Consider the following 144179-nt stretch of genomic DNA (forward strand, 5'->3'; position numbering starts at 1 on the left):
TTTAAACAGTGTGCACACTCCCAGTAAATGCTATAACTGGAATTGATGGGAAACCATCGCTCTCCATTGCTCTTGATCCATGGTAGATACGGCATGCGTTTGTGGAGAAAGTGTCAAATTTACAGCACAGAGTTGGGGTGTCCAGAAGTCTAAGATTTTTATTGGACTCCTAGTTAAGAACCACAGTGCCAGGCTTCTGCAGGGGGGCTATTCTGTCTCCTAGTATAAGTTGTAAGCTTGGAATAGTTTATGCCAGGCTGTATCCAGTACCACAGGTATCTTGCGCACTGGTGACCAATGTAGGCATTATTTCAATGACCTACAACAGAGAAAGAGGGATACCCTTGATGCTTGGATTGAGTAATTTAGGACTGTGAGCAACCCACACCTGTGTAAGTATAAACTACAGAGAGTACTTGTAAGACTTCAAAGCTGAATATAGCCAAAACTGGTAATCATAATGGAATTCTGGTCTGTTCTGTTTTTTCCACAGCTGCCAGGGACCGGGAGGTCAATGTCCAAACTCATGGGGCTAGATTGGTGAGGATGAGGGAAGCATGTGGTATGTATGCAGCAGAAGTGTAGTGTTGTAGCATTAAAAGTTAAAGATAACTTTTTTGGAATTTTATAGAGTTGCATCAAATTGAGCATGCATATCTCAACTGTAATGCAAGTATGCATGTATAAGTCTGTAGCACAAGCCAAGAGTACAATATTAGACTTTAGTCAGAGGTTGTGGGTTCAAACACAACACTTCCCAACTATACAATACTGCTAATTCTTCAATTATATTTAAATTAAATTAAAACCTTTGTACCAGTGGCACAAATGCCTTGGTGTAAACTGCAATCTGTATAATTGGAACATGCATATGTGTAATATATGCACATGTCAAAGAGTACTTGCTGCAATCTGTAGTATAGTGTCTATCTGTTAGGAGCTGGTAGTCTTAAAAGTAAAAGCTTTCTGTTAGGAGGTGGTAATCTTAAAAGTAAAAAAATATAATAGAGTAAAATTATTGTATAACTGCATTGTATGTCACATATGAAGGTATTAATCATATCTCTTGTTTTGTCTCTCACCCCAACCCTTATCTCTCTTTTTTATTTTATTTGTATTTTATTTTATTTTAATTTTAATGTTAGTATCTGTTATCAAAATGTATCCATGACATCCATGTGTACAACATCACTAAATGCTGCACAGCACAGTGGGGTAGGCCTGCCCACAGGATCTGCCTGCCCCCCCTACAGCAGCTCCAGTACCATTGCCCAGCATGTCTGAAAGACAACCTTGCAACACCGCCTCTGCTGCCCCTGCATTACCTGCCCTCTCAGGTAGTCCTGCCCCAGAGGTTGGTCCAGTGGTTCCCACCAGGAGCAGTGGCAGAGGTGATGATTTTATCACCTGCACTGTCTTACCAGGGATGGTGTGTAGAGTTGTGCGTCAATCTATTGGTGCAAGCCTACACTGGCTGGACAGGCTACTCTCCCTCATTTTTGTAGTACCAGAAGAAGGAGAAGAAGACAGCAAGCAATCCAGCCGGTGGTGGAGTGAGGTGACAGTGATGACAGTCCAGTGGGTAAGGACATGATTCTCACTGTCATCCAGCTTGACAACCATGGGTTTGGAATGACCCCACCCTCACCCCAATCATGATGTCCCCAACCTTTTGTGTCCACAACCATCCCTGTCTCTTGTCTTGTTTGTCTTGTCTGTCTGCAATTGCTTCTTCAGCTACCCAACTTACCTGACCCAGACATTCCTACACCCCTTCCCCAGCATTCTTCTCTCTCTCTCTCTGTCTCTCTCTCTCTCTCTCTCTCTCTCCAAAAAAAATAAATAAATAATTGTGCACGTGTCTTCTTGGCACACTCGATTCGGTCCAGTTTGCTATACAACATGATTGTGTTGTGGTCTCTGGAGGTGACAGTCCAAATTCAGTTAATAATTTCCATGTGTTCACTTTACACTGTTAAAGAAATGGATAGATGTGGTTCTTTCCTATCTTTCTCCTGCACATTCATGCCCTGCTTTCCCCATTTGTTCTCCCCCTGCTTGCTCCCCATTTCTAAACTGTCCTATATACCTACTTCACCTCTTTAAGCCATTTTTGCCTAAAGGTGCACATTATGCACCAAATCACAGCAATGGAGAACAGCAACAATGTATTTACATGTATATAAAATTATTAGGTACAGCAGCAATGTATTTAAAAGTATTAGATACACCTATATTCAAACTCAGTACCATCTGACCCTATCAACAAATGTATCCGTGTATTAACACATGCTGCCACAGAGTCAGTTAAGAAGCAGGTGTATTTCATAGATTCAGTAATAACTGTCAGACTTTATCAATGCAGCTCACATTTACATACTGCATACCTATGCGCTAACATGTATCTCACATGCATATGCACTTTGCTAACCATCATGCAAACCTGCTGTCGCAGTGCTATGGAGATGTACATATTATGCTGTATCACTGCTGTTTACTGTCCATTCCCTCTGTATGATATGAAATTACATGCATAAACATTACAAACTGAGGGCCCTATTTAACAATATGTCACATATTTACAATACATCCATGTGTTGCCACCCCCCCCCCACAAGCACTGCAACCCTGGTGTCTTAGTACTTTGTCCACACATATATCAACCATAGTACAAAATTTAATATCAAATGTTGTGTGCTATGCAATGCACATCAATCTGGTAACATGCAGAATTACTACTATTGACCCATATGCCTCAAAACACTTATCTGCAAGGCTAGGGAAGGAATCAGCATGGACCTTATCCATAGGGACATATGTGACCTTCAATACATTTGGTATTTTGTTTTTGTCAAGGGTAGATCTTGCTTATTGAACCTTGTGGACTTCTTGGATATTGATCCTACAGACCTGAATGAGGTATAACAGGACATATCACCTATGTTGACTTATCCAAGGCCTTTGACACTATCCCCCATTCATGTATCATAGTGAAGATCTCCCATGTGGGAATTAATCCATACAGTAGTATCGGGAAAGGCAGCTGCCTCACTGACATAACACACACTCTCAAAGTTGGTTACTGCACCTCCACCAGTAGGCAATTATCAATAGAATACCACAAGGATCTGTGCTGGGCCCTTAACTGTTTGCAAACTACTTCTCTGAAGCACAGGCAATGGTAGATGGCCTGTGGTTTACCAAGTTTCCAGATGACTGATAACTGGATGCACTAATATAGAATCCCCCAGTTATTGTAACATATTACAGAAGGGGCTACATTGTGCACATCATACATATGGACATCACATCCAATATCAAGGTGGTCATACCTCTGCTGTACTCATCCTTATCAGACTACTAATTGAGTACAATGCTCCCTTGTGTCTGTACATCACCAGACACCTGCAGCAATTGGAGAAAACACAGGGTTTTGCCTGGGAGACTCCTGGGCCTCCAAACATAATATACATGGAACGACCAAAAGACCTGTCAGTGTACTCAGTATCATGCAGGCTGCTGAGAGGTGACCTATACCTACCCTACAGAGCAGTCTCAGACCCTGCCCTACAGGAAATGCTGGACATCTGAAAATCAAATGGAACAAGAATAACTTGGCCCAGTGTTCTCAACCTAGCCTGTGACATAAAGAGAACATTCTGTCGAGACAGATATATACCCAATGACTCACAGTCCTCTGTAATAGGCTCCGACTGTTTGTGAATCAGTGCTTCTCAATGACTCTGTTCAAGAGCAACCTTGACTACTGGTTGGATGATTGAAAATTCACCTCTGGGGTGGCACCTATGTCCCTCATGGGCAGGGCCAGCTGGTGCTGCTCACAAAATCACTCTGGTAACAATGACCATCCAACTATGATCAATAAGGGTACTTGTGTTTTTACACAGCTATGCTTCTAAACACCATAGGGCCATTAGGCTAGTTGCCTCCTATGTACATGTAAAGCTATGAGTCTATGCAAGTGTCCCAACATTTTGTCTTCCACATGGCCTGCTGGTGTCATCTACTATAAGTTCACCTGCAGTCCTGTCAAAGACAGATTTGTGCTATGGCATTTGTGTAATGTACTGTGATCTGTAGTCTGCATACCTAGAGAAGTAGAGGTTCTGTTCTCACTGCAGTCAACTGGGTGTGTCTTTGTCTAGCCGGAAGAGCAGAAGTGTATATCCTGCATTTACCACTCCAATCCCATAAACTGAAAGTATTTTACTTGCACATAACTACAGATCCATTTCATGTAGGTCGCCCAACTTTTCTCTAACATGCACTGCTGATGTCATCCACTATAAGATGACTTGCAGCCATATAAGACAGACTTGTACCATAGCGCTTGCATAAAGTACTGAGTTCTGTAGTCTGTGTTCTTAGTTAGAGGTTCTGTTCTCCCTACAGTCAACTGTGTGTGTATCTAGCCAGAAGAGTAGGAGTGTGTTTCCTGCAGTTACCACTCCAATCCCATGAATTGACAGTATTTTCACTCCAATCCCATGAATTGACAGTATTTTGATACTTGCACATGCTTAAAGATCCATTTCATGCAGGCCTCCCAACCTCTTTGCTCAAACATTCACTGCTGATGTCATCCACTATAAGATGGCCTGCAGCTGTGTAAAAGTCAGAATTGTGCAGTGGCACTTGTATAAAGTACTGTGTTCTGTAGCCTGTGTATTTAGATACATAGGGGTTGTATTCTCACTGCAGTCAACTGTGTATGAGCTGTTGCTTGACATTACAGAGGGCATTTTACACCAGTATGTGGGACACTGTTATATTCTCCTCAACAGACACTGCTGATGTCATCAGCTATATCAGATTTTAGGATATGCAGGACTCTCTCCAGGGCAGGGTGAGAGACTGGTCTGGAGGCCAGGCAGAAGTCACACCATCTTATACAATAAAGATTACAGTGACATGGCTTTTATTCTATCCACATGCATCCACAGGCCTTATGTTATCTTGCTGAGAAAGCCCTATGGTCACTCCAGCTACAACATGTGTCTGGTGTGGTACTTGAAAAAGAGAGCATTATACTCTGTTAGTGTTGAGATGAGGTTTGACTACAGTGCTGTCATATAATCCTAGGATCTCAGTATGATGACGTAACTTATGATGTGCATAACAGAGGCTTTCAATACCAGTGTGGACACCAGTGTGGAAACTTGGTGTTCCATAGCAGGACTGTTGTCAATGCTGTGACTAACATGGAATTCCACTTTTCAGACTGACAACATTACGCACACACATTTCTGCATTTATTTGTAGTCACTGTTCAGTTGTGTGTGTTAGCTCCTTCTGTATTATGTTATCACCATTGGTGGACTTGTACACAATATGCAAGAATTAGCAAACTTGGTAAGCCAAAGGCCATATACGTTAGCCTGAACTGTTGAGAACTAGAGTTCAAACCATGAAGGGCAAAGCACAGATCCCTGTGGTTTGCCAGTGGTGACAGCTCTACTGGTACAGGTTGGTTCACCAACTTTCACATGTGTTTTGTCAGTGAGCCAGTTGGTTACCCATCAACTGACATAAGGGTTAATCCCCAGCTTGGAGGTTTTCTCAGTGATACCTCTGTGGGGGATTGTATCAAAACCATAGGCCAGATCACAATAGGCAGTATGCACTGTCTTACCTTCATCCAGGCCTATCACATGAAATCAGTGGGCAATGACTACATCACAGATCACCTATAGTGTGACTCATCACAAACACCTTCCTGATATGGTTGAATATACAGTTCAACACACCTTCCACATGGGCTATGTTCCCATACTAGGGCAACATGCATCCACCTGAGTTGGGGATACAGCACCTGATGCATGCATTTATAGAGACATCCTGACTCTTCTTGACTCTGAAGTAGACCAACATGTCATCATGAATCTCTTTTACATTGTACACTAGTAATATTCCAGGTGTGTGCAACAGACCTGTATGAGTGGTTAATGCTACTTTAAGTCCATTACATCTGATAGATGTCCTCAAAGAGGTAATTGAGGGTATGCATGATGACAATGGTACTGTCTTGTGGAACTTAACCAGGTCAAGGCATTTGACACAAATCCACACTGAGGTATTCGATCAATACTGTCATATGTGGCCATAAACAGCCACATTACCAAATGGGTAGATCAGTGTATGATATATGTGGCATCTCACTATGTTGAAATGTGTGATGTGACCTATATATCAGGTCCAGTGATAAGGTCAGTACATCAGGGATGTCTGCTAGGGCCTTTCCTGTCCATTAGTTAAGTGATGGATATCACAGGTGACATGCACATACTGTGTCTAAACAGCCGCCTGAAGGAATACAGATTATGTGCAATCATTGACTCCAACTGTGATATTAGTATAGTACAAACATTATCAACACATAAACAAAACTGTTGCCACAGCCATGACAACATTTTCATTGACAAGAAACATGGAGGGATTTGTCGAATCAGGAAACAAACACACCACACAAGTATAATGTGTACATCACACCCTATAATCAGACCAATAGGTATATGACCCATGCCCAGGGGTAGATGGTAATTGGTACATCCTCCAGCATGTGGTTACAGTGCTAATGACTCCCTTGAATGTAACAAAAGTACTGGGTATATGAAGGACATGCACATCAGAGGCCATAATACCGTCATAGTTCCCAGCCTTCATCACACCAATAACTGTGTACAATGCACCCTTCTTCATGTACCTCCCTACACATCTTCCAGTGATATGCAACTGAGGTGTACCACCTTTGTCACAGTGCGCTATCACACAGCTTACTGGCCATACCTAGGTGTCCTTTCTGTGGAATATACATGACTCTCTAATGGTGCAAAACACCAATTAAGTAGTTACACCAGATGCATGTGTGCTACCTGTTCTGCTTATGCACACACTACATATATAGGTTCATGGATTCATAGGCGTGTACTAGGCTAATAGCCCTGGAGCCTTTACAAGCCTAGCCCATAGAAGTGCCCTGGCATTGTGATGCCCGATGTTAGTTCCCAGCACTTATATCAAGTAGAGCCATTGGAGTAATTCCCAGGGTGAACTTTTTATTACCCATCCACTCATCAAGATTTATCATGAAGAGAGACAGTGAGGTGCTCTGCTTGATATGTATGGGAAGTCTATTCCAGAGCACGGGCAGTCTTTGGGTGAGGAACCTGTCCCTTTAGCATGTTCTGTTGATTGTGGTAATGAGGCTGAGGTCTCTGGAGCATGTGATGCAGAGGGACTGGGATTTCTTTAGATGTAGCATTTATAACAGAGATGGGTCAGACATGGCTTTGTAAGTCAAGCAGAGATTACCTCTAAGTAGGCGATATGAGACAGAGAATAGCTGGAGTCTTTTGAGTCTGTCCATGTAGGACATGTGTTTAATGCCTAGGATCCTCTTCATGAGGTACTTCTGTGGCCTCTCCAGCTGTTGCAGGTGTCTAGTGAGATACATGCCAAATGGGGTATTATACTCGATGATTGGTCTAATTAGAGAAGAGTAGAGAGAGATGATGACCTCTTTCTTCCTGGATGCAAAACCCTTGGTAATGATATCTGCCACATAGAAGGACTTTCTGACCACAGTGGCAATGTGGCGGTCGAAGTAGAGGTTACTGTCAACCTGTGTCCCCAGATCACTTATAATGCCTTCAGTGTTCAGTGGGGTCCCATCAATGTGGTAATTAGTGGGAACAGAGTTTTTACCAAAGGAGATGATGACGAATTTTTGGTGTTAAGCTTAAGGCCATGGTTTCGACACCAGTCATTGGTCTCAATGAAGCCTTTCTGTAGGATGTCTGCATCACTTGGGGAGTTAATAATGGCTCCCAGCTTGAAGTCATCTGTGAACTTGTTCAGCCAGAGTCCCTTTGTTTTGGCCTGGACTTCTGAGAAGTAGATGTCGAACAGGAGAGGACCCAGGACCGATCCCTGTGGAACTCCACTTGTGACTGGTTGGCAGTCTGACTTGGAGTCCATTGCTTTCACACTGTGTGTTCTATCTGTGAGCCAATTTGCAACCAACCTAGTGATATAGGGGTTGATGCCTAGTTTGATGAGTTTATCAATAATTCCTGAGTGTGGAATGGTATCAAAGGCCTTGGCCAGATCGAGGTAGGCTGTATGAACCATCTTTCCTTCATCCACAGCCCTGGTGACTGACTCAAAGAAGTCAACCAGGTTGAGCAGACATGATCTCCCTTTCACAAAGCCAAATTGGATGGGGTCTAGAGTTTGGAGATTTCTTATATCTTTGTTAATCAGGTCCATGATGATGCACTCCATAGCTTTACATATCAGACTCATCAGGCTAATGAGGCAATAATTCCCAGGGTCTGTAGTCGCTCCTCCTTTATGGAGAGGGATGACTGTAGCAGTGCACCATTTGGTAGGGACAAAGCCTGATTTGAGGCTGTGACTAAACACAGCACACAGATGTGGTGCCAGTTCACTTTGTAGTTCATATAGAACACAGCCAGGGATATTATTGGGTCCCATGGAAGCTGTATTCTTGGCCTTGGACAAAGCAGCTTTAACCTGTGCTGCAGTAATGCTGGGTGCCTGGCATTCTTCTGGTATTGTGATTGGTCCTTTGGGGGGGAGGGGTAAAGTTGGCATTGAATCTGTCAGTGAGTATGCTGGCAATATCTGTTGGCTCAGTATAGGAGGCACCATTGTGCAGTAACTCAGAGCAAATTTGGGTATTGTTGTGGAGGTTCACGATATAGCTATAGAAGGCATTGTGATAGTTTTTAGTGTCTGCCGCAATTTTGCCTTCATAGCTGGCTTTAGAGGATTTGATGAGGGATCTTAACTTTTTGTTGAGGCTAATAAGGGAGTTTTTTCCATTCTTGGGACTTCACCTTTTTTCTGCAACAGTTTCTTCCTTCTGTTGTAGAGTTTATTAATGGCAGGAGATCACCATATTGTGTTCCTTTTTTGGAGGAGAGCATCTTGGTTCTGTTGGGTATGGCTAGTTCCATGCATTTATGCACATGTTCATACAGTGCATTGCTATATGATCTGGCAGTCATGCAGCTATTTTCCATTGGCATGGGTGCCATGAAGTAAGCCACCACTATTTTTAGGAGTCCAAAGTCAGCTTTGGAGAAGTTTTTCAAGGTGGTTACCTTTGCAGGAGGTATGGGTGAGATGTGGATTTCCATGGTGATTAGTTTATGGTCATATCTAACTAGGGAGGTATTGATTATTGGTGTAGCGCAACAGTCACCCATGTTAGTAATAACCAGGTCAAGGATGTTGCTTCCTCTAGTGGAGGTCAGAATGAGCTGGCCCAGGACATTGGAATTGATGAATTCCAGGAAGCGTTGAGCCAGTGTATTGGTGCTTGAGTAGTTTTCCCAGTTGATGGAGGGGTAGTTGAATTCTCCTAGTAAAAGAGTGTTGGGTTGGACCATGATAGATTCCAGGGTGCTTAGGAACATGGAGTGAGAGTCTAGGGACATGGTTGGGGACCTATAGCAGGCTATGACCTGGACCACCATCTTGACCTGGATCGCCATAGGTGTTCAGCATGTATATCATTCATGACATTGTGGATTGTGCCATATATATATATATATATATATCTACATATATATATATATATATATATATATATATATATATATATATATATATATATATATATATATATATATCATGTGCACAACGCAGCTAGCCTGTATTCCCCATACTGATGCATACAGGTATAGCAGTGAACCTCCTAATATCTTCGACAGATATTACAGTGCCAGGAGAGAGTGCATCGTTACCCTCATAGTGTGTGGATGTATCCTAATAGTTGTTCAAGTGTGCATGTGCAGGCACATCTCTTATCACTCCACATTACATATATTATGTCAGAGGCATATGATTAGTGGTGGTGTTATTCTGATATTGTCCATGATTGTGGTTGGTTCTTGTAATGTTTTCCATGATCCTTTACCTGTGGCCACCTTGCTAGAGACCTTTACTGAGAGTGCACTCATATTCAGATATATGAGTTTGCACAGCTTTACAATATGCACCCTACCCAAACTGCATGCCAGATCCCTAATAGATGTCCTCTGGATTATTCATGTAAGGATGTTTATCTCACACAGGCATCCTGCCCATTGTTATGTCACCTTATGTGACAGTCACAGACAACACACTTTCATTGTACAGTCTGTACTGTACAATATAGATATTTACTTGGTATTGCTGCTACAACCATCTTCCATTGATATACCCTTCTCTGCTGTACATGAGGGAGTTTCACCTGTTCCCTTTCTTTGTGTTCATTCCTACAATTCATCTGTGTGGTTCTATTCAAGACACCCCCCCCCCCCGAGTGATCATTTTACATGGTTTTGTATGTCCTGTTACAGATCATTAACACAGCTTCAGTACAGAATGCAAGGAATGGGATATCACAATACTCTGCACTGTAGGTAAACTGTCTTATGCTGTGTTTGGACCATATACTTCACATTTATACCTCTCACCTGTCCAGATATTCCCACAATGTCCAGATCTTTTCCTTATCAAATTTGAGGCTTTCTGACATATCACTGGGATGATCTCTCAACTGATGTGACTATTACATACATTTGAGTGCATACCTCTCAGTTGTCCTGATTTGTGCAAAATATCCAGTTTTGTCACATATTTGTGATCTTTTCCTCATAACGTGTTCGTTTTCTGGCAAAACATTGACATGTCATTGCAGAGTGAAGTCAGAAACTGATGACTGACATTTGAGTTTCATACTTCATGCTCTTCAGAAAGTTCATGCTAATGTACAAATATTTATCCTATCAACTTTCTAGTCTGGAAGTGCAATATTAAAAATCTGTCTCTATTTTGTTCCTTTGTCTCCCCATTATGTTTGCCTCTGTCCACATATCTTTCTCAAAGAGGATGACAAGTATGTTTGAGTCTCATTCTACCACATCTATGTGACATCTATGGCAAATATGTCCCTATTTCTGGTTAAATGTTCCTGCATTATGTTGGCCTTTGTGAAGGTATATTGCACTAACAAATTCATAGCTATCTGTGAAGCCTTGATGGTCATTGTGGCATTCCATGCAAATCTGCAAGCTGTAAGTGCTCTGCTTTAAACAGAATTCTGTCCACATTCACTTACACGGTTTCCTGGCTGGCAACCCTAACTTAGGTGTACTATGAGTCATTAATATGCATTGCGAGCTGCCGCGTGCTGAGCACCATCGTGCAAACATGTGAACTCCCTGTAGGCTCTGCACGAAGCCTGCACAGAGTTTATTTAATCCTGCAGATTATCTTTCATGTTTTACCAGTAAACAAATGATTCGGGCCAGTAGATCTTCCTTAATTTTGCAAATTGCTGTGTTACCCTACTAATTTCTGCTTATTCCTTCTGTTACTAATTCCTTTCAGTTTGTTCCTGCTTTACCAATACTGTCAGTGGTGACCATGGCTTGATGCAGTTGAAAATGGCAGACATATCTATTGGCATAAACTGGGGCTGATTCAGAAATATATTATGCAACTGAAGCTCATCCAATTTTACCATATTACACACATGTGCATCCATTCCAACAGGCATACAATGACTTTGGTTGCTTTAGGGAAAGCAGCAATTTTGAGCTCTGACCACATGAATGTACATAGAGTAATAGCACAACTCAGTCACACCAAAGTGTGCTGTATCTTGGATATATCTATATAGGGTATTAGCAGTTAGTTGTGCTTGATTCTGTCATACTGCCACTGCATCATGAATACACTTACAGTAGTTTTAGAAACCTACATATAATTTATGTGAAAAGGAGGAAATGAAAAATACCAAAGTTAAGTAATAATGCTGCAAAACACCTTCTTCTGACTTCCTTAGCAATTACTACAAGATGAAACCAAAATGTGTTAAAAAATTTCACCCCATGATAACACAAACTGTATGATTAAAAAGACTTTAAAGCATACACCCATGCATACTTGCATACATGCATGTACACAGAAATGCCTCTCCTCAAACCCCAAAAAAGAAAGTCAACAATTATACTGCAGGAAGTTTCCCATTTAATTAAAAATTAAAATAGTGCCAAGGAAAAGTTAGCAGTCCATGTCAGTGCTGCAGTCCTGCTATTAAACAAACCTATGCTGCTTACTTATACGACGTCCCAGCACTTGCTCAGTAATCAAGGAGCCTCAGTCCTCATCACTGGCAACAGTAGGGGATGTACAGACTGAGAGGATGACAAATACACACACAGTAAAGTGCAATTTCCTTTAAGAGTAAACAGAGATCACAGTCAGTCTGTGGCTGGTTTCTCCCTCTTTCTCCAGATCCCCAGTAAGACTTCCCACTGGCACAGCTATAGAGTGGAGTCCTTAGCCAAGGTTCCAAGCCAAGTCCTTCCAACACTCTCTCTGTCCAACCAGTGCTTTGTGTCCCTGCCCAAGTAGCGGACACACACACACACACACACACACACACACACACACACACACACACACACACACACACACACACACACACACACACACACACACACACACACACACACACACACACACACACACACACACACACTTTGAGATTTGATTAATACACAAACACACACCTGGAAAAGGCTGGCACAGGTTTACTAGCTCTGCCCCCTTTTGTCCAGACTATAAGGTAGTTATCACTGCCACCAGAACCCCTTATCAGCTACATTAAGGCCCTTAACAAAGGGCGTCCAATCCTACTGTGTAATGTTACTATTAATCCAAATGGTAGTCTGACCAAGAGCAAGGCTATTTAGGAGTGGCCTGTACAGTGTTGGCAAATAGAAATGCAATTACTCTAAGAGCTTAAATATCTATACACAGACTAGCCACAATTGAAAGGTTTAAATATATTTAATAATAAATAAAAAGAGAACAAGACAATACTCAGTACACAAACACAGTTACTTCAGAGTTCAAAATCACAGGAAATATTTGAAATAACATTGCAGGACAGTCTCAAATACATAAAGAAAACATCTAAGCTATACTTTACTATATTCCTATCTGAATCTAAAAGAGTTACAATGCCCTAAAAATGTATGGCAAGGCAAGGACAGATGTGGTGATGAGTTGATGTTCTTTTTAAGTCAAAGACAAAATACAAAATGCACCATCCCTCCGTGAGAGAGTTCTTAAATTAATATCAAATATTACTGCTATGTTAGCTTGGATGACATGACTTTTTGTCACCCTTCCCAAGCTAAATCTCCATTGTAGCATTTGACATCTCCTTGTGAAAATACATAGACAAAAGCTTCTGCTCAGCGCTGTGCAGTTGCTGTTAATCATAAAGCAATAAAACACTTCCACATCTCAATCCTAGCAATTACTTCTCTTTCAAGGCAATACAAAAAAATCTAGCTAGACATTGTGTCTCCTGTTGCAGTGAAACTGAGAGATAACTTCTCTTGTTTATAGCCTAGCTGTAAAGTAACTTAATCTCAACTATTCTTAAGTTTTGCAGGTTAATCTCCCGTTAAAATACATGCATCTACACAATTGCACTAGTGTATAAAAATATCTCTTCAGCATACGTCTATACAATAGTTCTAATACATTTGCAACACAGGCACATGAATCATGCTGCTATTCAGAAATGACACATAACCCTTTACAAAATTCCAGATAGCTGGGCTGGTAGTATTTCCTTCTGTCACACTTCTATATAAATCATATTGATATTCACAAATGCAATATAGTTATTTATAAAATTCCAGCTAACTGGGCTGGCAATATTTCCCTTTGTCACAACTTACAGTAGTTGCTAGTGGTAAAATGGGCTTGTGCAGGCTCATGCTTGCTTATAAACAGCAAAAGTACCAAAAGAAATTATCACTTTACACTTATGTGGCTTTCATCGCACATTAACACATTAATACATTTTATGATGTTTAAGACAGCCAAATATGCTGTGGCTCTTTCTGCATACAACTTTATTTTTCCATAATCAGTGCTATGTATTGGAACTCAGCAGATTTACATAAAGGAACAGCACTACTCTTCACCATTTACCAATATGCATATGCAAACTGAGGAATGATGAATACCATCTTAAATTTACAAGCTGAAGTTGGTCTCATTTGTTACTTTTCACCTGAACCATCTGCTTACTTTAACAGCTGATACTTTGCAAAATCCCCAAGTTTGCTTATACTCACAACCAGCACACATAAATGCAAGTGCACAGCTTCATTTAGGATGATTTATGGTTTATTTTTGCTGGTACAGGATGCATGTAGCATTATTTGGGTTATGAATGAACACTACATTTTAAAGACGTGATACACTATGTGGAACTTCAACAGCTATGTTCTGTTGTTGCTGCTTTAAATGTGTACATGTCACTAATGCAGGTACCTTTATGTACAACTTCCCAAGTGTAGGGATTTATACCTTTTTTCCCCTTTTATTCCAGATTGTTAAGAATTCTCTCTTACATTCTGAACAACGTGATCAAATTTAATGGGATGGCTCCAGACCGAGGATTAATCCTGAGCATATTCTCAAATTCACTATCTGATCTTGGCAAAAACATGCAGCCTCCCTAAGTGAAACATGCTGGCACATTAAATGTGCATTGTTAAAGCATTTGCTTTTCATATGGCAACACACTCTTGAAAAACATGAACCACATCAAAACCATATCAATGTCTGTCCCCCGGATTCAGCAAATGTCCATGCAGGAATAACTTATTCCTGCATGCAGCATGGCAGCGCGCCATGCATATGTATGAAAGAGCACTGCTGTGCTCTAATACGTACATGGGGATGTGTGTGAGTGCAGAGGGCGTGTCTGAGAGGAGTGCTCTCATAATACACATGCCCCCCCCCCCGCAAACCAGGCAATCTAAAAAGAGCGAGATCGCTCGTCACACCTCTCAACCCATTAGAGTAAGAAATCTGGACAAAGCCATAAATGACAACTGCTAAATATTGCTATTACAAACTTAGAAAGTTGATAGAATAACAGGTTTTGCATTAGCATGAATTTTCTGGAGGGTATGAAGTCTAAAACGCAAATGTCTGTCTTTACTTTCAAACTTCAATCTTTAATGATGTGCCAGAGAGCCACAAGTTTATGAAAAGGGGACCAAGAATATAAGGCAAAAATCTGGACATACTGTGAAAAGTTATATGTTATCAAAGTTTGCAAAGCACAGCTCCCAACAAATAATTTTTTTTTCACATCTTCAATAAAGTGAAACTTCCTGGGTGTGCCTGTTGCTTAGCTATGCTTAGGCCAGCTTAAATGGCACAAGAAAATAAATAGAAATAGACATCTAGCATAAGCAATAGTGTAGTGGTTAGAGTGTATACTTTGCATGTAGCCATTCATGGTTTGAGTTCCCCAAAAAGCCATTTGCATTTTGTATGTAAAAAATCTGTACAATTTTAATTTATTTGTATATTTATGTAGGAAGTAACTTACATTTCTCAACCAGAGTAGTGTATTAGGCCCAGATGTGAGGTGTCAATGTAATAAAGTTGTGAAACCCCCGTATAAATACAAGTGCCCCATACAGTATAGTCACACAACAATAAATGTAATGAACGCACATTGGGGGATGTCAGGGAAGGTAAACAAATTTGTAATATGTCAGGAATGATGACTCAATCCCATACAAGTGGTAGTCCATAAAATAAAACATAAGCAATGCTAAGCATTGCACAGCTATGCTAACTGGGTGTAAGCTTTGTGTAAATATGAATGCTAACCAGTGAGTAGCCCAGCTAAGTGGATTTGCCCATTGGTAAGCACTGCCAACCTCAGCTAAGCAGGTTTGCCCTTAGCTTAGCTTAGCTCAGCATATTCAAAACAGTCCAATCACGGCAAAGTGCGAGAAATCGGCTGCATTTAAAACTTGCAGGTGGGAGTACAGCTCATAACTGCTTGTAGCTCCCCACTGTAGGCAGCATAGCTGGTGTAGGAGAAGGCATGCATTTTTGGGCGTAGTGCTGGGGCATACAGGAGTCCAAAGTCATGGTAGGACTCCTTTACAAAAACATGATGTAAGACTGCTGCAGGACCAGTAACAGGGCTCCCAATACAAAGCAGAAGCCTGGGAAAGTCTTACCTGTGATCTCACCAGTGCCACTGGTATCCCTCAGACTGGTGAGCAGGTCTGGCACCACTATGTTGACTTGAAGTGGAGGAATAGGGAGCTCTTGGACCAGTGGGTCCAAGAAGCATGACCGAGGGGTGATGTCCCAGCAATGTGTAAGTATTCATAGCAATAACTGTTTACCAAAGTCCAGACTGTGTATGTGATGGCTAGGTATGCATAAATGTTTCTCTATCTTCATTACAGCTCTAGCCAAGTGGGTTGCGAACCAGGAAGCCCATGCAGCAGGTTGCAAAGGCTGCATCGCGAGGCTGGTGAGTAACAATCTAACTTGTAGTATTTATACCAGATAAATATAAAGGAGTAGAATGCCACCTGGCAGTATTAAAATGTGTATGGTTTGTACTGAATAAAGCAGACAATATTACAGTAATAGCCTCATATAGGTTATATATAAATAAACATGTAACTGCCTGTCAATAAAATTCAAAATCCTGGACTGGTTGTGTTTACTCTGGTATGGTATGATTTGAAATGTGTACAGGTTATGCATAGCAATCATAGCTCTGAAAGCATTAAACAATCAAGTGTCATCTGACAAAGTTAGTGCCTGTATAACACACGAGATTAACTGATATTACAAATGTCACACACCAAGATCTGATATCTGAATAGTAATGTTATGTTAACCACTGTTTTCCACACTGTATGTGAAAAGGTATGTATAGGAATGTATGTATAAGAATGTTGTAATTACAAGGTCAGATTGTACACCAAAGAGAAAATGAGAAAGAAATCATTCAAGGAAGTGATAGTAGATTCTCAATAGTTCCTTCTGATGAATCACACACTTATTATATTTTTAGCAGAAACATCCACGGTTCGAATACCGGGAGTGGTAGTAAACTGTATGCATAATTTCAATTAGGATTGTAGAAAAATGTGTAGTAACAGTCAGATAGTATTAACAAACATTCCCTCCACAGGTCTGTCAGGTAAAAAAGGTATAAAGTAGCTATAAGAAGGCTGTAGTTATACTGTGTCCAACACCCATGGTCCAACCCCAAGGCTGCAAATGACAGCAAGATAAGTACATACACCAAGTGGTCTTCTCCAAGAAATATTCAAAGGTGTCATGCTGTCACAGCTACTGGTCTCTGCACACAACAACCAGTGTGACTGATAGAAATCAAGGCAGAGTGTGTCAGTAGCACACACACACACACACACACACACACACACACACACACACACACACACACACACACACACACACACACACACACACACTATGAGTGCACATATGTCACACACACACACACACACACACACACACACACACACACACACACACACACACGCGCGCGCACACACACACACACACACACACACACACACACACACACACACACACACAATATGGGTGCACATATGCAACCCTGTCTATGTGAATATGGGTAGAAACAGTCATATAGTATTAATAAACCTTCCCTCCACAGGTCTTCCAGGTAAGAGAAAGTATAAAGTAGCTATAAGAAGGCTGTAATTATACTGTGTACAAACATACCACTGCCCAACCCAAGACCATAGTTGTAATAATACCTGTAGAGTAATGAGTAGAGCAATGATCATTAAAGCTGTGACTACTGAAAGAATCTACATTTGTTAACTGACATCTCCCTCTCTCCCTCACCTTATCTTCACCAATAATCTAAACACATAAATGAATAGGTATGTTTTCCACCAAACCTACTGTTGGGACATGTGTCCTGTTGTTCTACAAATGATGAAATTTATTCCAATTAATGTTCCCTGTTCAAATACTATCATTGTTGGCCTGTTGCTATCAGGGTAACCTGCATGCCGGTGTAATGCTCACTGTGGTTCCATATATGCATGTGTTCTGTTTGCTAAGCAAATGTTCCAAATCTGTTATTTTGGGTTAATGGGAATACTCATGCATGCTGTTATAACTAATTCGGGAATGTGTTCACCAGTACTAACCAACATATGTTCTAAAACTGCAACACCATAGCATGTCAGGGAAGGCCAATCCCAGTGGATCCACCTCTCCTGCCTCATCTGGCAATGGTGTCAGGCCCCAGCATGTCTGGGACCCACTCTGGGACCTCCTCGTCTGCTGGTCCTGCACCACCTTTAGGTGGAACTGCCTCAGGGGATGGGGCTCATCCCCACTACGAGCACGGGCATGGACGGGATCCTGTCACCCAAAGCCAAGTCCAGGGGTCTGGTGTGTAGCGAGCTCCACAAGGAATTTGGAGATCTGCTATGCCAGTTTGAGGGCTGCGTGGTGCAATTAGAGGGTCAGTTTGCCCTTCCTGCTTAGCCCCCAGCACAGCCACCTTTGGGGCCATGAAGGTACAGTGATGACTGCCCATGAGTGGGGACCTCAGTCCCACAGTATCGATTTGGGGGCTCTTGGCCTTCCGATTATCAAACACTCCTCCCTGTCCAAGGTGTTTACCCCCCCATATGTATCATATACCACCTCTGTATGCTGTCTTGTCTGTCTTGTCTGTCTTCCTACCCAACTTATCTCCCTAAATATTCCTTCCCCAGCATCCCACTCTCACCTTAAAAAAAAGGGCAATCTGTTCCCAAAAAGAAAATTTCACCCCATACATAGCTGTCCATTTCACACACATGTCCACTGGACATATGTAATCTTGTCTAATTGGCTTCACAACAGATTATTGTTGTCCTCACCCCTCTCTCTCAGGGGTTTGAGTGTCCAAATGTACCTCCAAATTCAGTACATATGCACAGTTGTTGCTGTAGAAGAAATGGACCGCTATGGACCTTCCCTACATCCATCCTGCACATCCCTAGCTATCTTTCATATTGTTTTACCCTCTATGTGCCCCCTTTTTCACCACTTTCCTATCACCCCTTTTTTCTTTTTTTTTAAAACAATAGCATGGGGGTAAGCAGGAGTAAGCAGTAGTAAGTGGAAGTAAGCCTGTTTGTGTGGTGCTAAGCAATGCCTTCACAGATTAAGCATTTATTAAGGCTAACTGTGTGTATAGTTAACCAGAAGTTAGCATTGCTTACCGCCATGCAAACCCACTCAAACCCACTTACAACTGCTTAAAAGTGCCTTAATCACTCTGTATCTAACAGCCCTTGCTCTGCCCAGATACAAAATAATCAGCCTTACAAAGTCTTGGACACAGGACCATCTACACTAAAGTCAGTGAACATACCACTGCATCATCGGAGCTCTACAAGTTACTCTTCCTTTCTCAAACTTATCATGCAGTCTGTTCATTTAACACTAATGAAAAAGCTATCCTAGGTCTCAAATCTAGAACCCTGGACACTACAGTCAACGACAATACCACTATGCTATCAGAGTTGTAATAACGTACTTGTTTTTCAAACATATCATTCAGTCTGCTCATTTAACATTAATGAAAAAACTAGCAGTCCCAGGTTTTGGACCCAGGACTCTGTACACTGCAATCAGAGAACATACCACTACTCCACCTAAGCTGTATAAAATGTGCTTGTCATTAGTGTGATATCTACAGAAAAGGAAAAGTGAGCAATGGTTAACAATGCTCAGCTGTGGTTAGCTGGTGTATGACTTGCTTAAATATAGATGCTAAATATGTTTGTGCATTGGTAAGCATAACTAAGCAAAGTGTACACAGTGTAAGCGCCTTTATGTTTAAGGATATTTTAGCTCCACTTAGCGTGGGGCAAACCTGCGCAAATACACCTAAAGCCACGTTAAAGTTCCTTAATCACTCTGCCTATTTCTGCCCAGCAACAAAATAAACAGCCTTTGACAGTTTTGAATTCTGTACCCTATACACCATACTCACAGCAGTTAACCACTAAGCCATCTGAGCTGTTAGATGTTGGGATGATTTCTCTAACATATCATGGGGAACAGTCAGTTTCTCATAGGAAATGTACAATGTGGAAGCCATAAACATTCACATGATATATACACACACACACACATATACATGCATATATATATATATATATATATATATATATATATATATATATATATATATATATATATATATATACATATATATATATATATATATATATATATATATATATATATATATTTATACATATATAAATATATAAATACATATAACTATATATAAAGAGAGTATATATATATATATATATATATATATATATATATATATATATATATGGATCACCTTTAAAATCCTGAAAGCTCAAAATCCTGAATCTCAAAATCCTGAACACAAAATCCTGAAAGCTCAAAATCCTGAAAACTCATAATCCTGAATCTCATAATACTGAAAAACATACAGGACACCAACACAGACTATATTGCAGCTACACTACACTGCACATACACTACTATCTATCCACTTACCTAACCCAGACCCTAACCCTAGCATCCGTCATGATCGCACACTTACCTGACCAGCACCCTAACCCTAACTCACTTAACCCCTAACCCCAAATTCTGTCACTATCGCACAATCACCTCACCCGCACCCTAACCCTAACTCACTTAACCCAACCCTAACCCTAACATCCATCGCACTCACCTCACCTGTGCCTAACCCTAACTCACTTAACCCGCCCCTAACCCCAAATTCTGTCACTATCGCACAATCACCTCACCCGCACTCTAACCCTAACTCACTTAACCCGCCCCTAACCCTAACATCCATCACAATCGCACACTTACCTGACCTGCTCCCTACCCCGAATGTCCGCACAATCACACATCAGTGTTGGTGTCCTGTATGTTTTTCAGTATTATGAGATTCAGGATTATGAGTTTTCAGGATTTTGAGCTTTCAGGATTTTGTGTTCAGGATTTTGAGATTCAGGATTTTGAGCTTTCAGGATTTTAAAGGTGACCCATATATATATATATATATATATATATAGAGAGAGAGAGAGAGAGAGAGAGAGAGAGAGTGCACAGAAAATCAAACAGCCAGTAATGCTAGAGTTGCTACCTTTTCAAATGGCCAGAGTCTGATTATTTTCTGGAAATGAGAATTATTTCATTAAAACATATACTCATGCTCAGTGCAAAGGACATAACACCTCACGTTTTGCATACATATAACTGTTTGTTTGTGTATTATTTAAGTTGTTTATGCCATTTCTTATAGCAGTTAGGTGTTTGAAATACAAAATAAGTGATTTATGCAACTATCAAAGAACACATATGATACATTCTTAGTCCTACCATCTCAGGACATTTGCCAGTTGTCACTTTTTATCAGCAGGACACAACTGCACAATGAGGGTTTGTCCCTCGCAAAGAGGGACAGGTGGTAACCCAAATAATGCACGAAAAATAAGATACTCTGCTGTCTTGGCCAAAGCTTTCAAGTAGTACAACATGAAAAACACACTTGCCTTGAATACAAGAATCAGTCAACACTTAATTACAGATTTAGTTCAACAGCCTCCAATTACACTCCATAGTTAACCCCCTAGGAGGAAAAATATCAAATGTTACTATGTAAATGGATCCTTTACATAACAATTCTTCACTTCAAACTGTACTATCACACTGACAAACAGAACTGTCTGCAAAACAGTAAGCTATAACCCACCACTGTCCCCATGGTGAAATGTATGAAAATGTACAACCATATACCTTTATGTTTCTTATTAGTAATATCCCTCACATGTACTAACAGCCTAGGTTAAAAACATGTAATACCCCTCCCCCATAAAATGTCTTACAAGGGCATATAACAACGTTCTCTGTACACTGACCTCTTGACTGTACAGGGTCACACATGTCCAGTGGTAGCCCTCATATTTATGGCCCCTACCCCACAACATATGTGGGAGTCCACAACATCACTGGGATGATAGCATGAATGTCAGCACTAAACAATGATAGACCATACCTATCAACCTCTTACTGCATGACATCTGGACAAAGCCTGGTATACAAGTGGAGGACAGAGGCCAAAACACAGGGCCATATTAGAAATATTGCTGTTGTACACTGTGAAAGTTGCTGGTGTTACAGAATTGGTTGCAGCATACCCTTTCTGAGGAATATGATGTCAGAAACACAAATGGATGTTGCCTTGTACTGATAGCAATCAACAGAGAGAATGCCACTGATTTGTCAAGGACAACACCTGTCTGGGAAACAGACAAAGCATAGCAGCCAAACCTCTGGCCATTATGTGGATAGCCCCACAGTTAAAGCTATGCAGACAAACTGCCATCCATGCAAAACTAGCATGTACACACAAACCTTGTAAATGTAGCTGTATTCAAATCATATAACAGCAGTACTTACACTCTGTCCCTAGGTCAGGAACCTTATACAAACATGTAGTTGGCCTGTGTCCAGAAGTCTTGTTGTAAGAGGTATTCCTACTTGCAGCTTTCCCCACACATGAAGGATGTCTTCCATATAGGCAAGGTAAAGGGACAACACCCACGTGAAATCATCAATTATAGTAGTAGGTTGCTATGACATTGGCTATTGGGAGAACTACACAGCTGCTCTACATGCAGTTTGCACGTGGGGAAAACCAATTGGTGCAGAGGCCATCACCTGCTCATGAGCATCACCTATAAAAGCCATGTTGCAACCTATTCAAACTAGCTCGATCCCTGTACTGCAGAGAGAGAGAGAGAGAGATAGAGAGAGAGAGAGAGAGAAAACAAACAAAAATAAATGAAACAAGAAAGACATAAACCTAAACCAGAACATAAAAGAGAGCATAAAAATAAAACAGGTATGTGAAACATGTAAGCATGTAATTGAATGTAGTACTTGGTCTGTAACAATGGATTAGATGATTTTGAAAGAATTATATGTGCCAACAAGACTTGCTGTAATTATGTACTGCTGAACAGCTGCTATGGACATAGCATCTGGCTCTATCTGCAGTGGGCCATACCCGTCAACAGTACAGATCTTCACAGAATGTCAAGATTTACCCATCATAGTGTTTGGTCTGTTCCTCCTAACATCTATATTTTTCTGGCAAATAGCTGAGGATGGAAGTCATGAGGTAATGACAAACACTTGAGTTTCATACTCCACATCCTTCAGAGCAGTCATGGTAATGCAAAATGTATTATGCTACAAACTTTATAGGTTTGTAACAGGCATATTTAAGAAATCTCCCTATTTATCCCCCCATAATTTCAGGCTTTGTCCAGATATGATGCTCTAAGAGGTGGAGAGGTAAGATCATAGCTGAAGGCCTGGCTCACCCTGGGAAAGGACAGCTCACATATGGCAAACACTAGAGTGTCTGTCAAACAGTCATGACTGTGCCACTGCTAGGCCAGTTAATGGGATGTTGTCCCTATCCATATGTTTCCCATGAATATGAGTATTATACATGTTTGTATTGTAGATCTAAGATACCTATATAGGGCATGTGCAGAGTAAAGTACTGTTGCAGATGTGTGTGTTAAACTGCATGTGATATATTAAATTAATAACATTCAACTGTACAGTATTCTGCCAGACAATAGTCACAGTTGTGACTGATATCTGTAGTCACATACACAAAGACTTGTATTATGTCAGCTATAATAATACGTTATAAATATTGATTTCCCTGTTGTCACTCACTGATGTGGGCCATTGTCCAAAAGTCCTGGTATAACAGGTTGAGAAGTATAATTGAGCTGCAAGACTGTAAATACAGTGTGCCATACTGACATAGAACACAAATGTATACCAGGTATCCCCTGAGCATGTGTATGTATGCATATGCTCAGCTGAAAGGCACAAAAGTAATAACATGAGTTACAGGCAGTCTGGAAAATAGGTTGTGCATGTTGCATGTGTGTGCAATATCAGTGTCACTGCATACAACAGAAATAAATGTGTACAACTACTGATTGTTGCATTGTCATGACACTGATATGGGTACTGCAGTAGGCATAACTATCAGGTACTAATCAGAGAATTGTACAGTTGTGTTATGAGCCACTGTCCATGCCTTCCCATTAACACCTATATCAGCACCCATATACACTGGATATCCAAAGTGTACATACCCCTGCTGGAATGCCAGGTTTGTGTGGTGTATGCTAATGAGACCACAGGAAATCATTTAATAATGTTTCTCACCTCAAATGTGACCCATAACCTGTACAATTCTATTGAAAAAGAATCAAAGCTGTTTCAAGGAAGGTGAGCAACCATTGCCAACTGAAGACGTGTAATGATGTTAGAGTACAAACCAAGACAAATGGATGCTGTAATCATCTCAGCAGGTGTTTACATGACAACATCAGTTTAAGGGTGTGCACACACATTCAACAGGCTTACTGTACTGAATATTATTTCCCATATGTTTTCACAGAAGACATTGTCAGGTTTTCAATTTAATTGAGCAGGTTATAGGTCACATTACAGGTGGGGATTGTGTTGAAATGAGTTTTTGTGGGGTCATGTTTCAATTGCACAAATACCAGGCATTGTAACAGTGGTGTATACACTTTATATCCATTGTAGCTATATGGAATCAGCAGTACCTGACCTGTAAAACCAGCCTCCACCAAGGATGGAGTAATCCCCCTTGGTGGGCAGCAGCAATACACAAAGCACATAATAAGCTGCTATAGTGGCTGTACAGGGATACATAGGTGCAGACGACAACTTGGAAGCAAGTCCACCTCTATCTGCGCAAGCATGTAGGTTCACAGGTGAGTTCCTGTAAGGCTGACTATGACTATAAATCAGATATATCCACCACCAAGGTCATTTGCCACAATGTCTCTACATATGTAGTCAGTCTCAGAGGCAGTAACACAATTCAGCCTGTACTGGGAGTACAGCACACCTCATACACACATGCAATGGACACAGGCAACCTGCATCAGACAGGTTAGGTGGGAGCAGTGCCACCCTGTCCACACCATTTGTACAGGGGAATATGCACATCAACCACACTCCTGCCCTCATCAATGGTGAGCATGTACATAATGCCTGCTGATGGCAACAACAGCAAGTCTCCATGGGGCATAAGAACATCACAGTCTGCCTCCTACATGAACTCAGACATGCTCACAGCTCCATCACATACTACAGTCAAACACAGACTTGCCACCATCCACACACCATCAACATGGAAGAGGGCCACTGTCATCCCACTACATAGAAATGAATGGAGAATAGAGGATTATGCAATTAAGTGTCCAACATTGGGGGAACTAGACAGGTCAGGGCCAGGAGTGTAATGAAAGATGTCAAAGCCATGATAGCTTACAGTGTTATGGTATAGTCTGAATTATTTGCAAGTAATATCCACTGTTGATGTGCAAGTGGACAACCGTATGAGGTCCTGTGACCTTTTTTCCTTTTTATGTCTTCCAGGTGATATGCAAAGTCCACGGATGCCAGCATTCAGCAACACTGAGAATGAAACCATAATACAGTATATGATACAACATTATGACATGTTATTCAGCCACAGAGCCCAGGATCTGCAGGAGAGGACCGCCCAGTGGAATGAGCTCATCCACAGGGTAAATGATGTTGGCCTGCTCAGCTGAAATTATGAGCAGGTGCAGCATCGTTGCACTGAACTCATCCTCCACTCCTGTCAAAAGGGTGTTGCCATTGCAAGGAACCAGCTAGCCACAAGTGGGGGTCAAGCCATCCAGCCCCCACTGACACACGCTGAGGAGCTCCTTGCCAGCCTTGGGGCACCCGCCCGGCAAGCTATGAAGCTGAAGACAGCATTGTGGAGGTGGGTGCCACCCACACAATAGACGAGGAGCGTGCAGGTAAGGCCATAGTGCACATTACTAGAACACTGTTGCTTATCCATTTTTATCTGTAAAGTACCTACATGCATATGTCAGATAAGATAGTCTGTTGCTGGAGTGTAGTAATGCACAGATGTGCATAATCCTTAGTATTGGGGTTTGTACTGTTGATGTGCTGAAATACTGCTTCCACCCTGTACCAATGCCACAGGTGTGGCTACTGACATTACTTCTCTCCCACAACTATTTAGGTCCCTCTGGTATACCACTGGGACAGCAGAATGTACCTGGTGAGTACGGTGTTCTTTTGTTCAGGTTTGCCAATACACCGGCCATGTTAAGGCCATGCTATTTGCCATGCACACATTTAACATACCTACCCATAATGCATGCTGTGCATGTTCAGTTTTGTTGGTGTTAACTGCACTGTATCACAGTAGTCACCATGGTGGCATATCTGAATGGTATGTAAGATTCCTGCAGTATACCTCACAACTTGTCAGTGTAAGATGTGTGGACAGAGATAAACAAAATGGTGGGACAAATGGCCTACAGTAGGGATATGTATGAAACATTACCCTTATACAGTGGATACAACAGTGTATACACCACTATTACAATGGCAACTGTTCCTGAATATATAACGGCAGACTACAATAACACATGCAGCCATGGCTTGTACACATCTTATAAAGCATGAAATTGATCCCATATCTGAAAGGTAGCAGTCAGGAGTGGGAAGGTTAACCTTACCTCACCATTGTATATACCATGGCAAACAGTGCTGACAGAGATCTACAGGTGTATTAAATATGGGACAACAGTGATGGAGAAAACAAACAGATGTCCATCCATAACAGATGACAAAACATGTTGCAAACTGGTCAGGGAGGCTGCCCAGAGACATGCAGCAACACTGAGGGAGGTGCAGGAATGTCTAGCAAGTACTGCATGCATAGTACCTGTGTCAACAATCACCTGGATTTTGCATAAGTGTGGCCTATGGGTTAGGGTAATTAGACAGAAGATTTGACCCACATGAAACATCATCCAGGGCTCTGTATAGGTAGCAGAAGCATAACATCAAGTCTCCCAGAGGCAATGTGTAATGGTGCCATGAGACCAAGGCTCAAACCTACAGACAGTATTCATAAAGATACATGTAGTGCACAAGCAACACCTCACTTCACCTCAGGGCCACCATTCCCAATTTTTAGCTTGCTGGTGCCAGTGTACACCTTTAGGGTTGCTGTTTATTAGCTGGAACTAGGCCTGTAGATATGGTGGGTAGAATTTGGAACACTGCAAAATAACACTCATGTGTGGCCCATAGTTGTCAAGCATCTGCAATAAGACTGAGGATAGGGAGGGGTGTCAGCTTCAAACACAACAGTGAACTGGAGCATACATCCAGAGCTAGCTAAGAGTGGCTGTATCTGAACACAGTCAAGGTTATGAATTGTGCTAGACATAACCCAGACTCTACAGCAATAGTGAAGCCACTGTATGACCTCCAAGGGCTTTGCACATTAACTGACCTTGAAATCTGGTAGAGTTGGGGGACCTTTGTGGGGCAGACAGACCAGATAATGCCAAGTAAAGATGGGCCATGCTAGTATACCTTTTCCAGGAATAGTGACTGCTGTAGTTCACTTAACAGGTGCTTCAACAAGCCATTGTTTTAAGGGTGTGCACACTTTGCAACCCACATATTGTATCCATCTCATTCAGCACCTCCACAACTAACACATTTTTTTGATACTACATTGGATTGCACAGGTCATGTGTCACATAGCAGGTGTGTGTAGTGTTATCAGATCCAGTGGTGTGACCCCATTGCTTATCATATCCACATTAAGCTTTGAAGGTTGTCAGTGTAATCAGATTTTATTGCACATACATGCACTGCTGATGATAGGATCTGCATTTCAAATGTCAGGCATTAATTATTGACCTCAATCCTCATATCATTACAGTTATGTGTCAGAAAAACACATAGGGGCTGTGAGCAACAGGGCAAACATAACTGCCAGACATCTACACATTCAGCAATGATTTGTACACTTGTGAGGTATAGTGCACAGTAGATGCCAGTGTGCTGTACAGGTGCGCAACAATAATGTGTACATTGCTGCAGTGTGTTCCAGGGGAAGAGATGTATATTGTTGGTAACAAGGATTAAGAATGGCTGCAGTGCATGCTGTTGAATGCCATATGTCATGCATGTCAACTGTTGGGTAATGAGAGGTCTGTGTAATATCTTTGTGCCACCTCACCTGTAAGTGTGTGTGTGTGTGTGTGTGTGTGTGTGTGTGTGTGTGTGTGTGTGTGTGTGTGTGTATGTGTGAGTGTAAGTAAATCATAATACACAGGTCTTAATTTAAATTTCTTGTCTGACCCTCACAGGTGGCGAGGTGGGTCAGGGTCCCTCCTGCAGGCGAACTGATGTTAGTGTCCTTACAGACTCTGACGATAATGATAGGCATAGTGAGGCACAGTCAGGGTTGTCAAGGGCTGAATCTGTGCCATTGGTTGGCATCTCACTTGTATCCACCCCATCCCTGCACACAGTCACAATGCCCACACATACCCCATCACCAGTGGCCATAGATGAGGGACAGTTGCCGGGTGGTGGCATGGGCAGGAAAGTGTGGTAATTATGGCAAGTGTGTCTTTACACAGCATCCACAGCTGGATAACTGGTGAGGTCCCACACAGGCAGATGGACAGGGGTGCTTGTAGGAGGGCTGCTGGCCATCATGCCCCTGGCAGAAGTGCCACAGCAGGTGTCACCAGACACATGTTTTGGGCCATCACGGAGGCACAGGCATGTACGGAACATTACACCAGAGATAGTCTGAGGCTCCAGAGGGTTACTGTTCCTGCTGCAAGATACTACATCTGTAATTCTGCAGATGCCCATAGTTATTTTGCAGAGGTCATGGATAGACAGTTGTGTGAGATGGTGGGAATCCTCGACCATGTAGTGTCTGTGGTAGAACATGTGGTGGGAGTAGGGCATCGGCCATGTGGACGTAGGTTAGCAACACCAACAGGCGGAGGTCTATGTAGATGTGCAACATGTCACTCCTGCTCCCGTACTGGCAGTACCAGCAGCAGCACTGCAGGGGGTGTGCTGTCCACTGACTGGTCCCAACAAGGACACGGATCTAGTGGACAATTGTCATTGCCAGGAGACAGTACCACATCTTGGCTTCTGCCTGGTGGTGCCCGTGCACTCCCTGGCAGGCACAGTTCCCATGTTCATGGCCAGACACAGTGAACTGTACACCCTGCCATATACGGTCCACAGCTGTCCAACATACCCCTGTATAAGGCAGCCACACTCACAGCTAAGGCACCTCCATACTTACACACACCATGTCTGCACAGGCCATTTGATAACCCCCCAACCCACACACATGATGTCAACCAAATGACTCAGCCTAGGCCTCTGGCAAACTCACACCAAACCCTGTGCATATGATGATATCTGTGCCACATCCCTGTCATCCATACCATTGATGCAGGGACATGCTAATATGGTTCTGATGCACAGGGTGAATGTACTACAGTTTAGCAATTTGATGCTGTTTAAAGTGTTGTCAGCTGGAATATTTAATGCTTACACAGCAGGGTGTGTAGCTGTCCAGCCATGATGCATTATTGCTGTTATTAACACTGACTGAATGTAGTCTCCATAATGTATTCTGTTTGTAAAATAGGTGTCTGCATGTCAGGAGGATGTTGGTTTGCTGTCCTTTCCAACAAGGGGTGTGACACTGTGGTAACACATTGACTGTGTCATATATAACAGTTATTGCATGTGCCACATGGCTGATAGGTCTGAGAGGTGTATACAGGTGAGTGCATGGTAGCTGATGTAAGCAGCTCTTCTACAGTGAGCAATGGTGTTTGTGAATAACACACACAGAGGCTTTTGTGTTGATGCAATACACAGAGAATACTGTTCAAATGGATGTACTTCATTTTGCAGAGAACTAATTTTGGCCTGTGTAATTCAACCAAGACCAAATTGCCAAAACATCACATCAGTAAATAATCAGTCCACCAAATTTCATTTTAATGAAAAAAGTACTGGCAGGGTATATGTCCTTTTCCCCAATGAAGTGCAATCCTGGAGTTAGAATAAATAGTTGTGCTGGTGTGGGGGAGCACAACCCCCCACTTTGGAGGGTGTGGGGTAGCATAGAACCGCACATAGTATCATTGACAACTACTTAACTTCTTAACATGAACTGGACAATATAACAGCACACTAAGTGGGGGGATATGCACAACAATACCTCCAATGTGGGTGGCTGTGCTCACAACAACCACCCCCAACTATATATACTAACTCCACTATCGCTGTATAGCTGTACAGTGGGAAAAAGGGCATTTACACATCCACTACTAGTTTTGATGGAATGAATTTCCACAAGATGATTGCTTTGCAGGGTTACTTTTTGCCAGTTAGTTCTCAGACAAATGATCTCCTGGGAAATTGTTTTTCTGCAAACTGAAGTAGATCTCTTCACATACATACACACTTACTTGGCAACACTGAGAGTAGAACCTCTGCCTAGGTACTTATTGCCACTAATGTGTTTGGCCTTAATTCCACACACCGCAGAGCTTGTAGGGTGAGGTGTGTTCCGAGCTTTCTGTAAAGTGAGCAAACATCACCAGACCTTGTACAGTATGGTAATGGGGGATGTATTGGGTGTTAATGGATACTACATAGTATAACATACTGACAAATACACAGTTTAACACGGTTTAACAGTGCTGGTTACATTGTCAGTGAGTCCATACTGTTACAGAGTTTCTACACACAGCACATGCATTATTGGGCTGAAGAGTGTCATCAGTTACCTGTATGGTTGATGGTGACAACATATATAGTTATAGTTATACAGTGGACCTTGGGACATGTACTGGGGGGGTCCCATGGTGTAAAGACAGCATACCCAGCACCCCAACCCCACATTGGATACAGTACTCACTGAAACCCATGATAATGCTCTGACATACCCACAATCACACATTTACCAGGACTGCAATACAAACCCTTGTCTATCTAACTATTGCTACTACAGGGATATGCATTTATTGCACACACCACAGGGATAGTAGGGTGAGGGTTTTGTCATGGCTCTCCTAATGTGAGCAACATTACCATCCCTTATACTGTATGGCAATGTTTAGTGTATTTGGAGAATGAGGCCGCAGAATGTTGTGTCCTACAAATATGCACACACACTTGCATACACATACACACACACACACACACACACACACACACACACACACACACACACACACACACACACACACACACATACTCACATATGCCAGGACTCAGAGGGTAACCCACACTTATCTACCTATTTGTAGAACAGTGTTATGCTGGTACTGAAAAATCCATGTAGCTCATAATGTGAAGAGTGTCACAAGGTAAATTTAATGTGAATTACAGCAGCAGCCCTTTCTAAGTATAGCAATGGGGGGTGTAGTGGGTGAGAAGGCCCTCAGAGTATTTTCAACTACAAGTTTACAAACACACAAACACTGTCATACTCAGTAATGCACCCAGACACATTTGTCAGTACTGAGATCTATAGATGCAGGTGTTCTTAGGTGTGTAACAGGCTAATGTCCATGGAGAGTTGAGAAGAGTAGTGCATGTGAGTACACTGATATCATGCCATCTGACATTTATCAGCAGCCATAGATGAGTATGTTTGCCTATGATTCCTGAATGTGACATTGTATCCCAGGACTACAAGGGCCACATATGTAGTTTTGTACTCCATACTGTTCTATAGTTATTTCACATGACAAATGGATTGTAGGACTGTAGAGTGTTCACAGCTACCATAGAAGTGGGTCCTGTACAGTGGACATTTAGTAGTGTACTGTGTGTACCACACAAAAGTGTAGAAAAACACCCCACCCAATGTATATGGATCACAATGTTACTAACACAACCACAGACATACAGAAACATATAACACACACTTGCCAGGAATGAGATTCAAGCACCTACCTATCTAGTTATTGCTACTAGACTATTATGCATTTATCAGATGTGCCACAGAGCTTACATACTTGACAGCTCTCCAAAGGTATCTTTAAAGGTGAGTGACATCAGCAGCAGTGCTAAGGAGGGGAAAGGGAATGGAGTAAATGGGAATGGCCTCAGAATCATGTCTCCACAAACACACTTATACAGACACACTTTTACATTTGCCTGGAGTGAGATTAAAACTCCTACCTAACTAGTGTACTGCATAGTATTAGACAGTTATCAGCAGAATGTATGTATTTGATATCTCTCCAAAGGTATCTTTAAAGGTGAGTGACATCAGCAGCAGTGCTAAAGGAGGGGTAAGGGAAGTGTAGTAAGTGTGACTGACCACAAAAATCAGGTGCCAACAAAGACACACATAATCTTTTACACAAACACACACACTTTCACAGTTGCCAGGACCAGGATTAGAACTCCTACCTAACCAGTTTGCTACTCTATTGTATTACACAGTTATCACAAGGGCCACAGAGCTTATATGTTAGAGAACTGTCCAAAGGTATTTTTGAAGGTGAGTGACATCAGCATCAGTGCTAAAGGAGGGGTAAGGGAAGTGTAGTAAGTGTGACTGACCACAAAATCAGGTGTCAACAAAGACACACACACACACTCTCTCACACAAACACACACATTTTTACAGTTGCCAGGACCAGAATTAGAACGTCTACCTAACTAGTTTGCTACACTACAGTATTACACAGTTATCACAAGCACCACAGAGCTTATAGCGCTGAGATTTTGCCAAAGGGTTATTTCAAGGTGACTGGTATCAGTGGGCATGCTAACATAGGGCAATAGGAAGTGCAGTGTGTGGGAATGGCCCATAAATCATTCCCCTGGAAACACACATGCACACTCACTCACACACAACTTTACATTTGACAGGACTGAGTTTTCAAATGCTACATGACTACTTATTTGTACTATAGTGTTACACAGTTATCACAAGCACCACAGACACTATAGGGATGAGGATTACCAAAAGGAATGTCTATAGTGATTGACATCAGCACATCATGTAATATAGGCCAATGGGATGTGTAGTGGGTGGGACTGGCCTCATAATAGGATTCTCTCTGTCTCTGTCTATCTCTATCTTCCTCACGTCTGTGTGTGTGTGTATGTTTGACATATTATAGTCTGTCAGCCTTAGATATGTGTGAGTATTCCTATCCAATGTGTGTGTGAAGCATAAATGGTGTACAATTTGGTGTGTGTGCACAGACATCTGCAAATGACAGATATGTATAGCCCACTGTGTTGTCAGACATGGGCTTTATTTCTCTACGTGTAGGAGCATGCCCAGTATGACCTTCTGTATTGAGTGTGTGAATCCATTCCAGGTAGGGTTGCACTCCAGTCCAGGGTTTGTTGTTCTATACCTACAGCTAGCAACCTGTTTCTACAGGATATCTGTAGATAGGTTGACAATATGGAGCCACAATGGGCGAAAGACAGGGGATACTGTAACTATTGCTGTCTGTGCTGCTTGTGTTACATGGTTGGTTTTAGCAGAGATATTCAGACATATGTACTGTTTTACACTGTGATGTATTATGTCATCAACTACTGATAGATATAATTATTTGCTCACAGTTATTTACCGTGAAAATACAAGACGAATGAAGCTGAGTCCAGTAATTGTGGGCCACAGCCTACACATTCTTGCACATTCCTGCCATTCTGCAGGGGTAGCTACAGACACTTGTTGATGGGTCTGCGTAAATGGTCCAGCACCTTGGTGGTATGGTGGCTGAGGATCCCCTTCTTTTACATATATCAGCTTTACAGAATGATATCACCAAAGAAAGCAGCCACACCAGACCGGTATCACCAGGGCAAAAACAAGCTCACGATAAGGCACTAAATATAATTTATTAACGTGCAAAAAAATTCAGCAACAAGCACAACACTGCTGTCTTGGCGACTTCATCAGATAAAACACATCCAAAATTTCACAGTTTAAATACCCACCCTTAATGAATTCAATCAAACAATTATATTATCACATTTAAATTAATAACTTGTCTACCATCTTTAAAATTTTTAAACACATAAAATTAAATAAAATGTTTATAAATACATGTATGCACATGTTTCAAAACACCCATAATCAGATGTAAATAAAAACAATAAATTTCCACTAATAATTAATTTTTACTAAGCCCTTAATTAAATGTGTCGGGCTTTTAACTTAAGATAGGGCACTATAGAAATGGATTCATTTATCCCAGGCGCGTTGGTAGCTTCCAATAGGATCTGCCAGTATGTTTCCCTATGGGCTAACCGCGCCTCCCAGGGTCCACCCCTTATATCCCTTGGAACAGTCTCAATTACAAAAAACAAAAATTTAGCACCTTCACATACAGTGATATGTTTATACAGTGCATTAGTAATTTTGAATTTGGCAATGTCATAAATATGCTCGTATATACGTCTTTTAAATTGTCGTTCAGTTTTTCCGACGTAAAACGCCGGACAATTTTGACATGTAGCCAAATATACTAATCCACTGGACATACAATTGTAATAACCCATAGCCTTGATGTCCCTATTTCGACTCTGCAAATATAAATGACTATCCTGTATTACATGTTTACAGGAGGAGCAACACCCACACTTATATGTACCTATTTTTGTTCTTGATGTCTGCAAAGGGTACTCCTGTTGTTCCAACAATCTTTTCATGTTTTGTCCCCTCCTAAATATAGTTTTCATCTGCCTGTCTTTAAATGTGTCCAAGTCAGTTAACTCCTGAAACATGTGCCACTCCTTCTCAACAATATTTCTAAGGTGGGTTGCATTACCACTAAAATCTGTAATAAAGGTAAAATTACCAGAAAACTTTTCTACATTACTCTTAGAGGAACCTCCTTCGTTACCTGTATACATTTTTCCTAAAATTGGGCCAAACCTAGTATCACGGGCTGCAATAACCTCTTCTTGTACAGACATTACCATTTGCATAGGATATCCCCTTTCCAAAAATAAAGATCTTAACACTTCACATTCTAACCTGAAATCCTGATCCAAAGAGGTCATTCGAGAAACACGAACATACTGCCCCTTGAGGATTCCTCTTTTCTGAAAACGTGGGTGGGAACTCAGGTAATGTAAGTACCCATTGGAGAAGGTGGGTTTTCTATAAATACAAGATTTAACCCCCTCCCCCTCCTTGGTAAGTGTCACGTCCAGATAATTTACACTATCGTAGGTTATTTGATGGGTAAACTTTAAAAATGTCGTGGTGGTATGTATATATTGAATACATTTCTCAATTTCCCCCACTGGGCCATTCCAAAAAATACATATATTGTCGAGAAATCTACAATAGTAATTCCAATTATTAGAAAAAGGACTATTCATAATAAACGTCTTCTCCCATATATACATAATAATGTCCGCGTAGGTCGGAGCACAATTGGCCCCCATGGAGACCCCCATTACTTGATGAAAATATTCACCAGCAAAGAAAACAAAATTGTTCTTTAACACCAGTCCTAATAGCTCAATGATGGCATGAACATCATTATTATTAATATGGGGGCACTCCCACAAGGCTTCCTCCAACCACTCCAGTCCCAGGTCGGTAGGAATAACGGAAAAGAGGTCAACCACATCAATGGTTAAAAGTACTATTTCTTTCTCAAACAAATGGGGTGATATACTATGTAAAAAGGCCCATGAATCTTTAAGAATATATTCCTATCTTCCCCACAACTCTTTAAGTTTCCAATCCACATATTTAGAAATATTATGGGTCTTGGAGCCTTGAGCTGCTACAATAGGCCTCAATGGCGGGTCCGAGGGATTTTTGTGCACCTTGGGTATCCCGAATATTGAGGGTACCCTAGGATCGGGATTGGAAAGAAAGGTGTAAGTATCAAATTCAATCACCTCCTGGTCTAATAAATCCTGAATGGCCAGATCTATCTTACGATAGGACGCATGGATTTCATTGAGGGAAGCCGAGGTGTATTTATCATAATCATGCAAAATGTCATACATCTTGGACTGGTACAGATGGTTATCCATTATAACCATCCCCCCACCCTTATCCGGCTCCATGACCCTCAAGGTAAAATCCTTACTAAGCTTTTCCAATAGTTCTCTTTCCTGCACGGTTAAATTAGCCTCAAATCTGTCCAAACCCAGTTCTTTTCTAAACCTATTTTCAATCCTTTGTTCTAAATTTTTAAGCTGTGGGTGAAGTGGAGGGTTAAAAATACTGGATTTCCTCAAATGAAAACTAGGAGTCCCAGAAACACCTCCCAAAAGATTTTCCAAATTGAGCTTGCGTATAAAAAGCTTTAAATCCAAAATAGCATGAATCAAATTGCTACGTTTTTTGGGCACAAATTTGAAACCTTTTGTAAACAACTGAAAGCATGTATCGGAAACCAAAAAATCACTATAATTGTAAATGTGTGGACCACTTGTATTTACTCGAAAATCTTAACAAAGGTACTGTGCCTAAGGGTTTGAGGGTATACAAATATCCCAACCAGGTTATTTCTGGAAGCGAATTTCATAAAGATTTAATTGAAGCCTTTGACCAATGTGGTCGGAGTATTATTAAAGCTAATATAAAGAAGAACAGTCATGAACTTTCTGTGTTACAGCAGGACATTTCTAATTATTTTAAACGTATGTCTGATGATTTACTTTTTGACTCTGCCAAATATTATGATATTAGGAAGGAGGTGAATTTACATTGTGAGACTGTTTTAAACTGTAAATATAAGAAGTTGAGGAGAGATCTCCTAGAATATGAGCAAGGGCGACAATATCCTAGTCCACCACAATCTAGATGGTATCCACACCAACACAATAGTGAGCAGTCATTTCTACCGAACGGTTTTAACCCAGTTGAAACCGATGAAAACCGGGGTGAAATATTTCCCAATGAGGAGATACAGGGAGAATGTTTTGAGGGGGAACCGGTACTACGTAGGTCCGAACGTATACGTCAGCAGGGACAGCAGTCCCTTAATGATTATCACCCTTTAGACAGGGCCCCTCTAGAACGGAGGGGGGGGTGGGGGTTTCCTCAGGTATGGAAGAAAAACCGGAGGCAGGATTGGTAGAACCTGAAGAACAGGTTATGACCCCTTTAGGGCAGTATACTTTACACACTAAGAATAATTATCACATTTACAATTATAGTGATTTTTTGGTTTCCGATACATGCTTTCAGTTGTTTACAAAAGGTTTCAAATTTGTGCCCAAAAAACATAGCAATTTGATTCATGCTATTTTGGATTTAAAGCTTTTTATACGCAAGCTCAATTTGGAAAATCTTTTGGGAGGTGTTTCTGGGACTCCTAGTTTTCATTTGAGGAAATCCAGTATTTTTAACCCTCCACTTCACCCACAGCTTAAAAATTTAGAACAAAGGATTGAAAATAGGTTTAGAAAAGAACTGGGTTTGGACAGATTTGAGGCTAATTTAACCGTGCAGGAAAGAGAACTATTGGAAAAGCTTAGTAAGGATTTTACCTTGAGGGTCATGGAGCCGGATAAGGGTGGGGGGACGGTTATAATGGATAGCCATCTGTACCAGTCCAAGATGTATAACATTTTGCATGATTATGATAAATACACCTCGGCTTCCCTCAATGAAATCCATGTGTCCTATCGTAAGATAGATCTGGCCATTCAGGATTTATTAGACCAGGAGGTGATTGAATTTGATACTTACACCTTTCTTTCCAATCCCGATCCTAGGGTACCCTCGATATTCGGGATACCCAAGGTGCACAAAAATCCCTCGGACCCACCATTGAGGCCTATTGTAGCAGCTCAAGGCTCCAAGACCCATAATATTTCTAAATATGTGGATTGGAAACTTAAAGAGTTGTGGGGAAGACAGGAATATATTCTTAAAGATTCATGGGCCTTTTTACGTAGTATATCACCCCATTTGTTTGAGAAAGAAATAGTATTTTTAACCATTGATGTGGTTGACCTCTTTTCCATTATTCCTACCGACCTGGGACTGGAGTGGTTGGAGGAAGCCTTGTGGGAGTGCCCCCATATTAATAATAATGATGTTCATGCCATCATTGAGCTATTAGGACTGGTGTTAAAGAACAATTTTGTTTTCTTTGCTGGCAAATATTTTCATCAGGTAATGGGGGTCTCCATGGGGGCCAATTGTGCTCCGACCTACACGGACATTATTATGTATATATGGGAGAAGAAGTTTATTATGAATAGTCCTTTTTCTAATAATTGGAATTACTATTGTAGATTTCTCGACGATATATGTATTTTTTGGAATGGCCCAGTGGGAGAAATTGAGAAATGTATTCAATATATACATACCACCATGACATTTTTAAAGTTTACCCATCAAATAACCTACGATAGTGTAAATTATCTGGACGTGACACTTACCAAGGAGGGGGAGGGGGTTAAATCTTGTATTTATAGAAAACCCACCTTCTCCAATGGGTACTTACATTACCTGAGTTCCCACCCACATTTTCAGAAAAGAGGAATCCTCAAGGGGCAGTATGTTCGTGTTTCTCGAATGACCTCTTTGGATCAGGATTTCAGGTTAGAATGTGAAGTGTTAAGATCTTTATTTTTGGAAAGGGGATATCCTATGCAAATGGTAATGTCTGTACAAGAAGAGGTTATTGCAGCCCGTGATACCAGGTTTGGCCCAATTTTAGGAAAAATGTATACAGGTAACGAAGGAGGTTCCTCTAAGAGTAATGTAGAAAAGTTTTCTGGTAATTTTACCTTTATTACAGATTTTAGTGGTAATGCAACCCACCTTAGAAATATTGTTGAGAAGGAGTGGCACGTTTCAGGAGTTAACTGACTTGGACACATTTAAAGACAGGCAGATGAAAACTATATTTAGGAGGGGACAAAACATGAAAAGATTGTTGGAACAACAGGAGTACCCTTTGCAGACATCAAGAACAAAAATAGGTACATATAAGTGTGGGTGTTGCTCCTCCTGTAAACATGTAATACAGGATAGTCATTTATATTTGGAGAGTCGAAATAGGGACATCAAGGCTATGGGTTATTACAATTGTATGTCCAGTTGATTAGTATATTTGGCTACATGTCAAAATTGTCCGGCGTTTTACGTCGGAAAAACTGAACGACAATTTAAAAGACGTATATACGAGCATATTTATGACATTGCCAAATTCAAAATTACTAATGCACTAAATAAACATACCACTGTATGTGAAGGTGCTAAATTTTTGTTTTTTGTAATTGAGACTGTTCCAAGGGATATAAGGGGTGAACCCTGGGAGGCGCGGTTAGCCCATAGGGAAACATACTGGCAGATTCTATTGGAAGCTACCAAAGCGCCTGGGTTAAATGAATCCATTTCTATAATGCCCTATCTTAAGTTAAAAGCCCGACACATTTAATTAAGGGCTTAGTAAAAATTAATTATTAGTGGAAATTTATTGTTTTTATTTACATCTGATTATGGGTGTTTTGAAACATGTGCATACATGTATTTATAAACATTTTATTTAATTTTATGTGTTTAAAAATTTTAAAGATGGTAGACAAGTTATTAATTTAAATGTGATAATATAATTGTTTGATTGAATTCATTAAGGGTGGGTATTTAAACTGTGAAATTTTGGATGTGTTTTATCTGATGAAGTTGCTTTTCAAGACGAAAACGTGTGTTGTGCTTGTTGCTGAAGTTTTTTGCACGTTAATAAATTATATTTAGTGCCTTATCGTGAGCTTGTTTTTGCCCTGGTGATACCGGTCTGGTGTGGCTGCTTTCTTTGGTGATATCAGTTTATTTGCAGCATTTTCTTGTGAGCTTTACAGAATGGCCATATCCTGCTGTGGACATACCTCGCAGCTGTATAGCTTCACCCAGTTTACCCAGAGGCAGGACTCATATATCTGGTCAGTTCCCCTTCACATTGTGGCTTAAAGCAGGTTTGAAGACACCCATTAATGGGTTTGCAGGCAGGGTTAGTATGGGCACACACCAGAGTTTCAGACTTCACACACTCTATGACATCCATGCTTCTACTCTCCCCTCTGTTATTCTTTCCTCTTCCTAACATTCTGCGAGCGATATCTGAGAAGTATCCCTATAGTTGGCCCTTCAACACAGCAGTATTTATGAATTGGTCCACAGTTCTTGCAGTAGGACAAGGGGGTCACGCTACTGGGATTTATCAGCATGGCCTTGCTTTTGTGTTCTGTTGACTGTGTTAGGTTGTTAGTTAGGACCCCATAAGATACCATATATTGACACTATGAGTGAGGCACAGGCCTTTGACAGAGGACTGTAGGCCATTTGGTAGTGATGCAGGCCATCTGTAACAGGCCAGTGCATTCTGTCACTCATACATTCCCAGGCTGCGAGCCAGTGGATTCCCCTGGGGTGACAGGGTAAGTGTGCAAGGTGTTACTGGCAATACTTCCTGTCCATATTGATCCATTGGTCTGGATGCAAGCAGGGTGCTACTTACAGCTAGGGACACACCTGCATAGGACACCTCTTCAGCATGCTGCTTTCTGTGGGTATTCCCATACAGAAGTGGGTCATACTGTACTCATTCCCACAGCAAGGATCTCACCTGTGAGATACCTGTGGGTGTTGCTTGGGGAGGTGACTTGAGTGCATGTGTGATATGTCAGCTTAGGGCACCTTCCTCACAGGTATAAGTGGGACCTTATCCATATCCCACCTTCTGTAGGGCCATCGGCAGTCTGGCATTAGTGTGAAACAGTGCTTTGGTGGTGTGGCAGTGATTGGGTAGACAACCAATATTCCATAGTGGAGGAACAACTAATGTTATGCTAATCTCTAGATATATAATTCCATAGTTATGTGCAGCTGAGAGTTATTGTAGGCACTGCATAGGGTACTTCCACCTGTGTAGTGATTCCATGTAGGGCACCATGTTCATGGCCTGTCTGGCTTTCCACCATTGACTGCTATTGACATATGCACAGTGTACAACTGTTAACATGGGTGTCACTGAGAAGCATATTGGTTGGCACTGCAGTTATTGGGACATGGCCCTGTCAAGCACAGCGCTGTACCTGGGCCACTGAGACACAACATGCAGACCTACATGCTGACCACTTCCACACAACATTAAACACAAAGAAACCTAGCACACTGACCCCTGCATATTGTGGACATGCACCAATTTATCATGCTGTTTGGGACATTTCTGGCACTCTGTGCTCCACTGATATTACTCCACAAACTTACATGTTACTGCATTTCTACATGGGGTTGTGGGGGGGGGGCACACCTGATGACTTTACACATTTGCAATGACTGTAGTGGTATTTCCCTTACTCTGTTTACTTCCATTTAGTATTGTATTGTGACATATCTTGCACAAAGGAGGCATCTCAATAGAATACACATTAGATTGTATTTATATACATTTCAGTTTCAGACTTTGTGCAGTTCAGAACTATGATGCAACTGCCAGACCTGTTGTACAATGTCTGTGTATGTCTGTAGGGGTGTTTTCACCATTGGCAGCACTTGAGGGCCTTAGCCCAACCTTTCTCTATGGTCATCTACACCTGTCCTGCTGGATGAGGCTGGGGGTGGGTACGTGAGCCTTCACTGACAGCCATGTGTGAGGCCTACGGACACCCAGTTATTTAGGCCACCACATGTACTGCAGTGGGAGTTGTCACTTTGTGTACTACTGCCTAGTATGTTGACACCAGAATTTGTTATAGATTTCCTGCTATTCCATATAGCTGTCAGCTGTCAGATGCTATCCCCTTTGACCACACAATTCCCTGGCATGCTTGCACCCATACCATAGATAACAGTATCAGAACATACTACTATATTCACTAATTGATAGGAGGAGTGACTTACCTTGTGCCTGGGCCAGAACTGCAGATGGTGCTGGAGGGCTGACTATGTCGGATGCACACAGTACACTGCCTATACATGGTAAGGCACAGGTAGTGTCATGTTTGGCATCCCTTTTACTGTATGCGCAAGTCAGAGAGAGGTGTCATTCCCTGGTTCCCTACCATGTCAGTGTATGTGCTATGCATTGCCTCTTTGCCAAGGCCTGGGCATACTGGGCATGCCTCCTTCTGCCTACAGGGCCAGGCTCAGGTAGTTCCTCCTCAGAGTCACTCTGTGCCTTTGATGGTCTTGGCAATGGTGGGGGGCTATGTGGCCCTGCCCCATGCTGTTCCTGCTGAAGCTGTTTCCACAGGATCATATTGTGTAGCATGGCACATACTATGAACATTTGCGTACATGTAGCTGGAGAGTACTGCAAGGCTCCACTGGATGCGTCAAGGCAGTGGAACCATGACTTGAGCCTCCCAAACACATGCTCTATAATGATTCTGGTTTGTGCGTATGCCTCATTATGGAGTTCTTGTTCAGGTGTGTGTGCATTTCTGAGGGGTGTCATCAGCCATGGCTCTAGTGCATAGCCAGCATCCCCCACTAGGTGGCCATATGGGATGTCCCCACTGGCAAATGACTGGTACAGCTGTATTATATGCCAGATGTGGAAGTCATGATGGTTTCTAGGGCTGCCAGCACACACATTCATAATAATGCCCTGGGCATTGCACATGACCTGGCAGTTAATGGTGGGGAGCCCTTGTGGTTTATGTAGACCCTACCCCGCTCATCGTGGTGCTTTGATGTGTATGTGCATGCAGTCTATAGCACCCACTACCTCAGGGTATTCTGCTATGCGGTGGCAGAGATGCATATTGCTGGTGAATGCCACAAGGATGTTGAGGAAATATATGTGCTCACTGGCATGTGCTGACATGGCACTAGGAACTGATGAAGTACCCTGGATGCTGATGCCAGTGAGATCCCCATGATATCCCCAGTTGGGCTTTGGAAGAAACCTGTGGCTAGTATTCTTAAGCCTACACATACCTTGGTATCCACTGGCTTGGGTTCCCCTCTGTTGGTTCTGTGTGTGAGGCAAGGCTGGCACGGCTCAACAATTTGCTGTAGAATGTCCCCATCCACCCTATAGCGCTCCAATAACTCCAGCTCATGTAGCCCCTGGTAGGTTACCCTGGGTCTGTACACTCTTCTCCTCCTCCTCACTGCGGGATGGTCATCAGCATTCACATCCTCACCACCCTCAGCCTCTTGCACATATTGATGTATGAGAGTGACAGCAGTCCCTAACATTTTGTTAGTTTTGTCAGGTAAAATTTCCCCATCTGTGTACACTGGTTGTGTAGAGTTTGTGGGAGAAAACAGACTGAAAGGTGTTTGCATAGTTTATAGTAGTGTGCTGGGATGCTGCCTTGGTAATTGGCTGATTCTTATTCAGTTGACCTGCCAGCTATGCTAGTTCTCCTTGATTGGCTTCCCACTGCTGTTTCCCCTTCCCATTTCTTCCCCATTTAAGCCCCAAGGTGAGCCATGCATACCCAGTGCTCAGATGTGAACAGTGCTGCTATTTCCTGTTTTTTTATTTATTTTTTTATTTATTTATTTTTTTTTTAAACCCGGTGCACACACCCATTTAAGCAAGGAAAACAGTGCTCAACAATGTGAGACACATCCCCCCTCCTTAGCTGTGCTTAGCTAAGGGCAAACATGGGCCACAGAGCTCCAATAAGCTTACAGCATGCATCACACACCCCCTTATGAGGTCATCCACCTCTTCTATTTATACAATGGTGTTGCTGCATCTACATAGTTGGGTGCAAGCTAACACTGAGAAGAAATCTATGATTCAGTATGAATCCCCTCATTTGCATGAACCAAACTGCTAATTCATAGTTACCACACTCACACCGAGCCTTCCCCTTTAATAACCACTATTCCCTGGCATTGTTGTCTTATGCATGCCATTGACAATTATGGTAAAATGCAGATTTGGGTATAAGAGCTTATTCCCCCCCCCTTTTTATTTTCGTGACGATCCCGTTTGCGCACCGCTGTCCTACGTTTAAACGGCCGAGATCGGCCAAAAAAAATATAACTTGTTTTTTTATAAAATTTCAGCTATTTTCATGCCACTGGCCATATATTTGGCCACTGGCATGCCTACTACATAGAACTGATGCTTTCTTTCGAGCTGTCATGCCTCCATTTTGTTAGTAACCGAATATATTTCTGCAGGTTATACTATTCCTGCACAGATGCCAGCCTGCTTCCTGGATCGCTAATTCACCTCATTTGCATAGTTTTCACCAGCAAATGAGGAGATTAGCATATGGTAGTGGTGTCCGTGCGGGAATAATGTAGGGGCACTCGTTCACTTCTCAGGGACTCAATCCTGGATTGCTTGTCAGCCATATTGCATGCAGCAGCTCTTGCACTATTCCTGCCTTCCATGCAGATCTTGCTGAATATGGGGGTGTTTATTTTAAACTTTCAATTTGTCACATAGTTCTGCAGTTTACTGTCGAAGTTTAACAAATCTATGAAATAGTTTTGGAAATAAAAATGATTGGCTTTTAACAGAGTTCTGTTAGGAAGCCATAACTGAAAGGTTTAGCTCTGTGAAAACCTTGCTACTTATTTTTGTCTTATAGTAGCTTCTGTTGTGTTGTTTCATTTTGCAGAACAAAGTTTCTGTATAAGATGAGAATGGTTGCACCTCATTTTTAATTCTCATATACACTGCATCATCGTTTGAAGTATTCAGTGGCATTATTTGATGAAAACCCTTTTTGTGAGGTTACTTGTAATGCTGCATGCTATTTATCAGCAGTCTGATTTTTTACTTTAATAGCAACAGTTCTCATATAGGTGATAAATGAAAGGGAACATATGCCTGTGGTCATGATCACAGTAAAGTAATGGCAGGTATGAATTATTAAAGAGGAACAGAAAACTGTAACTGTAAGGTATTAAGTACATCTGGCACCTGCTACAGTACCAAATGCTACAGAGGGCAGACCATCAACAAATATTAAATATATTGAATTATAGTTCTTAGGGATTACAAAATGCAACACATAATTTGCTTGTTCTCACCAGATATTTTTTACAGTGCAAGAAAAATTGCCAGTACTTAGAAATTCAAACTAAGAATTTCCAAATAGTATTGTAAATGCACTGAAGCATGTTTTATAATGAAAAATAATACTCAGCAGACATGCAAAGCAGAGTCTGTTACTCAGCAGGTTACATGTTCACATTTGATACCAGAAATTTAGGAGAGGCTATAGCCGCTGAGTTAGAACGTGGGTTCATATCCCAATATTATTATTGTTGTGTTGCATGAGGGATGTGCTGCACCTCAAATGCAGATGACTTTTTCCTGGGGATTCATAGATGCCATGTCCACAATCACGACCAAGCCAGCACTACTGACACTGCATGCGTGACAGGCAGCAGTGGTAATCATATATACATGGAGCCAGGCCAGTGAGCAGGATGAGGAGCCTCTTATCAAGGCTGCAGCACAGACCTGCAACTAGGTTGCAGTAAACAACACTGCATACAAACTGAAGTACCAACAGCTGAGGTAAACAGTGAATGTGTATGATGAGATTATGAGCAAACAGTTGTATAATGCTGATGTAATCAATGGCAATATATATATATATATATATATATATATATATATATATATATATATATATATAGATATAGATATGTGTGTGTGTGTATATATATATATATATATATATATGTGTGTGTGTGTGTGTGTGTGTGTGTGTGTGTATGTATATATATATATATATATATATATATATATATATATATATATATATATATATATATCTATATATGGGTCCATGTCAGATGGACAAAAGCGCAGGTAAACAAAGACCACATCACCGAGATGACTTCACCGACAGGATGAATCCCCGACAATGGTAAGTAGTGTGGACTGGGAGTTAGTTCCATTCCCTCACTGTAGTGCAATCTCGGAGTGGGTATATTTAAGTGGGGGGTGCAGGGGGGGTTTCCCCCTACTATACATGTTGTAATGTCATTTTCAGTGGTATTACGGAAATGGGAATGTATTCCTTTCCATAATACATTGACTTACCATTGTCAGGGATTCGCCCTGTCGGCGAAGTCATCTCGGAGATGTGTTCTTCGTTTACCTGCGCTTTCGTCCACCTGACATGGACCCATAGAGATATATATATATATATATATATATATATATATATATATATATATATATATATATATATATTTGGGTTGACTTTATAATCCCGAAATCCTGAAATATCGAATTTCAGAATCTCAAGATCATAAAGCCAAAACCTTAAAATCCCCAAACCCCAGGTGTGTGATTTTCAAAATCGCGACTTGTACACTAACCATACACCACGCACATACACATACACACACCTTCCCCCCACACACAAACCTACACTATACTACATACAAGCAGGAGGGCAAGCCTCCCTGCACCCCCCACCCCCCACTTAAATATACTAACTCCAAGGTCGCACTACACAAACACCCGAAAACACCACCATACAAGCTACATTCCCCTCGCACACACACATCACAGTAACAAAACACACTGACACACACTAAAGCCCCTAACCCCTTAAACAGAAATATTTACCTGAACTTCCAGCTATCCATTCACACACCACAACACCAGAAGCACTAATTCAACATCTCCGTACTTCGGGATTTTGAGGTTTTGGTTTTATGATCTCGAAATTCTGAAATTCGATATTTCAGGATTTCGGGATTATAAAGTGAACCCATATATATGTATATATATATATATATATATAAATATATATATATATATATATATATATATATATATATATATATATATATATGTGTGTGTGTATGTATATATATATATATATATATATATATATATATATATGTGTGTGTGTGTGTGTGTGTGTGTGTGTGTGTGTGTGTGTGTGTGTGTGTGTGTGTGTGTGTGTGTGTGTGTGTGTGTGTGCTTTGCTGTGGTTGAAGTAACCCTCTCACTACTACCTATTTTTTCAAAGACTTTATAGGTTCACTAAAACAATTGTCTGGTTGTCTGTAACATTTTATTACCTTTAGACTTGTCTTAGCTCAAAGGCTGAGTTCATAGGTTCATAGGTTGGTACTAGGCTATCGGCCATAGGCCCTATACAAGCCTAGCCATAACAATTCCCTGGCTATTTCTTCCCACACTATTTACTTCATGGACCCCTGTCTAACAGGGTGACTGAAGTGATCCCCAGGGTGAATTTCCTTTCTCCCATCCAATCATCAAGGTTCCTTTTGAAGAGTGCCAAAGAGGCGCTCTGCTTGACATGTATGGACAGTCTACTCTAGAGTCTGGGGAGTCTCTGGGTCAGGAACCTATCCCTCCAGCATGTTTTGTTTATTGTGATGACAAAGTTTAGATCCCTGGAGGGTGTGGCTCTGAGGGATTGGGATTTCTTTAAGTGTAGCATGTCCAACAGCTCTGGGTTTGACATGGCCTTGTATGTTAAGCAGAGATTGCCTCTGAGTAGATGATATGCGACAGAGTATCGCTGGAGCTTTCTAAGGCGGTCAGCATTGGGCATCTGCTTTAGGCCTGTGATTCTTTTAGTGAGGTATTTCTACAGCCTTTCCAGTTGTTGCAGGTGTCTTGAGAGGTACATACCAAATGGGGTGTTGTATTCTATAATGGGTCTAATGAAGGATGAGTACAGTGGGACAATAACCTCCTTTTTTCTGGATGAAAAGCCCTTAGTGATGAGGTGTGCCACATAGAAGGATTTTCTGACTGTTATGGCGATGTGGTTATCAAAGGTGAGACCACTGTCCACCTGTGTCCCTAAGTCTCTTATCACACTTTCAGTGTATAGTGTACTGCCACCTATGTGGTAATTCACGGGTACATGTTTTTTCCCAAAGGTGATAGCTATACATCTCTTGGCATTGAGCTTCAGCCCATGGCTCTGGCACCAAGCATCTGTTTCTGTAAGGCCCTTTTGTAGAGTATCCACATCATTTGGAGCTTATCAATTACAGCTGATTTAAAGTTTTTTCACAGTTTGTTGACTGCTTACTTCGCTCCAACAAGGAAATGTAAGGTACTGCTTGCAGTTGCATACTCATTTCTAAATAATGTTTTTCTGAAGAATTTCTTGTCACCATTAAAGAACGACAGTGCTCAACACTGGTTCTGTTTTTTATTTTCCTTCTTACATGGTTTTAGAACTTCATATATATATATATATATATATATATATATATATATATATATATATATATATATATATAAATATATATATGGGTGTACTTCATTTGACCTAAAACTTATTTGACTGACACCCATTTGATCGACACCTAGTTGACCTAAATTTCATTTGACTGATAACTCATTAGATTGACTCCCATTTCAATATATATTTATATTTGTACAATGTGCAGTGGAAGAGAAAGTAGAGGGAAGAGTACAGGCTACACTATAGTAACAGAGTCCGCATAAAGTGGTAACAGAATTGTGGAACAAAACAATTGTTGGAAAAGCAGAATGAAGAAGGTGTTGTGACAACAGGTGTGTTAAGAATGTGAAACCTACACAGGAGAGATGGAGTACAATAAAGTAATGCCATGTACCAACCTGCACCAGTCCTACCAATATCAGAGCATCAGCAGTGTAGTTATTCTTCACTGTTGAATATCATTAAATACAGAATATATATTACTCTCATGTGAGTTGATCTATCAGGTCATTTCACATGCCAGTATATCTATGTTTTAGTGACAAAGATGAGCCACTACAGTGGCAGATTAAACATAAACACAAACATCATAGAAATAAAGCATAGTTACAGAAAGATACACACACACACACACACACACACACATACACACACACACACACACACACACACACACACACAGAAAAACACACTCATGAGCTCGTGCGCACACACACACACACACACACTCACACACGCACACACACACACACACACACACACACACACACACACACACACACACACACACACACACAAAACAGTTGAACTCATGACTTTCATACTGAATGTTGTCACAGCAGTGCATTGGTAAGTGAAGCCACTGCAGCAGTTTGAGTAAAAGCAGTCATTAAACGTACATATCATGGAAATGAAGCACAAGTGCAGACTGCAAATGCAACATTTGTAGAACAACATACAGCCCCTGGGAATTTAAACTCCTGACCAATGTATGAATACAAAAAGAATAATTGCATAAGTACAATGAGCCATCAAAGGACTATGAGTAATGCCAGTAGCTGCATTTTATTTCAGATTAGAATGTGCACTGAAGCGTAGCTCATTGGCATGACCAACTGGCACATGCTGTTGAATAGTGTGTGTTGTATCTTTAAGAAGCATTTCAAGGTTGGCACACACTAGCTTCAGTGCCATTTGGAGAGTGCAACCAGAGAGTGAGCATGTATGAGTGTAATAGCTACTTTGTTTATGAGTTTATCTAACTTAAAGTTATTAAGCCTCAATCCTGATGTGTTTGTACATAATAAAGCTGATTCAAAAGACTCATCTACTTTATCCTGACTGTACGAGCGACATGGTGTCAGAACCGTGATTCCAGAGACTGCCTTTCAGAGCTACGAGGTGCAGAGTTAACAATGAAGGTAAACTAAGAGAAACGAGCACAAAAAAGGGCCAGCAACAAACCAAAGGTAATGAAAACGTACATGAATGATATATTTTATAAAAAAGATAAAACGTAGCATTACAAGGGCACAAAATGCATTATTAAACAAGTGAGAGGCACAAAAGGTTTATTAACTAAACAAAATCTTTACAATTAAGATTTGATAAAACGATTGCCAGAAAAGCACATAAGGGGTTCGGAATTGTCTCAGAACTGCAAAACAAGCATGTTTAAAGCAAACCAGGAATGTTTAGAGTAAAAATGAGCACATGAAAAGTGTAATGAGCATGAAAAAAGATTAAATGAGCAAAACAAATATAATAAAGGCAAAAAGGGCACGTTAAGCATAAATAATGAAAGGCAACTGCATATTTTTTGGCAAAGTACTGTGTTTTGGCATAACTATTATTTCGCATTGTATTCAGGGCATAACTAGAGTTGTTCGAAGTATCTCAAAGTGTGTAAAACTACTTACATTGTTTACTCATTACTGTCCATTTATTCTGAAGAGTTTATTTGTGTGCAAAGGGCAACTATTTCATGAAGTACAGTCAAAATACAGCCATTTCGAAAAGTTTCTTTTGCTGGGTGTATCTATTCCAAAAGTGCCACCATTACAGGGTGCTTCTTGCACTGTAAAGAGTTATTTGGCAAAGTACAGCTATTTTGGAAAAGTTTCAGTGTGCCACGTACTGTTTGTTTGCAAAGTGCAGTTACTTTAAAATGTTTCTTACTCTGAGCTTTTTCTGCCCAGTTCATTCGCACAGTGCAGTTATTTTTATTTTGAAATGACTTAGTTCACAAAGTTCAGTCATTCAGAGGCTTCTAGTGCTATCAGGCATAGTTACAAGAACTGGCATAAATTTCTGGCATATATTTATATATGTATATGTGTGAATGTTTGTGCATACTTGCAAAAGCCTTCACTGGTATGTGTTAATATGGCAGATGGATTTCTGGAAACTGTCACCATCAGTGTTTGATCAGAATATTGCAGAAAATTGGAGAATATTTGAGCAAGAGTACAATATTTTTATACAAGCAGCTTATTCTGACAAAGATACATGCAACAAGGCAATCATTTTGCTAAACATAGCTGGGTCAGAGGCCACAGAAAGAAAGCGTTCATTTATGTATGCACCAGCAGTATATGAGGGAGAAGGTGAAACCCATCGTATTGTTGTACATGCTGAATCAAAGGAATACCCCAAGTGTTTCAAGCACATGTTAAGGGAAATGTGTAACCCCCAGACAAATATTACATTAGATAAGCACTTGTTTTACACAAGAGATCAAAAACCAGAGGAAACTTTTGCAGCTTACATTACTGACCTGAGAAACAAAGCTAAAACATGTCTGTTTGGTGACTTAAAAGATGAGTGAATAAAGGACAGGCTTATGTGTGGTATTAATAGCGCTGCAGTGAAGAAGACTTTGCTTAGTGACAGTGATTTAATGCTGAGCAAAGCTATTGAGATTTGTCAAATCCATGAAGTTACATAAAGACACACAAGTATGCTTGCAAGTGATAAGCATGGTTTCAGCAGGCTCCAGAACAAATGTAGACAGCATGCAACACGTGAAGCTGCAACTCCTGTGGGTTTTCCTGGGAGACCACATAGTTTTCCAGGAAGTTCTAAGAAAAGGACATGCTCAGCACAGTACAAGGGTGAGTCAACAAAACCCATATCAAGTACATCTCACAGTTATAAAGAAGGGTCACTTAAAAAAGCAAGTTGATCATGTAGAGAGCTGCAATTCTACTTTCTACATATATAGTGTATCAGTAATTGGTATAGAGGGTAAATGTATGTGTAACTTAGAAAGTCTGAGCATGTGACAAACTAGATGTACAGAGGCTGTGGAAAAGTACTGCAAGCCTTATGTTTGTACATACCATTTAAGGAAAGCTTATTCTTCTTAGGAACTAATAACCTTCTGTGTACATATTTGCTGAAACCTGATGACAAGTATGTTTTTGTAACCTAATGAAAAAACGTTGACAGTTGGAATTTAACAGATAAACATGTTTTAAGGAAGTTAGACTTTCTGCTTGAGACCCCAGCAACAGGGGTTAGTTTCACCTGGTTTGAAATGTGTACAAAGCTGATTGATTTAAGGTCACTTTGTTAATCATTGTAAAACTGTGGAGTTTTACTGGAAAGAGTATAAAAGTTTTTGAATTTCTTTGTTTGGGGAAGCAGTCACCTATAGTTTCTGTCTCCCACATATGTGATTTAATAAAATATTATGTTGCCAAGACACTGACTCTTTATTTAAAAGAAAGTCCCCTGGATTTACCAATCTTCCATGCAGGACTAGCTTAGTCCTGCACAGAAGCGACTGTTTAAGAGCAGGACGGCAGTGCAGCATGCATAATAATGAGGCGTGCTGCCTGAGCCCCTAATCTTACATGGAGCATGTAAGAGTACAGGGTGCGTGTCTAAGAGCAGAGCCCTCAGAATATACATGCCCCCGCAATGCAGAACAGCAGAAAGGGGTAAGAAATTAGCGAGACCGCTTATAGGTGTCTTCATATCCCCACCAACAGTCCCACTTGTGAACAACAGCAACAGTACATATAAATAAAATGAAGAAACACTTTTATTTATATGTTTTTTAAAGTCAAATTAAAGCTAACTGTAGGTGAGCGGGTGTGCCCATCACTTAGCTATGGTTAATGTAGCTTAAATGGCTGAAGAGGATAAAAAGGAAGATATATGCAAAAGAAGCAGCATAGCGATAGTGTAGTGGGCAGCGCATTTGCCTTGCAAGCAGGCATTCCTGGTTCGAGTCCCACAGCAGCAGATTCAATTTTCCATGGCAAAGCACGTTATGAGTAATATTTATGTTGAAAACCCACTAAATAACATATTTTTATGAACTGGAGTACAGCAGTAAATGCACATGTGAGGTGTCAGTGCCATAATGAATACGGCACTAGTAAGCAGGTTTAAGCACAAATAAGCAGTAGTAAGCATATTTAAGCATTAGTTAACAGGCGTAAGCCCATTTGCGCAGTGGTAAGCAATGCCTACACTGACTAAGCAATTCTAAAGCTAACTTCCTGTAAGCAGATGTAATGGCAGGTTAGCAGTGCTTATCCTCACGCAAACCTGCTTACAACTGTTCAAAAGTGCCTTACTCACTCTGTATCCAACAGCCCTTGTTCTGGCTATCAACAAAATAAACAACCATGCAGGTCTTGAATCCAGGACCCCATACACCATAGTCACAGCAGTTAACCAACAAGCCTTCACAGAAGTACAGAAGAATGAGATATCAGCAAACAAGCCCTCACCATAGTAAAACCAAACTGAACCTGTGAAAGGGATCAGTATGCAGTTATATGTTCTATAACCCACTACATAACATAAATATGTGAACTGGAGTACAGCAGTAAGCCCAGACGTGAGGTATCCAACAGCACTTGTTCTGGCATTCAACAAAATAAACAACCATGTGGGTCTCGAACCCAGGACCCCATACACCACAGTCACAGCAGTTAACCACCAAGCCATCGCAGAAGTACAGAAGAATGAGGTATCAGCAAAAAAGTCCTTACCATAGTAAAACCAAACTGAACCTGTGGAAGGAATCAGTATACAGTTATATGTTCCATAACCCACTACATAACATAAATATGTGAACTGGAGTACAGCAGTAAGCCCAGAAGTGAAGTGTCATTGTAATAGAGCGTTGAAGTCCCCAATAAAACACAATGACCCCATAGAGTGTATGTACACATTAATCGTGGATACCTGGCAGATATATAAGACACAATGATTAAGAAATCAATGCCCAAAAGGAAATATAATGCAAAGTCTAATGTAAGCAATGCTAAGCATTGCACAGGCCAACTTAGGAGGTGTAAGCAATGTGTAGACCAGCTAACTCAATGTGCCCAGTGGCATACCCCTTTAAACAATGTCAACCCTAGGTAAGCAGGTTTGCCCATATCTTAGCCTTTTCAAAGCTGGCCAATTATGGAAAAGTGCTGGAAATCGGCCCTACTTAAACCCAAGAGGTGGGAATACATCTCATAACTGATTGTAGCTTTCCTTTGCAGGCACTATGGCAGTAAGGGGAGAAGGTGTGCACTTCCTGATGCAACACTACTACATCCAAGAGTCCAAGGTCATGGCAGGGCTCCTAGTTAAAGACCATGCTCAGTGACTGCTTCAGGGCCAGTACCAGGGCTCCCAATATAAGGCAGAGGCCTGGGACCATCTTGCCTGTGACTTCACCGGTGCCACTGGCATACCTCAAACTGGTGAGTAGGTCAGGCACCACTAGCTGACCTGAAGCGGCATAAGGGGGACCTCTTGGAGAAGTGGCTCCAACAGGCTAGAGTGTCAAGGGATGTTCCAGACATGTGTAAGTATCACCCCAATATGTGTGTAATAATTGCCAGCTCAGGTGTATCATGGATAGGTATGGCTAAATATTCCTCTTATGTTACCCACAGCTGCAATGGAGCTGGCTGCGAACCAGGAGGCCCACATCAGTCACCTAGCGAGGTTGCGATGCAAGGCAGATCAGTAATACTCATGCATTTACTGTCATAGGAAAGAAAAATAAAAGTAGTATTAAATTAATTGCTAGTATAAAACCTGTATTGTGCAAGGCAAGTACTGCATATACTACAGAATATGGCAGTAAGAGTCTCATATTGTTTGTAAGTCAATAAAAGTATAATAGCCTGACAAAATAGGTCTAACTGCTGGACTGCATGTGTATATCCTAGTATCATATGGTAATGTAGATATGCAATCATGTAATAGTACTGTAGTATTAAGCACTGTTACCCACACTGTGCACCATAAATTGAATGTGCAGGAATGCCTGTATATGACAGGTGTAATCCCCAGAGGCCTTTTAGTACAACTGAGAGACATATAGACAGTAAACAGGGAAAATGCAGACAACAAAAACTGAATTGCACATGCAACTGGGCTGTGAACTGTTGGTGTTTTAGCACACACAGCCACGGGTTCAAATCCTGCCAGTGGGAGTAGTCTGCATACAGAATCATTCCCCACAACTGTACAGATACATCCATAATGTATATTAAAGTGGCCTACATATGTTGCCTATGAACCTGTCCCTCTGGGAAATCAGTGGGATGATCCCAGACATATAGGCAGCAAACAAGAAATACAATTGATTGACACACATCTATGAAAGCAAAGCCGGCACACTAGCAACTCCCCAATACCTTATTTATTTATTTAACATTTGTTGACCAGGCTAGTCCAGTTGGATATATGTCCATTTTCAGTAGAGGCCTGGGGAGAAAAGCTCCAAGACAGATACAAACAGACAATATTTTTTTGCTACAAAAACAAAAGTAGATAGAAGATATTTCTAAAAATTTAACAGTACATTTCATAAAATTATATACAAAGTTTAGAGCAAGATATATACATGTGCTAGTAGTTAAAATAGTATCCAGGTTCTTACTACATGCTTTCCATTGCACTACAGAACATTAATTTAGTGGAGAGAGTACAGTTAGAAAAGATATTAGTAGCAGTAATGATAGGTTAGTCAGGGTTACTACAAGGGCAAAGCCAGTGTGTTTTGAGGAAGGTTTTAAGTTTTTGTTTGAAGGGTGGTAAGGAAGGAAGGGAAGTAAGTTCACTAGGTAGAAGGTTACAGTTTTCCCAGTTGTGTTTGAGAATAGAGAGTCCCCTGCCATGTTGTGAGACTTGTTGATGTTAACTAGGAGTTTATCTGATGAACGCAAGGCATTAAGATTTTTATAGAGCGTTATGAAGTCTGAGAGTATCGGAATATTGTTTGGCTGGTAAAGGACCTTATGGGTAATGGTAAGTTGCTTGAATTGAAGCTGATTTTGAAGTTGAAGCCATCCGAGTTGTTTGAGATTATGACAGTGACGGATTCTGAAGGGTTTACCAGTGGCAAATCTGGCAATATTATTATAAGAGGTAGCAAGTTTGAGAAGATTCTTTTTGGATAGGTTAGTATATACTGGTGAGGCATAGAGTAGAGTACAGATTAGGCGGGAATGGGCAATGGTAGCTCTTGCTATTGGTGTAAGGAAGGGTTTGACTCTATACAGGGAGCCCATTTTTCTGTTAACTGATTTTATAGTGTTGTTATGCTAAATACCTTTTGGGTTTGGCATTGCAGTTCAGAAGCAGATTTAGCTGTGCAGATTAATGTAGAGTCATCTGCATACTGTATACAAGTTGCATTGTGAATAGCTAAGTATAGATCATTAATAGAAATTGAAAATAAGAGAGGACCTAGAATAGAGCCCTGGGGGGACGCCCAGTATGACTGGCAGGTATGATGATAGATTATTTTCCCAGAGCACTGCTTGTTGCCTATTGCTCAGGTGACTAAGGTGAGTTATGTGACTAAGAAGCCATGTATTTCCCATTTACACCCCAACTTGCCAATCTGTGGTCAGAGTGTGTACAGTAACAGAGTGAGATGCATCTGGTACTGTGTGTGGGAACATTCAGGTAGTGCTAATAACCATTCCTCCCACAGGTCTGTCAGATACCAACACTGTGCCCAGAAATACTAGAATGATATGCAGTTCCTCTGAATAATGAGGTATTACACATCACTGTCATCCAAACTGTCCTACAACATAAAACTGTCTAGGAAATCTGTATAAGAGTGTTGTAATACAAGGTCAGAATGCAAAAGCACATGAGATTAATAAGACAGAAAGCAGATAGAAGATATACATCAATATCTATATAGCAGACACAACTGATGGACAGTGTTTAAGTTGTAACAGGCACAGCCATGGTCTGAATCCCAGGAGTGGAATTATGCTGCATACAGATTCATACCCCACAACTATACAGATGAGGCCAGAATGTCCAGTATATGTGCCCATATCTGCTGCCTGTCACCCTGGTAAGTCTGTGGGATAATCCCAGATATTTAGCCAACAGGGAATACAAGTGTTTGGCAAACATTTATGAGAACACTCCTGTCACTGTAGCAACCCCTGAAACTGTTAGGAGAGTAATATGTCAAGTATGTCCTAGCTACACTCCCATGTTGTCACACTGCGACCAGAGTGTGTACATTAACAGAGTGAGATGTATGCGCATGATACTAATGTGTAATCTGGAACTTTGTGTGGCAACAGTCAGGTAGTGCTAACAAACATGGCTCCCACAGGTACATTGGATATGAACACTGTATTGTGAAATACAGACCATTATAACCTGTACTGGTACTGCTCACTCTGGTATTGTATGGAATTGTGAGTGTTGCAGTTTCTCTCAATAATAAAGTATCACTGGTCACTGTCACCCACACTGTGCTACATAATATAACTGTGTAGGAAAGCATGTATATGTGTGTGTCAGGTCACTAAAGGTGGAAGAGGGCAATATTCTAGATATGTCCAGGCACACCAGCATGTGGTCAACACATGGCTAGAGTCTGTGTAGGAAGAGCTGGATAGCATAGTGCAAAACATCAACCCGGAATATGGGAATATGTGTACAAACAGTTAGTTAGTGTTAACAAACATTCCCTCTACAGGTATACCAGGTAAGAGGTGTATACTGCAGGTAATACCAGTTCATGTGTAATGATGACAACAGCCATATCACTGTCCAAACTAAGGCTATAGGGTAGTGTAGTAAGACTTGTAAGGTACAGATAACAGCACTGACTAGGAAAGTAATGTGGACTACAGGAATATATTATTTGCTAACTGACATCTCCCCCCCCCACCATATCTCCAACAATAATCAACATACCCACCCCAACCGGTATGTAATGACACCTAGGTTCTGATAATGTCCAATTGTTTGATAAAATGTTAATGGTTCCCTTGCATGTGCTATATTGAATTATTCCAACACTGGTGGCATGGTGCCATCAATGTACCTGCATGCTGTTCTTATTACCACTGTGGTCCCATATATGCATGTGTTCTGTTTGCTATGCAACTGTTCCATATCTGTTGTCTGGGTTAATGGGAATATCAATGCATGCTGTTATACCTAACCCTGGAATGTGTTGACTATTACTAACCCACAAATGATGAAATGTAAACACTATAGCACGCTTGGGAAGGCCAGTCCCAGCGGACCCACCTGTCCCACCTCAGCTAGCCATGGCACCGGGCACCAGCATCTGGGGCCCAGCCCAGGACCACCCTGTCCATTGGTCCTGCACCACCTTTGGGTGAAACTGCCTCAGGGGATGGGGTTCGTCCCCCCCTGGGAGTGGGTGCAGACAGGCACCTGTCACCCATCACCAGGTCGGGGTTGTGGTGCGTAAAGCGATCAATGAGCAGTTTGGTGATCTTCTACTCTAGCTTGAGTGCCGCATGTCGCAATTAGAGAGCTAGCCTGGCTCTGAGACTCAGCCCCCAGCACAGCCACCTTCGGAGCTGTGAAGGTTCAGTGGTGACTGACCATGGGTGGGGACCTCAGTCCCACTGTTACCACTAGGGGGCTTGTAGGCTTCCGATATCCCAACACCCCTCCCTATCAAAGTGTTTACTCCCCACATGTGTCATATACTGCCCCTGTATGCGTCTTGCTTATCTTGTCTGTTAACCTACCCAATCTACCTCACCAAATATGCATACTACCCCTTCCCAACATCCCACTCTCACCTGAAAAAAAAAGGCAATCTGTTCCCACAAAAAAACTCACCCCATACATAGCTGTCCATTTTGCACGTGTCCACTGGACACATGTAATACGGTCTAACTGGCATCACAACTTAGTATTGTTGTCCTCACCCATCTCCCAGGGGTTTGAGTGGCCAAACCCCTTATCTCCAAATTCAGTGTATATGCACAACTGTTGCTGTAGAAGAATTGGGCAGCAATGGACCTTCCCTACACCCTTCCTGCACATCCCTAGCTATTTTGCCTACTGTCCTTCCCTCTTTGTGCCTCTTTTTCACCACTTTCCTATCAACCCTGTTTTCTTTTCTTTTATAGAAATTAGCATGGGGGTAAGCAGAAGTAAGGACTTTTAAGCAGCAGTAAGCGGGTTTAAGCCTGTTTGCATGGGAGTAAGCAATGCCTACACAAGTTAAGCAATACAGAAGCTAGCTGAGTATAAGAAACTGTAACTGGAAGTTAGCCGTGCTTACCTCCATGTAAACCTGTGCAAACCCGCTTACAACTGCTTTAAAGTGCCTTAATCACTGTGTATCCAAAGGCCCATTTTCTGCCAGGCAACAAAATAAACAGCCTCTGCAAGGCTCAAACTCAGGATGCTGCACCCCATAGACAAAGTGATTTACTACCAAGCCATACCAGATATACATTACCCTGATGTTTTCACAAACATATCATCCAGCCCAGACATTAAAAAGGACAGAGAATGTATTCCACCATTTAGATGTATGCGTGTGTGTGCAAATATATTAATATCTGAACAGATACAACATATCTATATATGTGTATATATATATATATATATATATATATATATATATATATATATATCTATATATATCTATATATATATATATATATATATATATATATATATATATATATATATATATATATATCTATATAAATATATCTGAGCATATATATATATATATATATATATATATATATATATATATATATATATATATATATAAATATATCTGAGTATATATATATATATATATATATATATATATATATAGAGGCAAATGGCTACATCAACACATATATATGTCTACACCTATATGTCAACATATACACAGCAAGCTACATATATGTAAGCAGATATATATTGATGTAGGTATATACGGACATAGCTATATATAAGTAAACAGATATATATATCTATATAGGTATATGTGGACATACATGTGGAAACATCAGTGAGAGTGTAACTCAAACATATATGTTCACATGCACCATTAATGGGGTTTAGAGGCCCCAAACAATATACATCTTGCACGAATAGGTATACCCACCCCCCACAGCCAAACACGTCTGCCCTGAAATACACTACCAAGTGTTGCAGATCCCATAACCAGGTCCTGACACAATATGGGCGCAAGATGTTAACAGTACCCACCTGTATGATGTTAGGCTGGTAAAGGTAACATATCATGCAGTACAGTCTGGCTCCCATAGGAAATGTAAATAGTCAAAGCTATCAACATCCCCAGGATAGATATACACAGACACATATATGCAGATGCAGATAGACATATATATATATATATATATATATATATATATATATATATATATATATATATATATATATATATATTTATATATATATATATGTATGTATATATATATATATATATATATATATATATATATATATATATATATATATATTTATTTATTTATATATATATCATACCACCAAACACTAATACATGCAAGAGATGCAATTATACAGCCAACCTGGAGGCTAAGCTGTCTCACAACCAAAGACTGGATCAGACAGTCAAGAGGAGAAGGGAAATACTGTCATCACACCACCAGTCTCGCATAGACCCATTAAACCAGCACCGGCAAAAAACACACATAAATACATGAAAACATACTTGGAGGCTCTAAATAAAAAGAAATCCAAAGCAGACATCCAAGCAACCTCCACCCACCCCCCCCCAACACAAACCAGTGTGCCACGCAATCACAGCCCTTAAGGCAAAATAACATAGCCAGCACACTAGTAATAGGTGACTCTATAGTCAGACACACTAACGTCTCGCTCACTAGGCTGAACAAGAAGAAGGTTACTGTTAGCTGCCTGTCGGTTGCCAGGATCCGCCACATAACACAAGCACTCAGGTCACTCAAGAACAAGTACAAATATGGCTCTGTCATTGTCCATGTTGGTGTAAATGACCTGAGCCGTACCTCCCTGGACTACATGAAAAGAGACATGGAAGAGCTCTCTGATTATGTACCCAGGCCGGTATGACCCTGACCTTTAGTAGCATCCTACCCTCACCAAGAATGATACCACGGTATAAAGAAAAAAATTATCAATTTCAACAATTGGCTAAGTTTCTGGTGTCATTCAAAGGGGGTCCAGTGTCTGTCCACCTGGGATGACATGCTCGTCAAGCCAAGCTGCTTCACTAGAGACGGCTTGCACCTATCACCCTTAGGCTTTCGAATACTGGCCAAGGCTCTTGCCACCCCCATAGTGCTTTTTTTTGGCAAGGCTCAAAAGATAAACCCACAACCGTAAATAGCACAAGTAACAAAAAACTGAGGGTAATGCTACTCAATGCCAGAAGTTTAAACTCCTCAGTATGGAGAAAATCGATATATGTGCAGTAACAGGAACCTGGTTTAGGGCTCCAGAGAGCACCCCAGCACTACCAGGCTACAACTCATACCATACATTTCAGCCACAGAACCCAGACCAAAATACAAAAGGTGGGGGCGTATCCATATTCATCAAGGATACCCACACCTCCAGGTTAGTGGCACAGCACGATGCTTCAGAGATCATCCATGTGCAACTAACAAATAGGCAAAATGCAATTCAAATTGTCGCTTGCTACAGATCCTCCACCATGTCCCAGGACCCCCATTCCAAGTTTCTGGAAACACTGGGAAAAATAAAGGTCCTACCAAACACCCTGATATTGGGTGATTTCAATTATCCAAACATTAACTGGGAGAACTACTTAAATATTAACTCCCTTGCCCAACATTTCTTAGAATTTATAAACTCAAACGCTCTGGATCAACTGTTCAACACTCCCACCAGAGGTGACAACATATTGGACCTGGTCATCACTAACATGGATGACTGGTGTTCCACACCAGAGGCCAACCCCTCATTAGTTGGTTAGGTCTACCATAAGCAAATCACTCTGGATATCCACATTCCGCCCCCACCCCTGGTCAAGGAAACCACTGTGAAAAACTTTTCAAAAGCAAACTTCACATTACTTAAGACCGAGGTGGAAAGTTTCAAAGCCCCCATGCTAAAGGATAACACTGTCCAAGCTGCAAAATCCTTTACTAATGCATTCTACGGGCAACTACAAGAATGCATGGATCGTGCTATCCCAAGCAAAACCAAGACTCACTCCTCCAAGAAAAGGAAACCAGTCTGATGGATCCCTGCCATAAACAAGCTATACAATAGAAGGAGGAAACTAGTACAGAAAAGAGTAAAATCCAAAGAAGGGAAGACATCCCTGATTAGTATCAGCAAGAAACTACGATCCCTCATAATATCATCCAAGGCTAGCTTTGAAAGAAATATTGCCAAAGACTCTAAAGATAACCACAGGGCATTCTTTAGCTATGTCAAGAATTTAAGTGGCAATGTTCAGATCTGCTCAGAGTTAGTGCAGAATGGTACAAAATACACTGAACAACCAATATCCAGGCAGACAGGTACAGTGCAAACTTCACCCCCTCTCACCCCCAAAAGGGCCCATAACTATACCAGAAGAATGTACAGCCCTTGAAATCACAGACACTCAGGTTAAAACAGCCCTCTCCAAAGCCCAAAACACAGCATCAATGGGACCGGACAGTGTCCCAGGCTGCATCCTACACGAGCTCAAATACGAACTAACCCCTCACCTAAACACACTGTTCAAACTCAGCCTCTCCACAGGCTAGATACCCATAGAGTGATGCACAGCAATGGTTATTCTGCTCCACAAAGGTGGAGCCAAAACAGATCCCAGGAACTATCGCCCTATAAGCCTGACTAGCTTGGTCTGCAAGGCTATGGAGAGCATCATCATGGAACTCATTAACAGAGATGTTGGGAACCTCCAAACACTGGACCCTACCCAGTTCGACTTTGTTAAGGGCAGATCATGCCTCCTAAACCTGGTGGACTTCTTTGAGACAGTTACCAAGTCTATAGATGAGGGAAAGGTGGTACACACAGCCTACCTAGACCTCGCAAAGGCCTTTGATGCCATTCCCTATTATGGTTTTATAGACAAGCTTACCAGCCTGAACAAAAACCCCTATGTCACAAGATGAGTTGCCAACTGGCTCATGGACAGAACCCACATGATGAGAGTTGGGGGAGCTAGGTCTGACTCTAAACCGGTTACAAGTAGCATTCCCCAGGGCTCAGTCCTAGGACCCCTCCTGTTCAGCATATACTTCTCAGAGGTACAGGCAAGCACAGGAGGACTATGGCTGACCAAGTTCGCAGACGACTGCAAACTAGGGGCTATAATTGACTCTCGGCTGACACAGACATCCTCCAAAAGGGTCTCATTGAGACAGATACCTGGTGTGAAAATCATGGCCTCAAGCTAAATGCCAAAAAGTGCATAGTCATCCCCTTTGGAAAAAACAAAGTACCCACAAACTACCACATAGGTGGTAGTCCCCTAAATACGGAAGACATAATAAGGGATCTGGGGACTCAAGTAGATAGTAATCTCTCCTTTGATAATCACATTGTCAAATTGGTTCGAAAATCCTTCTATGTGGCCTACTTAATCACAAAAGGGTTCGCATCCAGATCAAAAGAGGTCATTGTGCTCCTCTACTCATCACTCATCAGACCCCATCATAGAGTACAATGCCCCATTTGGGTTGTACCTTACAAGACACCTGCAACAGCTGGAAAGACCACAGAAGTACCTCATCAACAGGATCACTGGCCTCAAACAGATGCCCTATGCAGCTCGACTGAAGAAACTCCAGCTGTACTTAGTTTGCATACCGCCTACTCAGATGTGATCTTTGCCTGACATACAAGACCATGTCCAACCCAGAATTGATGGACATGCTCCACCTAAAGAAAACCACATCCCCTTGAACCACATGTTCTAGGGATCTAAACCTCACCACAACAATAAATAGGACATGCTGGAGGGAAAGATTCCTGTCCCAGAGACTTCCCATGCTTTGGAACAAGATTCCAATCTACATTAGGCAGAGCTTCTTGCTAACACTCTTCAAGAGAAACTTGACGAGTGGATGGGAAACAGAAAGTTTACCCCGGGGATCACTTCAGTGGCTCTGCTGGTCAGAGGCTCAGGGAACTAATCTAAGGGGGCGGTGAAAGCCAACACATTCTGGCTAGGCTTATAAATGCCTTCAGGCAGATAACCTAGTACCTACCTATGAACCTATGAACCTATATATATATATATATATATATATATATATATATATATATATATATATAGAGAGAGAGAGAGAGAGAGATATACATGTGACTATACATATACATGCAGAGATATGTACAGTAAGATACTTATGTAGTAGGTGCACACAATATGGAACAGCCACTATGCTACAGTTAACACCTTAACGACTAGACACTGGATGAGCCACCCATACAAATGACAGTCATTGCCTACAACATGTACCCACAGAGAGGTCATAGAATAAAATACCACACACAGGTATGCAGAAATAGAAAACCATTATTTGTGTACTAAAGAAGATTTATATGCCATATCATATAGACACTGACATCCATATAAACAGAGCAATGCAACTGTGAAACAGTTATACTAATACAGTAGTCTGGAAAGATTCACAACTGTTGCTGTCCAGGCCAAGCAATTCAAATAATACAATAGTAAAGACAGACTGGGCCACAGGATACCAAACAATCAACAGTATGTAATGCAGGTGTATAGTCCTGCAGCCTCTTTCTACACTCTCTACACAATAACTAGGTGGTAAAGACTTCAGTTGACACAATGGGATGTAACTGTTACATAACAAGGCATAACTGACACCATCACAAGCACACTGACAAACAGAACAGTCTGTATGGAAGGAGGCAGTAGGCCTGCATTAACCCAATTTATGTAAGTAATATCAATATAGGTGAATTGTATGGTAATGTACATCCAGATACCTTAGGCAGCTCACACCTTATATCCCCACATATTGTAACAGCCTAGGTTATTTATGGTGTATCCCCCCTAGACTGAATAATACAAGCCCATATACCACTGTTACATACACTGGCCTCTGGAGTGCATATGGGTACACATGTATGGTGTAGGTGAAGCCCACACATATATGGCCCCAGCTCCACTGTATGTGTGGGGGATACAACAGCAGTGGACTGCTGGCAGGAATGGCAGCGTGATATATGTATATGTGCATATGTATCACTATCTGTATATGTGTAGCCATATATCGCTCTGTATATGTATATATCTGGGCGTGTACATGTATATCTATGTACATATACATACTCATCTATATATATGTCGATATGTATATGTGTATATATCTATATAGATATCTGGATAATTATATACACATATATTTCCACCATATGCCCTGAACTTGGAGTGTAGGCCTACCTCAGCCACTATAGTCCCAATTACGTAGTGCAAGGGGATGTCAGGTATGTATAGCAGATATATTAGTAGACTATTGCTACTCTAATAGTGATTGTCTTCACAGACATACATACATACATGGCTACATACTACCCACTAGATATTGACATACATCTGTACAGCATCCCACTGCTTTGTCTGGCATACATGACTGTTAAGGGAGGCCCGACAGCAGTACATCTGGCAAGTATCTGGACATGACATCTCACTGGGTAAGTACACTAAGCTGCCAGACATGTAACAAAGCACTGCACAGGCTACAGGCAGACTGGCTCAACACTGGCCTACATTTCCTATGAGGGAATGCACATGTACCTGCATATATAGCAGGCTCTACATGCATGTTACAGCACAGGGAAGATACACCTGTGTGACAGTGCATAGTTACATCCAATGTGAACACAGCCACAGCCATATATGGTACGCTAGCATATTATTACAGTATATGGGCTATCTGTTCAACACCATCCTCATATGTGCCACTCACACACAAACCCTACATATACTGGGCCACTACACAGCGTGATCCGATGACTGTCTGTGGTATGGGGCATGTGTGTGTATGGCCCTACAAACATGTAAGCCGATATGGTAACATGCAGTGGAGCAGCATGTAACATCAGATAGGATGGGACCAAGAACAATGACATCTACCACAGTCTGTACAAAGGCCAAAGTACATATTAACATTACACACACTGTTGACATTCACCATAAGTACACAGATCTCAGTACTGTACACATAACCACAGAATGTCCAGGTTCTGTCATCAAATATAACCCCTACTGTACATAACATGTGTACCAGTCTGATATCTCACTGGCTTGTTATCAGATATGATGTCACTAATTATAGTGTACAGCACATATTCACCTCTTAATTCTTGACATATATACAAAGGTTGACAGAGGTGTGGCTGGAAGCACATACACAGGACCAATATTGTCATGTCGCTGTGATAACCTCATACATTTACTGTTGTAACAGGGTTTGTTGCAACATATGTCCTATGAGGGTTATGAAGTCAGTAACTGTCACAGTTCCACCATCTATAGACTGCAATCCTCACACTACCTTCTGCAGTTCACAGATAGGTGCTCTGTGGGTAACACATGCAACCAAAGGCACAACACACTGCCCAGTCTGCAGATGACCCTACAGATGGGGATTCCTCATACACAGAGCACTGACATGGCAGGCATTGCAACATGTAGGACAGCCATATCCACACACACACCCTGTTAAACAAACATTACTCCAAATGCAGTATAGCAGCACTTACAGTCTGTAGTCAGGTCAGGCACATCCCCTCCTGTGTGTTGCCCTGTTTCCACATGTATGTTGTTAGAGGTAAATCCCCAGTCCATCTGAGATGCTGTTTGCCAAACAACAGATCGAGTTCCTGCTCACAGGGAATGGAAAGGCCCAACACCAACATGATGTTCCTAGATACTGGAGTGTGTTTCCATGCAATTGGCTATGGGAATGTTACCACAGCTGTTCCACATGCAATCAGCTAGAGGAGGGCTGCAATTCATGCAGAGGCCATCAGCTGATCATGAGCATCACTTAAAATACACATGCTGCTGCCTAAGCAAAGCAAGTATAGGTCTCCACATCCACCAGACAGGGAGTAAGAGAGGCAGACAGAGTCAAAGACAAGTCAGTGAGGGGTGGGAGAGTAAAACCTAAGCATGTTTGTGTCACACACCTACCAGCACAGGGTATCAAACCCCTGATGACTATGTAGTGCTATCACATTTCCATGCAGTTATTGGATGTGCCACATAGGCTACATGGTGAGGAGCCCAAAAAACGTATATGTGCTGGTGAGTGACATCTGCAACAGGGATATGGTAGCTATATAGTATGTGTAGTAAACATGCCTGTCTGCATGACCAGGTGCCAGCGACAACACAGCCACACTCTCACAGGGAGGCATACACATTGACACACTTTGCATGGCCAGCAATACAACTCATCACTAGTGAGATTGCCACAACACATTACTGTGCAGGTACCACATGCACCACAGGAGTCATATGGAGGTTATATGGGCAAAGGGTATGGGGAGGTGTCTGACATCAGACAGCATGCTTCAGTATGCCAATGGGGGTTGTAGTGAGTGTGAATGTGATCATACGCATCATACAACAAACACACACACACACACACACACACACACACACACACACACACACACACATATATGGTGCCAGTACTGACATGCATTGGTGCAATTCTTCATGGGTGTGTGGTGGTCGACTGTACCAGATGGTTATACAAGGCTAGGTGATGGGTATACCTTGGCATCAGGCCACATGACAATGGTCTGCATTGTGGCTAAGGGGTGTAGTTTCTGGATTTGCTCACACAGGTGAGTATTGTATCCACCATCCAGTCACCAGGGTGACTATTGCATGTGGCAAATGCTGTGCATCACCTGCCATGTATGTGATCCTTAGTCCATGACATGGACAGTGTCTGGGATGTGCGCATCTCCCACATGCATGTACAGTGACATGTGGAACTGTACATGGGGTATCTGGCCCATGTTGTGTACACAAATTATCATCAGATGTGCCAGTCTTGGCCTCCTGTGGCACAGAGAGGTAATGGACAGCAGGTTTACCCTGCACCTACATTGATAGCATGCTAATGGCATTCCCTGGTGTCAGTGGCATCTGTCCATACAGGGCATGTTTTCAGGCATGGTATGTCCTTTGTGGGTCACATTTTATGGCACCACAGGTGTTGCAGGTGTCCAGTGGGGAACATGGGGAAAGTGCACTGTCTGCATGTATGTACCTATTGGACAGATGGACAGAGTGCCATGCCCTCTGTAGCCCACTGCAATCACTCCAGAGTTACTATCAGTGGGCAATATGTAGTGTACTACCAACATATTGGTTGTTACCTAGGCAAGTGTGTGTGTGTATGAGACATGGGTTGAGAGTGTTCTCTGGGTAATACTGATGTTGCTAACAGTGTTTGCCTGGCCTTGATGTCACATGTATGAGTATGGATCTCCACCCCAGCCTCTCGGCTGTGTCACATCTGTTATCCCTGTATGGTGGACATTGTGATATATACTAGGGCTACCATATAAGAAATTTGCAAAACCCACTCCTCATAGGGCCCAGCTGATACATACTCACAACCACCTCCACACAGGATACGAGTTACAAACACAGACACACAAACACACCTGTCATGCTGGGATTAGAACTCCTACTTAACTAGTTTATTACACTACAGGACTACACAGTTATAGTATGTGCCACAGAGATTACTGGAGTACACCTTCCCCAAAGGTGTATTTCACATTGGATGACATCAGCAGGATTGCCAAAGTAGGGAATTTGGAATGTACTGAGTGTGAGTAGTGAGTGTGGCTAGACTAAAATGCATTGCTCCCTACACAGACATTGAAACACACACAAAACATCCACAACCAACATGTGCGGGTATAGAACTCCTAACAGAGGTCTATATCACACTACAGCATGGAGCTGTTATAGGATGCACCACAGGGATTACCAGAGAACCCCTTCCCCAAAGGTATATTTCACAATGAATGACATCAGCAGGATTGCCAAAGTAGGGCATTTGAATTGTAGGGAGTGCGGCTAGGCTAAAATGCATTGCTCCCTACAAAGACAGAGTCAGACAGACACACACACAAACTTGCCAACTCTAGGATTAGAACTCCTACCTAACTAATGCATTACACTACAGCAGTACGCAGTTATAGGATGCACTACAGAGATTACTGGGCTACAACCTTCCCAGAGGTGTATTTCTAGGTGGATGACATCAGCAGCCTTGCCAAAGTTGAGCATTTGAAGTGTAGGGAGTGTGACTACCCTAAACATCATTGCTCTCAACACAGACAAAGACAAACACACTTGCCAAGTCTGGGTTAGAACTCCTACCTAAGTAATGTTTCACACTACAGCAATACGCAGTTATAGGATGTGCTATGGAGATTACTAGGTTACAACCTTCCCAGAGGTGTATTTCTAGGTGGATGACATCAGCAGTCTTGCCAAAGTTGAGCATTTGAAGTGTAGGGAGTGTGACTACCCTAAACATCATTGCTCTCTACACAGACAGAGACAGACAGACACACACACACAAACAGTTGCCATGCCTGGGATTGGAACTCCTACCGAACTAGTTTATATCTCTACAGCAGTACGCAGTTATGGGATGCACCACTGAGATTATTGGGATACAACTCTCCCAAAGGTGTATTTCACAGTGGATGACCACAGCAGCCTTGTCATAGTAGGGCTATGGGGAGGGCAGTATGTGTGCTTGTGCCACAACACATTCATCTAGAGGTTGACACACCACATGCAGCCACACACAGGATCATAATTCACAGGTGCGTGTACATAGATGACTTCTTCCTTGTACAGTCATGTTGTACAGCTAGCACGTGCACCACATAGTCTGTTCTGCTGACAGATACCAGTGGCCAGTATCTACAGTGAGTGACAGCTGGACCTCATGTGGTTGTGGCCCTTTGGCGCTGTGCTGGGTTGGACAGGCCTGGATGGCTCCTTGTCACAGTCATCATCTCCCACACATCTATGTACGTCTACCTTTGGCTTATTATAGTGTGTTGTCCTTTGATATATGTCTGTATTCCTGTCCACTATGTGTGCAAAGCATGTGTAGTGCATACTGAGGAGTGCCTGCACTAACATCTGTGACTGCCAGATATGTCTGGTCCACTGGTGTTTGCAGACATGGCCTTCGTGCGTTTAAGTGTGTGAGCATGTCCAGTATGACCTTTCAGTGTGTTGTTGACTGACATTGCCTTCATTTCTTTAAGTGTGTGAGCATGCCAAGTATGCCCATCTGTACTGAATGTGTGGATCAAGTCCAGGTAGTCAGTACTGCAGTGCTGACCTATGTGTTGTACACCTACAGGTAGCATACTGTTTCTGCAAGGTATCCGTCGATCACTTGGCATTGACTGTTACTGCATTTCCACATAGGATGGGGGGGGCACACCTAACTATTTCTACATTTCTACAAAGAATTGGGGAGCACACCTGACTGTTACTACATTTCTTTGTAGGATGGGGGGCACACCTGACTATTTCTACTTGTCTACACAGGATTGTAGGGGCACACCTGACTGTTGCTGCATGTCTACGTAGGTTGGGGGGGCATCTGACACTTGTACACATTTGCTATGACTCTACTGGTATGTCAGGTACTCAATTTCATTATGTAGTCTTACTTATCATGCTGCCTAGAGGCATACCAGTGTACTACAGATCTTAGCTTGTATTTACCTACATATTAGTTTCAGACTTCCTTCCCTTCAGAACTGACATCCCACTGCCTGACCTGCTGTAGTCTGTTTGTGTAGGCATGGGGGTAGGTTACTCATAGGCATAATTCAGAGGCCATAGCACAGCCTTTGTTTGTGTTTGTCTACACCTGTCCTGCTGGCTATAACTGTTGTTGGGTATGTGAACCTCCCTGAATGGCATGTGTGAGTCACTTATCTTGTGGGTGTCCCAGTATTGAGGGTGGTGCTGCAGGGCTGCCTATGTCAGATGCACATAGTACACTCCCTACACATGGTTGAGCATAGGTAGTGTAATGTTTGGCATTCCTTTTACTGTATGTGAGAGTCAGAGAGAGGTGTTATTCCCTGAGTCCCTCCTGTGTCAGTGTAGGTGCTATGCGTTGCCTCTTTGCCAAGGCCAGGGCATACTGGGCATGCCTCTTTCTGCCTACTGAGGCAGGCTCAGGTTGTTCCTCCTCCGAGTCACTCTGTGCCTGGGCAGGCCTTGGCAATGGTGGGGGGCTGTGTGGCCCTGCCCTGTGCTGTTCCTGCTGCAGCTGTTTCCATAGGATTATATTACATAGCATGGCACATATGAGGACAATTTGGGTACATGTAGCTGGTGAATACTGCAAGGCTCCACTTGATGTGTCCAGGCACTGGAACCGTGACTTGAGCATCCTTAACACATGCTCTACTCTAATTCTGGTCTGTGCGTGTGCCTCATTATGGAGTTCTTGTTTGGGTGTGTGTGCATTTCTGATGGGTGTCATCAGCCATGGCTCCAGTGCGTATGCAGCATCCCCACTAGGTGACTGTCAGGGATGTCACCATTGGCAAATCTCTGGTACAGCTGTGTCAGATGCCAGATGTGGGAATTGTGATAACTTTCAGGGCAGCCAGCGCACACATTCATTATTATGCCCTGGGCATCACACACGACCTGGCAGTTGATGGAGGCGAAGCCCTTGTGGTTGATGTAGATCCTACCCTGCTCACTGGGTGGTGCTTTGATGCATATGTGCATGCAGTCTATAGCACCCACTACCTCAGGGTATGCTGCTATTTGGTGGAACAGTTGCATATTGCTGGCCAACACCTCATGGGTGTTGGGGAAATATATGTGCTCACCGACATGTGCTGACATGGCATCCAGGAACTGGTGGAGTACCCTGGATGCTGATGCCTATGAGAGCCTCATCATATTCCCAGTTACCTTTGGAAGGTACCTGTAGCTAGTATTCTTAGGCCTACACATACCTTGGAATCCACTGGGATGGATTCCCCTCTATTAGTTCTGTGTGTCAGGCGTGGCCGGCACAGCTCAACAATTTGTTGTAGGAGGTCCCTGTCCTCCCTATAGCTCCACTATCTCCAGCTCATGTAGCTCATGGTAGGTTACCCTGGGTCTGTACACTCTTCTCCATCTCCTCACTGTGGGTTGGTGGTCCGCATTCACACCCTCACCACCCTTAGCCTCTTCCACAAGTTGTTGTATGATAGCATTTGCAGCCCCTATCATTTTGCTGTGGTGAGTGTTAAAAGTTCCCCGCTTATTTACATCGGTGGTGTAGAGTGTGGGAAAAAACAGAGGGGAAGGTGTTTGCATAGTTTATAGTAGTGTTCTGGGCTGGGCTGGTCTGCTGCCTGTGCAATTGGCTGATTCTGATACATTTCACCTGCCAGCTATGCTAGTTCTCTTTGATTACCTTCTTACTGCTGTTTTCCCTTCCCATTGCCTTCCTGTTTAAGCCCGGGGGTGCACCGCACAAACAGCGTGCTCTAATGTGCACAGTGCTGCTATTTTCTGGTTTAAATTTTTTTTCTTCCTTTAAAACCCAGTGCTTTGCACACACACCCACTTAAGCAATGTAAAGAGTGCTAGGCAGATTCAGACACCCCCCCCTAGCTTAGCTGTGCTAAGTTAGGAGAAAACCCCAGTCACAGGGCTCCAATCCGCTTACAGTATGCGTGACACCCCCCCATGATGTCACCTATCTCTTAGGCTTGCACCAAGCTATTCCTACTCTTACACTGTTGGGACCTGACTCACATGCTGGGGAAAACTGACATTCACTATCATTCACCTCATTTGCATAGGATTGCCTGCTAATACATAATTACATGTCTCATACTGAGCCTCCCTCCTTAGCAACCACTACTCACTGGCCATGTTGTCTTCTGCCTGCCATTGACTCGCATGGCAGAATACTGATTTTAGTTAGAATGCTTAATTTAGGTTTATTTTGTTATTCCCCCCAATCCCATTTGCACGCCACTGCCCTACGCTTAAACAGCTGAGATCGGCTAAAAAAAATTAAAAGTTGATTTTTTTCACTGTTTGCAATGCCAATGGCCTTATACTTGGCCATTGGCATACTTACTACATGATATGCAGCCTTTCTTTGGAGCTGGCAAAGCTCCGTTTTGGAGTTTGCAGAAATGTACTCAGTTACTAACTGAGTACACTTCTGCAGATTACACTAGTCCTACACAGCCGATTGCAAGCTTCCTGGATCGCAAATTCACCTCATTTGCATGGATTTCTCCTGCAAATGGGGTGAGTTGCATACAGGGGCTTAGTTTAGTCCATGCAGGGCTAGTGCAGGAGTGCTCTTGCATGCCCCCTGCAGGCTGTTCCTGGATCGTACGGCAGACATATTGCCTGCTAGAGCTCCTACATCTATCTTGCACACTGTGCAAAGCATAGAGAATCCAGGGGAGTACCTTAACATTGTTGAAAAGGTTGATGTATTAAATTTGTTGGCAAAAAATGAAGTGTTTTGTACTGTTCAGTTCAATGGCAAATCCTCTGAGCTTAAAGTAGACAACGGCTCAAAGTGTAATGTTATGTCAGTAGACACATTTGCTAAGATGAGAACCAATGAACAACTCAATGTGGCTAGTAGTGTGAAACTTGTTGTTTATAGAGGTGAAGAAATTCAAATTGAAGGCTCAGTATTGCTTTCATGTTATTTTCCAAGGAGCTGTTACAGCTTGTTATTCTATGTAGTCCGAAGACCTTTGCAGTCATTATTGGGTCTCAGAGGCAGTTTGAGAATGAATCTGCTTTCTTCTATGAAAGAAGTTCATCATATAAGCACATATCCTAGTTCCAATTTTACTGAAGCTATTTTCTCAGAGTATACTGATGTTTTCAAATCATTTTTTTATTTTCCAAATAATATAATGTTTAACAATACAATCATCAATAAACAAGTACTATAAACCTATATATACACTATGGACAATTGACCTGAACAAAGGAGAGAAAAGTAATAAAATATATGAAATTAGTAACAAAAATTTATAATATTCAATTAATAAAGTATAAAGTTACACATTAATTATTTAGGGTTCATTTTTAATGTCTCAATAAGAGTTACATTTTTTCCCAAGGATTGTTTGTCCATGTTTTAGGTGAAATTCTCGATTCCTTCACCTTTATTTCTAATATCACTGTTTCTTCCATCAATCTCAAGAATTCTTCCAGAGTAGGTTCTTGTGAAGACTTCCACTTTCTAGTTATACATTTCCTTGTTTTCAATGACAAGTTGGACAAACTTCCAGTTGTGTATTCTATGAAGTTAGACCCAGAGGTCAGTCCTGTGGCCAGACCAGCAAGAAAAGTTCTGATAGCTATGCAGAATAAAATTAAAGCACAGATGGATAAAATGGTGCAGCAAGGTGTAATTTGTCCAGTTACAGAACCAATTGAATGGGTTTTGTCCATGGTAGCAGCCCACAAAAAAGGCTCAGACAAAATCAGAACATGTATTGACCCAAGAGATTTGAACAAAGCATTAAAGAGACCGCATCATCCAATGCATACAGTAGAGGAAGTCGAGCCTAATTCCAAATGCTACTGTTTTCTCTGTCTTGTATGCAAAAAGTTAATTTTGGCAAGTGATGCTTGATCACAAATCCTCATTACTGACTACTTTCAGCACCCCATTTGGCAGATATAGATTTCTCAGAATGCCATTTGGAATAAATTCTGTAAGTGAAGTCTTTCTGTGTGCAATGAAGCAAATATTTTTAGGTTATCCTTGTGCCATAATAATAGATGATTTATTGGTTGAAGGCAATGGTGAAGCAGAGCATGACAGAAACCTTAAGAAAAGTTATAGATACAGCACATACAGTGAACCTGAAGTTCAATACTCTGAAGTGCAAATTCAGACTACCAGAAGTTACATATGTAGGTCATTTATTTACTAGCACTGGCTTGAAACCAGACCAGTCCAAGCAAGCAGCCAGTCTTGAGATGCCAGTACTAGATAATGTTCAGGCTCTACAATGTTTTCTTGGTATGGTCAATTATTTAGGCAAGTTTATACCAGACTTTGGAGAGTAGACATCACCTTTGGGAGAGCTGACATGCAAAAATGTTATATGGCCTTGGTTGAAACAGCACCAAAAGGCATATGAAGACCTCAAGCAGAAAATTGCCACCCCACCTACATTAAGATACTATGATGTCAATAAACCAGTAACTCTTTCCTGTGATGCTTCAAATTTTAGTCTTGGCACAGTTATTCTTCAAGAAAGCAGACCAGTAGCCTATGCATCAAGAACTATTACCCAAACTGAAATGTAATATGCCCAAATTGAGAAAGAACTTTTGGAAATAGTATTTGCATGTTCAAAGTTTCATGATTATATCTATGGTCGAGCTATTCAGATTGAAATTGATCACCAACCTCTAGTTACTATTCTAAAGAAGCCTCTGCCTTCAGTTCCAGCAACATTGCAAAGAATGATTCCCATATTGCAAAAGTACAACTTCACAATGGTCTATACAAAAGGCAAACTTCTTTATCTGGCTGATACCTTATCCAGATTGCCCCAAAATACAACAGAATAGCTTCATGCAGAGAATTTTGACTTTGATGTCACGGAAGTGCATAATGTTTCTGCCACAAGATTTGATGAGCTGAGAGATCGTACTAAGACTGATCCTATTTTACAAAAGCTCAACCACTACTTTAATGTTGGTTGGCTGTCAAAGCAATCTAGTATTCTACCTGAAGTGCAAACTGATTTTGCTTACAAAGATGAGATGTTGATGGAAGATGGCGTTATTTTTAAAGGTCCTAGAATTGTTGTTCCTGCTTCCTTGCAACATGACTATATCCAGATTTTGCATCGTGGTCACCCAGGTTCCAAATCTACCAAAAGAAGGGTGAGAGAACTACTATTTTGGCCTTCTGTAGTAAAAGACATTGATAAAGTACTTTCTTCCTGTTCAGTATACAATAGTACAAAATCACATTTGCAAAAAGAACCACTTCAGCTAAGTCAAGTTCCTGAGCTACCCTGACCAACAGTAACAACTGATATATTCGAGTGGAACAATCAACATTACTTAGTGTTGGTAGACTCTTATTCAAACTGGTTTGAGATTGATTTACTTCTTAATCTAATGTCCACTGCTGTTATCACTAAGTTGAGACATAATTTCTCAGTCCATGGTAGTCCACACAAAGTTATTTCTGACAATGGTACCCAATTTACCAGTCAATTGTTTCAGGAATTACATGTTACTAGTAGTCCAGAATAGCTACAGTCAAACTGACTAGCTGAACATGCAATGCAGAATGCAAAGCAATTACTTGAGAGGTCAAAGTGTGATAATACCAATGACTTTCTGAATTTACTTAATCTCAGAAACATACCTCATGACGATATACATGGCTAACCTGCTCAGAGACTTCTATCTAGAAAAACCAGAACAACACTGCCTATTAGTTCTAGTTTATTGAGGCCTAAAGCTAAGAACAACAGAAGAGTTAGAGCCCAATTATTCAGAAAGCATTCTTTCCAGAAGTCCAGCTATGATAAATCGCGCAGATTACTTCATCCATTGAAAGAAGGAGAGGCAGTGAGGATACAAACGGTGAAAGGTTTCGACTGGATTGGTCAAGTAACAGGTAAATGTACTGAGCTGGATCTATATTACCAGATCAAAAACCCATTTCAGCGAACACCACAAGACCAACACATATAGTGCGAACCGCAAATATGCTGAACCCCCTAAACTGTGAAATTTCAAATCGCAAATTGTCATAGTCTGCCAACACCACAGTGCGCTACATACCCAAACATAATAAATAAACCACATACATACACTAACCAAACCCTACTTCTAACCCTACACTAAACCTTACATACATTACCTGTCTATGCACTTACCTTAACCCGCACCCTAACCCTAAGGTCTGTAACTATCGCACACTTACCTTACGGAGCTATACTGCAGACGGGCCAACCATGACACTTCAACATTTCGTGTTTCACGGGTTTGAACGTTCACCATTACCCTAGTTCGCGCTATATGTGTTGGTCTTGTGGTGTTCGCTGAAACGGGTTTTCGATCTGGTAATATAGACTGAGCCAAGATCCTACATCATAAAATCTGAGGGTGTACAGTACAGGAGAAATTGCAGACATCTTCTTCCTCTGCCAGAATCGATATCACAGCATTGTTCCTTGATAGAGACTCTAGATCTCAGAGCAATCCAGACAATGTTCCTGTTGCAGAACGTGTCCTAACTTCTGCTTCCATTCCTGATGATGTTCCTGATATCCCTAAAGTTGAACATTCAGCAGAGATAGTCCCAGTTGCAGGTTTTGATTCTAATTTCTATGTCACATAATTTGGTTATATTTCCAGACCTAGTGTGAAGTACACAGCAACCTGGACATAATTGTTTATATGTATTTTGTTCTGTATAATTGCATGACAAATAATTATTTATATTGATTGCATGTCAATTAATGTCATCAAAATTGCATGACTTATTTCTCAAAGAGGGAGGATGTAGAATAGTGTGTGTATGTTGTACCTTTAAGAAGCATTTCAAGGTCAGCACGTGCTAGATTCAGTGCCATTTTGTGAGTGCAGCCAGAGAGTGAGCATGTATGAGTGTAATAGCTAGTTTGTTTATAAGTTTATCTAAGTTAAAGTTATTAAGCATCGATTCTGATGCGTTTGTACATAATAAAGCTGCTTGAACAGAACTCACAAAGAATCGTCTACTTTGTCCTGACTGAACGAGTGGCACATGCCAAGGACTTTTGATAAGTTTTGCCATAGGATGCATAGTTCCATTTATCTGTGGTTGTATATTGCCATCGACATTGCTCTATGCCAGCTGTCGCACATCATATGAGTATATGAGCTTAAAAAATAGTTAGAATTATATGCCTATTTTCTGCATATGTGTGGTGTGTCTATTTTTTTTACCATACTAAATTGAAAATGGCAGTATAGGACAGACAGAAGAAGCAAGCAAGGGGTCCAACAGAAGGCATGTAGTTACAGAATGAGCAGGAAACAGGTGGGAGAGAATACCACTTCTCTCAAATCTCTAAATCAACAGTGAAGATGAATCCAGAAGTAAAATGGGTTGCAAACAGCCAAACTCTCCCACAAAATTTACATATTGATGATAGGAATATTTACTTTCAAAGGAACTGAACACATGATAGAAAGAAAAGATAAACACACATAAATGAAAGTGAACTCACACTGGTGTCACTGATATTTGCTACACCACAGCATTAGCAAGGCATGTCATGGAAGCACTCATAGAAATGTGAGGGTAATGCATCATTCAAGGGAAAGGGACACATTATAGTAAGACAAGAAAATTACACCTAAATAGGGGTTGAACCATAGGCTAGGGTGCCTTCTGTGTGGAGTCTTCATGTCCTGCCTGTGTTTGCATGGGTTGCATCTGGGTACTTCAGTTTCCTCCCACATTCTAAAGACATGCAGTAGGTGGACTGAATTCTCTGAATTGGCCATATGTTTGAGTGTGGGTATGAGTGTGTGGTGTGGAAGAACTACCGTAGCAGGGCTAGCCACCTGGCGGTGTAAACCTTGTCTCTGGATGATTGTCACTGTTGAAGTGACACCCCAACCCCATGTGCAAAAATGAGAAAAGGGTTTGTGGATGGATAGATGGATTTGAACCCCTGGCTTTGGCAAAGATTATCTGTATTCCAGGGCATTAACAAGCCATACCACAAAAGCACTCATAGAGAAGGTGAGTTAAAAATACATTTCAGGGGAATAGAACACATAATAGCAAGACAGCACTTAAATGGATTCAACCCCCTTCCTTTGATAATTATACTGTCTATACTGAGTGTATTATCAAGTGAAGCCACAGAAGAACTATTACTGAAAAGATCTGTAAACACACGTTTCAAGAAAATATTAGAACAGTGTTGCAAATTGAAAACCAAATACTGAAAAACAACATGCCATCCATCACATGATTAAAATCATTCTACCAGTATATTGACAATGTACATAGTGCAGGAGTAGACTTGAAGATGTCATATACACATATTATGTTCAGTATTTTGACAGAGTGAGTACTTTGATTAGTCACTGTTCATTCTTTTCCTCTTTTCTGTAATTTGTTCTATTTAATATATATTGCTGGAGCCTTTCCCCCAGGGCCTCTGCTGTTCTGCATGATCCATTTGGACTTTCCCAGTAAACAAATGTAAATTAATAATACATCATATTTTCATGGTATGTTAGCAATACATGACACAGATTGCTTAGTATACTGTTACAAGGCAAACTTCCATGGATTTGAACCCCTGTCTTCCTAACAGATACCTTCTAAAAGTGTGCATAATCAAATGGAATCATAGAAGAACTTATACTGACAAGGCCAGAAATCACACATTTCAAGAGAATGTTGAAACCATGTGGAAGACTGAAAAATGAACATTGATAAACAGCACACAACAATCAGGGGAATGAAAACCTCCCCCTACTGTAAGGACAATGTACACATTACTACCAAAGTGTCACATGCACATATTATGCTTAGCCTTATGTCATTATATGCATTACAAGAAATTAGTATTTGATACAGATTGTATTGAAGACAGCTACAAGGTAGCCCTCCTTGGATATGAGTCCTTGTTTGCCAAACCAGTACTCTCTAGATTTATTTAATTTATTTAATTAATTTATTGACATTTGGTAACTGGGAAAGTGCACTGGGCCATAGACCCATTTTCAGTGGAGGCTCGGGGAGAAAAAGCAACTGCAGTTACAATAATATACATAACATCATATAAACAGTATTAACAAAAGCATATAACAAGAATCATCATTAATGTAAAAAAGACATTAATGTAAAAGAGACAAAATATAAAACAAGAATCAGCATTAATGAAAAAGACATTAGAACATTAATTCAAAACATTCATTAAAACATTCAAAACATTAAAACAAAACATAGATAAGAGCATTATCAAATGGTACTACAGAAGAACTTATTGTGAAGTGGATCAGAAAACATAGGAAATGTTCAAATATTGTTGAAGACTGAAAAATTAACATTGATAAACAAAATATAACTATCAAGGGATCAAAACCCTCCTAGTAGTGTATTGACAATGTACCCATTACTTCATGCTACAAGGGGCCATGGTATAACTATTGATTTAACCTTATAGAAATATTGCCTGGTGACACACATCAACAATCAGCTGCATTGCCAGACAGATGCCAAGGTCTTAGTGTTTTTAAAGGGATTGTCTCTGTCTTTGTCATAGGACAAGCTGTATCATCTGTCTATTCATATTTATGGACACTGGAGTTGCTCTCTGACAACTGTCAAGAAACATTTGACTGGATAGATGATTTTGATATACAAGTCCTTTTTGGGCATGTGTATTGTGTGATAATGTAGTTTTCATAAGACTAAAGGTTGTAAAGGGTATAGGACAGAGAAAAAAATGGGCAGCAAGCAGACAAGATGACAACAAGGGAGGAGATAAGGGTATTGAGCAGAATGGAGGGGAGTGAAGTAGGTATACATCAATGACTAAGAGCCTATGGATTTGATATTATTATGATATATAGCACTGCGACAGCAAGTGTAGCCACTGAAGTTGTCTGACTGTAAAGGGTCATTAAGAAGATACATATATCCGATAGGTAGTACATTTGTAGAGTAGATACCATACAGTGTAAAACAGCCATTTGCTTACCTGTATTGTGGTTATGTGTGTCTAACATTTTGTTTTGAACCAGGTAGGAGACTGGAAATTTGGAATATAGATCCAAGAGTGAAGTCAGCACACAGAGGGTATTGCCCAAGAATAGCTAAGAAGGAATGAGCTAATTGGATGTAGTTAGGGACATATCTCATAACTTCTAAATTCAAAAATGCTAGATGACGTCATACCTATATTTAGTTAGACAGTGTCAAACTCCATGACAGAATATACACACTGATGACAGGACTGTTTCATTTCAATGGAAAGAAAGAAATAATTAGCAAAACTTGTGCTGTGGTGATTGTATTAAGTACTGTGCTATGTAAATAGTTAATAGGGGCTCTGCTTTCACTGCGGTCAATTGGTATATGTGTGTGTGTGTGTGTGTGTGTGTGTGTGTGTGTGTGTGTTTGTTCACTTGGTTGATATATGAAACACCATTAGGATGCCTTCTAAACAGCATGAAACATGACCTGTCAGGCTCTCTGGAGCTGCTATTTAACTGAACTGTAGCCTCCAAACAGGCTTCATGTCTCATGAATGGAGAACAGCAGCAGTCATCCCTCTGCACAAAGGTGGGACATCTACAGACCCTGGAAACTACAGGCCCATAAGGCTCAATAGTATTATATGCAAAGCCATGGAAATGATCAATAATGAAATAGTAAACCTCCAGACACTGGATTGAACCCATTTGTTTTCATCAAGGACAGGTCATACCTACTCAACCTGGTGGACATCTTTGAGAAGGTCACCAAAGCAATGGATGAAGGAAAAATGGTTCACACTGCCTACCTTGACTTGACCAAGGCATTTGACACAATACCCCACTTTGGCATTGTTGACAAACTCAAGAGGTTAGGTACAAACCCTTATGTCACCCAGTGGATAGCCAACTGACTCACAGACAGGACCCAGGAAGTTAGAACTGTGGAATTCACCTCTACAAAGAGGCCAATCACAAGTGGAGTCCCTCAGAGATCGGCCCTTGAACCGCTGGTTTTTGACATTTACTTCTCTGAAGTCAAGGCCAGTGTCAGTGATCTCTGGCTGACTAAATTTGCAGATGATTGCAAATTAGGAGCTATTACTGAATCCCATACTGACACCAATGTTCTCCAGGAAGGGCTGATGCAGACAAATGATGTCAGAGCTATGGAGTAAAACTGTATGCTAAGAAATGCATAATAGTACCCTTTGGTAAGTCATTCACCAATGGTAACTATCATATTGACAACACACCCCTTACAGCTGACCCAGTAGTCAGGGACTTAGGGACACACACATAGACAGTAATCTAGCATTTCACCATCATGTGTCTACAGTAGTGAGGAAAGCATTCTATGTTGTGCAACTTATAAACAAAGGTATGGCATCTAGGTCTAAGAAAGTCATTGTTCAACTGTAGTTGTCATTTATCAGAGCTATCATTGAGTGCAATGCCCCCTTTGGTAGGTACCTAACCAGGCATATCCAAAAACTGGAATGTTCACAGATGTTCCTCACTAAAAGAATATAGGGCATAAGTAACATGTTTTATGCAGACTGCCTCAAGGCTCTATCACTGTATTCTGTCTCCTTCAGCCTATTGAAGGGAGATTTATGCCTGGCATACAGATCATTGTTTGCCCCCACTCTAATGGACTTCCTGCATTCCACAAAACAAACAGCACCAGAATTAACTGTTCTAAAGATGTAAACCTTGCCTGTGATATAAATAGTACCTGCTGGAGAGACAGGTATGTATCTCAGAGACTACCCAATCTATGGAACAGGCTCCCCATCCATGTGAAGCAGAGTTCCTCCCTAACCCAGTTCAAGTGTAACTTGGACAATTGGATGGGGAACAGGAAAGTCATCCTTCATTTGGCACCTATGTCTCTAATGGATACAGGCAACCTGTAAATGGTTCATCTCCAAGGCCCCTGCTTGTAAATGTTTCATCTCCCAATCCCCTGCTTACACTTATCAAGGCTACCACAACTTGTCAGAGATTTGGGATGCATACCTAGTCTTAAAAAGGCATTTGTGGTTGTTAGCCTAGTAAACACCTATGAACCTATGAACCTAAGACAAGATGGTTACACCTGTATGGCTTTCAAACCATCCTTGTTTTCATAACATTCTCCACAGTAGAACATTAACCAGGACTCATACATAAGGAAGGTGTTTATAAAGGGCTTGTCAGGGAAACAGAGCATAGGATAGTAATACATGAGAAATAGAGCTGAACGTAGACAAACTTATGCTTGCATCCCACATATAATCTTATCTTGAGTATTGGCAAGGTATGCCTCTGAAGCACTCAGAGAAAAACTGTTAAAAAAGCAAAATAAAAGGAAATAGTGCATGGTAATGGCATGCAATTATATGAAGATTACATAATATTGTAAAACAACATCACACTGTCATAGGATTAGAATGCTGCACCTAGTGCACTGAGAATAGACTCATTATATTGTGAATGCTTTAAGCCATAGAGATCTCCACAGGAAAGTCTTAACATTACCATTTTCAATATTGCTTGGTGATGTGCATGCACGCTCAGCTCATTTGTGCTACCAATTGCAACTTCTTAGCACGTTAAAGGACTTTTCTTCAGTTTGCTGTAGTAAAGGAGCTATAATTAACCTGTAGTTATAGATGCCCAGTGAAGTTATTCTATGCTAACCATCATGCCATGTATGATCACATAAAATTATTTCAATTATAAGCTTTTTTGGGCAAATGTGTGGTGTGTTGATCTATTTTTGACAAAAAAATGAAGACTGGAACTAGGGCTATAGGACAGAGATGAAAAGGGGTAGTAAGCAAAGAGTAAAACACAAGGTGAGCAAATTAGGAATAAACAGGGTGGAGGTGGGTTTGGAGCATACTTCACCTTCTTAGCTCAATACTTGTGAATTACAGCAATACTGTTAATGAATTACAGACTGATATCTAGTGAAGCCAATCATATACTTTAATTAAAAGTCTGTAAATCTGATAGGTGTAGGTGGGAGTATTTTTTGTTTTTGAAAGACAGGTGCCATTTTTATTTTATTATGCATTGATTTCTATATTTATTTTTTTGGAGAAGAGAAATTTGGGGAAGTCAGGGAAGTAATACTATAGGTTGCATGAGGAGACAGACATGAATGATAGGATATGGGGTAGCACAATGGGGGTAATGCAAGGAGACATCAGACAAACAGAAGGAATGTTTGGATAACATACAGTGGTGATTATAGCCACGGAAGGGAGGGGGACACTGGGTTTAGGAATAGGACTGAGGGTTCAGACATGCAGTTTCTGCCAGCTTTGATACAGTGGAAGATTACATCTTATCCTGGGAGCCATCACCACTGGATCTCACCTCAGAACCTGGAAGCAGTGTTGAGTAGATAAATAACTTGATGAGTCACTGGAGCATGGTCGCTATATAGCAGATGCATGCATCAAATCTCCTGTCCAGTATCCCCCCAACAAGCTCTGCCAGCTCTTGCCAGGTGACATAATTGTAACCTCCACTTGCACTGCTGCTGGTGAGTACCAATGTACCAGCCTCTGGTGCAGAGCTACCTGATGCAATTGGCACAGGTAGGGCAGGAGGTGTCAAGGCAACTCTGGCAGGCTGGCACCCAGCTGTGCTCAGTGCCTGTGATAGTGCTGCTGCTGCTACCACCTGTGGTGAGACAGTCCAAGTCTCTGTGGGGCTGCATATAATAGTAACAGAAGTGGGAAAACATTAAAAAAGAATAGGGACAGATGTGGAGGAGTATGAATCATACAAAAGTAGTAATTCTTAATTATTTTTTCATACTCATAAAATACAGTGCAAAAAATAATTTGGTATTAAGGATGGTGGTCTAATGGTTAAGGCGTTTGCCTTCCAAATACAAGGTGGAGGGTTTGAGTATCACAAGGGATAATTAGCTAGGCTTAAAATGGCTCACCTAGTACTAACCTATGTGTCACCACCTACACAGTTATTTTAACATGTTAACTATTTTATTAATACTTTTATTAGTTTAACTATTTTGGCAGTTAAAATTATTCCGTAGCATCAATCGTTTTTCTTTCTTTCTTTCTTTTTTTTTTTCTTGGGGGTGCGGGGACTGAACCCATAACTATCTTAACAGTCTCAGTGATTATGATGTGTCACTACTCCAGGTTTCATTTCTCCAATTCTTTTGGATTTCTAATACCATAACGGGAATGGACTTCATTCCTAAGTCAGGATATAATTAAAGCTTATGAAATTAGTATTGTTTTAGTCCTTGACCTTGATGTTAGCCAAAGGTCTTCTTCACAGCACCTGCAACATGTTCAGAAATGACTCCTTCTACAATTCACATGGAATTACATGTATTGGTAGCATATCTAAATATGACTGTAGATTTTTTTTTATAAGACCCGTTGCTCCTACTACTATTTTAAATGTCTGGGTATCTTTCTTCTACATTGCTTTCATTTCTGCCTGCAAATCCTGATATTTTATGACTTTGTGTCTTTCTGTACATGAGACACTGTAATTGCTAGGTGTAGCAATTTTGGTGATCAGTGCTACTTTTGTCTTTTTTACATGGACTATTATATCTGTTTTTTTTTTCGCATCTATTTTTTGAATTGTTTGTAATGGGTTATCCCACGTGATGTACACTTCATCAATCTCTACAATGCTTTGTGGTTCATGTTTGCAATGTTTCTCATCTACTCCTATACTATAGTGTTTGCACAATCCCCAATGCAAAAAACTTGCCACATTACTGTGCCTTTCAATGTACAGGCTTCTCTGTCATGAGTGTATCACCTCCAGCAATAAAGTGTGCAACTGTTTCCAATTCAGCTTTACAGAACCTACATTTGTCTTTTCTCCTATATGTTCAGTGGATTTTGTAAATCAATGTGTACTTAGTCCACTATCCAGGGCTACCATTATCAATCTTTCACCTTTTGGTTTCAACTCACCTTTCCTTAACCATTTGTGCATCAAATTCTGACCAATGTGAGGTTGTTCCAGGAGATGTCTGTACTTACCACTATTTTTCTGACTTTTCTACATTCTTTTCCTTATCATCTGGTCATTCTGCTTATATTCTTTCATTTTCTTAGCACATTCAGCTGCTGTCTGATTTTTGTTTACTTCTGGTTTGATTTCCATTCTGCTTGCCACCTGAATGCTTTTGCTAAACTAAGCAGCGAGTTCATTTCAGATTCTAAGATGGCTGCTGACTAAGAAACATTGACTTCTGTGTGCTCTTACTACTGCCAGTTAATCTACTAAAATCACCTATTGCTACTGCATCAAAAATTGAAAGAAAGGGTTTTCTAAAAATGAGCTAACCAAAATCTACTTACTTTTTGAAAAATGTTCCTCCTTTCTCTTGGATCTAGGATACTGAAAAGCTCTCCTACCTTTTTTTTCCAGCAGTAGTGTAGCAGTGCCTACAGTCACATGTGCTTAGGCCAGACATCATTGCAAGGACTCTACAAAAACACAAATAAATAAGCAAAAAACAAAACTTCAGTCAAGATGGAGCAAATGGATGTGCAATCCTCAAAAACTAGACTGTCACTAGTTATGTCTCCAGAGAAAGAAACAACCACCAAAAGACAAAAAAACAACTAGATCACAGCCTGTGGCTCCAAAGCAGTCACAGTCACAGAAAACAAAACTGAGCACCCCCTCATAATGGAAGTACTGAAAGAGACTCTTACCCCACTTCAATCTGAAATTCAAACATTTTCCTCAAAGCTAACCTTGTTTGGTAACAATTTGGAACAAATTATTTCAAGGTTGGACCAAAACGAAGCAAGAACTATGGACAATGAAATTAAAATACAGGAGCTTCAAAAAAACACTTCTGCCAATGAATCCTCTATAAAGGACATGCAGCAAAAAATAATTGATCTGGAGGCTAGAGCAAGGTGTAAAAATGTGCTGATCAGAGGCATACCTGAAAATATGAACAACCACAACTTCTCAATATTGCAGAGGAAATATTTGGTCTCTTCCTGGAAAACAAAGATCTTGCACAAATATTTACAACTGAGAGAATACATAGGGCTCTGAGAAAAGCACAAGTCCCAGACACACCCAGGCAAATCTACATGACTACTAAATGCCTCACATGCCCAATCACTCTTGCAATCTGCAAAAAACAAGAAATCCATTATATGGAGGGGATCAAAAATCACAATTGCCTAGAATCTGCCACTTCCTATAAAACAATCCAGACAAACACTATCACCTTTCTGTAAGTTTCTGATAAATAAAACCATAAAATTCCAGATGAAATATCCAGCTACTCTCTCCTTTCAGCCCAAAAATGTCACATACTTCATCAAAGATCTTCAAGAAGTGAAATCCACATTTCACAAAGCATTTGGTGAAATTCCAGCAATCCCCAGCTAAGCACAAAGCAAGAAAGATTACATATCCAACCATCCGAGCATCAAACTAAATAAACAAACTGACTGTAATAAAAATAAATGATCTCACATACCTACAAGCCTCCTGCTGATACCCTGCAAATGATCTGATGAAAAAGCAGACCCAAAACTAACTCCTTAACTCGGCGATCCGACTGAGGTATTTCATCAACTTTTGCCTTTCCAGTTTTCTTGCTAAAAAGCACCTCTCCGTCTTAACATTCGATCAGTAGGCCAAAAAACGTTTATCCTGTTGACAGAGCGACCTATGACCTACAAGTGTAACCTGATAATATCACCTACAGGAAACCACTTCTTCTACTGTGATACCAACTCAAAATATGCTATGTGCGCACAGCCGTCAAAGCGAGACTCCGCCCTCCTATCTAAACCCTCCGTGCAGGCAAAAACTGAGAACATATGGCTTAACGGAAGGAAAATGAGTCCCTGTGAACCTCACAATGCTGCGTCTGTGCATCGGCCAAGGGAGAGAAGCCAAATGTGCCCTTTTAGTAACCAGTTAGTTTTTACAGCCTTTATTTTATGCTGTTTATGTTTTACTGTCAGAGACAAGCTCTTTTGCTAAGAACCCCTTATTTTGGCCCTGCTTGGGACAGAGCAGCGTGGATGAACGGCCTTATTTAAATGCCTTGACTGCTGATGATATCGGCTACTGCCAGTTTTTCATCATGGAAGAGAGTCAGTTGTTTTGGAATAGAGACTTTGTTGAAAGTTGTGGAAAATCTAATTGTCATGCTAACTGCTTTTTGAAAGAATCTGTTGAGTCTAAGAATATTGTCGTCTGATGGCAGTATTTGTTCATTGGAAATGTTTTACCTCGCCAGGATTCATTTAGTATGAGAAGCTCGGGAGGGAAATCCAGTATGAAATGATCCTAAGTTTACTGTGTGGGCCACTGATGTTGAGATGGAATAGATTGAATGTAAGGGGAGTGGAGTAATGGCTGGAAGTGTTATGACTAGGATTAGTTTAATTTGTTCTGGATGCCTGACCTGGATTAGAATGAGTATCTTCTTTGAGTAGTACTTGTAATCTCACCGGTCAGGTACATGGGTTTTAATATATGTTTTGGAGGACTAAGGTACTTACTAGTTTTGATGGGAAAGTAGAGTGGATTCTATACAAAAGTTAGGTCAAAGAACAATAGAAGGATGCTAGAGCATGGCAAAGTAAGTGCAATAGTAGTGCATCTCTGCAGTTCTGGTTAGAGCGGACAGAACACATTAACACTGTTTCTGCCAAAATGACATTTGACAGGACTGTCAAGCTGGCATATTTAGTCACAAATGCACATATCCTTATGCCAACTCACAGAACTGCATTGTATTTATGACTGGACGCTAATAATAGGTAACAAGGAGTGCACTGTAGAACTCTCACTGTTTAAACAAGGTTTAAAATGGAACAGAGCAGACCATGAGGTATGCACACAGGGCTCTACTCTAGCTAAGTACAGGCAGGCTGATTTTTCTTAAAATCAGCAGAAATAATGCAGGCTAAGGCCCAATGTTGTTGCCTCGATATCCAGGGTAATCTAGGGAAATATTAGTTAAATCCTATGATTATTGCTGGTATCATGTAAGATTTACTCATCTTGATTAAATGCAGGTAATTCAGCAGTTCACATTATTGCTGAACTGTCATACAACTGCAAGATGCCACAGACACTCATTATAATAAAGATATTTGAATGGGAGTTCTAGTCAAGTTTAGACAGCTGGGCATATTTTGCAACTTGGATACATGCTTACAGTTACAAACAGATACAAGTGTAAAGGGCAGCGACACTGCTGGCATATTAAATTGTTCTTCCATACATGTTTTTTTTTTCTCATTTTGCATCTTTATCGAAAATGGAGCAAAACTGTCACAGAGCACCATTGTCCGCATGTACTTATTTAAAATGGGGTAAATGAAGGGCATTTGCCTACTTTCTAGTGGGACCCTATATTTTCCCTAGCTGTCATATGACCTCTAAACAACTGCATTGTTTTTAGCCATATCAGAAAAAATGATTTTCTCATGCAACTGTAGTCAGGTTTTGGAGGTAGCCTATATCAGCTTTGTGTTGAAAGACGTGCTGGTCCTGGGTACTCCCCAATAACTTGGATGCAGTTAGCATACTAGGGGTTGTAGGATTCAGATGTGGAGGAAAGTGAGTGACCATCTAAGGTCAGCCCACTAACTGCATGTATGCACAGCAAGCTGAACAGCTGATGCGAGCTGTCTGAAATCTTCAGACAGAAAGTAATGGATGGGCTAGCATTTTAATTAAGACAAAGTATGGAAAGAATGTTATATCACCCCCAGGGGACAATAATCCGGTAGTCCACTTGGTATGATTAACCTCTCCGAAGTGCAGTAGCCCAAAGGAACACTCGATGCTGCTTAAAAACTTTTAATGTCACATTAAAAGTTTTTAAGCAGCATTGAGTGTTCCTTTGGGCTACTGCACTTCGGAGAGGTTATTTGGTTGTTTAAGTGCTGTACACGTTTCCGTCACTTGGTATGATTATTTGTACTGTTATATAATTCTGTTTAAAAAAAAAAAAACAATATATATATATATATATATATATATATATATATATTCAACTATATGTACAATGTGCTTTGCGTTAACTCTTTTCCTTGAACCAAGTACATGTATTGGCTCACATTATAAGTTAATTAACTAAATAACAAATGTCAATTTTAGAGCAAGAAGTTCAAGTTTGGTTAGTAAGTTGGATTTTGGAATGTTGGTAATCCTTTGTAAAATAGTCATGTAAATAGTATCTCTTTATCTCTTTCAGATAGAAGTAGATTGCGGTTAAGCACGGGGGGAGGTCTGAGAGAGGAGGCTGTCACTATACCCTACTATTACTATATACTTATCCCGACAATAAAAAAAAACAAAAATACTTATATATAAACGTCTCTACTTGCACTTTAGCTACTTATTCCTACATAATCTATATACCCCTCTATACGCAAAATCACTTAACTCAAGCAATAAAGTCCAAACTCTACCAACCCATTAAATAAATCCTAATGTTATTGATAGATTCATGGAATATTAAAGGGTTACAAAATAAAAAAGGAGCCTAGTACTACATCTTATTGAAAAATCTACTTTTGAAATTACTCTTGTCCAAGAAATGCACATGACAAAGGTGCAATGGGTGAATGGCACTAAAAAGAAGTGGATAAAACAAATAATAGCTGCAGGGAACTGCACGGTCTCCAAAGGGGTAGCAATAGTTATTAAAAACTCATTCGGAGGTTCAATCATAGCCACTGGTGGTGATCCAAAAGGCAGATGGTGCTATCTAACATGCTCTATCCCACGCTTTAACAAAGAAATACTTATATTAAATGTCTATGGGTCTTGCTTCCATCAAGTCCTCTTTTTTATATGAAATATATTCACTTATCGAAAAATTCCACAACCACCTAATGATCCTTGGGGGTGACTGGAACATGACCATTAGACCGGAGCTGGACAGAACTTGCAAATCCAACAAACAACCTTTGGGTATTACTAACACTCTAAGTGATATAACGGACGATTTTAAGTTATTTGATCCTTTTGAACTTTTCAGAAAAGACCCCTCTGTTAGTAACTACACATTCTTCTCAACATACCACAAATTCTGGTCCAGGATAGACTTTTTTTAATCTCAGCACTTTTTTCATCTTATGAAATAGTATATAACAGTGACCCTAGAACTATCTCTGACCATGCCAAAATTAATCTTAACTTAAATATCTATAAACCTAATCATGAGAATCGCATCCCTAACAAATTGGTCCCTTAATCCTAACCTCTTGAACAACAAGACCCTTCACCAAGAAATCCAAGAATTCCTCTCACAGACAAGTTCTTTTGAAAAGTCAGACACCTCCATAGATATACAATGGGCAGCAGCTAAAGTCACCTTAAGAGGTATCCTTATCCAAAAGGCATCCCTAATTCAGAAACAGTCCAAATTGCGTACCTTGGCACTAGAAACAGAACTAAGAAGATTAGAATCAGAGTTGCAAACTAAGCTTTCTGTAGATATTGAAAAACAGGTGATCACCCTTCACAAACAACTATACGAATTACACCTAAATAAATACTCTCTTATGGAAACCAAACTTATTCATAGATATGCTGAATGGGCTCAAACCCCTGCTAAAATTCTAGCAAGGATAATAAATATTAAGCTCCCACCTACCACAATAAAACAAATTAACCATAGGGGTAAATCCTTCTTCACAGATAAAGAAATCGTACATGTATTTCAAGAAGTGTATAAAGAAATCTACGGACCCCAATTACTCGATTTAGAAAGCCTAGATGATCCTTTCCTAGATGAATTACAATTTCCAGTAATAAGTGACACCCACAACAAACTGCTAAAGGCAACTATAACCGTGAAAGAAATAATTTTAGCAATCAATAAACTGAAACCAGGTAAAGCCCCAGGTCCAGACGGCTATGTGTCAGAATTCTACAAGGCCTTTAAGCAAGTCCTAGCCCCCATTCTACTCAAGGTTTATAATCATATAATCCAATTTGGCATCTCCACCTTATATAGTGATAACTCCAAGACTATTCTTATACAAGTCAAATGACACTAACCTCACTACAAATGACTATCGCCCAATTGCTTTAATTAACCTTGACATAAAGATTCTATCATCTGTCCTGGCTTATAGATTAAAAAATATATTACCACATATCATATCCCATGACCAATTAGGTTTCATGAACAATAGACATGTATGGAACAACACTCTACCCATTGAAGCCATAACCAATATGACAAAGTATGACAAATCTCCCAAATATGCAATTTCGGTTGATGCCCAAAAAGCCTTTGACAGGGTAAACTTACATTTTCTCTTCAAAATTATGAAGCGCTTCTCTATCCCTGATGAATACATCAAAATGGTTGCAACCCTCTATAATAAGGCATCTACTACCCTAAACATAAACAAGAAGAATTTAAGTCCAATTCAAATAATAAACGGTACAAGGCAGGGTTGCCCGCTTTCACCTTATTTATTTCATCTATATCTTGAAGTCCTCTTGTTAAAATTAAGCCAAAAAACAATCCATCATCCAGTCTTTATATATAAAATGCCAGTGAAATATACCACCTTCGCAGACTATCTAAATATTTACTTGGAACTACCTTCAACTGATCTAGAAAAAATTCTAAGTTCTATTGGCAAATTTTCACAAATCTCAAACTACACCATTAATCCCAACAAATCAATAATCTTTCCTTTAAACCCTCTTAGCCACAAAGAATTTTTCATCCCAGAAACAAAGATCAAAGCTAATTATATGCTTAAATATTTGGGTATAAACTTTTCCCATCCCCAACACGAACTAATTAATAACAATTTATACAAAACATGGTCAAATGTTATGGAAGATCTCACAAGATGGAAGAATCTAAACCTTTCCCTCCTCTCAAAAGTGGCTATTATAAAAATGAATATCCTGCCCAAAATTCTTTTCCATCTCTTTGCCCTTAATCAAAGCATTCCAAATACTTTCTTCTCAAAAATGCATACTACATTGGGGAAATTTGTGTGATACCCTAAAAATGTCAGAATTAGCTATACTAAATTAACACTTCCCAAAGAAAAGGGGGGGCCTGGCCCTTCTGGATTTTCTAACATACTACCATATAATAAATGCCAGCCATATTTTACACATAACCAACTTCGATCCTGCAGATGAAGTCTGGAACCCCATATGGACAAAAATCTACAATGCACACATAAGTGCACCCAATATCAATCCTAGAGCAACCATCTTTCTTAATCCTAAAACTCTCAAAGAATATAAAATTCACCCTATATTAATAAAAATATCATTGGGTTCCAAAAGCTGATAACATCTCTCGATTTGAAAAACTCATTAGTGATGGCTCAATCAATTTGTCTAAACCCCAACTTCAAATTGAGTAACACCATGTTTAATCTTGATAGTTTTCCAGTCATCAAGAACTGTACAGCATGGGACTTCTATATAATTAAAGACTTACCCATTGAAGCCATCATAGCCTCATTAGCAGTCAATAAAAAATACTACATAATTATTAAACAAATACTATACCTAATATCTCTGGTTACAGACAAGATTAAAGTAACCCCATCAGAATTTCAGCTCTATCAGAAACGAATAACCCAACTTCTGTTAAGGACTAAAATGCTTTCTAATGTATACATATTAATAACAAAAATTAAACATCAAGATAATATTCTATTCTCTGAGTACTGGGATAGCCAAAACAAAGAAATAACACTTGACCAAAAACTTGAGGCAATTGACACAACAATAAAATTAACCCCTTTTAAGAAACTGATATATACTCAGTTCATGATAAACAATAACACCTACAGTACACCTTTATTTCTAAGTAAAACCAACCCAAATGCCTCGCCTTTTTGCCCAACCTGTCCTAATTAGGTAGCAGATACACTTCACATATTTTGTCCTGTAAAAATGTGTATAAACTATGGTGCTCCCTAAGAGCACGACTTGAAAAAATGGGATACATGAAGTCAACCCTATCCTGGGAAATGGCGATTTTGAATATTTTTCCTAGTCTCTATAAATATGAGTTGAAACATATTACTGTGATGCTATGTGCGCTACTTAAAACTTATATTACACTAAACTGGTTAGATAGGTCCAAAACATGCTGGAAGGAGTTCAAGTCTACGTCTATCAAATATGTATTAGCAAGTAAACTAAAGACAACAAGCAAAAAGAAAATAAACTACTTCCAAAAATACTGGAATAACCTTATAGAAGTTCTTAAATAATAACGCTCCTCACTTTAACCCCTCTATTTCTTCTTACTCCTCTGGCTGCGTCCCTATTTCCCTATTATCTAATATCCCCACTTCTGGTGGAGTATTAACCCTAGTCTAAATACTTTTCAATTTTAAGTCCCCAACTTCACTATTACCCCTGAAAAATCAGAATAGAAACCCTATTACCACACTCCTATACACTAGTATCAGTAGAAACAACTAATATATTTATGCTAACATCTCCTTACTTAGTGACAGCCAAATGTACATATTGTAGATAGTTAAAGTAAATAGGTATTGGATTTACAATCTTATACTCTTACATATGATTATTCAATATATTGAATTGTCAATACTCCCTTTCACTATTCTATGTTAAATTCTAAAACACTTGCACATGGGAGGTCAATTGTTTCCCTTGTAATTTTTTGCTGAACCTATATGATATCAAGCAAGTATTTACTAACTGTATCCACCTTCTTTATTTTGATCCTAGTTGCTTTTGTTGTATGACCTGTATTTGCTGTATTTGTATTTGTATATTAACAAAATGCAATAAAAATTAGATTGCAAAAAAAAAAAAAAGAGAGTTCATCTTAGACTTCCTTGCCTCACGTTTTAAAACTTTCACTATGTCTGGATATGATGAGATCAGCAGATATGTATGTAGTCCCACAACTGCAGCTCTATACATATAATCGTTTTTGAGGAGGCCCATACCACCTTCAAAATGAGGGATATATAATGTTGGTATACACACTGATTTTTATACATCATTTGATAAGCATTAATCATTTTACGTACTTCTGTAAAACTGATCCAATACCTTTTGGGCCCAGTCAATCACACCAAAACTATAAGTTAAAACAGGGAGAGAGAATTTGTTTATAGTTTGGACTTTATTCCTAGATGTCAGCGCTGTTTTCAATATTAATTTTAGTCTTCTGAAGTATCCCTTACTGAGTTTTATTTGCATTTTTTCATGTTTTATTGCTGATTTTTCATCAGTCCCAAAATATTTATGCACTTTTATTGCTCAAGTTCTTTTATATCAAATTCCTGTCCTAGACTAATATTTTATTGGTTCTGTAGGTTTCCTACTTTAAACGTTGCTTTCACACATTATCAAAACCAAATGTCATTCTTATACCATCTGAGAAAGTTTTAACCACTTGCAGTTGTGCTTTTGAGTTCTTCATCTGATGAACTATACAGTTTTAAATCATCCACAGGAAGAAGGTGATATGTCTTTACACATTGTTGTTTTATAAGAGCCAGACTGTAGCCATATTAAGTAGACAGCTTAATGGGTTAAGGGCAGGACAAAACAGCACCAATGACAAAGAATCACACTGGAATATATCCCTCTGAATTTTTATCACTATGATAATAGTTTGCTATTTGTTATAGTTTAATTGCAAAGGTTTGCCACTGATTCATGGTCATTGTAATGTAATTGATCAATGTGGAACGTATTGTATATATCTCTAAGTACTCCTTTATCCATGAATGTGGGATGCTGTCAAATGCTTTTTTGTAGTCTCTCTATGCCATATTTAGATTCTACCCTTTTGCAATTCTCCATTATGGTTTTATTTAGCTGCCATATGACTCCACATAACCAAAACCAACCACAAACTGCTTGTTGAAAAAACGAGAAGGAAGTAACGCCAATAAAGAGAATTGCAGCTACCCAAGAACCTTCACAGTTGCAATATTTCGTGAAATAGAAAGGTAAACACCACCAAACTGTACCAAATAGTCCTTTATTGACCTAGGTTTCGTTCATCTACGAACTTCATCAGAATACAATCAAACATTCATTCATTGCATATTTATATCATTCTACTCATTCTTAATTGATTAATTATCACAAATTCCCTCCTTTTTTGCATGACTTATTTAAAGGGGTAATGCTACTTATTTTAAAAACTTTCATTACATTCATACTTTTACATTTTATACCATCTTAATCTGAAATATACATATTAAAAATTATGATATAAAATAAGGATGACATATATAATCTCTTAAAATTCATGCATATCAAAAACCTGTTTGTATGTGTGTATATATATATATATTGAAGTGTATATATCTATATATTACAGTTTGTTATTACATTCACATACCCCCATACAATAACCCAACTTCCCATTCACGTACAGTTTAATATAACCAATTCTAAAATTACAAAATAAACTTACATAGTTTAATCCAATACACTGTATATCCTGTGATGTACATATTATAAATTATTTATTCTATTAATTATGATGAATATTAAATATATAACAATTATTAACTATGCAATATATATTATATAAACCATATACATTATTTACCATCTATTTTATATCTATGCATTTTCATAATAATTCATAGATCATGAATACCACACTGACCACTGATATCTATTATTACTATACCAGCAATAATAGATAACCATAATTCATTAATGTCAAAAAACATCCTATTTACCCATGAAACATTTCATAAATATAAACATTGCAACATATTCACAACTTTATACTCCATTTATATTGTTTATTCTTAATACAGGCAAAATTGTGAAGTACTCATTTAATCCTGGACTAACATATGAGTTTAATCCTATTTGCCATTTTAGTTCTTCCATGTCTAGATGGTACTTTGTAATTCTTCCTTGTGGATCATGTTGTATTTGATTAATAACACAAAATTTAAATGAATGATTATTATTTTCTGTAATGTGTCTTGCTAAAGCGTTAGTGGTTTTTTGATGGTGTATATCTAATAGATGTTCTTTAATACGATCCCTAAAGTGCCTATTAGTTTTTCCTACATAAAACGCTTTACATTGTTGACATAAAGCCAAATAAACAACATTTTTTGTGTAACAATTGTAATGTCCATTGATGTTGATTCTGCTGTCATTCACAAACACTACATTATTTGTCTGATTTATATGGCTACATATGGTACATCTCCCACATTTATAATTCCCTTTTTGTCTATTCATATTCATATCTTTAATGTTGTTATGTTCCAATACATTTTTAAATGATGGATTCTTTTTGTATACAAATTTTAATGGTCCATGAAAAAATTCTTTCCATATTTTGTCATTTATTAATAATTCCCAATTTTTTCTGATAATAGATTCTATATGTTTATAAGAATCATTGTAAGTAGTTATGAAAAAAGGGATATTATTATGTTTCTTTTTATTATCATTATTGGATGTATCGATATTTATTGGTAGATTATTACTACCAGATACCAAAATAGATGTATATATACCTTTGTGTCTTTTTTCTTTAACTTCATTACATATTTTTTCACAAAAGCTTTCCGGGTATCCTCTATTTGTGAACAACTCAATAATGTATTGTAATTCATGATGAAAATCATTTTCATCACTGACCATCCTGGCAGCCCTGACCATCTGTCCTTTAACAATAGCCTTTTTCTGATGGTCAGGGTGCCAGCTGTCAAAATGTAAATAGGCATTTGAAAATGTAGCCTTTCTGTAAATCTTCGTTTTCAAATTTTTTGTTTTTTCATCATATATGATGTTTATATCCAAATATGTCATATTGTTCTTACTATATTGATGAGTAAATTTTAAAAATCTAACAGTTGTATTAATATATTCCAGAAAGGATTTTAAAGTATTTTCATCATGATTCCAAATAATAAAGATATCATCAATATATCTGGTATACATCTGAATATGTTGGTAATATTCTGACTGAAACAAATAATTATTTTCCCAGTAACTCATTATTAAGTTGGCATACATAGGGGCACATGGTGCCCCCATGGCTATCCCGCTTGTTTGTTGATAATAGCTGCCTTCAAAATATAAATAATTGTTTTTAAGGACCATTTCCATCAAATTAATTAGTGTGTTAATTTTCTCTTGTTCATATAACTGTGTTTCAAACAATTGCTCTTCTAGCCATATTAAACCTATATCATTTGGGATGCATGTGTAAAGATTGCAGACATCAATTGTAACAAATGTACATTCTCCTTCTATTTTGATTTTATTTAGTCTATCCAAAAAATCCCATGAATCCTTTATAATATATTTAAATTTTGTCATACTTTCTTTAAAATAGTAATCCAAATAATGACTAATGTAACAAGTTTTACTTCTTTTTCCGTCTACTATAGGTCGAAATTGTAGGTTATTTAGGCCTTTGTGTATCTTTGGTATACCAAAGATACCACTAATTATTGGGTGTGCATTGTGAAAATAATCATGTTCTTTTTCTGATATTTCTCCCTGATATAACATATCATCCATTGCTGTATCTATTCTCTTAAAGGCTATATTAACCTGATTTCTGCTTACTTCCTCATAAGTATCACCCAATAACATGTTGGTCATATAGGTACTATAGTCATTACTATCAAGTATGACCATACCATTACCTTTGTCAGGCCTCATAATTCTTATCTTGGTATTTTTACTTATTTCATCAAAAAGAAGTTGTTCTTCACATGTCATATTGGAATGCATTTGATTTCTATATGTTTTGTGAAATCTTCTCATTTCGTGTTCACTAATTTTTTCAAACATATTTATATCTTGGTTCATGGGTGGATTAAAGGTACTAGGTTTAGTGAAAATCTTATTTTGCTCATTATAAATTTCCATTTTATTTTGAAAAAATATTTTTAGGTTTAATTTTCGTGTGAACAATTTTAGATCAATAATAGATTCCACTATATTTCCTTTTTTACAAGGGACAAAATTAAATCCCTTAGAAAGTAATTCAACATGTTTCCCTTTAATATTAAAGCTAGTATAATTAAAGACTCTAAAGTCTTTGTTATTGTTAGTTACTATTACAGGATTATTCAAACTTGCTCGTTCATGAATATCAAATTCAGTAACCACCATGCTTTCATTGTCATTATGTTGTACTTCCATGTTGCTTGAAATGTATATATCTGGATTACTGTCTATAAAAAAATTAACTTCATAATTATTGTTTTCCTGATATTTTACTTGTTCATATTTCGATTCCATCTGCTTTAAGTTTATAACCCCACTAAAATTCCTATTGCACGTAATTTCATCATATTCATATGTACTAAGATTCATTAACTCATTATCTACTTCATTATGTATGAATTCTAGGAGTGGCTTCTCCGCAAGTGTATATGAAGTTGTACTCCACATAGCCTCCAATATTTTATTAGTGTCCATATGACTTTCTTTTGTTACCCTTTTGTTCTATTGTCATGATTGATTTTTATTCTAAATGACTAGAATCTCTATTGGCATCATTTCTAGTATGCTGTGTCTTTTGGCTTTTCCCAGTTAGGGGTCGCCACAGCGGAACTCCGGTCCGCTAATGATCGGCAGTAGATTTTTAATGAAGGTACGCCCATTCATGCATGTCTCCACACAGAAGACGCTCTAGCTGAGAATCGAACAGGACAGCGTCTTACTGTGAGGCGACAACGCTACCACAGCACCAGTTTGTAAATCATCGGGAGGCAAGTTATCGGTCAATAGTTTTTAGGATGGCTTCCAGGTTCACTCATAAGGAGGAGTATTGTTTTTCCATTTCTTAACCAAGTTGGTGTCTGTTCGGGATGCGCATATAAGTAGTTATGTTCCACATGGTCTTCATAGATATTTCTCCAAAATGTGTCTATTGCTTTTTTTTTTTTTTTTTTTGTGGTGTTTCTATTCCTTTTGCTTTGCTTTCCAGTTCTCTATAAAACTTGTTTGGGTCATCAGTAAATTGCTTATTTTGTACTTTTCCTTTATATTTATTTGCATATCTTCTACATTTTTCTGCCTGTGCTAATATCTTTCATTTATTATTTGCAATAATGTACAATAGATCCTGGTCTGCTCTGTGTGTTGCTTCCTATACTTCCTATACTTTAAAAAACATTTTACATTTACTGTCTCATTCAAACCAGGCGGTTGATCTGCTTTTAACTTAATCTGCCATAGGGTCTCTCTTTGTTCAAGATAATTCTTGAAATCACCAGCCCTTAAATCCTGTTTACACATCTCCACAACTGAAAAGACAAATTTCTTAAAGTTTAAACAGGTAGTAGAATGTTTAAATAATACACTGTTAGACTCTTTTGTCTTAATATTATATATATGCTCTTTAATACGTGTCCCCAAACTCCTGGTGGTCATGCCCACATAAAATGCGGGACAAGCTGTGCACAGGGCAATATAAACAACACCGGAGGTGTTGCAAGTGAAGTACCCTGGAACCTCCAGGATTTTATCTACTGTAGTGACTGAAATAAATGAACCTATAGAAATATACCTACAAATTTTACAATTGTGACAGCAAAACATTCCTTTTTTAGCAATATTGGTTTTACTGGTAGAGACCTTGTCATTTTCAAGCAGTTTCTTTATGCTATAGTTGTTTCGAAAAATAAAATTTGGTTTGTTACCAACCACTTTAAGTATGTCATTATTTCCCTGTATAATTCTCCAATTTTTTTCCAGAACAGCCTTAATACAGCTAGCATCGGTGTTCATAGCCAAAGAGCAAACTAATCCAGGGTCTACAGAACTGGATTCAACCTTGTTAACAATGTCTGTCTGTAATTTATTTAAAATAGCTGGATAGTGTGTTTGATGTTTATTTAAAATCTCATTTCCACTGTCTATCACTAACTTCTCATCATATCCCCTATTCTCAAAAAGTAAAAGTACTGTTTTGACACGTAGTAAAACTTTTTTGGGGTCAAACTCGTCAGAGGACGAAATTTGAACGAATTTAATGAATGTTTCAATGTCATTAATTTATCTAAACACACTTTCAATGACACTGAAATAAATGTGTTAAAATATGGCTTGAATTTTGTACCATGCAGTAGGGGTAGCTACAGTAGAAAGGTAGTTGACATAAAAAAATTTACTAGAAAAATTAATTTAACATATGTGATGCATGGTTTACAGTCCTCTAATAACAGTTTAATCAAACCTTCTAGTTATACTCCTAAACTACATCACACGATAAAAGTCTTTGAAGAAACAAGTATAGCTGATATTAGCAAATTGTTCAACACCAGAAATTATTTTACTGACAACCTTACAAAATCTGAAAGGACAGCATTAGAAAATCTTAGAGCCTTAGCAGGACATTACAGATTTATGAAAAGTGATAAAGGCTCCAATATTGCAATCATGGAGCAGGATGTTTATGATGTTAATATGTTAAACATTTTGGGGAATTTAAATAAATACAAAGAAGTTACTATTCTTGACATTAATAAATCATACCGCTTCATCAATTCTCATCTTTATGAAGCATTAATGTCAGGTGACATTAGTATTGAATTATATAACTTCTGTATAGTTGAGTATCCTAAAATAGGGGTCTTTTTTGGAATACCCAAAACACATAAACAATTGATTGACCCCCCCTTTTCGTCCCATAGTTTCTGCCCCTCACTCTATCACTGAAGGAATTTCCTTAGTTTTAGATGCTTGTTTAGGGCCATTAATATCTAAATGTGATTCCTACGTCAAAGATTCTTGGCACTTTTTGGAAAAACTTAGAAATTTTCAAGAGAAAGGAATTTTCAACCCTAAGAAACATATTATTTTCACCTTGGACGTAGTGTCATTGTATACTTGTATACCCCATGATGAAGGTGTAGAAGCTGTACGGTGTTATTTATTAAATAGTAATGTTTTTTCCAACAACACAATATCAACCATTTGTAATTTTTTGGAAATAATATTAGAAAATAATTATTTTCTATTTAAAAATCAATATTTCCAACAGATCAGAGGGGTAGCCATGGGCTCCCCGGCTGCACCAGCCTACACCAACACAGTGATGGCATGGTGGGAAATTGAACATTTGCCTCAATTTAGTAGTAAGTTTAAAATTGTATTCTATTCCAGGTTTATAGACGATTTAATTTTTATGATAGAAGGAAACAATGATACAGTAGATGAATTTTTTAAGGATGTTAATTTATCATCTAACTATTTGAAATTCACTAAAGGTAACATTGGTTTAAACATTAACTTTCTGGACGTACGTCTTTGGTGGGATGATAGTGATAATAGGTTCCATAGTAAGATTTTTCGGAAGCAAACTTTTACAAACAGTTATTTACACTATCAAAGTAACCATCCAAAGCACACAATTAAAAACATCCCTAGAGGCCAATATATTAGAGCTTGTCGGATGACTAGTAGACATGAGGATTTAATACAAGAATTTATTTTTATTGCGTCTCTTTTTGTGAATAGGGGATATGATGAGAAGTTAGTGATAGACAGTGGAAATGAGATTTTAAATAAACATCAAACACACTATCCAGCTATTTTAAATAAATTACAGACAGACATTGTTAACAAGGTTGAATCCAGTTCTGTAGACCCTGGATTAGTTTTCTCTTTGGCTATGAACACCGATGCTAGCTGTATTAAGGCTGTTCTGGAAAAAAATTGGAGAATTATACAGGGAAATAATGACATACTTAAAGTGGTTGGTAACAAACCAAATTTTATTTTTCGAAACAACTATAACATAAAGAAACTACTTGAAAATGACAAGGTCTCTACCAGTAAAACCAATATTGCTAAAAAAGGAATGTTTTGCTGTCACAATTGTAAAATTTGTAGGTATATTTCTATAGGTTCATTTATTTCAGTCACTACAGTTGATAAAATCCTGGAGGTTCCAGGGTACTTCACTTGCAACACCTCCGGTGTTGTTTATATTGCCCTGTGCACAGCTTGTCCCACATTTTATGTGGGCATGACCACCAGGAGTTTGGGGACACGTATTAAAGAGCATATATATAATATTAAGACAAAAGAGTCTAACAGTGTATTATTTAAACATTCTACTACCTGTTTAAACTTTAAGAAATTTGTCTTTTCAGTTGTGGAGATGTGTAAACAGGATTTAAGGGCTGGTGATTTCAAGAATTATCTTGAACAAAGAGAGACCCTATGGCAGATTAAGTTAAAAGCAGATCAACCGCCTGGTTTGAATGAGACAGTAAATGTAAAATGTTTTTTAAAGTATAGGAAGTTATGTATTGATAAACATCATGATTTATTTTTGTCTTCCTTTTTAAAATGAATGTTTGCAACATTTAACATTGTTTTAATTAATAATTGATTGATTACCAATTAGTTTGAGTGTGTATTTAAGGGTGTGTTTTTCTTGTTTGGAGTATTCTGAGGAAGTTAGTCGATGAAAGCGGTAATTAAAGGTTTTATACGCTATTTTTGTGGAGTATTCTGCTTTTTGTCTTTTGGAGCCACTGTCTTCTGCCATTTTTTTGTTTATTTTTGTTAATCTATTCCCTCTTCCATACTCTTCTAACAGTGACACTTCTTATCTTAATTGCTTTATAGTTTTTTTTCTATTTGATACTTCCATAATGGCATTTGATTTCTCACCTTCCTTTCATTTACTACACTGTGTTTTGTGGTAAGACTTTACCTGTTATTAATTTAGCTGCAAAGTAATATATCCCATTTACTTCTATTATATTACATTCATTTCTGTGATATCTTGATTATTGTGTTCATCTGTTTTATCAGACTTCTAGCATTTTGGATCTTATTTACTTTCTGTAGTCTGTTTCGTTCATCAATCTTAATATGGCTATATATCTGTATCAAATCAAACAACTCTTCCCTTAGATCATTTTTCTTGTAAACTGGATGCCCATTCTTTGCTCTCTGCTTCCTGCTGTCATTCTACATAAAGTTCCAGACTGCCTTCCTGTGACATATTCTCTCCAGCTGCATCCTGCATAATCTATTGCTTTTCCATGTGAGAACTCATTGGCCCATCACTCCATACCATTGAGTTGCCACTGTTTTTTGCTCCTTTCTTGCTGTACAACTCCAGCTGAACTTTTGTACTGGTTTCCTACTGAAGGCTTCAGCGCATCTTCATGTGGAAGTGATCAGGTGCTTCCCATTCTACCTATTTCCCCTTAATTTGGGGACTTATTGTTCCATCATGCTGTGATATTACCCGAGTTGGATTTTCTATACTAAATCCTTCACTTTGCAGGTAATCCATAACTTCAGTTTCTGTTTCTTAACTTCCGCATTACTAATCATCTGTTCTACTTTCCCCTTAGTTTTCTTATTTTTTGTATTTGAAATTTTCCATAACCAGGTGCCTTTGTCTGTATTTCTCTTCAAATATCTTTGGTGCTGCTTTTTTGTATTGATTAGTTTTGTCTTCATTTCTGCATAAATATTGCACCATATTAAATCTCTTTTTCTTTCTTTCCCATGTCCATATTTCTTCTTCAGGTGCCTCCCACACCACCTGTTTCTCCTTAATGTGGGGACTCGTTATTTCATTATGCTGTGACATAACCTGTGTTAGACTTTCTACATTGAATCCTTCACTTCTCAAGTATTCTGTAACTTCAGCTTATATTTAATTTATACTTTTCTAATCTTCTGTTCTGCATTCTCCTTTTGTGAGCTTATTTTTGTATTGTCAGATTTTCTATATCTGGATGCCTTTGCCTGTATTTCTCTTTAAATATCTTTTGAGCTAATCTTTATGTATTTATTAGTTTGGCTTTCTCCTTTGCATATATACTGCACAATATCAGATCTCTCCTTCTATCCATGCACATGTTTCTTTTTATACCTCTCCAAAATCAGTAGGTTTTGTTCATTATATTTTCACATTACCTCTCTTGCTTCTTTTTTCTAAGCAGCTCAAAGTTTCTTGATCTATGTAATCTTTTTCATGGATCTGTTTTATTAACGAACACAAATCTGCATTTGCAGCTTTTGTCCATTTTTCTTGTGCAAGTGTTTTTCTTTCCTTTAATTTCTCTCTTATCTTTTGAATATCTTCTATTTGAAATTTCTGGGCTTTTTGCATAATAGTAACAATACACAATTTCTCCCTTATCCTTAATAGTCTGCTCTGTCATATTTATGTTTTTTGACCTGTCAGTTTTTGTGTTTTTTTGTGGACGACTGCTTCGTTCTACAATGGGAGTGCAGGGGCATTCTTCCCCTGAGCCTGGTCTAACTTCATTGTGGTAATATTTCTGTGTCTTGAAGATTGCACACTGTCAATTTTTACAGTCCTGGCACCAGTGTGCACTTCCTGGAACTTGTGCAACCAGCTGTCTTTTTTATTTTTTAAACTACCTCTCCCCAGGTATATGCTACATAAAATATAGTATATACATATACACACACACACACACACACACACACACACACACATATATATATATATATATATATATATATATATATATATATATATATATATATATATATCACTGTCATCTTGGTGAGATTTTCTGAAAACAGGGTCCAACATGTCAAAGTACTCACCAAGACTTGAGGATGATTTCAGTTCCTGCAATAGTACTTTCCTTTTTTGCTGATTTTATCATCCTTCTATTCAGCCATTTTTCCAGCGATACAGATGGTGGCATGCAGAATCAAAGTTCTAACTTTACACAGGTATATTAATTCCAGTGAGGAATGCCAGTACTGACAGATGTCACCCTATTATATAAATGTTATTTAACATTATTTTTAATTGCTACCTGTCACTATGTAAACAGACACATCTTTAACAACAGCATCTATTCCTATTTCAGTGTTCTTTTAGGCATTCTAGTCTCTCCCTATGCACCTACCTGTTTCTTTCAATCTTTTCAGGGGCTGATGATAAAGACAAAACAGAATGAGAAGGTCTATTCTGCCATGCATTGACAGGGTGTATGCATAGGTAAATTATATTATGCTTACAGTGTGGAGATACTGATCTATCCTTAACGTCAGCCTTCCATCAGCCAAGAAGGTCAGGCTTGCAGCACCTGAAGTCACTGTTATAGTAACTACACTCTTACCCTGTGTGTGGGATGTCAGTATTACATGTGACAGGTTTGGCCAAATTATTCTAGGCATCAGTCTTTTTCTGTGACCCAGTATAGCCCTCCTGCAGAAGCCTACATTTGTTCTGCTTATGGAAGATATCCAAAACAAAAATGGACTCCTTCTTGCATCACCTCTGTGTTCTTAAAGCAGTAGTACTCTCACCTTCTCCTGCTATGATTGTCTCACATTCAAGGATCTCAGCAAAAACGTCAGGGCTTTGGCACCCAAATTACTTCTTACATGATTCAGCCTTTGTGCAAAGACAGACATCAATGGGCACCTCATTTTCCTGATGGATGGCAATATAATAAATGATAGGTACTGTTATCTTTATGATTTTAATGGCACTTTAAAGTGTGAAATATGGCAGCCATCCATCCCTCTATTTGGTGCTGAGAAGAAATGCTCAACAGTAACTCCATCTTCAGATAGATAAAGACAGCATGACCACTTATTAACAGCTTAACAATAAGTTCGGCTACTAAGCTCGCAGCATGAATAACATTTATACAAAAGTTATTTTGATGAATTCATATTATGCATTATTTACCATGGATATCATTTAAAACAATTGATTACACTTGAATGTGAGACAGAGCCTTTCAATGAAGAAATGAAAGGGGATGTGACTTTAAAATGTACATTGAGGAACATTACTCTAATGAGGTACACTTCAGTGGTATGATCATAACAATTTTCCAGTCTGTGTAATCTGGGCTTCCAGCATGCAAGCAGAGTTCACCGCTTGTGCTCAGGCATGTCCATGGCATCATGTGGAACTCAACATGATGCTTATTAGGCTTACTTATCATGTAAATTGGCAGATTCAGAAACAATAATGAAATGTGTACTAATTAGCATACTCATCACACCCAGAAGAGATCATCTACACAATAAAATCACAACTAGAGCCACAGATTATCATCCCACTACAGAAGGCATACTTTGTTCAAATCCAGAAGCCTTCTACTGCAATCACTTGTTGATACATACTGTCCTTATCTGCTTACATAAAGGTATGTTGTTCTTTTTGCACCCTACATCTTTGTATAAGCACACATTTTTACTTTATGGCCTAGAAGTGTAATTAATTTTTCTCTGTGTATCTACATGTACTGGACAAACCTCTCTAATGGGATAAATTGCAAGGGTACTGGCTGCAGCAGAATGCAGTTGCTTTATTGTAAGTTGTATCAACATTAAAACTTATCAAACAGCATGGTATTGTTATGTACCTTAGACATGTGCGATTACACTTTTAAGAATTTCTACCAGAGTTGTGGCTTGGCTAGGGAAAGGTAATAGAATGGGAAGATGCCAAGAATTTATTTGGACTGCAAGCTAGAGATTGCCTTCACTATCAAGGATTGATATCAGACTTTAGGCAAAGAGAAACGAATAGGGAGATCCTAAGTGTAAGACCAGCGCTATTAGATTTTTAGTCGAATCTAGAATAGAAGCTGCAGTTAAAAAAGGGATAATTACTACAGCATATAAATATTGCATGATAACTATAGGAATCAATCAGAGGAGATTAGAAAAAAATTGGGAAGAGAGATTGGATAAGCAATGCACAAAGAAACAATGGGATGATACATGTATGGCTCCCAAATATGCAATGACGTCTAGAAGATTTAAAATATTTGCTTGAAGCATTTGTATATGTATTTTTATACTCCAGGCATACTCCAAAGAATCTTTCCTCAGGAAGATTGCAAATGTCGGAGGTGTGATGTGGAAGAAAGAGGTAAATGAAAACATATTTTGGAAGTGTGATGAGTTGGCAGATATTAAAAATTCCCTGCAGACTACTCTTTCAGAAATACTGGGTGAGCAAATTGTAGTAATGTAGGAAATGATTTTCTGAGCTGTGATGCAGAATCAGAAGGGCCTAGACATAGTAAGGCCTTGCTGAGTTTAATTCTGCTGGCTGCCTAAAAAGCAATTGCTAAATAATGGAAATCAAAGTTTAAACAACCTGCACTAGAAGTAGTGGATATAATAACAGAGGTAAAACAGCTGGAAGTGGGATTTTTAGAAAAGGTAGGAGCAAATTACATAGAGAAAATGGGAATTGAGGGAACAATGCATGCAGAATATTGTTTTGGAGGATAAATGAGGTTTATGGGAAAGCAGGAATTGAATGAGCTATGTAATGTTTGATGATGACTGTACAGAAGATTATATGTGATGTATAACGTTTGTAACTGAAAATGTCAGTTTAGTTTGTTTTCACTTGTATAAATGCATGATTACCTATGTCATAAATGATCATTCAATAAAGATGTTTCTTGTTTAAAAAAAGGTTGTAGCAAATGATCATTTTGCTTACTAACTTGCTTGCTTGTTAACATGCAGTCATGCTCCGATATTTTGGGGTTTTGGGCTTTGGATTGTGTTTAGGACACAACAATGCTTGACATTCAGGTAAACATTGTTATCTAGATACAAATATTTTACTGTCAGGTACTACTAAAGTGTAGCAGTTTGACTAATATTATAGTATGTCTGTTAGGATTAGTAACATCCAAGTGAGACCGCACCTGTTAATTTATTTTCCATACCATTAGAGATATGCTAAGAAAACCAGCACAGAAAGCCACATCCACCCACAAGCCTAAATTTACAGAGGAAGAAAATGAGGTGAAACTAGAGGCCCTCTGCCTCCACAGCAGATGTTTTTTTGTTTCCATCTCTAAAACCAGCCCTTCCATGACCATGAATTTGTGACCATGAAGTTGTCACCAATGTGAATGCTGTGGGTGGTCACTGACATTATAATGTGGTCCTCCAGTGAGCGACCAATATGATTTGTGCTGACATCCCCTATAGCAGAGGAATGGCATGGGAACAATGAATGACAGGTAACGGGCTGTCTACTGAACTGCCCCTTACAAGGACAGAGGAATTCTTGACCTCACTTAGCAGAAGTGGAACCTATACAAAGTTCCACAGTGAGGTATTGGATGCAGAGACAGAGATGGATAGGCCCCAAATAATTTCCACTGAGGATGCTCCAGGTAATTAGTTCTACTGTCACTACCTATTCCTGTATTTACCTGTTAGTCACATTACAATGTATAATACATGTTTCACTTATGTCATATAAATGCAACTGACATTCATGTGCAACATCCATCTTCTCAAGGTATGGGCATGGTTATACACTGATATCATATGTTTATACTTGTGATGATATTAATTGTAGGAGTAATTGTGGTGCTGGGTCATACTTGCACTTGACATATTTTCTTTTGACATATTCACAGGTGAAGCCTTAAATGGAACCAGAACTGTGGAACTATCCCCATCTAAGACTAGAGGATCTTTAGTTTAGCCTATGTGGGAGTCATGGAGACTGCCTGGGTGGCTTGCACACATATTGTAGAAGATACTCTTTGCATTACAGACTATCTGACAGCTGAAGGAGTAATACCCTTTACAGTTCATGTACCTCCTTTTCTGTTCACCATGTGAAGTCTTTATTTCAATGTAGGTACAGTCTGTGCCCTTCAATACCTCAGGGAAGTGGACTATAGCATAGAATTCCTGCATGGTATTTGTCCTTCCTCTGGGGTATGTGGGAACAAAATACAATTCCCTACATACTGAAGTATGGCATCGAGGAACTTGTGGAGTATTTTCAAGGCTGAAACCTGAGATACCTCCCACTGTGTCCCCAGTGAAACACTGAAAGGTCCCAGTAGCTAATATGTATAAAGCTGAACATACCACTGTATCCACTGAGATGGTATTCCACAACTCCCATGGGGTTGCAGATGAAGCTGACATGTGTCCACAATTTTCTGCAAGGTGCCCCTGTCCACTCTGTTGATCTCATGGCGGGAATGAAATTTTAAGTGTGGTCGGAAGACCTGTCACCTCTGGGGGTGACTTTGTACACTGTCAATTGCAGCAGCTACTATAAGAGCCTCTTGCAGATATAGGTTTTTAATAGGTGTAACAAACCCTAGCATTGTTCAGTACCTTACACTTTTTTAATTTAAAAATCTGGTTGTCTAAAAATCTTAGGCAGGTGTAGTGTCTCCATGCGATGTCTAAATGTTTCCAAATCACTCAACCATGTTTTTTGCCTCATTTTCATACACAACATTTCATTATGTTGCCGTTAGTATAGAACACAGCCAAACATGGTATTTCATTTGACAGCATTGTTTAGCTGTGTTTACTAAATTGTACACATCCTGCATGTGGCCGCTAACCATACAAATTCAGCTACCATGAGGTGGCGAATGCTTATGAATCCAGCTCATTGATCCATGATTCCCATCAGCCTGTTCTGGTGGCAGCGCCATTGAATATTAATGTTTCCATAGCACTAATTCATTGTAAACTAGGAAAATTTCATAGTAAAATTCAGAATACTGACAAAAGTTATAGGAGAAAGATATATATCTGGCCACAATCAGTCCTGTATATTTTTGCTCATTTTCATGTATTCCTTTTATTTTGCAAATGACCTATGATTACTTTTAACTAGATTTTTTTATTAGTCTCAACATTACTCTTTTAGATTTTTTTTCTATGTGCTTTGTGACTCCATAACTGTCAGCCATCAAACTCTTCCTATAGGTTTGTCCCAATCCCTCCTCATTCATGACAGGGCAAGAGGTTACCAAACTGAGTCATCATTCAGGCAGCCATGGAAGTCAATGGCTTCCCATCACACACCTTTCCTTCAGCTAGGTCTGGCTTCACCCACTAGACTGGTGTCATCTGAGTTTAAGGGTGGAACCTAATTGTCCCAAGCCTGGAGAAATTCTAAGGAAACATCTCATTCCCCTGCATTGCATCTTTCCTGGCATGTTTGGGGAGAAATAAATACAGCTCTTGCCAATAGCCTCTCAGCAGCCTGAGTGAGAATAGCTTCCACTGTGTGGACAACCTGGTATCCATACTCCCACAAAAGTTCTAATTCTTGTTATTGTACATGCTCAACTTGGTCAGCACTCGCTCCCCATCAGATGCTGTCAGTCATGGACTTCCACATCTGCTAAATGTTCAAACATCACAGTGCACCAAACTGCCCCCAAAGGATAGCTGAATAAGCACTGGTTGCTTGCTTTCCACCATCCTGTGTCAGCCCCTGCACTACCCGAGAGGCTCATCTGTGTCACAGTTGTGGCTTTATCTGTATGCACCATAGAGTTCTATGTTAAGGTTTGGCAGTCTTTTTAGGTTTCCGTGAACTTTCGAACTCTGTTTTCTTTTTCTAGTTGTGAGCTTATACTTGACTCCTATTCATCTGTGCCTAGAGCCAGCTGGCTTCTCCCACTAAAACTGTAACTCTGTTTCCGAACCTTATCAAACTCTTTTGACTATTCAGGTACAGTCTTAGCCTTTTCTTGTTTTCTGCATGCTGTGTTGTCCTAAATGGAAGCTATGACTTTTGAAAAGGATTCTGCTATAATTCTGACTTTCTTTCCTATCCTTTCTGGACCTGAAAGGAACAGCAACAGATGCTGCTGATTCCCTCCTCTGCTACTGAGTCCTGTAGGGAGTAGCTCTTTGTGCAGTGGCCAGATGGATGAAAATGCACAACTGCTGAAGTACAAAGCCATCAAATGTGGCCACTCTCTAGGAAGGAGGCGGCATCCTTATTCTATATATGCAAGAGGCTCTTATAGTTTTCTTGTGGTATCAGGCTGACATTGTATAGCTCCATGCATGCCGAATTTGTGGGTTAATATCTCCACAAAAAGATTGTTTCTAAATACTGTGTGAATGCAATTTCTGGAGTGTTTTTGCATAAAATAGATTTACACAGTAAATGCATGAATGGTTAACCTAGAGAGGTACTTTTCAAAGCTACCCCCAATGTTACAGCATTCTGTACTGACGAAGCTTCATGAAAATCCTTTTTCAGTACAGAATCTTGACTATAGAGAGAATATTGTGTGGGCAGAATTTTCACTCCATTGACCATTTTTATGTAGCTGTTATTGCTCTATGGCACTTATTTAAGAAAGATATGCCTATTCTCTTTAAAGCTGCCTAAACTTCTACTCGGGCTTGTTTTTCATAAAGCAACCTTTTACCCCAGTTGCTTTATTGTCAATCACCCATTTCATTCTGTCTCTCTAAACCGCAGATGCTGCCTCAACCAAAAAGTTGCATTTCTATTATAGACCAGATATGATCTTACCTGTCATGAAACTTTTTTCAGGAATCAAACATTTACTGTGATTTTGGATGCCATGTACAGAATCTTTGATAATGGGTTCTTCTAACAGCTGTATTTCAGTTTACCTGAACAAATTCTATTATCAGGCTTACAAACAGATTCTGTTTGTACTGTTTATGGTTTGGTTTAAAATATTTTAAACTGTGTACCGGACATAAGTGCTAAAATATTAAGATGGACCAGTTGTAATGTATTGGGTTGTTCTGGATCTAAAATACGTCTGTGTATACTATTTTCTCACTGAGTATCCTGTCATGTAAAATATTGACATTGTATATAATCAAATTATAAATAAGATATTGCTATGCATGCCACAGTTTCAGTAAATTCCTTCTGCTAAATAAATTAGATCAATTAGACTTACTTACATTGTTGAAGCCAGACTGTACTCCTCTAGTATTTATAGTGGTGTGGCTGTAACTTTTAAAATGCTCTAGGTACGACTAAATTAGTACTGTATAGCCTCAGGGTGTTATGACTATATTGTGAGTAATTTTAACTTTTTCTGAATTAGGCCAACGTATACCATTTATATTTGAATTCTCTCAAAATTTTCAACATTGGTATTCATTTTCTTATGTGGAGGTGGGGGACTGGACCCTCTGACATTTAGCTACATTGTCTCTAACACGTTTAACAAAACATAATCACTCTCTCCCTAACCCCATCCTTTCCAGTAATAAGGTCTGGGGGTTGCAACAACCATTCACCTTTCTGAACCTCTATACTTATTTTTACCCCTGCTTGAACAAGATAATTTTTCTGCTTTTGTTTCCTATTGATTATGCATCATATTATTCATTTTCCATCAGCAATGTACTATTGTGAGTTTAAATGTTTCTGATTAGCCTCATCAGATCTATTATTACTTCAGTGAACCATTTGTGCATTGTTAGTTAAGCACGTTTGACTTGCATAGCATTGTACTTCATGTACTATGCATTTCTTTCTGAGTAATTAATGTACAGACATTTCACTGTCAGTGCAAGCCAAGGGCTGTTAACCAAAACAAATAATTTGCCTGCAAAACAAATTATCAGCACTTTTCTGATTCCCTCATACAGAGACATTTCTTTTCTCATAAGTATAAGGTCATGAATTCTGCAAAGCTATAACTCCACAGTTAGTACTTGGGACAGTTCTCTGTGGTCATAATCATGCTTACCTGTGGGATGCAATACGATGGATAAACCTTCTGCCCATTGATAATTCGAAGAAGGTATCTATCTGACACTGAAGAATTTAAAGCTCTGAGTTAATAGCACCTCTGGATTCATATGTTACTGGCCCATTAGCACAGATAATTCTTATTCCCCATCTCTAATGCTGACAACTCAGGTATTGCATTATTAGCAGCATTTCTTAAAGTAACACTTTACACTGAGGTCCTTGCTATTATGTGTCTGCAGTGGGAGCAAACATATAACAGCACGTACATGCAGACTCTGTGTCATGTAATAGTACTGCACACCATGATGTTTCTTTCTTATTTCCAGCCATCAGCTGACAGACTGGAAAATGAAAATGAGAAGTACACAGATGGACCCTTGAGCCTGGATGTAAATTCAGACTTTATGGAAGTATATTTGATAGGTTCATAAGTTCATAGGTTTTTACTAAGCTTAGAGACAAAGGACAGTTGAGATGCTCAGCCTATCACCCAGTCCAGGTAAGTGACTAAAAATGTCCCCATTAAGTAGGATTTTTTCCATGTATCCCCAATGAAAATGTGTGATCACCCATCCAATCTGCTTTTAAGTGTTGCTAGGGAAGTACTCTGCATCATAGGTAAGGGCAGCCTATTTCGGAAGCAGTTTATATCTTGGGTGAGTAGTGTCATGCCATCTGATGATGCTGATTTTTTTTTTCTTTAACTTAAACATTTGTTAACCAGGTAAACCGATTAGGCAAACTGTCCTTTTCCAACAGTTGCCCGGGCGCATTATCAGTAGGCTAACATAGGTGGAGGAAATCAAACCCTATCTTTTTTGACTGCAGAAAGCTGTTTGTTAACAGTTCAAAGCCTTAATCCTCTGGATGAAGTGCCAGACAAATGGAGGCTGTGAGAACAGAACACAAGATTACTACAGGGTGCTGATAGATCAATCAGAGTCTTAACCTTCTGCACCAAACTGCTAGACAAATGACTTGCTCATGAACACACAATATGGAAGTAGGAACCAATAGGATTCAAACCCAGGTTTCCAGCAAAGTACCTTGGCCATTGTCTAGAGGAAACACAAGGCCTTTTTTTTACATATGATGACATTTCAAAGTATTGGATGTATTGCTTGCTAGGATTAAAAAAAAAAATAAATTCTTTAATGAACTTCACAGAGCAGTAGTCTGGTGATGAGCCAGATAGTTTGCCCACAAATAAAACCCCTGAAGTGTCCAGAATAGTTGTTAAAGTCCATCTACCTGACCAAATTTCCTATTACTGTACTAAGAGTGGAAGATCATGGTTTGTTCAGCTGGTGTGTTTACTCTTACAGGATATTTTTCCATTCCCTTATGGTTGCGTGATCATGGACTTAATATATTTAAGTACAGGGTAGGGAGACTTGCATTAACATTATGTTTTTGCTGTATGACATGGTATTTTGGTCACTTGCATTAACGTTATGTTTTTGCTGTGTGGCATGGTATTTTGTTCCCTTGCATAAATGTTATGATGTTATGTGATCCTATCTCGCCTACATTCTGTACTGATGGGCTCAGAGCCGATCCCTCGGCTCCGACTCGGCACGCTTATGCTATAGAGCGAGGCCTCTTATTGGCTGAGCTATCTTTATCCCAGGATGCACCACCACTAATCCCCCAGATCTCGTTTGCCGCTTACAAAGCTTAGACGTGGTCTCAACTTGGCTGGGCTAAGTACTATTTATTTAGGCTTTTTCCTGTCAGAAATTTGCTTGATTTAAACCCAAAATCTGTTTTAACAGCTATTGTTGTTATATTGTTGTTGTACGAGTGTGCATTGGTAGTTTTGGTAGAGGATTTCGTGTTTTTTCCTGTCAGGGAAGGTTTCCCGTTTAACTTAGAGGGGCCTTCCCCTGTTGTTTCTACTACCTTGTTTTTTTTGTGTGTGGGTCAAGTACCCGTTTAAGTTAGAGGGTCTTTACCCTCTCTATCTCTCTTCTTCTGTAGAAAATTGTTTCTTTACTGTATTTAAAAAAAAAAAAAAAATATATATATATATTTTATTTATAAAGTTTAAAATATTAAAGTAGGGATATTTTACTTGCTGTGACCCTTCTTTTTGATTGTAGACAACTGTGTTTGACTTTTTGGCTATGTCTAAAGAACACAAACCCACCGGGTTTAAGAAATGCACGAGGTGTGGTTTCAAAATGTCCATAACGGACGACCACTCCTCGTGTGTCTATTGCTTAGGCGCCAAGCACCTACAAGAATCGTGTAGCGTGTGTCACGCCTTTTCATCAAGAGTCCTCCAGGAGAGGAAGAATAAATTAATCCTGAAAGGGTTAATCAAGCCATCCTTCGAGGAGGCTTTATCTTCCTCTCCTTCTCCTTCTAAAAAGAAGAAAGCGCCGGCTCCGACCAGTCAGTCGGAACCGACTGCAAAAAAATCTAAGCAGACTTCTCCATCGACTCCACGGACTTTGGAGCCGAGGGCGGAACGGTCTGCCTCGATGCCTCCAGCCTCGACCCCTCTGGTTTCGGAGCCGAGGACTGGAGCATCGAGAGGCGGGTCACCCTCATCGGCTCCACTGATATTGGAGCCGATAAGGGTTACCGGCTCAGACTCTTCCCGCCGGGCGAAGTCCTTATCGGCACCGAGGAAATTACCTTGAGATCTCCCTCGGGCCGATAGTGGTAGAGTCCATTCGAGCGGTCCCGAGCCCTTCGGAGCTGATGGAGAAATCGGTTCGGGCCCAATCGGTATCCTCTAGATCATCCAAGATGTCTGATTCGGACATCGACAGGGTGCTCCTTAGACTCTTCCAGTCTCCGGTGTTCCAAAAGCTAGTTTCGGCTCCAGCCCATTCGGCTTCGGAGCTGATGGTCCACTCCCCTACTGTGGTTCCTTCTCCAACAGCCTCGGCACCGTTGGAGCTGGCACTGATAGAACCAGTGGAGGTTTTAGGGTCGGGCCCGACCCTTGCTCCAACTCCGGCTCTTGGGTCGGAGTTCAGTACACAGACTTCTTCCTTCGGCCCTGGGGGGGAGGCTTTGGGATTGATGCTTTCGGTCCCAAGTCTCCCTCTTGGTGTGTCGGCGGTGGGAGTGCCGTCCACTGTCGTGGCCACGGAGGTGGGACCCTCCCAGGATTCTGGTGGTCCCGCCTTCAGGGCTATGAGGAGTGCATTAGCCAAATCTTCCTTGGCTACCTCCACGGTTTCCCCAGCGATTTCCCTGCATACGGAGACTGGGTCTTTGGCAGTCCCCCTGTCCTTAGACAGCGGAGCCCCCGGGCCTCAGGTTACCCCCGCTGGGGTTTCTCCCCCTCCTGGAGGTCCTTCTGAAGCTTCTTCGGAAGAACCCCCCAGGAAGAGATCGTGCAAGAGGAAGCACGTTGACTCCCCTGATGAGTCTCTGACATCAGACACTGATCTCGATGATGCAGAGGGGTCCCCTAAGTCATCCTCGGATGATGTCTCCTTTGCAGACATCCTGGAAGCCCTAAAACAACGAGGCGGCTGGCAGTCCAAACCTCCCTCTGCTGATGAGTCAGTGTTCCTGAAGGCCTTCGGGGCTCAGCCCTCCGCCTCCTGGGTGTCTCCGCCCTTTGATGAGCTCTTGGATTTGATCTGTCGAAGGGCGTGGGAACACCCAGACTCTGTGGAACCGGTGCCTGCTCGTCCGAATAAGTTCCTCTCGGCACCCCCTGAAAAAGAATTTCTAACTAAAGGTGTGGCTGTAGATGCTTTGGTGGTGGCATCTGCTACCCAGCAAGACGTAGCAGAGGCTTCGACGTCCGTCCATCCTCCTAATAAGGAGTCTAGGAGCATGGATCGGTACGGAAAGCGCACCCTCAGTTCAGCGGCCTTTACATTGAGGTCCTTGAACTACCTTACGCACTTTACCAGATTTCAGAGGGATCTGATTAAAGAGTTGTCCGATACCCTCTTGGGTAAGCTGCCTGAGGAGCTGGCCCAGACGGTTGGCTCTCAACTGGCTACAATGTCGTCCATCTCAAACTCGTCCATGAGGCTCATTTCTTATGCGGCCGAAGGGGCGAGTAGAGCGGCAGGTACAGGCATTGCTCTACGGAGACAAGCCTGGCTCCGCCTGTGTCATTTCACGGAGGCCTTCAAGTCTTCCTTTGCCGACGCCCCCTTTGATGGGTCCTCCCTGTTTGGACCCAAGGTAAAGGACACACTAACCCGCTGTGAACAGGAGGGTAAGACTCTGACTGCCGTAGGGGCACGATTTTCCACTCCCTTTTGGCCTTATCCCAAGGCTAAAGAGGAGGGAAGATGTGGTTCCGTAGATCTCAGAAGCCTTACCACTCTCAGCAGGAGGATTCCCCTTCCAGAGGCAGAGGAGGGGGAAATTCTTCCGGAAGATGCCGTCCAGAGGCGGCAGAGGCCCTCGCAACACTGGAGACCGCAAGTCCTTTCGTGGCTCTTCAGCCTTTCATAGTCCCTGAGGGATTGCCCGGCTGTGCTGCTCCGGAGCCAGTCGGGGGTCATTTCTCGAAGCACCTAAAAGCCTGGGAAGGTATCACTCAGGACCGATGGGTGCTTCGAATTATGGCCGGAGGTTACTCCATCCCATTCTCTCTTCCCCCCTTTCAGTCCAAAAAAATCCCGGACCCGCCACCCAGTCAGCGGGATACTGCAGCCTCAGAAGTTTTAAAGCTGCTGCAAAAAGGAGTCATCCAACCGGTCCCCGCAGACCAGATCGGATTAGGGACTTACTCAAGATTCTTTTTGGTGCCAAAAAAGACCGGGGACTTGAGGCCCATTTTGGACCTCAGCATCCTAAACCATTCAGTCAGAAAGTCCAAGTTCCGGATGGTCACCCTACAAACCATTCTTCCATTGCTGGAGAAGGGTGTTTGGATGTGCTCCATAGATCTCAAGGACGCTTATTACCATATCATGGTACATCAAGCGTCCAGGAGACATCTGCGCTTCAGCCTAGGAGACAGTCATTTTCAGTTCCGCGCGCTGCCCTTTGGTCTCACCACAGCCCCCAGGGTGTTCACCAAGTGCTTGGCAGTCGTGACTGCTCACCTGAGAAGTCTAGGATTCCAGGTGTTTCCGTATCTAGACGACTGGCTCCTAACTGCCACCTCCAAGCATCTACTACTGCGGAGCCTACAAGCCACTGTATCACTGGGCAACTCCCTTGGAATCACCTTCATTTGGCCAAAGTCTGTGTTGCTGCCATCTCAACGAATAAGATTCATAGGGGTAGAGATAGACTCAAACCAAATGCGGGTCTATCTGCCTACAGACAGAATTCAAACCATACAGACTCAAGTTCGAGCCTTACTTCCCAGGTCCAAAGCCCCAGCCAGAATGGTCCTGCAGCTATTGGGATCTATGTCCGCCACGGTTCTTCTAGTCCCCTTGGCAAGGTTGCACATGAGAATTCTCCAGTGGCTTCTTTCAACTCAGTGGTCCTTTCAGGAACTCCCTCTCAGTCACCTCATAAGGATCACGGAAACATGCAAACGGGACCTTCGCTGGTGGCTAGTGCCCTCCAATTTGGATCAGGGACGACCCTTTGTTCCACCTCCTCCTGCAGCCACTTTGACCATGGACGCCTCCCAGATGGGGTGGGGGGGGCATTCCCTGGGCAGGTCAGTCCAAGGCAAATGGCACCCAGAAGAGACCCTACTTCATATCAACATCCTAGAAATGAGAGCGGTGCTTCTGTCCCTCCAAGCCCTTCACGATTACCTCCCTCAGGGCATAATTGCTGTTCACTCAGACAACATGTCAGTTGTCTGGTACCTGAACAAACAGGGAGGGACCAGGTCCTATCCTCTTTGCAGAGAAGCCATGAGAGTTTGGGAATGGGCAGTCTCGACCAAACGCTTCCTAGTGGCTACTCACATACCGGGCAAGTCCAATGTGATAGCCGACAGATTGAGCAGAACCATCCTCTCTCCTCACGAATGGTCACTGAATATGACAGTTGCAAGTCAGATTTTCAGCAAATGGGGAGTTCCGTGTTGCGACCTCTTCACGACTCCTCTGAATGCAAAGTGCAAAGAATTCTTCTCCCAAGAGCCCCAAGGACGCACTAGTCCATCCTTGGCCCACCCGCTTGCTTTATGCCTTCCCTCCAGTTCCTCTCCTTTCCAAGGTGATTCAAAAGGCATCTCTCTTGGGGAGCAAAATGATCTTAATTGCTCCTTACTGGCCTCGTCAAGTGTGGTTCCCCTATCTTTGGAAACATGCTCTGGAAGGTCCATGGTTCCTGGATCAGGTCCCAGACCTACTGGTTCATCAGTCGGGACTATTCCACCAGTCCCTACACACCTTAAAATTGACGGCTTGGCTCCTCCTCTTCCGACGATAGTCAGGAGTCATACATTGGATCCAGATGTTGTGCACATATTATCTTCGGCCCATAAGTCTGCTACAAAGAAACTGTATTTTAGCAAATGGAAAAGATTTGCTATTTGGGCACAACTCCAGGGTCTGGACCCCATTTCTGTTCCCGTGGCAGAAGTACTAAAATTTTTGACTTCTCTTTTCAATCAGGGCTCTTCAGTTTCTACCATCAAGGTACAATTGGCAGCAATTTCTAATTTTCACGAATCCATAGACCCACCTTTAATGAGCAACAGATTGTGTAAGACCTTCTTGAAAGGGGCTGCTCTATTAAGACCTCCGATTTCTCATCCTGCACCTCCATGGGATCTCGATATAGTGTTACGTGCCTTGACTTCTTTCCCCTTTGAACCAGCAGCTACATGTGATCTAAAGTTTCTATCATGGAAAACAGCATTTTTGGTGGCCATTACTTCTGCCAGAAGAGTTTCAGAGATTCAAGCTTTGTCAGTAAAACCCCTGTACTTGGTTTTCACAAAGACAGAGTATCCCTCAGGCCAAATCCTTCCTTTGTCCCTAAAGTTTGTTCTAGTTTCTGCTTACAACAATCGTTAGAGCTTCCAGTTTTTTTTTTCCCAAAATACTCTAACAAAGCGGAATTCATATTCCACACACTAGATGTCCACAGACAATTACGTTTCTATTTAGACAGGACCAAACAAACAAGGAAAACAGATCAGTTGTTTATATCCTTTGCAGACAATAAATTGGGCAAAGCTGTCACAAAGGTCACTATTGCCAAATGGATCAGGGACTGTATTACTCAAGCTTATTTTTATTCTATTGGTAAAAAACAGCAAAGTAAGTCCAAAAGTACAAGACAAGCGCTTTCGCCCGGATACCTTCCAGGCTTTTTCAAGTCAAAACTCAATGAAGCATTCAGCTATTGCTTAAATAGCTCCATTAATTAATCATGTGTTAAATAAAATGTGCAAATGTACACAATATTACTTTATAAAAAACATTAATTAAAACCATTGTTTAAAACCACTGTTGCCAAGGTTAAAATGATTATGAATCTAATAACATAAAAGCAGTTGCATATAAATACAAACTGAACCTTTAATATGTGAGAGCGAATAGAAACTTTTGAGTTTCTTATTTCCTTATTTACTAATTAAAGTGCATGGTGCTTTATAGTGCCACTGAACAATGTTTTGTCATATCACTGCACGGAGGTATGAATAACCACCGTGGCAAGTGAATTACATGTGGGTTTTTTTTCTCTCTTTTTAAATTTGTGCAGTTCAACAATGGAAAATAGATAATATGATAACAAATAATAAAATTATATTAAAAAATACATAGAAAATTGAAATGGTTATCGTTTAACCTACTGAGCTTTAAAACTGAACAATACTAAAAACTCAGTGCATAGCAGGTCTTAGAGATGTAATTGACCACCATAGCAGATGTGCTACGTGCACTTTGTTTTTTTAAAAGTGCACAGTTGAATAATAACAAATGGAAAATACAATTGTAAATAATAAAAATTGTATTAATGAATACAAAAAAGCTTAGTGCAATTATAACCTAGCCCTCCTGAGCTTCAAAACAGAACCAATGCTTAAATTACCATTAAGACCTGGGGCTTTTCCTGCATCAAGTCTGAGCTGCCAAATCAGCTCTCTATACTCTAGTGTGGATTCCCAGTCTCCCCCTCTAACATTAGGGTTTACTTGCTCAAGGATTATAAATTTTAATTTATAGTCCGGGCATACAAGAGAGTGTTTGAAGAAGGCATTGCTTTCTTTCTTTTTTTCTATATCGTAGGTGTGCTCATATAATCTTTTTCTAAATTCTCTTTCAGTTTTTCCCACGTAAAAACTCCCACAAGTGATGCACACCCCTAAATAAATCACTCCTTTGGTGCCACATGAAAAATACCTGGGGGAACGTAGTTTTGTGTGCCGGGCCTTTAAATCTATATGCAAACTGTTGATTATTAGGGTGCATTGCTTGCAGGCGCCACACTTATAGGTGTCGCTTTTGTGATGCTGTTCTCTCATAGATGGCATTGACCTTCTCTCAAAAATGTCTTTTAAGTTTTGTCCTCTCTTTCTCACAAATTTTGGTTTGTTAGTGATGATGGCTTTAAAATCATCATTACTTGCTAAAACAAACCAATATTTAGATATGATATTCTCTATTTGGGAAGAATTGTCTGAAAAGGTGTATGTAAAACTAGTCACATTATCATCAAATCTGGATTGCCTAATAAAGGTGTGTACAAAGAGTCTCTTTTAGTTACTACCTCATTGATAATAGTTGTAAGTAGATTATCCGGGTATCCCCTCTCAGAAAACATTTTGTGTAGTTTTTTTATTTCATTTAGGAAATCCACTGAGTTACTACACATTCTAGAGGCTCTTATTAATTGCCCCTTGACTATTCCTTTCTTTTGATGGAATGGATGTTGACTATTGTAATGTAATAAAGAATTTGAAAAGGAAGGTTTTCTATACACATTGGAATGCATTTCTGAACTTTGATGTTCCCTGTATATTGTTACATCTAAATAGTGTAATTCATTTTTGCTAATGTTATAAGTAAAGCTCAAAAAATCAGTGGTTGTGTTTATATATTCAAGGAAACACGTTAACTGATCCTCTGTGCCTTCCCAAATGATACAGATATCATCCAGGTATCTGCAGTAATAAATGAGATGTTGTGCCCATGCAGTATCAAAAATATGTGTTTGCTCCCACCTGTGCAAAACCACATTAGCATATATGGTTGCACAGGAGGCACCTATAGCCACCCCTTTTAGCTGTTTGAAAAGTTCGCCATTAAAGAAAATGTAATTATTTTCTAATACTGTGCCCATCATTTCAAGTATTAAGTTTGAAAAGGTGTTACCCAGATTTGTTTCATTCTTGAAAAAATCACCAAACAAGTCCAACCCTGTTGTGTGGGGGATACTTGGGAATAATTCTTTTATATCCACAGTGACCATGAGGGTGGTGGAAGAACATTTTTCAATTGGAAAATTTCTTAAAAATTCCCACAAGTCCTTACATACGTGGGTAAGAGCTGGGATGTACTGCTTAGTAATGTAGTCAATAAACTTAGCAATAGGTTCCGTTATACTCCCTGCACCAGAAACAATGGGTCTAAAATTTAAAGGATCAGTTCTTTTATGGGTTTTTGGAATTCCAAAAATTACAGGGGTTGTGGGTTTATTGACTAACAAAAAATTGTACAATTTTTCATTAATGAAACCTTGCAAAAGATAATCATAAAGGGCATATTTTATCTTAGCCAAAGCAATATTGTATTCATTACGAGAAATTAAGCAATATTGGGTCTCATCATGCAATAAGCGGTGCATGTATGCCTCATAGTTAGAATCATACATAAGAACCACCCCCCCACCTTTATCAGGTTTCATAATCCTGATCTTTTCTCTTGATAACATATTTATGTATTCAAGCTCATGTGGTTCAAAATTGGTGTGTCCAGATGTACTGGTATCGCAATAAATGCTGCGTAAATCCTGCTCAATTAATTCCTCATAAATTTTAAGTGATGGGTGTGTGGGAGGGTTGAAAATACTTTTTCTATTGAGGCCAGTGGAATTACATGCATTCCCTTTAAAAAATGTTTTAAATTGAGTCCTCTTGTAAAAAGCTTGAGGTCTATCAATAATTTAGCTAGCTCTACCCTGTTAGAAAACTTTTTGCTGTTTTTTACCAATAAAACGTTTGACGTACTGCCTGTTGGAACTTACTTTGCTGTTTTTTACCAATAAAACATTTGACGTACTGCCTGTTGGATTATTGCTTCTGTTGGCAGGCTTGGTTTTTCGTTATTGGTTTGGATTTCTACTTCGTGAGTTTTTTATTTTTATTCTAACAAAGAGCTTACCACCTCTGTCAAAGCTCATTCTACAAGGGCTATGGCTACTTCGATAGCATTTCATTCTAAGCTTGCCATTAGTGACATTTGTGCTGCGGCTACATGGTCTTCCCCGCACACTTTTATTTCCCACTACAAATTGGATGTGGCATCTAGAGGACGAGCTTCATTTGGTTCCACAGTGCTCAGGAGTGTTTTCCAATGAGCCACCCGGGATTTAGGTGCTAGGGACGCTGTCCCATCAGTACAGAATGTAGGCGAGATAGGATCACATAACATCTTTCAGTTATGTACTCACCATAACTTTAGATGTTTGGGATCCATCTCACCTACATTCCTAATAACCCACCCTCCTTCCCCCGTCCTTGGAGATCAGAGGATATCAGAAGGTCCGAATCCTGTTGTTTCATCTTGAAACATCTAACAATGCTATACAAACAAGTTGTGCATGTGGGCATGAATGCGGACAAACAAGATCTGGGGGATTAGTGGTGGTGCATCCTGGGATAAAGATAGCTCAGCCAATAAGAGGCCTCGCTCTATAGCATAAGCGTGCCGAGTCGGAGCCGAGGGATCGTCTCCGAGCCCATCAGTACAGAATGTAGGCAAGATGGATCCCAAACATCTAAAGTTATGGTGAGTACATAACTAAAAGTTTTTGCTGTGTGGCCTGCTATTCTGGTCACTTGCATTAACAGTATTGACAGGATTCAATAAACTCTGTGTAGGCTCCATGTAGAGCCTACACAGAGTGTATCCATGTACATGGCCACAATGTGCTCTCGACAATGTGAAATGCATATTAATGATGCATGGCATGCTTATTGAGGTTTTGTGGTGCATCTCAGTAGTGTTGGCCATGAAACCTTGTAGAACAACATGGATAATGAATCTGTGTACAGGAGAGCACCAACAGTCTGCCCCATACCTCTCAACTTCTTAGAGCAAGAAATTTGTACAAAGCCATTAAATAAAGTGGGGCAAAGGCTGGGAAATAGGGACTAGTGACATCTTGCCCTTATAAACTTAGAAACTTGACAAAATAAATGGTTATGCATTAGCATGCATCTTCTGAAAATTATGATGTCCGAAATGAAAACATCTGTCAATACTTAGTGACTTCCATCCCAAATGAATATTACAAAACCACACATTTTATGAGAAGAAAACACAAAAATACCAGCCAAAACCCTTGAAAAACTGCCAGAACTATTTATATCTGTATAGTTTGACTTTCCTCCTATTTTTGTTTATTTATGCCATGTTTGGATGATATGCCATGGCATTTGGCTATGCTTACATCATTTGTAAATGGGACCACTCATGTATCAGACATGATCCAAACACCCAAAAATAGAAACTGGATAACTTAAATTGTTATTGCTCAGCAACGCTGGGCATTACTCAAACCCGCTAAGCGGGGCTGTGCTATGCGCATACCATCAACTTAATAATGAATACTAAAATATGTGACTATAGGTAACAAATCCTGTGGCGACATGTGCAGAGTGTTGGACCAGAGTGCAAATGGTCCTGGGTTTTAGTCCAGGGTATGCAAACTTTATTTATACTGTTGTAAAATTGCAACTTATACAAATAAAGTGGTACTCTAATGAAATAACTATGGAATAGCACTGGTTGAATGTTATTTTCAGATAAATTTGAAAAAGGTCTGCACCTAAACAGCAAAGGCCTCCAAAGCAGACACCCAAGCAACTGCAAACTCAATACACCACACAAACAACACATAAACAACAAAATCAGTGTGCAAAGCAGTCATTGCCCTTAAGGCCAAATACAACACCAAACATACTTGTCATAGGTGACTCCATAGTCAGACACACTGACATCCCGCTCACCAGACTGAGTAAGGAGAAGGTCACAGTAAGCTGCCTGTCGGGCGCTAGAATCCGCCACATAACACAAGCACTCAGGTCTCTCAACAGCAGGTACAAGTACGACTCAGTCATTGTCCACGCTGGTGTCAACGACCTGAGATGTACCTCCTTGGACTACATGAAAAGAGATATTGAGGAGCTCTCTGATTATGTAGCCCAGGCAGGTATGACCCTGACCTTGAGCAGTATCCTACCTTCACCTAGAATGATGCCACAATACAGTGATAAGATGATCAGCTTTAATAATTGGCTTAAATTCTGGTGTCATTCAAAGGGATCAATGTCTGTCTGCCTGGGATGACATGCTGGACAAGCCACGCTGCTTCAAGGGACGGCTTGCACCTGTCACCCTAGGCTTCCGGATATTGGCAAAGGCTCTTGCCACCCCATAGTGCCTTTTAGGCAAGGCTCAAATTCTAAACCTACCACCCTAGAACACAAAAAAGTAAAAACTAAGGGTAATGCTGCTCAATGCCAGAAGTCTCAATCTCAAGATGCACGCACTCGAGGCCCTTCTCAGTATGGAGAACATCGATGTCTGTGCTGTGACAGAAACCTGGTTCAAGGCTCCTGAGAGCACCCCAGCACTAGCAGGTTTCACCTCATATCATGCGTTCCGGCCCCAAAATCCAGACAACACCAAGAAAGGAGGGGTGTCCATATTCATAAAGGACACCCACACCTCAAGGTTGGTGGCAACGCACGATGCATCGGAGACCATCCAGGTGCAATTAACCATAGGCAAGACTGCTCTGCAATTTGTAGCATGTTACAGGCCACCCTCTCAAACTCAGGAACCTCACATGGCCTTCCTGAAAACAATGGAGGGGATAAAGGTATCTCCAAACACCATCATACTAGGTGACTTCAACTACCCTAATATAGACTGGGAACACTACTCAAGCCCAAACACTCTAGCCCAAAGGTTCCTGGAGTTCATAAACTCAAATGCCATGGAACAACTAGTCACCATCCCCACAAGAGGAGAAAACATACTTGATCTCATCATCACGAACATGGGATCAAAATGTTCAACACCGGAAGTGTACCCCTCATTGGTGAGATCAGATCATAAACTAATCTCGCTGGAGGTCCTCATCCCGCCCCCACCTGAAATAAAAAAGACCACAGTGAAAAACTTCTCAAAAGCTGACTTCACACTTCTAAAAACTAATGTGGTCTCCTTTAAGGCCCCTGAGCCAGTGGTAAACATTACTCAAACCGCTGAATCACTTACAAATGCCTTCTACCAGCACCTACAGGACTGCATGGATCAGGCAATCCCAAACAAAACTAAGACTCTTTGTACCAAAGGCAAGCATCCAGTCTGGTGGACCCCAGCCATAAACAAGCTCTACAACAAAAGGAGGAAGCTACTACAAGATAGAGCAAAATCCTTGAAAGGTAAGACACCTTTGATCATTATAAGTAAAAAACTAAGAGCTCTCATAAAATCATCCAAGGCAAATTTTGAGAGAAAAATCGCCAAGGACTCAAAAGACAATCATAAGGCCTTCTTTAGCTATGTTAGAAACCTAGGAGGAAACTCCCAGATATGCTCAGAATTAGTTCAAATGATGTGAAGATTACTGAACCTACACACATTGCCAACATACTGGCTGACAGGTTCAGTGCAAACTTCTCCCCCCCCTCCCCCAAAAAGGAGAGATATCTATACCAGAGGATTGTAGCCCCCCAAACATCTCCAACACCCAGGTGAGAACTGCTCTCTCCAAAGCAAAAAACACAGCATCCATGGGACCGGATGGTGTCCCCGGCTGTGTGCTCCACGAACTCAATGAGGAATTAAACCCGCAGTTAGGACAGCTGTTTAATCTTAGCCTCACCTCAGGATACGTACCCAAGGAGTGGTGCACGGCGACTGTGGTCCCACTTCACAAGGGCGGTGCCTCCACCGGCCCTGGAAATTACCGTCCCATTAGCTTGACAAGCCTTATCTGCAAAGCCATGGAGAGGATCATAATGGAACTCATAAATAAAGACATAGGGAACTTGCAGACTTTGGATCCAACCCAGTTTGGCTTTGTCAAAGGCAGATCATGCCTTTTAAACTTGGTTGACTTTTTCGAGACAGTCACCAAGGCCATTGATGAGGGAAAGGCAGTCCATACAGCCTACCTTGACCTGGCAAAGGTCTTCGACACAATACCCCACTCAGGTATCATCGAAAAACTCATCAGCTTGAATGTAAACCCATACATCACAAGATGGGTTGCAAACTGGCTAAGTGACAGAACCCACAGGGTCAGAGTTGCTGGAGCCATGTCAGACTCAAAGCCTGTCACAAGTGGTGACCCACAGGGATCAGTCCTGGGTCCACTCTTGTTCGGCATCTACTTTTCTGAAGTACAAGCAAACACAGGAGGGTTATGGCTGACAAAGTTTGCAGATGACTGCAAACTGGGCGCCATAGTCGAAAACACATCTGACACAGATATCCTTCATAAGGGCCTCACAGAAATGGATAACTGGTGCCAGAGCCATGGCCTAAAGTTAAATGCCAAGAAATGCATAGTCATACCCTTCGGGAAAAACAAGGTTACCCCTAGCTACCATATAGTTGGCAATCCACTGAGCACAGAAGAAGTCATCAGGGATCTGGGGACCCAGGTTGACAGTAGCCTTTCGTTTGACACTCATGTTGCTAAAGTAGTTAGGAAAACCTTCTACATTGCCCACCTGATCATGAAGGGATTCACATCTAGATCAAGGGAGGTCATCGTCCCCCTGTACTCATCACTCATTAGACCTATGATTGAGTACAATGCCCCATTCGGAATGTATCTGACCCGACACCTGCAGCAGCTGGAAAGGCCCCAAAAGTTCCTCACCAAAAGGATAAAGGGTCTCAAAATATGTCTTATGCTGCCCGACTGAAAGAACTCCAGCTCTATTCAGTCTCATACCGCTTGCTCAGAGGTGACCTGTGCCTGACATATAAGGCCATGTCAAACCCTGATTTGATGAATATGCTTCACCTCAAAAATCTAGATCCCTCAGAACCACAAGGGCGGAGACTTAAACCTTGACACGGTTATTAATAGAACGTGCTGGAGGGACAGATTCATCACCCAGAGACTCCCTATGCTGTGGAACAAAATCCCGGTACATGTGAGGCAGAGCAGCTCGCTGGCCTTGTTCAAGAGGAATCTTGACCAATGGATGGGGGATCGCAGATATACCCCAGGGATTACTTCAGTGTCACTGCTTGACAGAGGCACAGCAAAATAATAGGCATAGTTTTATTCAAACTAAAGGGATGGCGAAAGCCAAATAACTATGGGCTAGGCTTATAAATGCCCTTGGGCAGATAGCCTAGTACGAACCTATGAACCTATGAACCTATGAACCACTTACCATTGCACAAGCCAATGTACTTGTTTTACTGTGTTTTCATGATGGTATGCACTGAGCAGCTCTTTTGAATGTATCAAAATGCACACAATGAGCATTCTTAGTAAGTGCAATTAATGGGAAAACATAACATTTAAAAGCGAATCAGCGGGAATTGCATTTCAGACATCGAGCTTAACCTTGTATAGCTATGTCTGGCATTGGAGAGTGTGTGCATTTTAGAGCAAAGCTCTGTAGTGCTTAGGAGTCCAAGGTCTTTATTGGGTTTCTGGTTAAGGATCATGGGCCCACCTGATGCAGGAGAGCTATACCGGCTCAAAATATAAATCTGAATCCTGGAATAGTTTAGCAAGGACCCTTGCCAGTGCAACCTTTATCCCCCCACTGGGGGAACAATGCCATCATCATTATGACGACCTCCACCAGAGGAAAGATTGGCGGATCAGGGAAGTGTCAGGCGGGGAACACCCCAGAGATGTGTATGCATGATTTAATTTTAGTACTCATAAATACTCAAGTTGAATGTGGTAGAAACTAGTATTCATAATGTTTTTTTCTTTTCCCATTTTCCACAGCTGCAGAAGAAAGGACCTCAAATGTGAGGTCCCATGCAAGACGGTTGTCCAGGATGCGAGAAGCATGCGGTAAGTAAGCATTATTATATGAAGTACTGTTCTTGCAGTCTTAACAGTGACAGAGGGATTAGTTGCTTTATCATACAGTTTTATGAACTTCAGAATGCATATCTGAATTGTAAAAGCAAGTACGCATGCATTACTCTGCAGCATAGCTTTCAACTGTACTTATTTCTGCTGAATACCCACAGTTAAGAATAACTGTTTTTGTCTGTTCATTGCAGGATTCATGGTTGTCTGGCAAGTAATTTATATCAAAGTCAATAAATAATGAGTGTCAAAATGTATATTATCATAAATCCTGTGCAACTATCCATGTGTGTCACAGCAATATTTAAAATATGTTCCCAGTTTTGGGTCATTGTACACACATTAATTTATGATATATCAAGATATCCTGCTCTAAAAGGTGAAGAGGTATGGTCTGTAACACAAAGCAACAGCTTCACATTTTCAGATAACAGTGAACATGAGTCTGTAAAGTGTAAAAGGAAAGGTCACTTGCATTATGCTGTATTCCAAAGGAAAAGTACAGTTTTACAGTATTCACTGCTTGTGGGTTCTAATACCACACTGATTACAAAACTGTTTTAGCTTGTTATCAATAAAGAAATACAGTACTGTTTAGTAATCATCATTACAGCATTTGAAGTGCAGACCTCTAGACCTGTGGCTTGAATGGACTGCTGTCAAGTTTAATCGTTGTACATATATTCCAAGTAATAAAGACAATTCTTAGCAGTTTGTATTGTTAACAGTAGAATGTAACAGAATATAAGACATTAATTGTAGAAAGCTTTGTATATTATCTGTAAAGTTACTAACGTTCCTCTTTTTTTCTCTCACCCAACCCCTTCTCTTGTTTTATTTATTAATGGAGTTTTTATTTTTATTTTATTTCTATTGTTATTATTGTAATATTATTTACATAATCATATTACTTATTGTTATATTATTTGGTATTACTTATGTTTTGTTTATTATGTATAATTTCATATTTCTTTGTTGTTAAATACTTTTTCATTTTTATGATTTATCATTCTGTTTGTAATTATATCATTTGAAACTTTTTATACTGCATTATTATTGTTTCATTATTTTTTATCATTTTCATTTAATTTGTTTTATGTTTTATTTAATTTTTGGTTTGAATTTTATGTTATTACTACAGCACAGCAGGGTAGGCTGGATCCCTGTGATCCACCTACACTTGCTCCACTTGCTAAAGCACCAAGGCCCAGCACTTCTGGGCTGTAGCCTGGTGGCACCCCACTTGCTGCCCCTGCCCTACCTGTACCCTCAGGTAGTGCTGCTCCAGGGACCAGGCCTTTGGTCCCCTCTATGAGCAGAGGCAGAGGTGGTGCATACATCACCTGAATGGAGTTGCCAGCTGTGGTGCGTAGGATTGTGCACCAGATCAGACCATGGGCACACACCTACACTGGATGGAGAGCCTGCTTTCCATCCTGGTATGGCAGACCATCCGTAGGTGAGACAGTGATGGAACAGTGCTGACAGTCCAATGGGTGAAGACTTAAGTCACACTGTTACAGTGCTGATGTCAATGGGACCTCAACCCCCCACCCCCACCCCATCCAAAGTGTTCACCCCCCTCTTGTGCCTTTCACTGACCCTGTCTCTCATCTTGTATGTTTTATCTGTCTGAAAATACTCCCTCACCTTCCTAACTTGCCTACCCCAGATTTGTCCCTTTCCCAACATTCCACACACTCCTTAAAAAAAAAAAAAGGCACCTGTCACCAAAAAAAAAAAAAAACATTTCATCCCATTCATACCTCTCTTTCATACATGTGTCTACTTGACACACTTAATTTGGTCCAATTGGCTTCACAACACAATTATGTTGTTGTCACTCCTCTCTGTGGAGATGACAGTCCAAGTTCAGCTAACAAAATGTACGTGTCCAGTTTTTACTGCTGAAGAAATGGGTGGTTAGGGTGGGGGTGGGGGCATTGCAAACCTATGGATGTCATGTTTGGTGACAGTGAGAATCAAGTCTTCACTATCATCACTGTCACCTCACTGCACTCATGGCTGCAGTGTCTGACTCTTACCTGCCCTTGTCTTATTCAGGACAATGATAGACAGCAGTGTTTCCTCTCGGCATAGGCATGCACTAGTTGTGCGACTCACAATTCTATGCACCAGACCTGGCAGTTCAGCTCGGGTGAAAAAATGACCCCCCTCTGCCTCTGCTCCCATATGGAACCACAGGCCTATCCTCTAGGGCAGAACTACCCATGGGTCCAGGTAGGGTAGGGGCAATGGGGGGGGGGGTGCCACCAGGCTGCAGCCCAGAAATGCTGGCCTTGTGTGCCATAGCCAATGGAGGGAGTGTAAACAGACCACGGGGAACTGCCCTACCCTGCAATGCTGTAATATTAACATAAATACAATTACAATTCCATAATTAAATAAAACATAACACAAAATAATGGACAGAATAACATTAAATAAAATGCAAACATATAATAAATTAATACAAAAATAATAAGTAATATAATTGCAAACAGATTGAAAAATAATATGAAATGAAAAGGTATTTAACAGAAAAACAACAGAAAATTATACATAATAAACAAAACATAGGTAATAAAAAAAATTATGATAATGAAAAATATGATTATATATACATCATATGATAACAATATAAATAATAATAAAAAATAAGAAATACATAAAAAACAAACAAAGAGAAGGGGTGGGGGTGAAAGAAAAAAGAAATAACATCAGTAACCACACAGATAATATTCAAAACTTTCTACAGATAATGTGCTGTATTCTGATACATTTTACTTTCAACAATACTAAATGTTAATAAATACCTTTATTACTTTGAATACTACCCTGTTGATAACATAGACACACTATAGTTCAGTGAAAATCTGTACAGTTGAGAGGTATGTGGAGCACACAGTCAAATTGAAATTAATGTACAGTTGTAATAAAATATTACGTTACCTGTACATTTCATGAAATGTTTCACTTTTACAATACTAGACTAGCTGATTAGACACCCCATTATGATGTTTGCTTGCAAACATGCAACACTATTTTACATGTGTGTGTTTCTTGGTCATTCATCAGTTATCTGTCCAGCGATGTGGGACATACAGTGTATACATATTCAATATCATTGTATTTACATTGTCTAAGGATATTAATTGGGACTAATATGATATTCAGCTGCCAACTAAGGGAAGACTGGTTGGATGTCACAAATAAGCACTGACTGTTCTTTTGGGGGTGGGGGAGGAAAAACATGTGCCTGCTATGGCACCAACAAGACTGTGTTGGTCTGGTTACCCTACATGTCTGGCATCCTGCCTGTTGTATGATTTAGTTATGGTTGAGAACTGTCATCTCTAATGCAACCCTAGTACAGATGTATACTGATGTTAGAGGATGGTTTTAGCCAACTAGGTGTTGAGTCAGTGTGCTATGGCTTGTCTCATAGTCATTGCAAAGACTTACTGAGCATGGCTATATCTGCCTACAACCACAGCTGCTGCTGGTTCCTTCCCTGCGTCATTGGCCTGTGGCTGTGGTGACATTGGCATTTTTGGTAGGATGTGTGCCCCATCCCCTTGATGATCCTAATGCAGCTGTTTCCACTATATTAACTTGGGTAGCATAGCACATACTATGAGCACTGAGGGCTATGTTAGTGGAGTGTAATGTTGCCATCGGTCAGAGGTATGTAGACACTGACACTGTGAATGCAGTAGCTGTAAAACATGCTCTATGGCATTACTGGTTAGACTGTGTGTCTCACTACGGGGTTTCTGTGTGTGTGTGTGTGTGTGTGTGTGTGTGTGTGTGTGTGTGTGTGTGTGTGTGTGTGTGTGTGTAAAATGGTGTGTCTGTCTGTGTATGTGCATCTCTGATGGGTTTCCTCAGCCATGACTGTAGTGCATAGCATGCATCCACACCTAAGTGAGCCTTGGAGCTATCCCCCATAGCACACATCTGGTACAGTTGGGGAATGTGGCACATATGGAAGTCATGCTAACTGCAAGGTTTGCCAGCATACATGTTGCACATGATTCCCATGACATTACACATGACTTGGCAGTTGTTTGGGTGGTAGACCTTACAGTTAACATAGACCCTACCCTTTTCCCCAGGTGTTGTTCTTTTGTGTACATGACTGCAATGTATGGCACACATTACTGGAGAGTACTGCAATATATGTTATAATTGTAGCATACTTGTGCTCCTCTCCTCAGAACTTATGATAAAATATATGTCATCTCTACCATGTTGTAGCATAGCATGCATGAATGTTTGGAAGATCCTGGATGCTGATGCCTATGAAACACCAGGCAAGTCCCCTGATAGTCTGTTAAGGGTACCTGTGGATAACATAGTAAGTTAAACACATACCTTATATTGCACTGGGATGGGTTCCCTATGTTTGGCTCTTTATCAGACTCAAGGCTGCAAGAGGTCTCACAGTTCTTCTACTGTGTTGTTGTCCTGCAAAGTCGTCACCCTCTCTGTCTATGGCTATTGGCAGCAGCAGTAGCAGCATTGGCTTCAGTCTGTAGCACACACAAATGTATGTAAATTGTAGCTGCTACTAACAATCTGTCATTGCTTACATTGTATCTGTACTCCACTATTTCCTCAATGCACATATAAGAAAGGGCATGGTGTGTACAATGATGCCTTATATTTTGTTGAGTAGCTCCATGGGATTGGTTGATTAGCATGCAATTCAGCAGTGCATGCTACAGTTAGCACCTCTGAAGTACAGACTAGGTCAGATGCATCAATTACTAATGTACACTGTTATAAAAAGTCAAATGTGTAGCTAGGCAAACCAATGAGGATGAGAGTTGTTTCAAAATCTAAACTCAATTACACATTTATTTTGGAACAGTATATTTTGACAGAGGAGTATTGTACTCCATCAGGTATGTATCCATTTTAATAACTAAATAATGCATTTGTTGAAATAAACTTAGGAATGATGTGTAGTAAATCAGTAAGCATTTGTTAGAACTGTACTCATGACTTGGCCTTGTATTCCAGCCATTTGAGAGGTACAAAGGATGCAGAGTAGGTTGAAGGTATAATGCTGTGTGATAACTATACACTCATTTCATTAATAGGTCCTTTGAGAGCACTTTTAACATTACACTGTTGTTTGGTTAGCACATTTGTCCCTTAGCCTGTTACATTGTTTTTGTTTTGGGGGGTGAATTCCTACTTTGGCACAAACTAGAATGGACTGTTGTGTTAGGTGTGTGAGCATAAGTGAGTATCTGTAGTGGCACATACAAGGATATGTTCGCCATGCTACTCTCCTTGTTATGTAGCCCCTGTATTATTTGTTAACCACTGTGGAATCTTTAAATTGTAATCAAGTGGTGAGTACTGAGATCTTTTCTGTACTGCTTTATCTGTACACAGTTTATTTGTATTTATGTGATCTGCATATGTGTTATCATTATTTTGTCTTTCAGTAAACAATATGTCCACTAGGCGTAGGCCCCTCCCCCCTTTTCTGAAGCAGAAAATGACCTCATAATTGAAGCATTACACAAAATCATGCAGTCCTTATGTCCAGAGGGTGGGCAAATATGTCAGAGCATGTAGCCCTGTGGGACAAATTGGTCCAAAATGTCGATGCAATTAGGCAACAAAATCACAGCTACAAGCAAGTATGACACAGAGCCATGGACATGATTCATGCAGCAAGGAGGCATGCTGCTGAAGTGGCACATGATCGTTGGGTCACAGGTGGTGGGCCTGTAGCAGAACAACCTCTCACTGCCACCAATGAATTCCTGCAAACATTGCCACACTGGACAGCTCCAGCAGTCCATTAGCCAGTATGTTCTGGATGTGGGTGCCACTCCTGCATCTCAGGAGGAGCTTCTGGGTAGGCTTTGTTAGGTCAGCAGTAGAATACTGTTGCATTCATTCTGTAATAGTTTTAATGTGTGTCACATTGTTTTTTTTTTTTTTTGGTGGGGGTATTTAAGATAGCTGCAGTTTTAAGACCATTTAGAGATTGTCAGCTACATTCTTGTTAATATTGCAGTTACTGTAGATATAGATTATTTGAAGTATTGCCCCCTGTTATACTGCTAAAAATGTGGTGCTGTTGATATTACCTCTCCCTTTACTTTTTTCAGGACCATCAGGAATCAACAGATCTAGGGCCCCTGCTCTTGGTAAGTAGAATATATTTATGTCAGTAATGTAGACATATTCCAATATATCTGCTAAAGTGTCATCTCAGGCCTGTTGTATGGATTGCTGTACTGTCTGCATAACTGTCAATTGTACACATATTTGTAGAATGTCCAGATGTGTGAATCATACCTCTGGCCCATATTTAAGATCATAGTGATCGAGTTGCAAACTATTGACAGGTCATTAAAATTGGAGACATAACATAATGACAGAGATTTCACATTCAGACTGCAATACCCATCATAAATGTCATGGTGAAGCAATACCTGTTATTCTATCACCTCTCTAGGTTTGTAAGGCAATGTGTCACAATGGTACCTATTCTTGGACCTTTGCCCACACATTATTCATGTTTTTGTACACATTCTAAGAGGCTGAGAGGTATGCATGTCTGTAATAGTGGCAGCTGTATAAATTGCTTAACATATATTGCAGTATAGTAGTGCAGGTATTAATGTATTCCTGTTTTCTTTCCTTTTATCACAGGAGAACATGGAAGTGGTTCTGTGTCCCCTACTCCACCTGATGTCAGTGTCTCATCAAACTTTGATGATAATGCTGGCCAAAGTGAGGCACATCCGGGGGTTGTAGAGGCTGATTCTGACACAGAGGTTGAAATCCAGTGATCTCCCCCATTGTCACTAGCATGCCCAGTATGCCTAAGCATACCCAGTCCACTGAGGGTATAAATACTGGACAACTGGAGGATGAGGACAATGACCAGGAATGTGTGGCTACTACTGCTGCTTCAGTGACTGTTAACACTGGCCATAGTCAAGCTGTTGGTGAGGTGCCACACAGCTGGATTGATAGGGGTGCTTGGAGGAGGCCTGCTGTCCTTCACCCCTTCACCAACCTGTTGTAGGTGTCTCATCACATGTCACTCAACATATGTTTAGGGTCATCATGGAGGTACAGGCATGTTCAGAAAGGAACTCTCCTGGAGGCGTACTAATCTTCACTGTAAATAGATAGACACCTTCTGAGGTTCACACAATTTCCATTTGCTGTCTGGATATTTGGAAGGCATTGTAGCCTTACAAGGCCAAAATACTTACTGAGGCCTTGAACTAGGTTTCTGTGACTGCACAGAGATCAACATCTTTACCACAAAGAGTGCTTACAGAGAGTACAGTTTAACATATGAACTCCTAAGGTTTAGCTGCATGGCCCTTATGTTGTTGCAGTTGTACATTTTCACATTGGTTATTCTGCTTTTATGACCTTGCCTAATAAAGGGATTATGGTGCAGTCAGGTGGGTTATGTCTGGCAAAGCAGCGTGCTCTATCCACCATATCATCCCACACTGACAGATACTGTATCATCTTAGAATGACACCAGAAATGTAGGCAAGTTCAGAGAATCTGTTGTTCTTTATATAGCGGTATCATCTTAGGTGAGGGTGTAATGCTGTTCAATCATAGGGACATACCTGGCTGGGACCCATATTTAGATAGTTCAATCATGTCTGTGCTCATATGTTTCATATAGTGAAGTCTCAAGTTGTGCATACCACGATGAAGCATGCTGGGTTAATAGTACGACTTGTTGTTGAGAGACTTGATTACGTGTGTGCTGTGACGACTTCATCTGCCACACAGCTGACACTAAACATTTCATTGTTTAAGCTGGAAAGCAACCAAAAACATTTTAAATCCATGCAGCCCAAAAAGTGAAACTAAGAAACCCAAAAGCACACGTAGTGGGTAAAACACTTGCTTAGGTGTTCTAAAGATAAAATTGCAGAACCACAAACAACAAACAAACAGGTGTTTAATAAATCATAAATAAAACAGATGGTCAAGTGTTTTCATTCCTTCCAAAATGGTACATCATCAGGGTTCTAGCCTGTTGTGATGTATACATATCCAATAATCTGATATCGCTGACGACATCAGCAGTGTCTGTTGAAGACAAAAGACAATGCCCCCTAGGCTACTGTAAAATGCCTGTGCAACATCCACCAAAATAGACACCACGTTGACTGCAGTGAGGATAGACCCCCTACCTATCTAGGTATACATACTACAGATCAGAGTACTTAAAGTATAGCACAAGTCTGAATTTAGCAGGACTGCAGGTGATCTAATGGTTGATGACATCAACAGGCCACCTAGGGGACAAGAGTTTGGAGACCTGCTTCAACTGGATGTTTGTGCAAGCACTGAAACAGGGCAAAACCATGCCATTTGAGAAGTCAGTGTGGGCTACACACTTGCACCATTCTTTATGGAGACACACACAGACCAAGTTGGTGGTAGTGAGGATAGAACACCTACCTATCTAGATCTACATATTACAGATCAGAGTACTTAAAGCACATGCCACAGCACAAATCTGATTTTAACAGAACTGCAGGTGATCTTATGGGAGATGACATCAGCAGGCCATGTAGGGGACAAGAGTTTATTGGCCTACCTTGAATGGATGTTTGTTCAAGCAGCAAAACAATGGGAAACCATGCCATTTGTGAAGTTGGATTTGGATACATACTTCCGTTTTTGTTTGTACACACGCATACACAGTTGACAGTAGTGAGATTAGACCCCTACCTAAGTTTACAGACTACAGATCACAGTACTTAATGCATGCACCACAGCACAAGTCTGATTTATGTAGGACTGCAGGTAAACTTATACTAGATGATATAACCAAGCCATGTGTTGCACAACAGCTTGTAAGACGTGCATAGTCATATTGTCCCATAGTGTCATCTGAAGCTAGTAGCCTAGCTGTGTAACAACAATACCCTTATTGAGCATATTTGTCTGCTTGCATTTGGATCAAGCCTGTGAGCACTATCAAATGATCCTGTCCATGAAGGAGCACACAACATTATATATTACAACTTGTGCAGTGGATGATATATGTGTGGAAAAATCAAGGTGACCCAGGGTTGTTGTGATTGTTGTTGTTGTAGCTGGTGGGGAAACAAATTGATGTTTTTTCAATATATGTACATATACTTGTATTGTGGCCTCAATTTGCAATGTTTCCACATGTAATCTTAGGGGAGATATGGGGTCTGAGACTGATAGGGCATTATACCTCTCAGATGCTCAGATTTTCACAGAATGTCCAGATGTTTGACTCATATGTTTGGTCTGTTTCTCACAAAATTGTGGTTTTCTGAAAAATTAATGACAAATCATTGAGAAATGAAGACAGAAATTAATGGCAGACATCTCTGTTTCAGGCGTTATATCCTTCAGACAATTTGTGCTAATCCAACTCCTGTTATTCTATCAACTTTATAAGTTTGTAGGAGCAGTATTTAAAAAGTGTCCCTAATATTGGGCCTTTTTTCCCCATTATTTGTGCATTTGTCCAGATTTCTTGCTCTAAGAGCTCAGAGGTATGTAGGGCACTACGGACACACACATACATATATATATATATATATATATATATATATATATATATATATATATATATATATATGTGTGTGTGTATGTATGTGTGCATGTGTGTGTGTGTGTGTGTGTGTGTTTGTGTATATATGTATTTTTATATATATATATATATATATATATATATATATATATATATAAAATAATAATTTATATATATGTATATATATATATATATATATATATATATATATATATATATATATATATATACACATATATATATGGGTACATGTCAGTACATCGACAAGTTAGAAGATCGACATCCACTTCACCGACACATGAAATAATCGACACCACAAATCACGGACATTTAACAGGTAAGAAGTTTAAATTTCGCTAATCATGCCTACCACACATGCATAACACTGCCACACTTACTAAAACATGGTAGGCATGATTAGCGAAATTTAAACTTCTTACCTGTTAAATGTCCGTGATTCGTGTCATTATTTCATGTGTCAGTGAAGTGGATGTCGATCTTCTAACTTGTCGATGTACTGATATATATATATATATATATATATATATATATATACATATATACATTTTATATATATATATATATATATATATATATATATATAATTATAATTTTATATATATATATAATTATATATATATATATATATATATATATAGATATATATATATATATATATATTTATATGGGTCTATATTAGAACACCGAACTTTCAAAATTTCGAGTGTTCTAATATCGAACACTATGAATCAAAAATTTAAAACATCGGACATACAGAACCGCAAATTTTTTCCTAGGGAAAAAAATTGCTGTTCCAAAACACATACACACAACACAAGCACACCAAACAAACAGCAATCCACACACATACACCTAAACTCTTACACCTAACCCTACACTAAACTATACATACACCACTAACTGTCCATTTACCTTAATCCGAACCCTAACCCTAAGGTCCGTCACTATCACACAGTCACCTCACCCGCGCCCTAACCCTAACTCACCTACCCCACCCTATCCCTCACATCCACACAATCGTACACTTACCTGACCCATGCCCTAACCCTAACTCACCTAACCTGCCCTAACCCTCACGTCTACACAATCACACACTTACCTGAACCCAACCCGTAACTTTCCACCACAGTGCTGAAAATACTGAAGCAACAGAAATGGACAACCGAATTCTTTCCCTAGGAAAAAATTTGGTTTTCTGTTTCTTCGATATTTTCAGCATTCGTTGAAAACAGGTCGATATTAGAACACTAGAAATTTTGAAAGTTCGGTGTTCTAATATAGACCCATATTTATATATATATATATATATATATATATATATATATGTATATATATAAAGATAGATAGATATTGCATAGCACGACAAACATCAGATTTGTGCTATGGTGAACTAAGTGTACACACATGCACATTTGTCTTCTTTAACTTGTTTGCGAGTAGGTAAGGTAGGTAAGCAACGCACAAACATGAGGTGCATTGCTCACATCTGAGGCATACTATTATGTAATATATACCTCCTACCACAGCTCACTTCTATCTCCACTCCAGGCTGGGATTTCCCAATGACTAGCAGCAATAATTGATTGTATCTGGTACCTGTGGTTGGTGGTCTGACATAAATCCTATTTCCTCTTTTAGTCTTTCTGCACTGCTGTGCTCCACGGAAACCAGCTAAGCCTTATCAGAAAAGTTTTATACATGTGGCATACCATGCAAATGTGGAACTAAAACAAGACAAAGTTGATAACACTATTGAACACAGAGTCACAGTCAAAGTTTGTAAAGCACAACCTATTGCTAGTACACCTCCAAAACCTCAGGAGTAGAACCCTCAACAGTATTACACATTTATCAGACAGCATGGCTGCCTTAACCCTTTTGGCCACAGAAGCAGTTTGCCAGAACTGGAGTCATTCATCACTTTCTAACTTCTCTGTTGACTGATGTACCAGTAATCTGCTGCAGTAGGACTTTATGAATGTTTCATGCATGAGGCCTACTAATTACAAATGGTCACATAATTGTAAAATAGTGTCTGTAGCCACATGTTAATTTAATTTCTGTACAAATACACTACTATTTACTTGCATACCGTACCAATTTCATAGATAGAAAGGATATGTCATAATACGCTACAAGAATGCAGTATAGGTTAAGGACCTACCTTGCAAATACAGCAGTCGACTCAACTTTAGTTCAGAGCTGACTCTGTCTGATGCAAGCAGTACACAGCCAATACATGGATAGGTACAGGTTGTGTGAGTTTCCTGGCATCAATTTTAATGTTTGCATGTGAGTAGGAAAAAGGTATTGGTCCCTAGGTCCCTAAGTGGTCAATGAATGTGCTGTGCGTTGTCTCTTAGCAAAAGCAAGGACATACTGAGCATGCCTACATCTGCCTACAGTGACAGCAGCTGGGGGGGGGGGTCCTCCTCCAGTCTTCTTGTGACTGTAGTGACCTAGGCATTGGTGGGGGATGTGTATCCCTTTCCCTTGCTGATCCTGCTGCAGCTATTTCAGCAGGATCAGATTGTGGAGCATAGTACATATTGTGAATATTTGTGTACATGTGCATGGAGTATACTGTAAGGCTCCACCAGATATAGCTATGCACTGGAGCTGTGACATCAGAAGCCCAAACACATGCTCTATGATGTTCCTAGTTTGTGCATGTGCCTCATTATGCCTTTCTTCCATGGGTGTGTTTAAATATCTAATGGGTATCATCATCCATAGTTCCAGAGCATAGCCAGCATCCCCAGTAAATGGTCCTGTGGGATGTCTGGCTTAGCAAACATCTGGTATAGCCGTGATGTATGTCAGATATGGGAGGAGCGACAAACTGCCAGGGTTGCCAGCACACACATTCAAGTATTCCTCTGGGCATTGCACATAACTTGGCAATTGATGGAGTGGTATCCCTTGTGGTTAATGTACATTCTACTCTGCTTACCAGGTGGTGCCTTGATGTGCACGAGTGTAATCTATGGCACCTAGCACTTCAGAGTAGTGGGCTACATAGTAGAGCCATTGCATATCGGTGGCCCTCTCCTCATGGGACAGGAAAAAGATATGTGCTCGCTGGCATGTAGGAGCATAGCATCCAGAAACTGGTGGAGTATCCTGGATGCTGATCCCTTTGGCAACCCTATCATGTCCTCAGCTTGTCTTTGCAAAGTACCTGTAGCTAATATCCTAAGGGCTACACATATTTTAGTTTCCACTGGGATAGGTTCCCCTTGCTAGGGTCTGGCTCTGAGTTGAGGGCAGCAGAGCTTACAGAGTTCCTGCATTATGACCCTGTCCACCCTGTAGTGCTCTACAATCTCTAGCTCATGTAGTACCTGGAAGGTTACCCTGGGTCTGAACACTCTTTTCCTTCTTGGCCTAGGCCTGTTGTCAGCAGCACCAGCAACACTGACTTCAGCCTCTAGCACATACAGATGTAGAATAGCTGCAGTAGCCCCTAACATTATCTCAGTTATAATTTCCAAGTCTCTACTCCAATGGACTTGAAGTATTGAGGGAAAATCAGAATGTAGGCTATATGCATACTTTATGCATTTCTTGAGTAGGTCCACCATGTGGGATTGGCTAATTAAGAAGCAATTCACCTGCTTAAGATATAAATAGCAAGATTTAAAGGTCCTACTTCAGTGTGCAGTAGTGTGCTGTGTGCACCATCGCACAGCAGAGTTCAGCTGTGCATAACAAAGGTAAGCCATGTCAAAATTTTATAATTTCACCAAAAAGGCAGAAGGATCAGGGCTCACTTGCCTCTAGCTCCACCTGGAATTGAAATAAAGATAATAAAAGAAAAGAAGACCAGTGTTTTTATTGAAGTTCTCTTCCTCTTCAAAGTCATTTGGATTGATCTATTTTACGGAATTTCTTAAAGTAAATTGCCTGATTTCCATTGATATATTTTACTTGATTAATTAAAACAGAATATTTGCTTTGATTGCTTTTTAGTAGCTGGGACTTAAGCCTTTCCGGTAATTTACACTGAGGTTTTACTGCATGCCCTGGAGCTCTTGGATCCACAGGGAAACTTAATAGCTCCTTCGTCCGCAACAACAGATCAGTGCTGGACTATATTGTTTTCTACTTATTACAGTGTGGGGTAAAACTTGATTTAGAAATGTGTGTTCGTGCCATTGGAGGTCACTGAACAGAAGTGTAATGTATTAAGGGATATACCTGCCTTGCTGTCTAGTAAGGACTTAACTTCATTATGATACAGTCTATTAAAGCCTTTGTATGATGACTGACCCTGCTTTATTTTACATAGATAAATTGTACATACACAATAATATGCCTGTGTTCTTCATTCCAGGTCTGTAGCTTATTTGTATCCTCAGGATTTAAGGATAAATCATTCATAAATGGATATGATTAATAGGATAGCCTCTCAAGTAATTCTTTTAGGCGGCATGTACTTTCAGCCAGTATCATAGGTCCCCCGAAGGTGTATGAGAATTGTAATCTCATGCAATTACACAATTCACTACCAAAGTCAAAATCATTCCATTAGAGATTATTATTTTGCCTTTTGAAAATCAAAATCACAGAGCACATTTTTTGTGCAGTCACTCCATAATGGACAATGTCAAAGTTTTTCCTCTGTTGCCACACTGCATCCACAGAGCAGGTGTCCCACATGTTCCACGGTCTCTTGGCCTATTGAAATCAAACTTCATTGAATGAAATGCTGGCACACTGTCTTAAAGTTTATTTGTTTTGTTTATTAGCCATGAAGGTAAGGCAGGCCAAAGAAACCTTTTCAGCTATACGACAGGTCACAAGCAAATGAAAAATTTAATGCAATTTATTTAATAGATAACACTAATGCATATACTGAATAGATAATTTCTAAGTAGATAAAAGAAATGGTTAATATTAAATGCATTTTGGTCAGATGTATAACAGTGGTTCAAAGTTCATCATTTGAGAAATTTATAGTAAATGCATTTGTTTCATCAATTCCAAGTATTCTTAGCCCTTCAGTAGATAAGAGAAAAATCCTGATTATGTCACACTGGTGAAATATTGATACATATTACTGAAGGTTGTATTTCTTGATTAGCAAACACACAGACACACACAGACACACACACACACACACACACACACACACACACACACACACACACACACACACACACACACACACTCTGACAGACTTACAGATATATACATAGAGACACATGGATGTTATTGGAGGTTGTATTTCTTGATTAGCATATTATTTGGAGAATATCTATGATGATGAAACAAAACCATTGGATATATTCTCCAATGAAGAGCAAAATATATTTTTGACTCCACATCATGAGCAATTGCAGTCTACTTGAGGGCTAGTTGTAACTTCTGTTGACCAATAACCAGCCAACCTCAACTTACTTTCCCATCTTGGAGCCTACAGAATGAAGCATGCCAATCTGCTCTGAATGCTTTAAAGACGTGTCACATTTGACATGGATATTTTGCCTAATCTGACAAATCCATAATTGAAAAGAGCTATACCTGCACCACTGAGAGTTCCATCTCATGCCTCTGTATATGAAAGTCCATTACTCTTACAGCAAGCACCAGTTTGCCAATACTTCTTGCTGGAGGAGAGTCAAATGTTTGATAGATCAGGGTTCAAGCACACAAAGATATTTCAAAATGGGAATGAATTTCAGTGGAGCTTCATTAATGAGCATTTT

The sequence above is a fragment of the Protopterus annectens genome, chromosome 4.part1 (genome assembly GCF_019279795.1).
Source record: "Protopterus annectens isolate FY-2018-M chromosome 4.part1, PAN1.0, whole genome shotgun sequence".
In the NCBI taxonomy this organism is placed as follows: domain Eukaryota; kingdom Metazoa; phylum Chordata; order Ceratodontiformes; family Protopteridae; genus Protopterus; species Protopterus annectens.